Here is a 128,797-nt window from a genome sequence, read left to right as displayed (position 1 = left end):
GACTGAAGTTATTGTTTTTATATTAAAAAGATAATCCAGAAACAACATAAAAAAACACAGTATCTTGCCACTGAGTTTTTTTTATGTTGATTTGTAGGTCGTGCAGTAAAAAGTATTTGTCTAGAGTCTCATAAGCCTTTTTTTGTACATTGAAGGTTTACTAATTTTAAACTGTGTATTGTATTTTGTATTTGTATACAAAATACAATACTTTTATTAGATCTACGTATACATAGTCACTCTTGCAAGTTCTAGTTTAAATGACAAAATTTTACATTTAGAAAAAACTTCTTTATAGCAATAATCATGGTTAGAAGAAGGATGCTTGGAAATAGAATTCGGAAAGTTAAGAACTTGCGCGTGATGGTCAGAGAGTGCTGAAGTCAGTACGTAACAGGAGTTTGCTTTCTTAAAATTGCAAAAAATATATATTCCAGGAGAAATCTCTAAGCCCGTTGTGTTTTTTGCCCATTTTTAGGCTACCTAAATCCAACCAGATATGGATTAAAAACAACAATATAGAATAGCCAAGCTTAATCATGTACTTTATATGAATGCCCTTACGTTATTAGCAGCTGCCCGAGACCAATTAGACAAATGTTAAAAGTTATGTTTTCTGACCACATAGGAATTAAATTTCTATTGAATATATGTCGTACCATTACCATTATTATGGGTTACTTGCAACCATATCGACACAAAGCACATAGACACTTAACGCACATTTAAGAATAAAACAAATCCAACGAATAGATTATCGAATTATATGCAATAAATTAACCATCAAGTTCATTTAAAGAACAAAATGACTTTTAAAAATAAATCTTAGTAGCAAAAACTAGTTTAAGGCCTTAAATATGTATGGTATTCCCGCATTAACCTGTTCCTTTGGTATTGTTGAATGGAATAAGTTCGACATCGATAATTTGCAAAGGAAATGTAGAACACTATAAACGAATGCTAAAAAACGTCAATTAAACCACATTGCCACGAAATATTGGGGAAAAAGTAACTAGATTATTCAATTTCCAAACTGCTTTTATTATTTTCTGGAAAGGCCGAAACATTCGTAATACGAGAGGTATGTATGTGAAGCGAACGAACACCACTTAATCTTCAGAGCCGCTTTTCCTAGAAATTGGTTATATAAAATCAAGTTATCAAGGAACAACCTGAAATGTGTTAATCAAGGAATACAGTCTAGGAAGTAAATTCCGACGAACAACCTAAGAGCAAAAGCAAAATACAAGCAAAAGAAAAAGTTTTCTATCGTGCCTTAATCAATTTTAGGCATGATCGATTTACCTTTCTTCACTTACTCTCTCCGTCCCCTGCACACTACTACCGTTGATTGAATATTCATATTCTCAATCAACGCTACTACACATCGTAAGTTCAAAAGTGGTGAAGGCGCGAGAATACTGAAACTCATAATGTATCGCAAAAATAAAGGCTTGAACGAATAAAATGATTTATTATAAGGGAGAAAAATATAAATAAAAGAAATTAATAGTTAAAAGCAAAGATTTTGAATGCTTGTTTAAATAAAATAAATTTGGCTAAAATGTGTAACATTAAGTAAAAAAAGTTACCAGTGATAACTTTAAAACTAAAAATTAAAAAATAATAATATTTTGTGATCCTAGACGGGCAATTGACATGATTCTCTATGTCTGCGTCAAGCTAGCTTCAGATTCTATAATATATAGAGTAATGAATAATGTAATGTAATGTAGAGTAATGTAATTATAGAGCCCGATGATTATGAGATATGTAATCGAGATGCATAACTTAAAAAAAATTATGGCGTTTATTTTGTGAAGAAAAGACTCACTTAAGGAAAACATTGCCTTTATTAACCATCCCCTCCACTTCCACAATGGACCTCTTTAATAAAATACTGTTGGTATGGTGCTGCAGCGAGAGGACCTAGGCGGTAATTACTGAGGCTTGGTGAATACAATCACCGACAATCGTCCCTTCGCATCGACCTTCTTTAGTTTTCTGGCTTGTATATATGTACTTCTAGCTGGACAGTGTATTCTTATATGCACAAAAATAGTCAACTAATTTATTAAACACGATTACAATTCTACAAACATTTATTTACACTATATTTATTGTCAACTATTTATTTAAAATGTAAAAATGGCGCCAATGTTCGGACTTGAACTGGCCTCCTAGCGGGGAACAGAATCCAACTATCAGCAGCAGTATCTCAAGATTTTCTCAATATTTCTATTAAGGGTAGTGCCCAGCGCTAGAAATTGTATAATTTTCAGTAATTGCAATTCCGCACGTATACAAAAAACATCTGTGGATCTGTGGGTTCTGTTGGCGATGCCGATTCCTTAACAGTATCTAGACAGAATTTACTGCCAGTGTAGTCAAAAGCTTATTTGTTCATCTTGGTAAAGAAGTTAGTGATAACAGTATATTAAAAACATAGATATCTGTCTATGAAGAACATAATAATTCAAGAAATCCTATTGCCACTCCTTTTAGACAAATATCTTCTGCTGGGCATACTCCTGATGAATCCTCAGGTATGGCTTACCAGGCAACCTTTAGAGCATGGCACGGCTGTTGTAAGTGCAGCAGACGCATTCCTACCCTTCTACGCATCATGTCTCAGACTTGACTCAGACTGGATTCAACGCAAATGTTTTGCGTTATGGTAGACCAGTGAAGTGTTTTGAAAATGTCGGAACTTTTCAGAACCTGTTAAAATTTATCTTGTATTGTTTGTCGACGAATTTTAATATTTTCTGTATTAAAAGATTATTTCTGTAGAAGAGCATAGTATTATAACTGTAAATATAGAAGAGTATAGCAGTAAATTATCCCAATATTAAAAATTTAAACAGCTGAAATCAAACAGGCCATTGCCGTGGTCCTGCACTTCTATTCTTGATTAACAAATTATTTAGCACTACCCGTCGGCACTAAGGCCAAATTCGTTTTCTAAAAATTTTTCTAAATTTTGCATTAGAGCAAAACTCACACTTGAACTTTATAAAAACAAAAAAAGGAACATAAAGCATTTGCAAATAAGCAAAAAAAAAAACGCGTGAAAACTTTTTCAAAACGTCAAGATTTTTTTGGCCATACTGATTTGTAATCATATTTGTAAACTATTAAATGATTTATAATAGGTATATTTGTTAAATGTAGTCCCTGCATATATTTTAATAAGGGCAATGCTTAACACTCTTAATAAATACACTATTTTTTTGCCATGTAAAATAAACAATTTGTGGAACCATATTGATCTGATTAGGTAACTTTTCCTGTATTTAATAACCCTTTACCCTGTACACCCTATATTATGGTGCTATATTTATATTATACCCTTTACCTTATTGTTATTATTTAATTGAGTCACTAATATTCAATAACTGATAAGATTGGGCTTGGTTCGACATAATGGTTCCAGGGACAACCTTGCTTCGTCGTTGGTAATAGAATTAATAAAATAAATGTAGTGCTAATATATTTTATTGAAAAAAATGCAAAAATGTATCTGTACAGATATGTACAGATGAAGTATAAAGATTATTTTTATAAAATTTTATGACATGCAAAACAAAATAAATATATACAGTGTTGTAATTTACACAACTATAGTTAATATACTTCAGTTTCTGCGCATTATTAGTTTTAAGCGTAAATCAAAGAAAAATGTGATTTACGAACTTATATTACAACTAATAACCTGATTATTTTCCAAATTAACAACTTAAAACTAACACTGTCTACAACTAAGGAAGATAAACGATTTACACAAAAGTTTAGCTTTATTTAGCAACTTGTTAGTGTTACTTAGATAAATCTATTTCGGGAATGTCTAATCCTATAAATTGTCAAAATCCAAAAAAAAAATATCTTAATAATTTTATAAACAAAAAAAATTTTCAAATATAAAATATTTTAATATACTTATATTGTAATACGACCAGTGAAACAGTATTTACTATGAATTAGTGTGCTGTCCATTCCGTGACGTGAACCTTGACAAAATGTACAGATATCTCTTGTATCATCTTGGGCATAATGTTAAATAATTTTGGAGCTACCTACTTGAAATGGCGCTATTCAATAGTTTTTTATATGTATTGACCTCAACATTCCTATTTCTAAGGCTACTTTGTATGGAGTATGAATGAGATAAGGCATGGACGAAATTTTTTTTTGTGGATATTTATACTTAAATTTAACAAATACGTTTTTCTCTCACATATAATTTTTGTTTCGCTATAAACTAAGTTGGAGGGAAATACATGATTTTTTTCATATATAACTCTTAGCATCTACTTTTGTACGACATTTAATTGTTGCAACAAGCATTCATGGACACACTTCAAGCCACCAAGCCATAATTTAAATGGGATTGCTTTAAGGAGTAATATACAATTCTAAGATGTCTGATGTTCAGGTACCTTTTTAAATATTTAAATGTTTAGATAAAACCTCTTATTTTGATTGTCAGTTCCTTGAGTTGCAAGTCCCACTTTAAATGTTGGTCGGAATAGAGAGCAATTTATTTATATTTAATGGTTCTAATTGAGGGAATTTTTTAAATATGATGTAAAAGCTATATATCGTCTTTTTATCATTTAAAATTATCTTATTCTTTTCGGACCAGTTTTAGCTCCTTTTTTAGGCTCTCCCAGATCTTATTAGTATATACAACAACCGTATCGTCCGCAAAACATATTATTTTTCCAGTTGTGTTAAACTTAAGAAGACGTCATTTGTGTAGGATAAATAGAAGTTGTACCAAAACCGTACCTTGTGGGAACTGAGACACCACATGTTACGTATCCTGTCTGCTTTCTACCTGATAAATAGCCTTTAATAAGATTATTTGCTACACCACGTATTTCTAACTTTTTTAAAAGAATTTTGTGATTTATCTTATCAAAGGCTTTTGTTAAGTCCATTTATATATTTTTTCAACAATTTTTAATATATTGGAGATGAGAGATACTGGTCTAAAATTGCTAACATCCTCCAAAGATTCCGACTCAAGGAAACGGATCATTTAATTTTACATCATAAAGGAAAATCATAATGCAGTATCATAGCTAATTTATTATTTTACATTTGCAGAAAGAAAATTGGAAGAAATCTCTATATTTCGTGGGTACATTATTATGCGTTGGGTTCTAAAAACTATTGGAACCATTTTAGCAACCGTAAGAGATACGAAGTCGAAAAAATTTACTGGCATAGTTGGGCAATTCGGTGCCAAATCAAATTCAATTTGGAAAGTAACACCATTACATAATATTTTTTAATTCCTACAATTTCTTTTAATACTTATTTGTAGATTGGCTGGAAGTTTCGATTTTTTCGGATATCTTCAGAAATAATCGGAATTTGTTCACTTTCTTAGCACTATTAGATTCGGTACCAAAATTCATAATTTTGCCTCTCTTTAGTTGCGTATCTTTTAGGGTATCGAGATCCCAATTATCACCCTTGAATTTGGGTAACATAATTTGTCTTAAAAATATTTCGAAACATAAAAATGCACCAAAATAAACAAATCATAGTAAAAACGTTACTGAAGAAATATAGTAGGTAGTAGGATCATTCGTCAGTGTATAAGATTTCGATAAAAATCTGCATGTATCTACGTAAAAATGCTAATTATATTTTTGTAAAATTACATTTTCACATAATATAACTAACTGATCTATAATCGCTCTAACTATAGAAAAGTGGTAAAATATTCCTTAGTCGTCTTTTTACCTTTCTATTAATAAAGGAATTTAAAAATATTTAGGGAAGAATCTTCCAAATTCTCTAAGAAACTTTGAAGTAATTGAGACCAAATGAGAGAACAATTGAGATACCAATTTGAGACACCAATTATATATCTTTTTGATATTTGATATCTAATGCTTCTGTATTTCTTCTGAGTCAGACCTCTTAAAGATATTTATTTGTAACTTTGATCTATGCTCAGATTTCCATAACAATATTGACAGAAATCTTAAATTAATTTGGTATAGTATAGTAGAATAGAAATAAATATCTATATTTTAACATAATTTCTGCGTATAATTGCCTTTTCCATGATCATTATTGTTTCTTCACTATAGTAGAAAAAGAGAAGATTTTTATTTTATTAAACTTTATTAATATTAGTTACAATGTCTATATCACTTCGAGAAATTAAATCATTAAAATCAATAACACTTAGGCTTGGCCCTGGCAAAACAACTATAGTTTTACGTAGCGGAGAGTCGCTTCTAAATTCACAGTCTTTCTGCGGCGCAGTTACGGCACTTTTTCTTAAATTGTATTGTTCTTGAAGTTTATCAAAAACCTTTCTTCGATTTGAGTTTCTATTTGAAAATATGGCATCTTCAATGGAGGTTTCACTATCATAGTTAATGTGTAAGTTTTTAAAATGTAACTGAGCTTGAGTTCTTTCAGTTAACGGAGTTTTGTTTCGCATAAAATATCTATTTCTTTGACGAATTTTAGAGTTTTTGTAATGCCTTTTTTTCATTGATATTTCTGTAGTTATTTGGGTTGAAATAACACCTGTATTTTGGTAATATTCCATGAACGTTCTTAAAAGATTTCTTCCACAGCGCATGTCTAGAAGGAGTTAGGGAAACACTTTGATCATATTAACCTGTAACTTATATAAAATGGAATAACAAATGTATTATTCTAATTTCAAAAGAGGTTGGTTTACTCTGCATAATATTATAAAAACGATTTTTATAAACATTTTTCTACCAAGTTTAAAATAAAGCTTTACTTCAAGGTTTATAACAAATATTTACTACTCTACTCTCTTTCTACGTTATACATTTGGATAATGATAATACAGACCGAAAATTGAGAAGTTTGACTTATTTTTTTGTGGAAATAATTGGTTAATTTTTTAAAATCTTTTATTGTCGTAGTTTTTAATATCACCATACTCTTAAGAACTTAACAAGGACGTTGGATATTCCAGAACCCTTATCAAAGTCGTGTATATACCACCAGAACATCTCAGTAGGTTAGTATAAGTACGTACTCTTTTATTTATTTCTTTAAACTCCAGTCAAAACACATTAATAATGTAATTACAATGAGGAAGTACCGACCAACTAACTAAACAAAATCAAACTAACCTAATAAAAAAGATACAATAAAATTACTAAATAAAACAATAAAATTAAACTACAAGGAAAAGTTACAGGTCAATAAAGGTAGTACTAAGATACATACCAAAATAAAATAAGATTAAGTATAATATTAAGGACTAGAACAGCGGATTAAAAAATTAATTTAATCCCACATTAAGTAGTTTTTCTTAAAGAGTTTAAACTTTTATATTAAAGGTAGTTACAGAAGTTTGTGGAAACTCTACATTCCTATTTTTTATCGACTGTCAAAATTAATTAATAGTTTTTTAAATGGGTTATCGAATGTTCTGAATTTATAAGGATTACTATTTTCAATAACAGTAAAAAAGAAAAAATAAATCATATCAACCTTCGATTACAGCTACTACAGCCTATGCTCCCACTAAACAAATTTCGACATACTAAAAGTCAACGTTATTGGGCCTACTACAAACGACTTAGAATTATAACGACCTGTTCTATTAGGGTAGAAAAAAAGCTTATGTAAATATTACATTTAGTACTTAATCAACGACAAAAGTGGAATGAACTACTATGAATGATGAGATACCAGTTTTTCCGAAAACAAACAGATATTTAAAAATTATTTTTTTTTACATAACACTAATTTACTGTGTAGTGACTTAATATTACTTAACTAGGTCTAGGTGCTTATTTTAATTGTTTAGGATATTTGTTTCATTAATTTTAATCAGAATAATGTATATAGATATATTGGAATAGTTTTTAAAGCCATATTTAGATGTAAATCCAAACTATGATCCTTTTTATTTCTGAATTCACTTACCCTACCCTACAATATAATTTCATTTCGGCTTCAAACTAATCCTGTTCTTGCCAGAGCAATATAAGGTATCGGGTTTCAGAAATCATATTACTTGATAATTAATTATCTGATAATTTTATCCTACTTTAAATTAAATTAATTCATGCATATCGATAAATTTTACAGATTAAAGGTTGTCTGCCAATCATTGAATTCTTACAGCATATGTATTTGAAACAATATATTAAGTAAACCTTGGAGATCTTCTAAAATCCTACTTATGGGTCTATTGTCTTTATAACCAAAATATAGGGTGGCTTAGCACGCGGTATTTCGGTTTGAACAGTACGGTATTTTTATCAGTTTTAAGCATTAAAGTGTTAATCTTCGCATGAAGATCCTCGTTGTTCATCGTTAGTGGAACACGTGTCGAGTTGAAGTATTTTGCTGAAGTGTTAAAACCTTTTTTATTTGAGGTTTGTTGTTTATTAGGTGAGATTCAATCTACGTATAATATATACAATGTTTTTTAAATGCGATTCTCTTTGCTATTCAAATTAGTGCAAGACAAAGTCCGTGTGTTTAATGTTTACGTTGATGCATACAAAATTTGTGCATATTATTTTATACATCACTTCTATCTTTAAAAAAGGATACAACTATCTTCAGTATATGGTGTAACAACCTCACTTCCTTTTTGTTTATATCCAAAAAATGAAACTTCAAAGGTGTAGCAGTTTACTTTTTCACTGAGAAGTGAACATAAAAACCTTCTAGAAGTTCCAATTTTGCTGCTATCTGAATTAAACATAGTATGCGAAGGTACATAATCATCAGCAGTAGCTGCTAATAGTTTTGGAAATAGTATATGTCTTTCATATCTAAAAAATATATGATACAATTTGAAAACTTACCACCCTTTACATATCTTCCCTCCTATATGAAAAATTGAAAACTCAAGTTCAATATATATAATATTATCGTTAGAATCTTAAATAGAAACTGAATCCAATATACATTAAGCTCACTTTCTAAAAAATTACGTTTAGCATTTCATGCAGTAATTAGAACTTTCTAGTGTTCAAATTACTATTTACATAAAAATTATTGTATTGATCTCTACTTGAAATGGTCATTTAAACCAATTTCCACTTAAGAGTCTAAGGATTAACCATTAAAGTTAAAGCCATTGGGGGTTGAACTAAGTAAGTCTCCTTCTCGAAAATAAAATTGATTTTATCTATATTTTTTTCTGGAAAAAAATATGAAAAGAAGAAAGTTTTCAAATTGATACTTTGTATACACATTACTGAAATCATGAAAATATACTTAATAATAAATACTTAAGATCTTATTTTAATGGTAATAAATATACTAAATATACCTGTACACATCTTCATAAGTATTGCCATAAACAAAGCATCCAGTTAGGCTAGAATGAGCATGAATATCTACGACAAAATCTAATTGAAATTCCTAAAAAGCTACAAGAAATTAAAAAACAAAAATCATATATTTACTTGTGGCAAATATACCTTACTTTTATCTAATATTATCAGAGTATCTATCACATCTTTAATGGTTGGATGCAACCAAGAGTTTGCTATATGCCATGATCTATTTAAGTCTTGGCCCATTTCAGTACTTCTATAGTTACCCAGAAAGACACCATCTGGATTGAGCATTGGTATAACTTTGAATGTGACATTTTCTCTTAAAGTTGAAGCTATTGAGCTTGAGCTTATAAGTAATTCTAAGAAACCTACAAAATGTATGTTTTAAAGGATGGAAGCTAATTAATTCATAATCTTAAATAATAACAAATTCTTATTCGAATGATATCTCCGTATCACTATCTAAGATAAGGATTACGATAGAAGTTGGCTTGGATTTGGAAGGTAGAACTTGTAAAGTGGACTAATTATTTAAGTATCAAAAAGTGATGGGCAGAACATTTAGGTAGAAAAAATAGACAGACTTCTATTTCTGAAATCGTTGGTAGAAAACAATTACTTTTACTGATAGGAAGTCCGAAGTAAATGATATTTGAATGTGATGTTATTATAGGTAACTTGATCTTTATTTTCCTTATTTTCGTCCTATGCCTAAACACCATGAGAGTAATTTTGTGCATTCATTTTTTAGGGACAACACTCGAAAAAAGAAAAAAAGGTCGGGAAAGTAGCAGTGGAAGCAGAAGCGATGAAAATGACAACCATAATAAAACTACTCATGTAATGCCAAGATCATTGCATTGGACAATAACTAACATTTGACAACATTTGACACTTTCTCTAGTAGAACCTATAAATATATCTGTTGCCGACTATTCTTCTCCAACGACGTCCCAACAAACCTATGATATCAACGTCGATCCTAAAGTTATAGTGGACGGTGGCTATCATGAAAATGATCTGGGTCGTTATATTGGGTTGGCTACCCAGCTATCGACGGAAAAGAAATGGGAGTTGTTACAAAAACCTTAGATCCCGCGCAAAAATTACGATTGTGAAATTGTGTGATGATGCCATTTGAAAAGAAAATTTAATCATGCTTGGTTGGATCAATATGTACCATGGCTAGTATATTCCAAGCGACTAAAAGGTGCTCTTTGTAAGCATTTTGTTTTGTTCCCTTGTTCCCTTCGCCCATCGGCACTGTGAGAGGGATTTTGGGATCATTTATGGTCAGGCCATATATAAAGTTGAAAAAATATGCGTAAAGACTGCCGAAAGCATGCAACCACCAACCTTCACCTAACAGCGACAACTGCTGCAAAAGGTTTTCTTAAAAACATTCCTGTAGACATCCAACGGCAAAGTGGACACCAAAAAGCAATCGATGAAAACAGACAAATATTGTCATAAATTATTTCTTGTATAGTATTTTGGGGTCCACATGATATGCCTCTTAGGGGAAAACAGATAAAGATGTTTTATATTTAAGGGGACCACAAATTAAAAACTCACCTGGAAAAGTGCCGGCGCAATGCAATTTACACATCGCCAAAAATACAAAACGAATTGATCAATTTATGTGGTGAAGTTATTAAGGACAATATAATAAGTGACGTTCAGAAGACCATGGCTTATAGCTAATGAAACAGCAGTCGTAGCTGGGAAAGAACAGCTGTCAATAGGCGTGCGATTCTACGACGAAAACAAAAGGAAAATCAGAGAAGAATTTGTAGGGTTCGTTGAACTAAAAGCACAAAACACTTCAGCAATTCACAATTTCTTGATTAGTTCTGACCTCCCAACCAAAGATTGCGTAGGGTTTGGATTTGATGGCTGTTCTACAATGGCAGGAAAAAAAAAAGTGGAGTGCAAGACATTTTGAGAAAAAAATATCCTCGTTCTTTATATTTTATTGTTCGAGTCACAAACTCAACCTTGTTGTGAATGATGCGAACGCAGTACCAGAAATTAGAAATACTGTCGCAACTGTATAGGATGTTATAACGTTTTTCAGAGAATCGAAACTACGCTCCAAACCTATCACGATTGTGTGAGACGAGATGGTCCGAAAAATATAAATCAATCAGAAAGTTTTTTAAAAATTTTCCAGAGCTTGTGAAATCTCTAGAAACGTTATCCGTAGAGGGAAATATGCCACCAGAAAATCTGCATATTAGTTGCATTTAGCCGTTACAAAACCAGTTTTTATTATTGACCTACAAACAACAGCCAAATATTCAGCAGTTTTAGAACCAGTAGTTAGCGCACTGCAAGCTGAATCGATCGACATAATCTCGGTAGGGAAAAAATAACAAAAATATTAAGGACATTCTCAGAAATGACCGCTGTTGAGTTTCCTGATCTTCACTGACATAGAAGTAATCTGCCATCAGTCAATGATAACAAATATCGGTGGCGTTCTCTGATAATACCATACATTGATTCACTTATTTCATCATTGAATATTGGATTCTTCCAAGAAAATATTCCGGCGTTTGCTTTAAGTAAGCTACATCTCTTATATATGACCAAGACCAAAACCAGCATTACAGACTTACACAAGAACGCAGAATCATTCCAAGAACTTTATAACCTGGATATCACCGGAGAACAGAACTTTTGCATAATTTATGGATGAAGAAGGTTTTATCAGATGATCAATTAAGGGACATAGAAGTAGTTGATCTGTTCAACGAAGCTAAAATTTTTTACCCTGCTATCAGAAAGGCATTGATGAAATAAAACGTGGCTTAGAAGCACCATGGGTGAAGAAAGGCTTAAAGCTTTATGTCTGATGAGCATACATCGCAATTATTTAAAAGAAAGCAGTGAATTTGAAAATACTGTTATATACAAAATCGGCAAATTCGAGAAGTTTACTGTTAAATTAATATACATATACAGGGTGTCCCGAAAGTAATGGGACATAGAATAACAGTAGATTCCTTACGTCAAAATAATCTGATTGAGATCAACTTGCCATACCCTAACTTTAATAGTAACTGACATACAGGGTCTCAAAGTATTATTTGATTTATCGTTTTTATCACTTTAATATCGTCTCATAGGTCCTGAACCAATTGACATACTGACATGAAATTTAAAACATACTAGTCTTTTAAAAAGAAAAATAAAATTTCCTACACAGCTTTTGTGTTTTCGGTAGAGGGCGCTCGTTGCGTTAATTTTTACTTTTTTAGAACCCCTAATTTTTTTTCAGCACCGTATATTGGTTTAAAAAGTATCAAAATAAATTCCTTTTTCAATTTTACATTAAGAATGTATACCTCATTAAAGTCGCTAGGAGCAACCATTTTCGACATAATCACCATTTTTCAAAAAAAATTTAAACTAATATTTATTTACTACTTTATTTAAATCGCATCTTTGGCAGTTGGCGTTGGAGAGAAGTGTTTGTATTACTTATGTTAAACTTTTGAATGTCATATAAATTTTTTAAAACGAGTAAAAAGTTGTTCTCTTATGTTTAATCATTTTTACCAATTTGGAGATGCGTGATATGCTTTGTGTTTACGCGCAAGTAAATTTTATTAGACGGCATGCCAGACGCAGGTATCAGGAAATATTTCCAGATAGACAACAACCAAACTATAAATCATTCCAAAGAATTTATAGCTGACTAGGAGAAACTGGATCATTTCGGTTGAAAATGCCTGTTTTGGGTCGCCAAAAAATATTTTACAAGAACAGGAAGATGAAAGTTTAGTCCACGTAGTAGAAAATCGCGGGTTAAGTATTAGGCAAGTAGCGGCAGCTACGGGTGTAAGCAAATCATGTGTAGGTAAAGTACTTCAGAAAGAAGGCCTCTATCCATACCACTTTACACCAGTTCGGTGTTTGATCCCACCAGATTTGCCAGCCAGAAGGCGTCAGTTTAAAAATATGCAAAACGCAGATAGGCTCCCATGAACTACCACCTAATTTGAACGGAGACTCGTAATTAAATTTCTTATGAAATGAACTTGGAGGTCTTTTAAAAGATATACCAATAAATGTATTTTTGGCAGTATTTTATACAAGACATGTATTTTATACAAGATGGGGCGCCAGCGCATTTTTCTCGAACAGGCATTTCAGATAAGCATGATTTGTCCTAAACATAATAGCGCTTTGCTGAAAAATGTATTTCTTTATATAGGCTTATTCTCATTATATTTTATAATTTTGGGGAAAAAGACTAAATATGTAATACAAAATCTAGATATTTTAAATTCACATATTTTAAGTTCAATTTAACTGCTCAACATCTGTATTTGGAATAGCGTAGAGTTAAATATAAATATACTAAAGAATTAAATATGTAACAATTGGGCATGTTCATATTACTTCTTTTAATCCTCGAAACTCTTTTCAGAAGTCTGCTGAGCAATTAAATAAAATTTCGGATGCTTCAGCTTATGTAGAAATGTTGCAGCGTATGCAATATTTCTTAATATTTTTTTTAATATATGAAAAGCCGAAGAAATCTTCGTTTCTTCTTAGTTATAAAATATTCTTGAACAATATACGTAGTATATATTTTTAAAAAGGAGCGGATATGTGGATATTAAAGTGATAAAAGGACAGGTTTTTGGAAAAGTTCTGGAAGGAGGAAAACAGAAAGTACGGGTAGTACTTGCCGACAAGTATTTTTGCTTATTGGCTTCGCAAGACAACCTAGTTCGGCGTTTCCCACTTTATATGTCAAAATTTAAAAAATTCTCAAATCTGTATACGTTTGTTTTTTGGAGGACATATTTAGTCATATCTTGACTTTCTTCTATTACTTATTACTATATTCAAACTCAAACGACCCCAAGTCGTGCAAAATAAGAGCGGAGCGGAATGGCAGACAATTATCATAATATATAAGATATGCGCAAGTCAGGTTGGGATAGGAGGAAGCTAACTGCTCATTTGCATTCACTTGCCTCCACTGAATCTATTGCTAATTTGATTTAGTAACACAATATTTTAGGTAAATATAATAAAAATCTAAACAAAATTGTAAATAAGCAGAATCACTACAGATTTTAATATATATCTGTTTAAAAAGTACCTTGACAAACAAAACTAGTTGGAGTTTCACCAGGATGAACTCTAGCCATAATACAGACAACTCGTCTTTTATTTTTGGATTTTGGTTTTTCAAAGCTTTGGAGAGCACCTACGGTTATTAAATCTACGCTCCTCTTTTGCTAAAATATTAAAAAAATAAAGTATATTGCTTTTAGGGCTGTAAGCTTTTTAAATCTTTTAGAACATTAATAATTATTTCAACTTGAGAATATTTGTCTCATTATATCTGTGATTCAACCCAAACGTTATTTTTTCTACTACCGTGAGTAAAGTACTTTAATTTTACTAATTTTAAGTACTTACTAGTTTTTTTTAATTATATCGATTTTTTAGTTGTTGCAAAAAAATTTCCCTCAGTGTGTATTAAATATATAATTGTTACTCTTATTTTAAAATTGAGGAAATGATACGCCTCTGGTGAAGGTAAAATTTTAATATATTTTGCACTAGTGTGCTTTTCGAATTACTCGATTCAGACTATATTTTAAAATTCTTTTATTGCTTTAAGATAAGTCACGATGTATCTTTGTTAGATAGTAACAAGTATCAAGATAGTAAATGTCCAAAAATTCGATATCTTTTTTTAATAATGTGGGAAGCTTGCGTTCGATCGGATGTCAGCGACTCATTTATTTATGGTTTGTAGAGGTTTAAATCCTATCGACTAATAGACAATTTTTTTTAATATACAATATTTCTTTAGGAGTTTTAGCAGTTTTGGTTGCCAGCAACCCACCAGACGTTAGCTTCACACTCATTTATAGGCGATTCCGTCGACACGGGCCTGGTTCGTGCAAAAGCCCTTGGATTTGGGAGGCAGTTTTAATTTTTGACGATACAAAGGAATAAGGCACTTGAGATAATTAAATAATTAAAGTTGAGCTTTTCATCAAATAGATATTCGTACGAAACTTAAGTATGAAAATTTGTATGTAGAGGTTTAAAGAGCTTCCTCATTGTTGCCCACTCAATCACAAAAATTTTTCCTAGCATAACAAGAAAAAAAATTCATTTGGTAGACGGGAGGGACGGGGGATCCAGACCCTCAGAACTGTGCGTACAGGGTTGTCCAGTATTGTTCGCGGTTTGGAAATGGTTTTTGATTGTCACAGTAATATCTTTTCAATAGGCACCTTATTTAAGACAAGCACCAATACGTAAGAAAGCAATGGTTGTAAATAAAAGGAGCGTTCAAAATTCTTTGACATTTTGCTATATTTGTTGTCGTACTTTTTTACATACTAGTGCGTGATAATTTGGTGTTTATTTTTTATCAGAGCTCTGGAAATATTTAGTTAATTGTAGAGACCAGCAATATTATAGTTTGTATTTTAATGACGGAGAATTTAGAAGCATTTTTCGTATTTATTACTTTGCAAGCTGATTTGCGATTTCGCCTGGATAGCTAAACAATAATTGATCCTGTATTACCATCAGCCAAAAGTGCACATAATTCCGACATTCATTACCTTATAACTTAAAGTGGAAATTTCACAAAAAATTTTTTACTTCTCATAATATTAACTAATGACGGAACGAAAATGGTTCATTTTTGAAATGTTGTGCTAACGCGGAAGCCCCCTGTCTACGTAATCTTTACGTTATTTTCGTATATTATACGTAATGGTTTAATACAATGAATGAACAAATATGTCTGAATGTTTTAGTGAGCGTCTGAGATTTACAACAATCTCTAAGGGTAGAGTAAAAAGAGAATAAAAAGTAAGAGGTTCAGACTGAAACTTTGAGGCGGAGGTTACAAAACTTACCAAGTTCTCCGCAGTTGCAAACATATGCAACATCTTGAACAATATAGGAAATTTCGAATTAATAAAATTGACTTCCTCTTCCCAAATTATTTTTACCCTATATTGATTTGCGATTCGCAAGTAAAGAAGAGAGAGCTTAGATGGCATCTACTTTCCATCAAGAAGAGTTTTTTTTAAACCTATACAGATTACATGACAAATCAACTATAAGTTTTTTTTGCAAAGTAGCTAATGTGGACTCCCTATGGCTATTTGTTCAAAATAATAAAATAACTGGTACTACTGACTAATCGTCCTCCCTGAGAGACTGTATTACGATATAGTCTCTTCATAAACGCTGTGTAAAAGTAAGGAACCTAAAACAGGAAAAGATTAACATAATCTTTTAGTGGTATTAAGTATAAGATGGCGAATGTTAACCCATAAAAAAACCAATACATTTCTTGGTAAATCTTGCAAGGTGGAGGATAGAAATCCTTGTAAGGCGAGCGCGCAAAGGAAAACAAAAGAAGAACCAACAAACTGATATTGTTTGTGTATATGATGTCGGAGTACTAAGGGCATTTGCGAACCCTAAGCTTTCATCAAAGTTGATATAGAACTAATGAAACTGAAAAAAAAGCTACGAAATTTTGTAAACTTTTGTTTCCAGGACTTCCAGCAGAGTTCAGCGAAATGAAAAAGCTGGTTAACTTTGTAGATTTGAATCTGCTATCCCATACATTTGGACGTTCCGATCATGAGATTATTATATTAGGGTGTTGAAAAGTATTACACACAGGAAAACAAATCGGGATAGAGTCAAAATGTAAATCACTAGACAGGAATAAGGCAGTTACTTAGTAATACTTATAACCTTGACAGTTTACTTATAAACATAACAATAGATTACAATATTAATAATTTGAATCAATAGAAACGTTTGGGTGAATTAATCGATAAATACCTTCTTGCGCAGATTGGATTCTGAAACGAATAAATTTAGGCCACTAAATTTGTTGGTTAAAATTTATTCGTCTTAGAATCAAATATGAGTGAATAATTATTTCAGATTTGTATGTGTCTACGTTACTTATATCTATCTATATATTATTTATTCACTCTAAGAGCTGAAATATCTTACCACGCTGGTGGAGAGAATATTTCTGGTAAAACTTCCACTAAGGTAAGCTGCTTTTTTCTCCAGCATGACTAAAAATGCTTGCATTCTTGAGTAGCTATAAGGAGGAGCCAACGCAAATTGAAAAATGTCCTCTTCTTTATCAAAACCAAAAGAAAAACTGAGCACGTAGTGTCCTTGATGCACATTGGATTTATGATAAAAAACATATTTTTTTGGAATCCTTTGCCTAAATTATAAAAATAACACATATATTTTTATATACCTATTAGATAACGGTATAAGCTAAATTGATAGTTAATACATAGGTAACTTTAGGTAAAGGTTCTTTTGTAATGAAACTGGGATATGTAATTTTTACTGGATGTGTATTTTTTAATTAAAATGTAGCATTTTATTTAAAAAAAAAATGTTGGTGTTATTTGTTTATGATAAGTTGTTTATACCAGCAGGCAAAAATTACATCAAGTTCTTATATAACCATATAGTTTTATCTATAACCCAAGTGGTTGGGCGCAATATTACTAGCTGTTTTAAGGATCTTAATAAGTGACGATATCTACACATGATAGCTTCTATAAACGGAGCCCGTTATTTTTGATAATTTAAATGTCCTTAGTCGTAGAACTGAAAAAAAATTCTTAAGAGTCAGTAACAATATTACTAGCCGGACACTCTACCCTGAGAAATCACTTAAGATGAGCGTATTGAGCATATATCAGGACGGTGCCTTATTTGTCTTTTTTTGGTTTTTCATACTTTTAATTGCCTAATTGTGATGAGCTTTTATGAAGCTTCTTCAGATGGCCATTGTTTGTTTGATTATTACACAGTTTCTGTTTATTTTCCACTCGACGATAATGAATAGACGAAATAAACTATTATACTATAATTTTTTCCGGAAATTGTTATTACAAAAGTTAATAGTTCTTCTATATTCTTACCACTTAGGTCTAGTAGTGCTCTTCACCAAAGGTGTCATATTTCCCATAAATAAATTTCTTTCTTTACTAAAATTAACAATATTAAATATAACCCTTTGGTCCAGTTTGACATTGTCTACAGTAAAATTAAACCAAAATCGTAGTCGAGGACAACAAGTGTCCGGACGAACAAATAAGTCGTACTCGTATTCATTGATTAAGTCCACTCTGCCTAAATTGCCACATTCGAAAGATGCATCGAAACAAAGGTGTCCTTTTTTTGCTTTTCCACTATGACCTGGAGGGCGCATTATTTGACGATTTACATTACCCAGACCTCCCTCCCCGTCACTGTCATCGGAATCTAAAACATAAATTAATTTTATTTTTGAAAAAAATATATTTAGAAACTTTTAAATAAACATCTCAACTGCTATATGATTACATACACCGTCCTTTTACATGCACATTTAAATCCTAGTAATATGGGTGTGTGTTCTTTTCTTTTTGTGTTTAGAATTATCTGTTTTTGTTTACTTTTTTAATTTCGAAGGTGGAGGCCTTTTAAGTCTGGAATAAATACGTAGGCATTTTGTCTGAAGTCTAGTCTGTCAAGTCACTAAAAGTGCGAATTCATACTCACAAGCTCGCATACTATGCGTAAGTATGCATGCTCTAAATCTTATGTATGTTCAATAACTTATTGCAGAATGGGACTATGTCACAATGTAAAAACCCGAGAGCCTGAAACACAAATTATTGGCGGACTCCAAAGACTTTATTCGGAGCTTAGCGCAACCGAATTTGGCCAAAGATCACTGACCGAGCGGTTGCGAGGGTAAAATTCGATTGGACTGACTCTATCGTTTGAAGCCTTTGGCTCTAAACATCATGCCAAAAATTCTAAATTGCAATATTTTTAAATTACGAGTCAATTTTACCACTAACTAAAAGTCTTTATTTTTACTCTCGACACGTGTTTCGCTAACGATTTTAGCATCTGCGATAGAAGATGCTAAAAAAACTAAACTAAAACTACTTACAAAAGGCCTTATATACTAATGATGTAACTAATAGAGCGAAAAATGCAATGAAGCAAAGCCGAACAAATGTTAAAACTAACTAAACTATAACTTGACTATTAGGGATTGCACCTTTATCCCTGTTAATAATGTGTTCTTTAATAATGTTTAATAATAATAGAAAATTAGTTGCATACGAAAGTTAAGCAATATTAAAGGTCCAATCCCTTTAAAGATACCTTTAAACAAAATACTATGAAATCCTATGCCACTTGATTTTTGAAATGGAATTTATCTGCTAAGTTAAGTGGTACCCTACCAGCAAGATGAACCTATCGAAAACAATAAGGAATAACGCATGTGCGTTAATTCTTCTGGAAAGAAAAAGTAGCAAAGTTAAGAAAATTACTTATTCAAAAAGTTGACTTATTATAAGAAGTGAAAAGGTTATACCTATGCCTTGCCTTGTCTTGTTTGGGTAATTAGTTTCTGCTTTCAATTAGTGCAATTTGCTAGCTGCGGGTGATTCGTGAAAAGCCATCGGGTATGTACCCTGTTGCCCGAATTGAACATTTCATGATAATAAGACTTTCACAACGGAAAATTTATAATTTTTGCAGGTTGTCGCCACCACCAACGGCAGGGGGTAGGAAAGGCTCTAGGAAGGGGTACGAAGAATTGCAAAACACAAAGAATTATCACGTATTGACTGGGTGAAGGATGACGCGAAAGTCCTATTATATATTGTATTTTTTTTCAAGCTCTCATTATCAAAATATTTTTACATAAGGTTTTTTTTGTTTTGATTTTATTTTTTTGTTTTCTCTTAAGGATGTATCACTTAAAAGTGCCTCTTGCAGAGGTACTTTTGAGAAACGGTTTTTATAATCAAGATGCATTCCTATTTGCTAACTTCACTTACATCATACGTACAATTGTTTTGTAATTTTTGATACTGGCAAATAAACGTTTTGAATTTGAATATATATTATGCTACATTAATTAAGTGACCTTGTTTTCTCTACTTGTGTTTGTCTACAAATAAGCTATTTTTTTAAGAAGAAAGAATAACCACTTGAGGATAATAGACTATTAATGTAAATATTACCTTCTCTTCCGTGATATACACTTGTATGGTTCAAAGGGTCATAGCCATTAGAAACGCCGCTTAGCATTTTCCAGATTATTGAACAATTTTATCACACATTTTTAAATAGCGTTAAATACGCTCTATTTTTTATACATGTTTCTAGTGCATTTTTTATATTGCTTATTTAGTTTTACTTCGATAAACTTAGCTCAACCAAGGTGTATAATATATGAAGTGTTAGAGAGAACTAAAAAGTCTGTTGAATTGCGGGGGCGAATTATCGGAAATAGAAATCTAATAGACGCGATTACGATTACAGCTTTGCATGAAAGTACGGGCAATTACGGATTGCACCCAGCAAGTTTAATATTCAGGTTTGGGTTAGTTTCAAGAAGGTTTATAAACTCTTGAAAAACTTTTTTAATATTTTTTTAGAGGTTACAGGGTGAGTAGTGTGCTATTTTGTTTACTTCAATTATAAAAATAAGCTAAATCTACAGACCCAATTTTGCTAGACAGAAAACTTGCAATTGCAGAATAATGTAAAGATAGTATGCCAAGGGATAGTACAGAAGCCATGAGTGAGATTCTGTTTCATCTTTTCTTTGATTCTCAATTATAACAGTAACAATAAATAGCATCAGTAGCATTAAATCTCCAAGTGTGCCATTAGGTCAACTGATTTTGCGTCGAATTTTCTAGGGCGACCACTTATTTAAGCCCAGCTTATGTTAGAAGTAATCGTGATCTTTGTGGTATTCGTTAAGAGCTCTCTATCGATAGTTATATGTCAATCTAAGAAATGTATTAACCTATTTCTTGAGAATACGTAATTGGTATTATTTATCCTACCGGACTTTTTGAACCTTACTTTGCCCCACAAAGGCTTGCAGATAGGATGCAAGTCATACCAGTACATTACTGGGAAACTACTGATAATCGGGCGTGCTAGCAGTATTCTGATGAAATAGTCGATCAAAGACCGACCACGGAATACCGCTACCACAGCTTCAGATCTTTTTATATAAATGAAATTTAAACTAGCATAAACTGACGATATTAATTATATTCGAGTTTTTACGGTAATTATTAAATTATGAAATTTGTAATCAAAAGAGATCACAAACAAATAACTTAGGCCATAGGAAAATAACCATATTTCTATATTGATAGGAATGTGTTTTAGCAATTTTTCGCTTTACGTGATGCTGGTCTAAAATCGATACGATTTTTCATATTTTAGCCATCATCCTGAAATCTTCTATTTTTATCTATTTATTATGTATGACAAATTGATTTGTTAAGCAAGCCTTAACGGATCAACGTAAGTACAAGTAAGTTAATCAAACTTTTGATAAAATTAATGTAAATTGCACGATTTAAATATATAGCGCGTTCATCCCTGTTCAGCACCGTATAAGCCCTATCTAAATCTCTTAACTAAAACCGAGTTTCTACCTATCTGACCTATTTCCTACTGAAAACTACAGGTTTAACAATAGCCTATCACGCAAAAGAAATTAAAATTCAAGGAACTAGAGCAATGCTGTCAGTAGCAGTTATATATTCACAAATTTGTAACATATTTGAAAATAGGCTAGTTATTTTTTATAAAATACAAGGTTTAATATCTTTTAATGAAAGCTATATTCTGAAATTAATGTTGATAATTGGCTTAGAATAAGATTCTTAATAAGTTTTACGAAGAACGAAAGAACGTATACCAATATAAAAAAACAGGCAGCTAATAATTTATATGCAATTTTGAATATATATGCTTTTAAATTTTGCTGAGATAAGAGCCGGCTTAAAGGCTAACCGGTATTTTTATGAAAAAATGAGACATAATAGAATTCGATCATTACAATCAACTAAATTAAAAAATTATGAAACAGGACTTAAAAAATTAATTGAGATCAAGATGTAGAAATAATTGAAGAAATTCAACTGAAAATGGTATATGAATTTTACACCTTACGGAAATTATAAAAAGATTTTCACGAAAATTGATATTTTCCACTTATAATACTCTGGAAATAAAGAGAAATCATTCAATGCATAATTTCCAGAGAAAATCCAAGTGAAACGAAAAAAAACATTAAATCCCTAGTTCAAGCTTCAATTTTATACAGGGTTTTTCACTTAAAACTTGGCACGCCAATAACTCCAAAACAAAAATAAGTATTTAGTTTCTGTAAAAAGTGGTCAATGTATGGGGTCAAGTAGATTTTGCTTCTTGCTAAGTAGTTGGATGTGGGATGGGTTGAGTTGGGTTGAATTCAAATAAAACTCAGCTCTTAGATATTAATACTGCCAATGTTTCGGCCTATATTAGGCCATCCTCAGGGCGATATAAAGAAAATCTTTTGTCCATATACATTATACTATACAATCATAAAAAAAATTGTAGTGAATCTCAAAAATGCTTGTAATATACAATGGTCTCTTTGCTTTTTAAGAAGAAGTGGAACCAACATTGATTCCATTGTTTGTAGAAATTTTTTAATCACAATATTTAAATTACTAATGGAATGTTAAGGATATCTATATTATTAGCTTATACATTTTTATCATGATTAGTTCAACTTATTACTTATTGAAATGTGATTTTAGGATAAAGAGTCAACGTTTGTACGTTTTTTACTTGAAGTAACTGTTAAACATATTTGTAAAATTAACAATTTGAAAGGTTTGAAATTATGACCGTGATTTTTCCAGAAAGAATCAGTATGCTAATAACACAAAGTGCAATGCAAGTATGTTCTGGAACTCGGTGCTAAATTTCGAGAAACTGGATCGATTAATATAAAACGCAAGGAACGGAACTGAAATAGTTTTATAGAAAGTTACTTTATCTAGGTCCTACGTTAAATACTTTTCCTGTGATGTATATCTAGCGTTTTTATACATAAGAATTTCTTTAGCGATGGTTTTTTTAAACGGGATTGATAAATCATAGCAGCCAATAAATATTCCATTCAACTACTAGGTATCACAGCAGCTGATTTTATGGATCATTTTTTCGCACTTAGGAATTTGAGATTAATGTTTCAATAGATTGTACCAATTGTACCACATTATGCCTTATTCGTCCGACAATATTAAATCAAACATTTGTTTAGTGAATGGATTAGAAACAAAGCGGAGGCAGAAAAACAAATAACCTCCATGATCGACAGATGTATTACTTCTATTTTCTATAGGATTATTTAGAAGAATAATCTATGAGAGTTCCGACTCGAGTAAAATCGTGAGAATAAAGAATAAATGAGAAAGAAACAATTTTCGAAGTTTACTGAATTTTTTTAAGCAAAGTTTTAAAACTTTAAAGATTAACTAACTATTGTAAATTATTAGAAGTAGCTACTCGAAATTCTCTTTTCAATGGAACCTAAATCTGAAAGACTATTGACCTAAAGTACTAATATCTTTTTTTTTTAAATATAATCTAATAACGTTACTTGACATTCTGAGAATTATCTCACCCGTAATTCTTAGGGCATTACAGCTGTGAAAATGATGCTCTTTGAATAAGGTAGACACCTATTCTACCTTGAACAAACTCGATGGGTTTCAGCGTTTAAAGAAAAATGAAAAAATAATGCAATCCTCCTAATCCAAAATGCATTTAATTTCATGAGTGATATTGTTTTGCAAAAATAATTCAGAGGAGCATTTTGGAAAATAAGAAATGTTTACAAAAAATCTCCTTCGTCCTTTTGCGAGCTCTCGTGGGATAACATATTTTAGTTAAGAAAAGAGGCGGGAATAGATGATATTGATGTTTAAAAGTAGAAGCAAATACAGCTGAACTATCTTACCATTAATATAGTATATACCTTCATCACAGATTTACAGAATACATTTACAATTACAATTTATTCTGTACAATTTACAATTTATTCTGTAAATCTGTGCCTTCATATTAAAAAGCTATCGGGGAATAAAGAAATGGAACCAACCAACTAATGTTGGTTAGTGTTAAAATCTAAAACCTGAGTTTTATTTGACCCCACATCCAACTTACTTAGCAAGAAGATGAAAGTTTAAAAAATTTGACGCGTACAAAAAACTTTTTTGTCATTTACACAAACTTATTTATTTTACTCATTTCTGAATTATACCGATTTATAGTAAACAATTCTTGATTGATAAAAAATGTGATTAACGCTTATTTTTATAAGTATGTTATAAATATTAGTTACTATGGCAACCATTGCTATCGCAATTGTTTTGAAGTGCATGAACTATTTGTAAAATATGATATAGCTAGGGTAATCACCATAGATAATCATCTTTTAGTGAAAAGAAATCCTTTAAACTCATATTCTCAAGCATTACTAAAGATAGTATAATAGTTTATAATTTATAGCGGCAAAAAAAACATAATTATCAGATGTCAAAAAAAACTTTCACATTAAGCACACAACATAACTGCTGGTAAAAGATGGCATTAAACCTAGGAAAAATTGTAATAACACACTGAGAATTTTTTTTAAACATAGCGTTTAAATGTTTTAATTCTTGTATTATACTGTTCATTATTTTAAATAATTTCACGGCAAAAGTTTAACTTGAAACAAATTTAAAATAAAAGAAATTCTTTTTTATCCTACCTTCACCAAAATCGCCCATTTTCTTCAATAGTCTAATTTAAACTAGATTGTACGAAAAATGACCCAATAACATGTTGGTTTCGAGGCACAAGCGTCGATACTGATTGGGCCCTAGGACTGCGGTATGACTAGTCAAGTTGACAAATTTTAGGGCAGTTTGGTCGATACCATGCGGCCTCTTGCATGTGTTTATTAAATGTAGTATGCTGTTAATGCGACCTTATTATTAAAAATCTTGTCACGAACAAAGCATGGAGTTTTGCACGAAAAGGGGTTTGTGCCTACAGAGCTTATTGTTGCCTTTTAAAACCTTTTATGTTAATTAATAAATAATAATGTTACCACAGAATCAGTGGCTTCAGGGAAAGTCACATTTTAAGAAAATTCTATTCTAGAGGAAAATTCTATTGGATTTAAACAAATTTATAATAATATTACATTTACTTTATTAGTTATACTTAAGGGTTCGCCCGGACTAATTGTGCTCGTTCGAGCTCCTGCTCAGTCTTATGCGTGCGGCGGTTTAACCTACCTATTGTTGACAGCACACGGAACTCGGCTCAGCTCAGAAGGTTTTTATCAGCTGAGGTACATAGATCAAAAGAAGCTCGCGTAAACTCGCAAGTGTATTGGATAGCAATTTGCACACCTGAGATGTGTTTATTATTTAGGTTGAAATGTTTTTCTATTTGTTTTATTCGTTAAAGAATGTATGAAAGAAAGCTTTTCAAAACGAAGGTAGGTATATACTATAATAATGGTATTAATTGTTTAATTTCAATTGCATTTGCTTCTACTTTTAAACATTAATATAATCTATTCCCGCCTCTTTATTTAACTGAAGAATGTTATGTACGCACGAGAATTCGTAAAAAGAAGAACTTTTTGTAAACATTTCATGTTTTTCAAAATCATAATAATAATAATCTTTTATGTTTTATTCATATATTATATCTTTTTTTTATTTTTATGTTTTTTTTTCTATTGGGTTCATTCGCAGAAGTAGTTAATACCTGAGTTGTAAATTTTTATACTCCTCCGACAAACGAAACCTTCAATTTCTATAAATCTAATCAGAAGTTTCCACCATTCTCTTTACATCAGTGGATGAAAATTTAGTATCAAATTTAATTATTAAACTTAAATCTAAGGCGTTTGGGCCTGATAATTTAAACACAACATTAATAATTCTTTTTTGTCCATTTATAATACCATTTATTAGCCCTGTCAAAAATCTTGGAAAAAGTAATGGAAAAACAAATTACCGCCTATGTTACCGATAAGAATATTATATTACAAAAACAGTCGGGATTTCGAAAGGGATTTAGCTGTGTTACCGCTCTTACTGACGTCACTGAGGTTGTCACCAGTTTGGACAGGGGTGATGCAATGATTTTAATACTGATTGAGCATTTGATATGCTAAATCACGAACTTTTGATTAATATTTTACATTATTTCGGTTTTAATACTACAGCTACTAAATTAATTTTATCTTTTTTAAGTGATAAAATACAACGAGTTTTAATTGGAGAAGATAAGTCTAGGGTGGCAATAGTAAAGTCTGGCGTCCCACAGGGTAGCATTTTTACGTCGGCTTTTATGGATAAATTGCAATTCTGTAAATACCATCTCTACACCGACGACACACAATTATATTTGTCATTTAATGCTAGTAATATTGAAAGAGCTAATTTTTGTTTGAATGCTGACCTTGCTCTAGTAAATAGAGTCTCGACAGATCATTCTCTTAAATTGAATCCAGCCAAGAGCGTGGCAATGTTATTTTGTGGTGATAATAGCAGAAGGGCGGTTTTGAATCATGTCCAGCTAATTCTTAATGGAGAACTTATCCCTTTTCATGTCGCAACTAAAACTCTAGGCCTAATCATAGACGTCAAGCTAAAGTTCACAGATCACATTACAAGTTGTCTTAAGAACGGATTTTCAATGCTAAAAAAACTTTACAAGCATAGTAATTATAATTAATCCCAATTTCCCAAGTGAAAACAAATGGTCCATAAGATCAGCTGCTGTGAGTGCCATGATATCTAGGAGTTGAATGGAATTATTACTGGCTGTTATAAATTATCAAAGCGGATTAAAAAAACCATTGCTAAAGAAATACATACTGGATTATTCATGAATATCGTTATATGAATATTGAATATTAAATTGTATAAATACGCTAGATATACATCACAGAAGAAGTATTTAACGTAGGACCTAGATAAAGTAACTTGCTGCAAAACTATTTCAGTTCCGTTCCTTTTTTTCTGACAGAAACTGCGTTTTATATTAGCCATATCGATCCAGTTTCTCGAAATTTAGCAACAAGTTCCAGAACATAGTTGCATTCCACTCTGCCGTTTTCACATGTCTTGTCAAATAATTTAGATGTGCTATTAGCATACTGATTAATTCTTGAAAAAATATGTTCATAATTTCAAACCGTTCAAATTGTTAATTTTAAAAGCATGTTTAAGAGTTATTTAAAGTGAACAAACTTTAAATAAAACGTACAAACGTTGACTATATATCGTAAATTCCCACTTAGTAATAAATCGAACGAATCATGATAAAAATGTATAAGCTAATAATATTAATCTCCTTAGCATTTCATTAGTAATTTTATTATTGTAATTAAAAAATTTCTACAAAAAATAACTTGTAAGGTTTCCAAAACTAAAAGGATCAATTTTTTTGGCAAATGGTTTCTTGATCGATAGTTTCCAGGATCTGGGAAAATAGTTTTTTACATACAATAATTAATAATTTGCATAATGTAGAGATTTTAAGTTAAGCTACATAAGTGAGAGAAAATACGGCTAGAGCCATATCGCATATTATGAGAACTCCGAACCTTTCAGGTTTTAAATGAAGTATTTCCACGGCATTTTTTTTCCAAAATATCTTTTAGCAGGAAAAGACAGAGAATATGTCTAAATGGAGTACAAAATTGTGAATTTGCAATATGATAAGAATTATTTTTATTGCTGTGCAAGGAATTAGAATTATCAGTAGCAGTACGTCTTCTCTTGAGTTACATACAAATTGTAAAAATAATATAAACAAGAACTAACAGAAATTTCTTTGAAAAATGTTTCCTAAATTAGCCCAATCCTAATTTTTATATTTATATTAGGTTCAGAACAAAAGGTTCAATTAGGTTCAGAACAAAAATCTGAACGTACAGCAGATATTTTATTTCGTTTTGTTGCCCAGCTGCCCCTAGGCTAATTTAAAAAGATCCATGTTTAATGACATTACTTATATCCTATGTATGTCACCTTATGAATATTTACCGATAAATACGATTTAAAAGTGCATTTAAGAACTCCTGAAAAAATACGCCTGTAGTCGATAGTTTATTTTTTTTTAGTCTTCTGTAAATTGTTGATTTGAAGCCTGCATTCTAAGGTATTTCAAATAGTTTCACTGTGTATTTGAATGTGGCAATCATTTAATACATTAAATAATATTCTTTTTGGAATAACAATAATAATTGGCCTAATTGGAATAAATAGTGGCCCCGACTTTAATGTCTTATATTTCAGTAAGAGGCAGAGAAGGCCATTAAAATTTTAGCAGTAGAATCGAGTGTATAAGTATTGCAAGCATTTTGTTACATTTGCTGAGTTAGTGTGGAAATTTTTGAATAGGTTAACTGTCTTTAATTTTGGCGGAGATAAGTTATATTGTACTTCTAAAATAAGTATTAATAAAAAAAGTGTTTTTTTTTTAATTATTAATATTTTAATTAAAATAGTAATTTATTAAAATTGTTAGCATTCATATGGAATATATTAAGTGAACACCATATTTAACTGAAATACCTATACTTTTACTAATTGTGTTGTATATCGTTATTTAATGTTGAGGAAAAGAGGGACGAAGAGGGGCAGCAGTAATAGCGGGGCAAACTAGGTGAATGGAAAGAAAAAATTGGTGCTAGCGCATCGAGCGTGCAGAAAGCTGGCTTGTGCACTGGGAATCCGGGCTGCGAGCAGAAATTAGGGGCGGTTCGTTTTGCAGGAGTCGAAATTAACCCTCAAAATCGTTGCGTGCGCAACCCTATCGACCAGCAGGATAGCCGACACCCTTTTCCGAACAGCCATGCAACACCATTTAGTTATTGCACTCTCTGAATAACACTTGTGTTACGTTTGGTAGTGTACGTTATGTAATAATATCATTCTTGCATATAATTATTATTAATAATTACAACTATTGTGTCTTTTTACAATAGTATTTGGTATTTACCAGGAATTAGTTCGATTTTTACGGTATAAGTTCGGTAATTTCCATTTTGATTGTTCTCGTATACCTTGTTTTGCTTCGATTCTTGCTACGTTCGTAAATTTAACAAAATCAATTGTATTCAGTGTCATTTTAAAAGATCGTCATTAATATTTCTGCTAAACTACTTTTACTCGCCCCTCTCCATTAAAAAAATTAATATACTCATACAATCATACCTATTCCTATATTTCTTCGTTTTGTGATCACGAACAAGGCTTTTGATAACATTTTACAAAGTTTTTGAACAAATTCGTCAACATTAAGGTAAGTCAGCATTTATATTTTTCCGTTAAGTGTTAAATTTATTTGTAAATTGACATAAAATTCCTATACCACAAACCCTTAAATTTATTTAAACAACGTCTAAAGATATATGTTAACATTTTATACTCATATATTATATAGAATAGTCGTTCGAGCCTACATATATATAATATATATATATATATATATATATATATAGAAAGCTAAAGCGAGAGGGTGGAAAACTGCGCGCAGCGGCCTATTTTAAGGGGTCGAAAGAGTAAAGCGGGTGGTTTGTGCGGCCGATCAATACACCGGTTTGAAGCTGAAGTTTGAAGCTAAGCGAACATTTAATTTTGCGATATTTTTTATATTGCTCACATTTAAATAACGCTTCGTACATTCATTGCAATTTTTTTGTCGTTATATTTTTGGAACTAGACTGCTAAAAATTATGTTTGTCGTCTTACTTTACATTTTTATGCTTATTTAGATGATGGAGCATTTTCCTTCATTTTTCGAGTTACATATATTTTATAATTAAATTTCGAGTACATATTATATTTTATGATTATTTTACATTATTTAAGTTTTTTTATAAAGCTTAAGTTCTAATTATGATATTTTTTTCTTCAATCTTATGGTATGGAGTTTTAGTCATACACATTAGTATATAATGTTACTTACTGAAGAACTTTGCAATGTGCGCAGGTGTGCATTGAAACTCTATATACAGGATAATGTTTTTAAAGGCCCTGGCTTCTTGTTATATTAAGCAATATTTTTACTTTGTAGAAATTTTATTGATAATTTTTTTAGATAATAATTGGCATCTTAAAAAATGTAATGTAGTATACTTTTCTTTTATTATAATATTTAAACCCGATATTAATAAAAACACTGAGAATTTATTAAAACTAACTATTCTTATGCTGATGTTGCAATAAATTTATTATAATCTCCAGGGCTCTAAAATAGATATAACATTTTTAATATAAAACAAGATGCAAGAATATATCGAAAAATATTATTACCTCACCCTACTGCTTTGTAACTATTCTTTACATACTTTATTATGTCTACCTTTCTACTATTTAATCATCCTCTTTTTAATCCCTTGATCCCTTTTAAAGATCGACAGAATATTTACAATACCTGAATTAGATTGCTTTGTTTTACTGAGGACCAATAACTTAGAGAAGAAATTAGTCACAATTAAAGCAATGAAGAACATAAAAATAGGAATATTGCATTTACGACGATTTACAATAAAATAACCTAAATTCTGGCTCAAATGGCCCTCAATCGAGATCATTTTCTGAAAATTAGACTACAGGTAATACTATTAGGTAGAGCCCTAAATTAACTTAACTATAAAATAAAAGCAAAATAATAAAAATCCAAAATAAGGCCATAATAAGGCCCAAAAATCAAAATTTACTTCGTAGCATTATTAGAACTTCATATTTTTTTCTCATTTTATATACATTCCTTTATGGCGTTAGTTTTCTTAAAACGAATTTTGAATTCTTTTTTTCTACTTTCTAGCTACCCCGATTACTCCAATTTTACAATTTCCTATCAACAGATTTGGCGCGTGCAACTACGCTTTCTACCATAGCAGAACGTACATTATGAAGACAATTAAATTACTATTTTGATGATATCATTATAAGTTGACGCACGCCGCCTACACTGACCGATAATTTATCGCAAAATTGATTATTTTACAAAACAAAGACTCCTTCATCTTCACCGACCCGAGCAACTCTCAGAATTTCCAGTGGCCTCTTTGTGGTAAAATATAGATATTTTTGGCTCCATAATGCTATTTAGTCCACAGAACACAAATAATATAGAAAAGTTGCATAAAAAACTGATCAGCTAGCGTCCTCTCGCAACGGAAACTATTGTAACTAACTTGACAGTTTGACGTAACTAATTGGACCAATCAAAATGGTAGACAGGCGTGGCCAAATTAAGGCGGGAAATGAAATCTCATTTAATCTGATAATCTTATTATTTAATATTTGAAGCAAACGCCTAACCAAAAAGGTTACTTATAGAGAAAAGGGTCCTTTTTGTAAGTAGGTGTTAGCATCAGATATTGATCAGAATAAAAATAAAACTCTTCCGCTTTATTTTACATATCTAAATGAGTTAATTTACTGCAATGATCAATTAACAATAGTGTACTACATATCACCAATTACAAAATGGAAATAAAACAATGTTTTTCTTTAATACATTTATTATTTTATGTTTTACCTATCTATTATTGATTTATAATACCTTAGAAACAGAATATGTTATGGTAGCAATAATACCTGCTATTACACCTAGGGCATTATAAGCGGGCATTATGATAATGCCCGAAAATTTTATTGCTTATCCAATTTTATTTCTCTCATAATAAAGAATAAACATCCATTTTATACAAAAAATAATGTTTCTTTAAATACTAAAAATTAAACTTTATTTCCAAAATAAAAATTATAATTTTGAAATGTCCCGGAAAATGTAGCTGATCCCACTATAGAATGGTCGGTGTTTTTTGTGATGGTAGAGGTGGCAGTACTAACGCTATTCTGTATAGTTTGTAAATTGTCCATTAAAGAATTGTCAATAGTCGATACGGAATTAACCTCGGAATTAACTGAATTGGCAATCATTTTGGCTACTTTATTTTTGGATGAAACACTTTCTTCTATATATCCTTCAGCTACTGAAGAGCTTTTCCATTTCCCATGTTGTTTTAGCATTTCAAACGAAGCACCTGCCTCAATAAGTAAAGTTGACGATGTGCGACGCAAACAGTGGCCGGTATAAGCTTCTGCATTATCCAGTTTTAAAAATTTTGCGATCAATGTTGAGACGCTTCCTATGGTATTTTTTCCAACAGGTTGTACTGTACAGCGACTCTTTCTATAGGTAAGAAAGAATCTTCGCTCCTTTATTCCAGCTGGTCTTAATGCTGTGTACTTTTTTTATTAAATTTAAAGCGCCTAAATCTTCTTCAATGATAGTAAAACTTTTTGAAGTTGAAGTTTTAGTTTCTGGTACCTTTATAACCAAGACCTTTCCTCTATCTTCAATATCATCAATGGTCATTTTGACCAACTCATCTCGTCTTAAACCTCCAAAAACACCCATTACCAATATGACTTTGTGTACCAAGTAGATATCATCAGGAGCCTTCTTAATAAATTTTATTATTTGTTCTCCTTCCAAAACTTTAGACTTCTTCGGGACATATCCTTTCGACTTAACTTTTAAAAAAGATATGAGACGATGGTATTGCGAGATGTCTATATTTTTATAGATCATTAACGTAGACCTTAGGGTAGAATACTTGGTCCAGAGAAAGTTCGGACTGTATTTTTCCGACTAGAAATATTAAAATTTGTTAAACATATGTACCTATTAAAATAAAATCAATAACTTACCAGTTCCTGAAAATATGCCATTAGAACGGTTTCGGTTATTTGAACAATTGCGTTGGCATCTTTCCAAATACCAAATATGCCATACTCCCGATCATACTGTTCCCTTGATGCCATACTGGCAAAAGATTCTCGGTCGCTTTTATGGCCTTTTCTCTTATATTTTGTGGAATTTCTTCTATTTTAAGCAAATATTTAAACAAAAAATGCCAACTGACTAACTGACAGAAACATCAAAGTCAAACTGAAATAATCACTGCAAGTCACTTGATAAATTTCTGTAGGTAGATATGTACGTATACCTACCTGTACAGGTAGACCCTATTTTTTTAATTAATATTAAAATTATTTTTGTTCATAAAAATCAATTTTTAGGTAAAACATAAAGCATTGTATGCACCACGGGCATTGTTAGATTCTAATGCCCATCAGGCGGAAACCTATCCTCGGGCCAAAGACCCTTGGGCTACTATTTCCACCTTCCGGGAATTATCGTCCTTACAATGCCCTTGATACATAAATAGCTATAATTTTCCTGAAAAAAAAATAAAATGATATAAGTAATATACAATAATTTATTATAACAGACTTTATATAAATTAGAATTAATCTAAAAAATGTTTAAAAGTATTTTATTAGCACTGAACTACCCTAATTTTAGATAGATTAGAAAATGTTGTGAAGATTTTTGATCTATTTCCTTATCATACATCTAAAGACATTACCAATAGGTTATTAATATCCCTATTTTACTAACACAAACATATAATAAAATATTAATAATTAAAAATTTTATGACAAAGTATTATCTAAAGAAACAATATATGTCTCTATAAAACAAAATAAACTGTTTGAAAATGAAAACAACTTATTTTAGTATAAACATATATCACTTACATAGTATATATTTGTTGGTCTCTTATAATACTAATAACATATCATGATATTAATAAAAACTGAATTGAAAGACACATGTCTACATGAAATAAAAAGAAACTCTTAAAAAAACACAAGTTAAAACAAAAACATTCATTCTGATCCATTCGGGGTGCTCAACTCTCTTAGTCTATATATCATGTCTCGTCTCAGTGAACACAGGAAGTGGTATGATACGAGCATGAAATAAAATTTAAAAAAAAGCAGTGCAAACCTTATAAATAAATTCACTAAATGATGCATGTAAAAAGAAAAGATAAAATAAATGTTTAAATATTTATTTATTAGGCATCATCCTGCGATTGCATTAGCGTATTTTTTATATATTTCTTATATTTATAAAAAGTATAATCTTTAACAAAATGAGGCAAATTGTTCCACAAATGAACTGCAACGTAATTGAATGATTTTTGAAAAACAGTTGTTGTATGTTGAGGTTAATAGCTTATTTAACTTGTTGGAATAGTCTGAAAATAGTCGGAAGAATCTGAATTATCAGAATTTTCTGATTCCGACACAGACTTAAAAGATTTACTTAAAGAACTGATAAGGCCCAAAAATCCAAACTATTTAGATAAAACTGTTTCCCAATTTAATAGAATAGAATTTCTCGATTTCGATTTCCCCATTCTAGAGTAAAGCCTAAAGTAGTAAACAATTACAGAATTTTAAACTCTATTAATAATATACACCTGATTTAACCTTTTACTGTAAATTTGTTTTTGCTTATGTTTTATTTATTTTCCCATTTCCCACTGGCGTAAAAATGTGAGGTTATTTTCTTGCTCTTCTTCTTTTAAATTGGACTAAATGTTCGCACGGGCGGTCTGAAATAGATTAGAAGTTGTAATATTTTACACATGCGCATCAAGAATGGTTTGGAAACAGTTTCAAACTTTTTGAAATTTGCACTGAGAACAAACCTTAGGATAAGTTGCCGATGGTAACTCAGTATATTCACGCGGGTAACCAAACCGGATAATGCCGAATTCATCGTAGGTGAGGTGACCTCGTGAATTTGATAAATAATTGCATTTAAGCAAAACTAAATTTTAAGGGAAGGTAACATAAAACATAACCTCAATTTTTGTTTTTTACCTGAACCGAATTTTTTTGTCCAATGGATTTCGCTATTAGACTAAGTATAGTTAATAGACAAAAAAACAAACGTGTTGGTAAATTACCTAGTCGCAGAGCCATAAAAGAAATTGCGCGAGTTACATGAATATAAACTGTAAGAAAAATTTACAAATCATTGCTACTACATCAAATTGCATTAACTTATATCTGTTTAACTTAAGGCTATAACCTGAAATCACTGCCATGGAATCAAACAAATAGATTTCTCAATACTATTTTAATAATCACTTCTTTCAAAATGGCAGAAACGAAAAGTCAGATGGAAGTGGTATAATTAAAGTAGATCTTGTCTGGTATATGATTGATTTCATCTTAAACAAGGCTTATGAGCTCGCATTGGTGATAAGATAAAAAATGGTTTAAGAAAATAATTCCACAAGCACAAAACTACCAACATACTATTTGACTCGATAAGTCTTTCTATAAAATCAACATATTTCTATAAAATCAATTTGATACAACGATACTGTGTAAAGAGATACTGTATAAAGGATTATAGAATATACAAACTGGTGCTGTATCCCATATATTAATTTTGTCTCAGATACCAAATAGAAAGGGCCACCAAAAAAAAGTGAACCAACTAGCTAGAAGAGGCTCAATCCGCAAAATGATAATAGCCTAGAAATAGGCTTGTTGAAAACTTCTTCGGATCAGCAAACAATATGTATCTCGGTTATTATCAATTTTCGGTCTAGACAAATTTGGTTAAATCGTAATATTTTCAGTGAAAGAGTATGCTGTTGCTAACTTATGGAATTTCCTGTATAATGTAGTCAGTTACAACAGTTAAAACTTTTAATGGAATCACTGTTGTAAAAAGTTTTTGTGCAAATCTCATATATCTGTATCTCATCATGCTTGTGACATCTCATCTGGAAACTCTTAAAAAACGTTTTTTAATGTTTGCGTTTTTAATGTACAAAGCCACTTTCGCTGTAGTAGTTTTTTGTTTATTAAATAAAACATTACTTAATTAAATGAAAATTGTATTTATTATTAACTAGAGACAATAATAGTGTCTATTTTCAAACTCGTGACGTTACAAGTACGTTTGCAAGAGTTTTTCTGGAAATAGCTCGGAATTCTAAAATTATTATTTCCATTAGTTTTTCTGTTGAGTCAGGTAATTTCTTAAAAACATCAGATTTTAGGTGGCCCCTGAGGAGGAAATTAAGAGGCGATACATTCAGTGACCGAGGAGGCTATATGACAGAACCTCTTCTTCCTAACCATTGATCAGAGGTTCATAGCTCTTTAAAGCATGTCCGAATATATTTTGCTATTTAAATTTTCGTCATTCCATAAATTATAAATTTTTCTTTATTTACGTCCCCATTTAAATCATCACTATTTATTATCATTAGTATTTATCAAAGATTTTGGATGAGCCGATGCTCAGCAGTAATTCTAGTTATCAGAATTTCACAATTTTTTCTGCCCGGCCATCGTCACCAAATTTTTGAAGAATTTGTATTTTATACGGAAGAAATTTAACTAAAATAAGTACTTACCTATCTTACAGATTCGCAGAATAATCCAGACTTATTGTGTACGCAGTATAAAGTGGGATTTACTACAAACTGTCCGAGTACTTCAATTTAGCTTCGTCCAGTAATGGTTCATCCCTTTTTTTATTTGCCAGGGTACTATTCTTTTAATCTAATACCATATACAATGTAATAATTCTTCGGTAACGTTTCGACTCTAAGTCAAAATAGGAATACAAAAATATCTCCCAAACCTCAATATTTAAAACACTACTTTTTTACTGGTCACTATCTACACTATCAATACTAAATATTTTGTCAAAATTTTTAGGTGGTACAGGAGTAAAATGTTTAATAGATAGTTAATGTTTAAGAGATTCATGATTAATAGTATCATAGTAATAAGAATGTTTTTAAATTTTTATTAAATTAATAACAAAAAATACAACTTCAATTTAATCTCATATTTTATTTAATAAACAAAAAAACAAAGATTTTCTTATGATTCATCAAATATAGCTATTGTAAGTTTTCAAATTGTAATCTCGAATATAATAACCGGCATAAAAAAATCATTAACAAACAATATACAGTGCTTTAATTTTAAAACGATCCACCCTTAATAACTATCTTCAAAAAAAAAAAAAAAAAAAAAAAAAAAACACGTCAAATTAGATATACAGGGGGACGTTTAATTATGCATTTACTGAAGTTCTGTCAATCACCTCCTCACCTCCAGCTAACCTCACTTTAATATGTCAAATGGGAACCACCATCGTGTGATACATCATAGCAAGCAGCGTAAAATTCTCTATTCAACGGTTCCAAAAAAAATGAAATCGGTAAATGTGTAAGCAAATAGTTAGCGAAAATGTCTAGAAATAATGAATATTTTATTTACGCCAAACTTTGGTATTTTAAATGAATACTTTTAGTGTGGTACCTAGATCATTTTAAAATTCTTATATTTTTTATAATAGATCATCAAAAAAAAATACAAGCAATTTAGAAGTTAAAATGTGTGGTAACAAACAGTACATTTAGTTCAAGCAAATTATTTATTTTTTTAAGTAAAGAATGTGTACCGTTATTTGCGAGAAAAAAGAGTGTCTTCAAATTTTTTGCAAAAATCTTTGCAGTGTTATAACTTTGTATGTGTATTTCACTTATATTTTTTGCGAAACCTACCTAATAGGTACAAAAAAACACTGCAATACCTTACATTTTTAAGGCGTTTAAAGAGCAGGCGATTTATTATTGTTAAAACTGTCAGTTTGACGCGTGCAATTTTTCAGTTTTAGTTAAAACAGTGAGTTAATAAAATGGTGTATACGCTAGCCGAAAGAATAGAAATAATTTTCCTTTATGGAGTTCAAGATCGGTGTGCTCGCAGAACCGCGAGAGCATTTAATGAAAGGTATCAAGATAAAAACGTGAGCCATAAGTACGTATTAGAATTGATACGAAAATTTGAAGAGACGGGATCGATTTGCAATAAGAAAAAATATGAAAATAGAGTTGTCGATGAAGCATGCCAGAGATGTTGAAGTACTAGGACAATTTGCTATGGATCCAACTTTGTCTATACCAAAGGCCGCAAAACTAACAAATATTTCCACTGGTTCCGTACATAAAGTTTAAAAAAAAAATAAGTTCTTTCCTTATAAAATTCATATTCTTCATGAACTCGGCGAAGATGATTTTGATAAGAGAATTCAATTTTGTGAAGTGATGTGCCAGCGAATTGACGACGATCCCTATTTATTGAAGAACATTTGCTTCAGTGACGAATCGACCTTTTTTTTAAATGGCCTGGTGAACAGCCATAACTGTAGATACTGGGATAATCAAAATCTGCATGTTTTTCGGGAAGGCCATACCCAATATCCCCAAAAAATTAATGTTTGGGCAGGAATTTATGGGAATGAAATAATCGGGCCATTTTTTTTGGAAGAAAATTTGACTGGCGAAATTTATTTAAACCTTTTAGAAAATGCAATATACCCTTCCACCATCCAATCTATGGAAAATCAAGTAGATCAACATGGTGCTATATTATTGAATGAAAATAAAATACATATTCAGTAGGATGGAGCTCCCGCGCACTACATTTTGGTAGTTCGAGAGTGGCTTGATGAAAATTTTCGAGAAAAGTGGATTGGCAGACGTGGTGCAATCAAATGGCCTGCGCGGTCTCCGGACCTAACCCCACTAGACTTTTTTCTTTGCGGCTACTTAAAAAGCAAAGTTTATAAAACCCCACCTGAGAGTATTGAGAATTTAAAGAATAGAATATTTCAAGAATGCAGAGAAATTAGCGAGCAGACCCTTGCCAATGTTCGTAAGGAGTTTGAAAATTGGCTTTTTTATTGTCTTGCTAATAACGGCGCGCATTTTGAACATTTAATAAAATAAATTTGTTAAACTAATTAAATTTCTTTTTCTACCCTACCGATTTACACTTTAATTGCTTCTTGGTCAATCAATTTTTTTTGTTTACAACCATTGATAGCATAATGAATGCCCTTTAAAATAATGTATCATACGATGGGGGTTCCCATTTGACAGATTAAAGTGAGGTTAGCTGGAGGTGAGGAGGTAATTGACAGAACTTCAGTAAATGCATAATTAAGCGTCCCCCTGTATATCTAATTTGACGTGTTTTTTTTTTTTTTTTTTTAAGAAAGTTATTAAGGGTGGATCGTTTTGAAATGAAAGCACTGTATTTACTTTTTACGTAAAAATATTTAAAGTCGGTAACGTGATCTAAATGCCTAAACAAAAATTAATGGTAATTTATTCTTTTATATTGCATTATGTATGGACACAATGGGATATTGACATGTAATCCTGACAATTTCCCCTTCTATCTATTGTAACAAGATTTTAGACGTTTTCCCATCCCTTTATATAGACAATTTCTGAGTTATGATCCCTTTTTTGAATGACCGGCTTAAAAAGTCAAAAAACGGTTTACGCATACATTTTTCAGGCGAATGAGTTTTTAACATGGCTTTTTCTGAATTTTTTTTTAAATCGTAAAATATATATGTCTACTGTTAGTAATGAAATAGCAATCACTCAAATATTTCTAATGTTTTAAATAAACGTGGCCAGGTAGGTATCTATAAGATTTCGAAAAAAAACTTTTGTCTCTTTTATAATATATATGTGAAAAATGAGATAAGCAGTACAGGTTTCACAATGATTTAATTGCGTTCTTTAACACACATCTTACTGATAGGCAACATAGCATAAACATAAGAGACTATGATTCATAATATATTAAAAACCGAGAATACCCCGGAGTATCAGCTAACTTACTAGTAGTACTTGCTTACTAGTAGTACAAATCTAACCAAGGGGACTCCTTTATACATTTAAATAGTATATAGATGTATGGATTTATTGTACGGGTTCAATGGGTTTTTAAAGTCCAAGGATTTTAAAAACCCATATTGTATAAAATACGTTTACTGAGCATTCGTAAGGACCATCCTGAAATATGCAAATATTATTTGAGCTTCTTTCTATGAATGCTATAAACATCGCACTTTGAAAAGGTACGAAAGATAAGGAAATGGTACATATATTAAAAAAAAACAGGTAATTATGATTTTACAGTAGCTTCATCTTTACTTTGTGAGAGATATAAACCCGATTTCTTGGAAAAACGTAGGGTTTTATGCTTGATTTATTTATTAAATCATTAATGAACTTATTAATAAGCATAGATTTTTTAAACAAATTAAAATTTAATATTCCCGAGTGGAATATACGTCACCTCCTCACTTTCTATATTCCCGATGTGACAAATAAACAACATAATCAATACAATAGTTCAAATAAGTAAATATATAAATTGTCAAAAAAGGAGATAAAAGCAATTAAAAATTGTTCAAAGTTCAACCCCTATACAATGAAACACAAAAATATACTAATAATAATATCAAATCGAACAAGTAATACATTTTATAAATATGGAGAGAAACAAAAAAAATTATATTAAAATATCTATACTTATTATTACAGATAAAAATCTAATTAAAAAAAAAATTAATAAAATACCAAAAATAAACAAAATCAGCTTCACCGCACCTACTCATAAGTTAAATTCACGAAATATCCGCCGTCTTCTTTTTTAAATATTGAAGGTGTTAGTACTTTCAATAAATGAGGAATAGTGTTATACAGCTTATAAACGTTATAAAAAAAGCTTCTATGAAATAGAGATATTTTATGTCGTGGTGGAGATATAAGACCCCTAAATCTTAGGTTTAAGCTGTGAGCATCGGTTTTATATTTTATTTTATTAGTCAAGTATGGTGGATTGTTATTAAAAATAATATTGTGAAAAATACCAATGAGTGCATTTTACGTCTAGCCTGCATATTTAACTATTTGACATCATGCAGCTTATGTGACACAGGATCGTATTTTCTTATGCCATAAATAAATCGCAAACAACTTTTTGGTACTTTCTCAAATCTGCTTTTTATTTTTTCGTCAACTGTTGATAAATGGCGATGCGGATAAAGCATCTTTAAGGAAATATATGCCGTTTGTATATAATATCCTATTTGCTCCCTAAAACGAAGTTCTGTATCAATTCTGAGGCCAAGATTTTTTGCGCAATTAGTAAATTGTAAGACCGGTCCTCCCCCCCACTTCTATATTAAGATCTAACATTAATCGATCCTTACATTTACCGAAAACCATTGCCGAAGATTTAAGTGGATTGATTAGCAATCCGTAGCGTGCTGAAAACTCTGTTAATTCTTTTAAATCTTTATATTAATTAAAGCTTGTGCCACCAGCCAAGTACTTGAGTGTCGTCAGCATAAAAATTTGCCGTCGTATTCTTCATACATGATGTAAAGTTGCAAGTATATATTATGTTAATTTACTAAACTTATCATTTTCTAATATATATCTCTAATTACCTTGCAGTTGTTATCGTATTTAAAAAATGTTATGATCTTTAAAAAAAAAACAAAATAATTATAAAAAAAAATATGTCATAATGACATTTTGTCAATAGGCATTTTAACCTGCTATTCATCAAAAAGTGTGCTATTTAGTTTGAGATCTCTGTTAGAAAATGCTCATGCCTGATTTAATTTTTTTTTCCTTAGGAAGTTCTTTTGGCAAATTCCAATTAAGATTACTTAAAATATTCGTAAATAATATCTATGTCTAAAAAGTGATTGTGAGGAGTGTTTTCATTATAGTAGATTTGAAAAAAAACATTTAACGCCTAAAAATTTCGTACATCATTATTTTAAGAATAATATTTTCTCTGTTTAAAGAATATTATCAAAATATGTAAAAATATATAAGATATCCCATTGCAACTTAAAAAAGTACCTGGTATCTGACCAGCATTCACAATAAAAGTATGCTTAGTAGTTCACATAATCTATAACTCTTAACTGATCTGTCAAACACTATTGCTCTATATGAGCAATATATACTTATTATACTTAACTTATTATATACTTAAGCTTATGAGCCATCACTAGTGCTAACTGAAAGTTAATTTCATTAAAAAAAAATAATCCCGAAGTCATTCAGTTGTCAGTTATGCAGCAAAGCTAATCTTTGAATCTCAAGAAAAATTTTATTTAACATCAACGATCAGCAAGGCTCAAGAAAATTACAGCATCAGGACTTATAATATATTAGGACCTTATTATATTTAAGAAATGTCTAAATGACAATTAAAATAGTGTAATGGTGAATACTCGGTAATTTACAATAAGAAATTAATAGATCAAAGATGAATTATGAAACAGGGGAATCTATAATTTAAACTCCCAGTACATCATTTGAGTGGAATACCACCATATTCTACACAGACATATATGCAACGGAGATCGGATTAAGAATATATGTGTACTATAAAAACTCTAACATAACAGAGCCTCTAGCAAGACGTGTATTTGTCATATAAAAAACCTCGATGGGTGGCAGAAAAAAGAACCAAAAGTGACATAGAAACCACGAGAAGCAAATATTGAAGTGTTCCTCGATATCACTCTCCTTCGAAATAAAACTCGGCAGGAATCCGACGTAGTAATCCACAGTCATCAGAATGACGACTGTGGATTACTAGCCAGGTACAGCTGGAAAAAAAGATTACAGAGAAAAAATTAAAAAGATTTAAAGAGGCTATTGCAAGTCCACTAATATAATTTAAAAAAATGCCCTAAAATTTTGTTATAGCAGGTTTTCTGAAATGTAAATTTCTTATATGTATTTTAAGAAACCCAAGTTGTTAAAGTGCATCCCGCGCTGTGTCGTGTTTTTGTACATGTTTTGTATCGACACTCTGTGTGAATAAATGAAAATTTTAATATTTCTACAAGCTTTCTAGAAAAGAACCAGCTAAACAAAGTACATTTGCATAAAATCGTAAAAGAGACGGGATTTGAGAACAGAGTTGACATAACTACATGTCTCCTTGACGAACATTGTGTTAGTGTTACAAATACTAAAATTATGCTCCTAGTTGTTCGACTTCAAATTTTATAAGAATGTACTGACATAGAAAATCAAACTTTAAAATATTAAATTTCAAAAGTTACATTCTTTTACATCACAGTTTAGGGCCCATACGTTTTTTCGCCAAATGTAATTGATTTCCTAAAAACACTTTTGAAAAACATATTGAGGTAAAATACACTCGTATTAGTTATTTTAATACCAGGTGGCTTAAAAGTGCTATACAGGGTGTCCCGAAAAATATGGAAAATCTCTTCGATTCAGGTAAAAAAAAAAATAATATGGAACTTTTCTATAAAATTTCCTATAGGCCCTCCCTACGAAGATACGGTCCCTTAAAGACGCCGCTAAAAATCGGTTTTTCTTGAATAACGTTTGAAGTACTTGGTATAATTTAATAAAAAATTTACGTGATCAACTCCACTAAGGACCTCTTAAAACGGAGTCCTTAAAACATATTTACCTTTTTTTATTTTACCAGGGGGCGGACTAGGTTCTACATTATCATGCTTACATTTTTAACACCCTGTATAATAAAGACTCTGAAATAATAAATATGGATAGCTTGAACCTTAAACTAAAGAAAAGTCACTTTTGTTCATTATCGATAAAATAAACTGTTTTGGAGAAAAAAATTAAGGAATCACTGTTTTATTTAATTAAAAAGAACCATGATGTTGTTACATATGTACATAACGAAAACAATTTGCATCTTTTTACCGGAATTTTTTGTTTTTCTAAACGCATCACTCTTGCAAACGTTTCTATGGTATACAATAAACAAATACCTATCTCTCAAAACTTGCCATCTTTCACGTTGCTAATGCATTGATCCTTTATTTCGGTAATAATTTATTGATTTTTGGATTTCTTGGTGAATTTAATTTCAATTAAATCGAAATATGAAATTCATGTTTATTGAGTACCTATCCATCTTATGTATGGTCTTACGTTGCAATGCATTGGAAGCAAAAAGGTTATATAAAGAAAGTTTTCCTAATCGCACTATTCCACATCAAAAGACATTTCAACAAATTAACCAACGTCTAAGGGAAACTGGTAGGCGACTCCACTTATTAAGGTAATATTATTGACTTTCTTTATTGTAATTTTAGGAGGTATTGGAAAAAACAGTAATGATGCTAGTCAGAGAAGAACAGTACGTACGGTACAACTGGAGGAAAATATTTTGGATGCTGTAGCTAATACTCCCTCAACGATCACTCGAAAATTAGCCGCTCAGCTTAATACACCAAAAACAATGATACATAAAGTACTTCAAGAACAGCTGTTATACCCATATTATCTACGAAAAGTGCATAAAATAACTCCTGAAGTATTTCCTCGTAGAATACAGTTCGCGAACTAGCTATTAAATCAGCAGCGAGCTAATCCAAACTTTATTAGCATTATTCTTTTTACCGATGAAGCAGGGTACCAAAAATGGTATTGTGAATTTATATAACTCGCATGTATGGGCTGATGAAAATCTTCATGCCGCTGTTGCTTCTCATCATCAACATCAGTTCCAATCAATTAATATCTGGGCAGAAATCAGTGGCAATTTTTTGAATGGACCAATCGTATTACCGCCACAATTGAATGCAGAACTTTATTTGGAGTTTCTTCAGAATAATCTTCTGGATTTAATAGAGCATTTGCTACTTGCGATAGGCTGAAACATTATTTTATGCATGATGGATCCCCCCTCATTTTAGTATTACTGTATGGAACTACCTGAATAACGTTTTTCTAAACTGTTGGATAGGTAGAGGAGGAGACATTACCTAGCCTCCTCGGTCTCCTGATCTAACGCTATTGGATTTTTACCTATAGGGTATTGGGGAATCTTAGTGTATTCAGTTCCTGTCGATACTCGGAAACAGCTTTTACAGAGAATCAGGGTTCATTGTCATATGATAAGGAACAATCCAGGGTTGTTGTGGCTAGTACAGCAGTCCACGACCGTCAACGTCGTACCCGCAAGTGTATCAGACGTCACCGAGCCCAAGTTGAACCTATACTTATAAAGTTTTTAATTAAGTGTTTCGAATTATTAGCTTCTTTTTTCATGTCTATCTATATCTATTATTTATTCTTTTATCAGGTTGATTTCTCATTTCAAGAAAAACAGAGGTCTAAATTTTTTTAAACAATTTTGTTAAGGTGCCTTTCAAGAAAACCCACCCTGCATTCTTACAAACATGTACTTTTTTAGATTAAACAACTTAATACAACTTCTCTGTTGTTTGAATAACTGTCATATCGCTGCAAAAAAGATCATATTGAACATATTACATGTTCTTTTTAATTAAAATAAAGTAATTCCTTAATTATTTTTTTTTGCAAAACGGTTTATTCTATCGATAATGAACAGTGCCTTTTCTTTAGTTTAAGGTTCAAGCTATCCATATTATTATTTTAGAGTCTTTATTATACAGGGTGTTAAAAATTTAAGCTTGATAATGTTCAACCTAGTCCGCTTCTGGTAAAATAAAAAAGGTCCTTAGTAGAGTTGATCACGTAATTCTTTTATTAAATTATACCAAGTACTTCAAAAGTTATTCAAAAAAAAACAATTTCCAACGGCGTCTTTAAGTGGCCGTATCTTCGTATGGAGAGCCTCTAATTTTTTTTTATAGGACAGTTCCATATTAATTTTTTATTTTCTACCTGAATCCGAGAGATTTCCTAAATTTTTCAAGATACCTTGTATAACATCTGTGTGTTTACATTTTCTTTAAGTTTATAATTTTTTTTCATGAAAATATGACTACAAATAACGAAGCCTTACAATTATATCATTTTTTTTCTTCCGTTCGTCGGACCCAACATATTTTTAGCTCGCCGTGTATCAGCGGACAATTTATCGTTAGCAAGTTCTACAGTCTGCATTTACAGAGGGGGAGAGACTGCCTTTCATACAATGAGGGGTGAAAAGATTTTAATTTGGGGGTTGACATATATCGAGTCCCCGCTATCTTGCTTTTGAAACAAAACCATGTGTTACTATTCCAACCGTTTCACACGGGTCAAAAAACTTTGATATTTTTATAGATGTAGCTAGCTATATTTTAGTGGGTTATTCGAATGGATATGAAATATATTAAAATATTTACAAATATTTTTAATTGTAAAGCCTACTTATTTGCTGCATGTAACCATTCAAATTACGGAAGAACGCTAATTTGTGATTATGTTTATTATATGCCTATGCATTTCTGTGATGATACATATACTTCAGATTACTTAAAAATGAAAAGTATTTTTGAAGAAAAACTCTTACTTAGAATGGCGACGGCTATACTATCTAGAAATTAAATTGAATCAATTAACCATACTTAAATATGCCTTATAAAATATCAAAAATATCTAATTTAATATAAAAAACTAGTTCTCCCTTTGATAAAAATATTGATAATATGCATTGTGTCGGAGCACGTGTAGCATATGCTCATTCCAGTTTGTTACCCCCTGTATATGGCACACGCTATAGTCGCGATCCCTTGATATTAAACTCTGTACTCTATTGTATTCTGGCCCAGACAGTTACAGTGACTGACCCAAAATTTAAACGATATTTCAATTCAGATTAATTCCTAGGAGCCATGTGCATAATTTTATTTTAGATTATTTCGTAATGTCGGGTTGATCTGGGAATCTTGTTTTTCTAGGGATTTTCGTATGCCTATTTTAAAAAGTTTTATGTGATTTTCTTTTAAACTATAATTTAATAAAGAACACAAAAGGGAGAGAAAAGAAGAGAAATAAAATGCTGGCCTAAAGTAACCGACTCATTACCATGATGTTTAAGAAATAAGTTTTAACATAAGAAAACCGCGGGTCCTGATGGAATTCCAATTTCCCTATCAAAGACTATGTAGATTTTTTTCGTCAACACTATGTCATATAATTAACTTGACTCTTAATACCGGCACATTTTCAGACAGGTAGAAAGTAACGAGGGTTACGATTTGCCTGGTTCTTAAAAAGGGGGATTCATGTTTGATAGAAGACTACCAACTGATGTCAATCGTTCTACAAACAGTTTGAGACTATTATCCGTCATAATTTTTCCGAAGTTCAGTATCGAGTATTTTTTCAGTAGTTTAGTAGTAAGTCGTAGTAATCAGTAAGTCGATTTTTACAACTTCCTTATCAAACTGTTTAACATGAAGTGGCTCATAGTAGATTATTTTTTCATGTGTGCTTTCCATTTGATTGTAACTTCAAATATGCACCACTGATTTAATCATTCAAGTCACAGTAAAGACTAATAGCTAAATTTCAAGTAAATTTATGATTTATTATGCAAATACTGGTTATATACAGAACATTTAAAAAATATAAAAATAAAAAATATATAAAAAGAATATTATTTTTAATACGTTAGAAAATAATTATCATCCTATTGCAAATGCACACCTTTTCATATTCACAAATTTTAAACATAACCCCTTTTTAGTTATTTAAAAAAAAGCTGCACGAAAAATAAATCATACATCCTTTTTTATATGTATATAGGGGGATGAAATCGCATTAGGACCAGCTGATATATATCGTACAAAAGAAAGCTTAGGGGTGGTTTCCCCCTATCTCGTTTTGCCTAAGTTGTCTAGGCCGTTCACCTCTTATACGTCACACTAGATTATTAACTACGGACTATTGGACACCTTTTTTGATTGAAGTCGACCGCAGAAAGGGCTTGATTTTGAAATGAAAAATAGTTTATTAGACTATGGGGCTCTCTACATATCAATTTGTTACAATAAAATTGTTTATATTTTATATTAATTAATTCACACAAACTCAAAAAATAGTCTTTTTTTGGGGAATATATAGTTAAGCTTGACGACAGTATGAGATATAGATAAAAGAGGCCTAAAATTCTATATAATATATTTTTTAAATTAGATAATATTTTTTTCAAAACAAGTTATTCGTAATATATACTACGGAAAATTAATTGGAAACCTCTAAACTACAACATAGCCTAAAATGTTACATACTAACATAAAAACAAACAAATGCTTTTCATCTATGTACAATATTCAGATAAGACGAAATAATAACTGAGACTATAAGAGAAAAAATTAAAAATTATTTAAATATAAAAAAAATATCACGTGGGTACTAACCTATGTGAAAGATAATATGGTACAATATGTATAAGCACATTACACTATTACTTTTCCCGACACCCTATATACATATAGACTATATGTGTTCTTAGTTCTCACGAAAATAGATTAGAAAGTAATTTTATTAATTTAGCGATTCGCTTAACCCATAACTACCACTTAAAGGCATTTTTTTTAAAATATTGTTTGCTAATTACATTCTTTTTCGGAAATGGCTTATTGTTAATAATGTTAAATAACGTAATGCACTAATTCTGTATTGTTCAATTTCATTGCTTCATTGTTCTGAGTTAAATGTTATCAAAAAGTTTGTAAACGCGTATATAATATTTTTTAATCATGTAATTTATGAATGAATTATTGGTCACCTGTTGTTTTTCTACGCATATATTAAATTTTATCGAAAACTTATTTGTTACAAATGCTTAGACATTAGTAGAATTATAGCTCTTCGACTTCAATAATATGTTAATAATATATGTTAAAATAACCATTATTTATTCTCATGCTTTAACGAACTAAGAGAATTTTAGAAGTTGGCTCTAATGATAACTTAACTTACAATATCCTATAAAACATTATATTGTATGTAGCTATTTAAAAACTTAACTTTCAGCTCAGCAAAACTTTAAACTCAGACAAATTACTAAATAAGGCAAAAATTGTCAACAGTCTTAGATTTTTGCTGTAAAAAATCAATATTAAAAGAATCAATACAGTGTGTATACTCAAAACTATATAAAAAATTAAAACCTTATTATAAGATTCAATTTTACAGTACATACCATATTCTACCTTAAAATCTGTAATTTAGACTGAATTCTTTTTAACACCTTGTTAAAACACATTTTTTTAAATGTGTAGGTCGCCTTTTTTTTTGTTCCATGCAAAATCTGCCTTTTGTGGCGTTTGGGCAATTTTAAAAAAAGTTAGGAGGATAATTTTGTTTTTTCAGATAAACAAAGAATCCTGAAAATGAATTTTCTTTGTAAAATATTCAGTTGCGCCAAAGGTTGTGAGAAGGAGAACAGGCTAATGACCCTTAATATCTACGCCACTGGCGAATTTTCTAAAACAATGATATTTATAATTACCTGAAGATGTACTTCATTCTCTAGAGCACAATATGTTCTTTCAACACTCGAATGTTTAAGTAAGACTTCTGAAATATCTGTGCACAATTTGAATATTTCTTAAAATTTTTATTGGGACATTCACTGAATGTCAATTACATATTTCTAATATTGTTGCCTGTCTTATCAAATTTGTCAAATTGCTGATGCATTTCTTTATTTCCTAAACATATTTCCTGAAGAAATGCAGAACAGAACAAATATTATGTTCTGAAATATCTGTTAATAGGCAGCCTCCCTCATACCCTTTGCTCATTCGTAAAAAAAATTAACAATCCCCATTTCTTTCAGAAATTCTTTTATCTCATCTCTCTATAGTCCTCCGTTTTCTGTCAAACTCTTACAAACCGCTACAAATATTTATGAAATGAAAATTTGTAATAGTTGTTACCAGAACACCACAATATAGTAATTACCAGACATTTTAGCTCACTATTCGCTGGTACGTCAACCGATTTAATTTTTTTTAGCACTGTTGAATAGACATTTTAATGCTGCTTACAATGATGGGTCACGCCATTTGACATATCGAAGTGAGGTTAGCTGGAAGTGAGGAGGTGATTGTCAAATATAAAATTAAACGTCCCCCTGTATAGCTAAGTTGACGTGTAAAAATGAAATTTTCAAATTTCATTAATTCATCTAAGGTTTCTAGCAGGAATTATTTATTAATCAGAATTCACATACAGTTTTTAGTTACTGTATGATATAATATGAATGTACACTTAATAGGCAATACTAACATTTTTCATACCTATGTATGTTTATTTGAATGATCATATATTATTTTATGGCATACTTTCCGTGAATGTGGTATTTATCTCAATCGAAGTATTTGAACCAATGGTCTATTGTGTCTCTTCTTTATAATTCCTAAAATATAAGAAAATTGCATCTGTTAGTATCATCGAAAAAGAAAGAATATTATTAATTAACCTAATTGAAACCAAATTTTAATATCTTAATTATTAATAAATCGACGGAGACAGGGTAAAAAAGTTGGCTCCAGGAATCCTGTTAACATTATTTAACTGCTGTTAGTACTATTTAACACCCTCGATTCTCAGTTTGGCCTTTATACCTATATCTTTTTGGGTTATTACTGCTTTTTCCTCTTGGGGATTTAATAAATTTATAAGTTTAAAAGGTACTTACCTGCAGTGTACAGAATATACACACAAAACTAAAACTTCTTTAACTTAAGGTTTAGTTGTTTTTTGTATTATTTGAAGCATTTTCATAAAACCGAAAACATCTTGCAAATCTGCAATGTTTCCCCTTTGTCAAATGTCAAACTGCACTTTTTAGTAATTGTAAAATGTAGTGAAAACTGAAAATAATTCTATTAAATAATAAACGGTAATATAATATTCTATTATTATTTTTAAAAATATATTGAATTATTATGAAGCGGCCATTAATTATCATAATAAGCATTTTTAAAAACATGTAGACATGTTTCTAAAAATTAAGAAATCCAACTAGTAATGATTATTAAGAAACATCGCTGCAAATGCGCCTTATTATGTCTTAGACATTAGGAGATATAAATGGTATCAAAATGTTATGTTTATTTTTTCACCTACAGGGGGGTCCAAATTAACCCAAACTTTTTTTTTCAAATGAAAGCCACTTTTTTTAAACTCTCATTAAAAAGAGCCCTTTTTCCTGATTAAATTGCCCTATTTACTTTTGTAATTATCTAAAGGAGAAATACGAAAAAAAAAATAAAAACCATTAAATTATTAAAAGTCTCGAAATAGTTTGTGTTGGTAAATTTTTGGCGTGTTTGTTTATTTTATTGGTATCGAGACATTTCCTGACATTGTTGTAGTGTCACTGTTAAAGTGAATTTCAACCAGTTGTGAAATAAGTTAACTTATATTGAAAAAATGCCTTATTTATCCGAATCCCACAAGATTGAAATCTTAATGATGATTGGTTATGGGGACAGAAGTCGTACTCAGCTAGAGGTGGTCCACTTATTCAGGCAGAAATATCCAGATTTGCCACCTATTAACCAAGGTACGGTTAGTAAAATCGAAAGCAAATTTCGAGAAGTTGGGCACGTGAGGAATGTTTCAAGACAAAGCTCTTCTAAAATCGATGAAAACACCCAATTAAATGTATTGTTAGCGATGGAAGAAAATCCGGTAACTGCAGCCAGAAGAGTAGCTCGCGAAAACTCTATTCATCATAAATCTGTGCTAAAAATTTTAAAAAGTGCAAACAAACGACTTTATAAAATGCAACCCGTTCAAGAGTTATTGGAAGACGATCCAGATCGCAGAGTTCAGTTCTGTGAATTAATGATGAACGCCATTGACGAAAATCGCATGTCTTCGGAGTGGATCCTTTTTTCTGATGAGGCTACATTCACCCTAAATGGCCATGTTAATAAGCAGAACTGTCTGTGCTACTGGTCTGACAAGAACCCACACTGGGTAAGGGGAACTAATACACAATATCCCCAGAAAACTAATGTTTGGGCTGGCATAATTGGCAGGCAAGTTATAGGGCCCATATTCTTCAATGATACTTTAACTGGGGAAAGATATCTAGAATTTCTTGAACATGAACTAGTTCCAGTCTTACGTGCCTTATATCCGAGTCAGTTCGATCTAGATTTGTATGATGAAAGAATCTGGATGCAACAAGATGGTGCTCCCCCACGTTATGGCCGTAATGTACGCCAGTATTTAGATGACAATTTTCCAAACAGATGGATTGGTAGAAGGGGTGCAATCGAGTGGCCGGCACGTTCTCCCGATCTCACCCCACTTGATTTTTTTCTGTGGGGACATTTGAAAAGTCAAATTTATATGAGCAAAACAGGAAACCTAGACGAACTCAAAGAACGTATTAGGCAAGAAATCCGACAAATATCTCCAGAAGTGTTAGAAAATGTCAGAAACGAATTTTATTATCGTCTTGGGCTTTGCCATCAAGTAAATGGTGCTCATTTTGAGCATCTTATACATTAAACGCAACTTTAAATAATTTAATGGTTTTTTTTTTCGTATTTCTCCTTTAGATAATCACAAAAGTAAATAGGGCAATTTAATCAAGAAAAAGGGCTCTTTTCAATGAGAGTTTTAAAAAAGTGGCACCATTCACACATAATAGTATATAATATGGTTAAACTTCAGGAGACTCAAACATGTGTCAAACCTTTTTGGTGTTTCCTGAATGACCTATGCTATTAGAATAAGCGTACGTACTTTAATAATATCGAATTACAAAGTAATTATGATAATTTGAATTAAAGTGTTTAGTCTTTGGCTAAAATTTTGAAACATCGTCTCTTTTTAACATAACTTTTTCATGAAAATCCACTTTTTTTTGTTTCTTGTTGTCTCCTGTCAAAATTATTCATCTTTTTTGCCTAGACCACCCTGTGTATATTCAGTATACAATTTTCTTAATTTAAAAACTAAACTTTCTTTAATTTATAACACAACCTACAAAATTCTTGATGCAAAATTGCTTCCACTATTAATAGTATTAAAATATTTAGAGCAATCAAAAAAAAAAGTTTCGATTGTCACGCACTCTTTTTCTGTAACGCTTCACCAATGGTCTTTGCTTTCATCACATTATATCATGTAACCGGACTAAAATACGCTTACATAATATAAAGGGTTAAAGACAAAACCCTACAAAATTACGGAATAGACAGTATATAGATACATAGTACACTACATTAGTGCCTTACGCTTGTGAACATGTACATACGTACAATAGGCAATAGGGTAGATATTAAAGTTTCACGCAAAGGGTGCGCATGTGCAGTAAACATATGGTTAAAGGACTCGGATGTTTTGAGCGCGCGACCCATGTTGTTCCGCCAACGCCAGTCACTGCGACCGACCGATAACGGAGAGACGGGTGTACTTTTAGTTAATTTTTTATTTTTTGTTTTCGTTCCTTTCCTTATTTTCGCTTTTTGTGCTCGAGTTCTGCTTTTATTGCCCCAATCGTGTACTTTTAGTTTTTCTGTTATTATATAGCCGATCTTTTTTTTTATTTAGGTAAGTCCTTTATCATCGTAAATACATAGTAAATTATCGATTTTATGTCCTGAGTTTATTTATGTTTTGACTGAAGGCTCCCGGTTTTTTCCGGAAGTCTCTTTTTGTAATGTGATTTTCCCTAATTGTTTAAGTACTTATTGGTCTCATTGGGTGTAAGTAATACCCTGATATGTATATAAATTATGGGGGTAAATATCTATTTTGATTTTCAAGTGTATATATTTGCACAAACTGGAAATATGAGTCCACATAGCTGTTAGTGTTGAAAGAAAATCTCTGCAATATACAAATGTATAGTTTTACAATATTTAATTACCTATTTTATAAATAGGAAATTCTTGCTGCAATTATTGTTATAAATTGGGCATTAAGTGAATAAATAAATCGATCATAACGCGTATAAAAATGGAAAATCAAGATTATATAAAATTTTGCAGAGATTTAAGATTTGTATGTTTGCCTCTTTTACTAAAATAGATCTCTTCTAAAAATAAATCTCCACGGTGTGTGCGCATACTAGGAAGTTTTAACACAGTGCCCCCATAATTTTCAGTTTTTAGATCTGTTCAGATTTTATTATTTTCTGGTATTTAAAGCTTTTGGTCAGAAATATTGACCATTTATATTTTTAAAAATTCTTCTATTATTTACATTCTATTTTTATGTTCTAAAAATAGACTCAACCTGGTCATCAGCCATCAACTATGGCCAAATATTTCTTGATTTTGTGTGAACCTTGAAATAAGTTTGGCAGAAAAAAATAATGCTTTGAATTTTTAATGACTTAATACCTACTGTTTCCATGTCCATGTTCAACTTGAAAATTTGATTAAATCTAAAAATTATAACCTTCCATTTTGGATATTTAATTTCTTTAAAGTAAATTTTGAGTGAATAAATGTAGAAAATTGAATATTTTCTATTAGGATTTAATTATTACACATTGTTCTAAGTAGGTATGTGTGCCTTAAAAGATTTTTACAAAAACTACTTTTGTAATTATATATATGTAAGTACATACAAAATGTTTCAGTTGTCTATGATTAAAAGTTTTTTTTTCTATGTAATTTGTTATATTTTACTATGTTTAAAATTTTATAAATATAGAAATTGTTGTCTGCACTTCTTGCAAAGTAACAGCAGCCTCTGAATCCACACACCACCTGAATGTTACCAGCAGTCTCTGTGGTAACATTCAGGTGGTGTGTGGAATTTTGGTAGGTAGGTAGGTAAAAATTTTTCGAAAAGTGTTAAGTTTGCACTACATATTGCAACATCATTCAATCAGATAAACAGGCTTTTACAAGGAAATGGTTCACTCCTATAACTCATTATTTTTTTCCAGAAAATTCAAATTAAATAATTCAATTGCAATGAATGTATTTGAATCGCTTTTTGTGACTTCAGGCTTAATTGGGCCGTTTTGGGATTATGATAGCTAGGCTTAGATTTATGCTTAATTCTTTAAATATCAGTCTATGTCTTTACATTTTTTACTTACAAAAAATTGTCTCTTAGGTTTTTCTTCTTTTCAAGCAATTTAAAAAAAATTAGAACCATATAAAATTTAGTGTAGAAGTTAGTAAAAGCCATAAGGTTGTTAGTTGTATATTCCAAACTATCATAATCCTCAAACAAAGAATAAATCAGCAAACAGATTGTTCTTGCAACAACCTTGTTTTAAAATATTTCTTAAAGGTATAATATCAATGTTTTAAAATGAAGATAATTCCTAGTGTTATGATTATGTTGAAATATTTTTCTAGATTTCTAGAAGGAATATTGAAATAAAAACACATACAAGAATTTTGGAGTTTTTGAATTGATTTTGATATGGCACATGCTTGCATCATTTTAGATTATATGTCCGTAATCAAGTATAAGCAAGACTAATTAATTGCATAAGTAATATTTTATTTTTTCTGAACAATGCATCTTAAATTTATATAATTTATATTTATTATATGAGAAGCAAAGGTTAATTTATTGTCAAGTATAAGGCCCAAATTTTTTACTTTTAAGACTACTGCAGTTTTTACAGTGCAAATTTTAATAACATTTTTTGAAATTTGATCAATATTTTTTTTTATTTAAGTGCTCCATTCACTTAGCTTGAGGCATTTAACTTAAGACTATGGTTTTCAGCAAATTTGTAAATATTATTTAAGTCCTGATTGAGTTGATTTTGAGGAAAAAGAAAAGTGCCTGCAAAAAATCTGTATACATCTGAGAAATGTCAGCATATTGTTGAAGTTTAGAATAAGAGATTACTTTTTTCATGTTGAAAAGAACAATGGCCTGAGAATAAATCTTTGTAGGACTCTAGTTTTAATTGAAATATAGTTAGATTTTGAAATATTGGGATGTAAAAATTTTGGATGTAATAGATTTAACAGAATTAGATTGAAGAAGAATTAGAATTATTTGAAAAACCATAATAGTGAAGTTTAGCAACATAGTTTGACTAATAGTATCAAAAGCTTTGCTGAAGTCAAGAAGGCACAAACCAGGTTATTAACCAGTTTTTTATTTAAAATAGGTATTCAACAAAAAATAAGCAATAGGAATCTACCAATATGACATAACATCATATTGTTCTATACCATCACTGTTCCAGTCAACTCAATATAAATTAATAAGCTACTGTAATTAATTTATTAGTTCCTTTGATATTAATGGCATTCTAAAATGATATGTCATAATAAGAAAAAATATACTGCATGTCTCAGTACTGTAAAATAAGTAAGTTATGGTCATTTATGGTAGAATCATAATGTATCTTTATCTTACATATTTATCTAAGTTTATGCAGAGTGACTGTGAAGAATGACTATGGTAAATTTTAAAATGTTTTTGTCAAGAGACAAACAATTGATAGGGGCAAAATACTTGTTTGCACTACCATGTAAGTTAGTTATTGAATTAAAAATATTCTTGCTTTTCTCTTTGGGGATACTAGTTGGTCATCCCTTTTATTTTGGTGATTTTTCATAAAATTCCTATCGAAAATCCCTATTTGAAATCGAAAAGGGATTTTCTGAAAAATAATAGTTTCAAATAGTGCCTTTCTTATAATTAAATTTCTAGGTTACCTACATACAGGCCTAAAAAAATTAAATATGCTAAAATTACAGATTTAGGGCATTTAATGGCCAATAGCTAAAATATCTTATTTAAATTTTAAATTGTCCAACTTTTCTACAAGTTATACCTGATATGTATGCTCTGTGTATATAATTTAGCAGATTTTTAATTTTGAAATAATATACGTTTTAAATAAATAGCTTTAGTTTTTCTTTTCTAGGCAGCTAACCCAATTAGTGTACATTTTTACATTTTATTTAAAATATCAATTTTATTTTTAATTTTAAAAAGAAATTTTGTCATAGCTTAAATTTTTCTAATAACTGCTTTCTTAACAAACTTTAGGCTTGTCAGGAAAAAAATATTGTAAATAAAACATTTTAATTATTTAATCAAACTTAGTTTTAAAGGCCAATTTCTATTTTAAAAAAAATTACATAATTTCTTTGGTATTGATATATTTTATACTTAATGTACCCATTTCTTATTTTTCAATTTTATACCGTACATGGTAAGAAATGAGTGCTAAAAATGTCAATTATATCTTTGAACCATAACTAAATTTAAAAGCAATATATTGTGTTCTAAGTGGTTCTAAAAACAACCAAAACCATGTAAGAGAAGTAATTAGTAGAAGCTATAAGTTTAATATTATAGTAACAAGCCTGAGTGTACCTGTTTAGTTTTATTATATATGCAACAAACAATACTCAAATGATCAAAGATCAATAATCAAATAATTGCTATTGACTCCACAAGTTTTTAAGTTTATCTAAGATGTAATATTTTAGTATATTTGGAATGACCACATACATCGATGAGACAAAATAAATAGGCATGTACATCAGAATTACAAGGTAACTCATTAATGTCTCAAGAGTGAAAAAAAAACATATTGAAAAAATCTATCTGGAGGTATACAACACGCAAACTTCTGTCGTATGTTAAGTGCCAGTACGAAATTATAAGCTTAATTATTTATTTGCTACAAAAATAATTATTCCAACCTTCTAAAAAATGCAATTGCAATTAACGCACGATCTATTAGTTTGTAATATCTTTATTATAGAGGTATACTGTTTTATAACGTTATGTATATACATATATTATTTATTATATATACAAAATATATATATATGTATATGTGCGTTTTTTTTTTTAGGAAAAAAAAGCTGAGTAAAAAAAGTTTGTTGGTACTTGGCATGATATCATATTTTTAAGGTTTTATCATTTAAATCCTATAACTGGCGAGTAATGTTATATAGAGGATTATTAGCTATGTGGTCATCATTATGAGATCAAGTTATAGACCAGCCATATCCCTAAAAAATATCCATAATATTTATAATTCCATATTGTAGCCAGTTTTGTGTGTGTCTAGTCTGTGGAGCGAGTAACTGCTGAAGAGGAAGATTATAAATCATCAATGTTATAAAGCAAATTCGGAGATCACTTGCACAAAATTATTTGTAAAATATGCATTTTGGGCAAAACCACTTGGTACAATTTTATCCTACCTTATGTCAAAATAGTATTCGAACATTCCATGTTACCATTCTCCCTTGTGTTTTATCATTTAAATCCTATAACTGGCAAGTAATGTTATATATTAGGATTAGCTATGTGATCATCAACTTATAGACTAGCCATATCTTTATAACATGTCAGAAATATTTATAATTTGATATTGTCGTCAGTTGTGTCTGTGTCTTGTCTGTGGAGGATGTAACTGCTGAAGAGAAAGATTACAAACCATCAATGTTATAAAGCAAATTCAGAGATCACTTGCACAAAATTATTTGTAAAATATGCATTTTGGGCAAAACCACTTTGTACAATTTTATCCTACCTTATGTCAAAATAGTGTTCTAACATGCTTAACTTTCAAATAAAATAACTCTAGTTTTAATTAAGAATTATTTACTGAAATATGGTGTAATAAATAATTATAATCAATATATGCTTATTAACATTAAATAAACCTTTATCACCTATTTAACATTAATAAGGAATATTTGTTATTTTAAATTTTATGGATCGTTTCATCAATGAGAAAACGTACACCTTAATATCCCCGATACTTGGATCCGCCAAATTTTGTTTTCAAGGGGATTTTTTTTTCCAATGTCAGCTTCACCCCCCAGCAGTTCTGGACCCCAACTCTAGAGTCTTAAAAATAGCAAATGGGGCCGAGTGATTAGGAAATGGGCGACGAAATGGGGTTTTCTTTTCGAAAAGACTTTTTAATACTTTTCCAGGGTTCTAAAATATCATGATATTTTTATAAAGATCAAAATATCGGATATTTATTGTATATATCCAAATCTTGAACAAAATCATGTAAAAAAAACAAAATGAAACATTCTAAAATATTGTCTCATTAATAAAAAAAACAACATATTTATTTTTTAAAATGAATTAATCGTTCGTCATCAGAACTGTATGAATTAATCAATGTACTAGTCTCTGGTGTAGGAGCCTGATCCCAAATTCAATCGAAATTATGTTGTTGGATACCTAACTTTTGATTTAAATAGGAAAACAAGTTTAGCAGTTTTTTAAGATCCCAACCTATTTCGCAGTATAGACTGGACTATTCCAAAAGACGAAAAATATCTATTCACAGCTGCCGTTGCTGCATTAGCTGTCAATAATAGCTCACATAAATCAAAAAATTTCCCTTTTTCTGAAGGCCATTCATCTCCAATGGTTAGAGATTTCCACCATACTAATGGCATGGTTTTTTGAAAATGTGCATCAAACATATATTTTGGAAATTGTTTTGATTGAGATATCAATGCTATGACAAAAGGTAAAAATTCTAGCTGTATCTCATTGATAAACTGGTAAGCTTGTTCTTTTTGCATATTATTTAATCTCTTCCCAAGAAACATATGATCCAACATGTTTGCTGCAAAATGAGCCTCCCCTCCTATGGCCATAAAAACTGTTTCTTCACATGTAAGGGCTGATCCTTTACTGTCATTTCCAAAGAATTCCATATTTCTACAGAAATAGAATTTGTTGTTGATGTACATTGCATGGGATCCAGTGCTACAACACTTGGTGCCATACAAGCTAATAAATCAACAGCATTCATTGTGACATGAGTGTCAATAATTATTTTTATTATTTGACTATCAATAGCATCTTTGTTATCTTGGCAAAGTTGGACATTGTTGTGGACTCTCCAACCATTTGCTCCAACCATCTAAAGGCATGCACACAACCTGATCCTTTAATTTTTCTTTACACTTTTGTTTTGCTTCCTTGTAGATAGTGTCTAAAGGAGGACCTCCAACTTAATATCCAGAAGGGCCTTTGTAACCCAGACGTAAGATACACATTTTCTTGAATTCACCATGATCTGCATGGTTAAATGGTGTACTCATGGCAAAAAAGTATCGAGCAATTTGTTTGTTTATCTTATGGGTATATTTATTAGAAGTGCCAATTATGGCTAAATCTGTGACCATAGATAACGTCTTCTGTTGTTTTGGTGGTGGTGGCTGTAGAATAACTTCTCTTGATTATCTGATTATAGTCTTGATTATCTGAAAAGAAAACCAACAATTCAGTTTCCTTAAAAAATGGTCAAAGGACAATTGCGCAATTGTCCTTTGACCATTTTACGTGATTTGTATTTATTGTCATATACCTCCTGCTAGTAGCAAATGGGTTTATGATATGGTGTACGATTACTTTGAAACATTGCAATATTTATTCAACAAGAAAATAATTATAATGGGTGATTTTAATATCCCCAATTTTCTTAGTCACCAGGATGACTCTATTATGAGATCAACCTTGGCTAATATGAATATAATGGAATTAATGGAAGAATTCTGGATTTAGTAATAACCAATTTGTCTGAGTGTGAAGATCATTTAAGTAGTTTTGCTTTTGTTGAATGTGATTCTAATCATCCTTAATTAATTGTGAATTTAAAGGGTAAATTACCTCAGACTAATAATTTCACCCACAATTTACAGGTACAGAATTGTTTCAATTTTACACGTGCTAACTGTCCAACCAAGTTATATAGCTTAATTGAAGCTGCTGACTGGCAAGAGGTGTTTGCCTCTTTGGATCCTAATGTATCTGGCGATAGCTTTTATAGTACACTTAATGAAATATTTCATAGAGCAGTTCCGCTTAAAAATCGTTAAAAAACATACATTTCCAGTCTGGTTTAATTCTGATATGATAAAAAATCAAACTAAAGACTTAAGAAATATAGAACTCATTATTATGAAAATCACTTTAAAATAGTTCAAAGCAATATTAAAGAACAAATTAGGGTTGCTTTTTTAGTTTTTTTCTCGAACAGCCGAAAATCGAATTAATGTAGACTCCTCCGATTTTTGGAACTATGTGGAGAATAAGAAAGGAATTTCACGTATTCCCGGAGTAATGATGTTCAGGATCGTATGATAAAAGATCCACAGCAAAATGTTGATGCTTTTGTAACTTTCTTTCAAAGCGTAGATATTGAGTCGGACCCATCTAGTATTAATGTTGATATTGAATCGAGCCAGACTATTAACAACTCTCTAAATTGCTCTTATAATTTTTCGAAAGATGAAATTGTCACCGCCTCTCATAAACTACTAAAAAGTAAGTTGAGTCTTGTAGTTAAAGATTATATTCGCGTTTTGTAAGGGCCTATTGCGCACATATTTAATCTTATCTTGTCTTCAACAGCATTTCCCGATAAATGGAAGACTGCAAGAATATCCCCGATATTCAAAAAGGGACCGAAGAACGACATTCAAAATTACAGAGCTATATCGATCTTATGTAATTTCTCCAAACTTTTTGAAATAGTTCTTTATAATAGAATATATGCCCACGTCAAATTAGACATAGCGCCTAATCAATTTAATTTCGTTAAAAATCGCTCCTGTACAGTAAACCTGGCTTGCCTAAATGATTATTTGTGTCAGCATTTGGATAATAAAGATCATGTTGATGTAATCTACCTTGATTTCTGCAAAGCTTTTGACCAAATAACCACTTTGTTCGATTCGTCTTTGTCTACTTCTTCATAAGCTAACATTTTTTGGTTTTTCTAAGGATTTAGTTGCTTTAATAAAATCTTATTTACGAGGTCGTAAATAATTTGTGGAATATGAAGGTTTTAAGTCTCCTGTATACGAAGTGTGCTCGGGAGTACCGCAAGGATGTAACTTGGATCTGCTTCTCTTTTTATTATTTATAAACGATCTTGCCAAATTTCTGTCTTGTCAGAGTTTACTGTTTGCGGATGATATAAAATTGTTTACAAAAATAGATACTGAAGAAGATTGCGAATTTCTTGTGGTAAATCTTAAAGTGAGTTGAGAATTGGTGCAATGTCAATAGGCTATATTTAAATGTTTATAAATGCTCTATTCTCTCATGTTCTAGAAAACTGTTGTCGATCAATTTTAAGTATAGGGCAAATAATGTTGTGTTAACCAAGGCAAGTGGATGAGGCAATTGATCTGGGAATTACTTATGATGCGAAATTAAGTTTCGCCAAGCATGCAGCAAAAATAGTTTTCCATTCTGCTAAATTGTTGGGTTTTATTTATCGAACTGTCGGCATTTTGAAAATATTAATACTTTAAAAAACTACTTTCCTTCTCTTACATACGCTCAAAATTAGAATACGGATCTCTAATTTGGTACCCAATTTATATTTTTTAGCTACCTGATAGATGATATTAAGCGCATTTAGCGCAAGTTTATGAAGTATCTCTAGTTTAGAGAGCACTGAAATATAGCAGTGACGAAATAGCCGAGACGGGGATTTCCCTGTAATAATGCGTTCGAAGACGTTATAATACAGGTCTAAAGTTAAATTTAGTTTTTTTTAAATTTCTTCTTCAATGTCCCAGATTTTTCTAAAATTATACATATATAACTACTAAAAATATAAATTACCTAATATACCTATATCAGGTAGCAAATATCATGATAAACAGTGCATCCGTAAAAGATACATTCAATAATATGTAAATGACCATTTCTGAAAAAAATGCCCAATGTCGATTTTAAGATAGGGTTTAGGGGTTTTCTACGTGGAAATGAAATATACAGAGTGACTCAAAAAAAAAGATATGACATCATCAATATGTTTTTTAAATGGAAACCACCATTTTTTAATGCAGAATCAGAAAGAACGCGAAGTATATCGCTGATATACATATATCCTTGGAAACCTGCTTTTCACGTTTATCAAAACCTATTATTTCTTTCTTGTTATCATTTCAAGACTTGACAGAAAAATTATAACAAGAAAAGCCAAGACCTACGTTGGAGAAGTAATGGGCTACACATAACCAATCTAGTCCTTCGTAACCAAAACACACAAATTGCACAACTACATTGGTCAGTTGAGACGACTTCAAACAGAATTAAAAATGGTAAAATACTTATATAATAGAAATAATGATGTTAAAATTGTAGCAAATGAAATAAGTACTATTACATTGAGATTTAAAAAAAAGAGAAAATTAAAAAAAAAACATAAAGAAACAAATATATCCAACTAAATTTAACCATTCTGGTATCCATATTGCCTAGGCTATAAGTACAATCGTTATCTATCAAAATAGAATTTGGATTATTGAAATAGTTATTTGTGGATTTAACCATTTATATAAGGTTTAAGAATAAAAAATATCTTAAACCTATAAATAGGTATCTATCCTATCTATTTTTTTGGTAACATGTGAGAATCTTTCTTTATTTCCACTTTTCAGTGAGTAACATTTTGTATAGTTTTGTTATCTCGCTAAAATTTCAGTACCATAAAACTCCAAGGGGTGGTGAAACCGTTTAAAATGTTCTGCAAGTGCGGTTTTTAATCGTGTTAAGCAAAACATGTGGTTTAATACTTCTGTGTTTTAAAATTCTAGTCTTCAGGCATCTATGTAGATGTTTCCTTAATATAATTACTCATTTTTTTGTCAATATCTTTTGGTGCTTTTGTTTTAAGATTGAAAAAAAGACATTTACATATATTCTCACTCTAAACATATATATCGTTTTTAAAAGCGATACATATGTGTTCATGTCTAAGCTACTGTGACAATTTTATTACGAGAGTTTATTATAGGCCGCCGCTCTGTTGAATTTGATTTGAACAAAATTTCAGTAATAATTTTGCGCGAATATTCATTTTTTTAATAAGAAATTTTCTACAAAAAATTTAGCTATTTAAAATTTGAATTAGGTTTATTTTTTAATTAAAGAAGTGCTGTGAGTTATAATTCAAAGAACTCTCTGAAAATGTTCGTTTGTGATACCTATCCGTCCTAATTATATTATTTTCACTTCTAATAATTACAATATTATTAAACGAAATGTTGTTGTTTGTTTCTCAGTTAAGAGTAATTTGTAGTTGTGAATGATAGTTATTAAAAGTATCAAGAGGAAGCTCTATTTTGTTAAATGGTACACCGGTAAATATTTTCATTAAGGCATTTTTTATAACTGAAAAGAGAATTTATTCATACAAGTTTTTTAAAGTTTATCCACGATTACATTTGAAGAACTGGGTTAAAAACAGTTTTCCATGCCCAGTTAGACATTTTGTCTATAAACCTGCCTATCAAAATTAAAATAGGTAGTTTCAAATTTTAACTTCGTTTAAGCTTTCAACGAATTCTTATAAGCTCAATCTTACTGTAGCAATATCAAGAAATCCCTTAACCGTCAATATAGAGAACCTAGACTTTAGTAGTAGAATTGATTATTTTTTATTTTGTGTTATATTTTAAATTCGATTTAAGGATAACATTGTTATGATATGTATCCACTTTAACCTACGTCATTTTTCTACTAAATAAGAGGCTATATAACGTTAACGCAGTATTTTTTTTTCGAACAAGGTATTACGCGAATTTTCAGAAGCCGTTCCCCACTAAGGGATTAAAAATTAAAATTGTTTTTTAAAATAAAAATAGGCGAAATTTTATCGGGGTGTATTAATAGCCTTATTCTCGACTTGTACATAACCATATAACTTTCAGAAAAGTTAGTTATTTGTTGTCAATGCTTTTGGTTTAAGGATACATTTAATATAATTTAAAATTGCACGTATTACGAACTAAAAAAAATAACAGCAAAAGCTTGGTTAGAAAAAATGTACAAAAAGGTGTATCGAAATGAAAAAAAGTTATGCATTTCTTATGAATTCATTTAGTAATAATGTTTTCAACGGTTAATAACTGGTCAAAAGGAATTTTTTTTATAGCAAATCATATCAAACTTGTTTTACTTATGAAAAAGTTTCTTTTGCGTTTGTACCTCGTTGTGTTTACTCATTTCATTAACTCACCACAATAGTTTTAACAGAAAATCGCAGCCCATTGCTAAAGTTTTAGAGAACTCACACTTTTATAAGATTACTTATGCTTTGAGTGGCTACTAAAAGTTGGTGACATACCATGAACTGATTTAGTTTAAGCAAAGTAAAATTTACCATACGGCTTTTTTAATTAAAATTATTTTTTTTATTAATGACAAATATAGCTATACTTGGTACTTTGATAGTAAGTTAAATGTAGTTGAAAAAATTTAAGCACCATAAGATTGTTTTTACCCCCCACCGCAAATGTTACATAAATAAACTGATAGTATAAATATTTTGTTTACAGAGTTTAGAAGAAACGCAAAGTTTAGCCAAGAACTCCAATTGCGACCCTGAAGGACTGGATTTGACACCACGTGTCCTGGTCTCTCAAAGAAATTATCCGACCGCGTTTCCGAAGAAGCAGTGGGGTAATAATTGCCCACTAAACGATTCAACCGGCGTGCTGAATAGCAGCAAAGCATTTCCTGTTGATACCAGTCCCCGAACAGCCAGCACCATTGAAGACTTAATTAAAAAATTTTCCATTACGACTTTTAATTTGGGCGACGAGAAGCCGGCAGGAGCTAACAAGAATATGATGTCAAACGGACTGGATAGTGGCGTCGGCCAACAAAATGGTAGCAGCAATAACGGAGGAGGACAGGAGGAATCTAAGACTAACCTCATCGTCAACTACCTCCCACAGACAATGACACAAGAGGAGATCCGCTCACTTTTCTCCAGTATTGGAGAAGTAGAAAGCTGTAAATTGATCAGAGACAAAGTAACAGGTATGTCAATTTTTAAGCTGAAGTAAGGATGGAATCACACACGGTTAGTTGGACTTTGAATGACAGAATGTTGGATTAAAATTTGGGGATTTAGGTGAGAAGTATCCACAATTTAAATAGACATGCATTTTGGCAGTGGTAAAATGAAAGGCTGAAATATAAACACCCATAAAAAATATAATAAAGCAAAATGCTTAATTGTTATAAAAATATATTTTAATTAATTAAACCATCTGGTAGAATTTGGTTTATCAGTAATAAAAAGGTTATTAATACAAATTATACCAAAATATAAGGTTTTAACAGGTATGGAATCACAAAATTTTCGTTAGATGCGTTAAGTTATTAACAAGTTTTTGTTTTCCTTAAGAGCCAGCCATTTTTCATCAATACAGCCCCAGTCAATATGGAGTCTCATCATTTCATCAATAAGGAGTAACATGTGATTTTGCTTTCTAACTTGTATGTCGTTCTAAAAACGTCCTGCAATGCAGACATTTTATTTCGGACAGCTTTGTCTATAAAACCTACATAAATATATTTTTTAAGAATCTTGAGTAGTAGAAGAAAATCCATCCGCGTTAAAAAAATATTTACGCGTAAAAACATAATTCACCTAATTTAATTAAGTTAAAGTATATTCTATGAGCCATAGTTCACTAAACTCTAAAGATGCAATAATTTGAATTTTCGATTTTCTTCAATTGTTGCCCAGTCTTAACCGGTTAGATCGAAATTGTTTTAAACTATAGGGAGAAGAAGATGCTTATTTTCAAAGCTAAAATATCAAAGCGAAGGAATTTTCCCCCCTTGGACTGAAAATAACTTCTTCTGTACCCTGAAGTTTTATTTTCTATTGTAAATTATCTACTATTAATCGCTTGTTAAAAATCTTCGCCTTTCGACTAATAGAACGTTTTTAGACTGCATACTTATATTTTATTAAGAATTGAGTTTCTCTAAAAGAAAACATTAAAATAATAGTGTAATTTAATTCTAGGGCTAACAAACTCTTTTATATTGGGTCTTGAATACTCTAGAAATCACAGAAGCTAACAACAACTTCAACAAGCTAACAAGCAAACTTTATTGTTACATAAATATGTACGAAAATTGGATAGTGTAGTATTCACACTTCAGAAGCAAATTTTACTGCCGAGAAAACACGCAAAATAATTGTTACTTCCGGCAACATTATTAAATGTGTTATTTATTTCTTTAATAGCTTTAATAATTATAATTTTTAATATTTGACAGCTATGAACTCTTGCGTATTTAAATTATTTTCATGAAACAGTAACGCCACTTTTGAAAATCCTTTTTTATTTCCTTACAGACAAAAATTCGCCCCTTAAAGGAGCCGGAGATGAAGGTACAATTTTTAAATAAGAAGAATACATTTTCTACTAAACTAATACTGGGGCAATATCGTTTCCTTAATATGTAAATTTGTATGTCTGTTCGTTCCTATATTGTTTTGTCTGTAGATGGGATTATATTATTACCAAGTGTTCGAACATAAAACCTATTAGCATATCGCAGGTTTACCTAATAATAATATCAAAATTATTTTTGATAATTTGTATTATTATTAGGTAAAAACTGAAACATATTTTTTTTTGTCTAAAAAACTTTAGCTTGCGTAGATTTATCTTATTCTTCAATTTATATTATTAGAAACAGTCTCGTGTAACAGTAATGTTGTTGTGAAAATTTAATTTTTTTAAATCCAAAAGTTTCCAGAATTATTACATTACAAAATAATTTTACTTCTTCTGGAATACTCTTAGTGTATAAATAATTTTCGTTTTTAGATTCGTCAGATACTTTTTTCATAGGAAAAGAGAGACGACAATAAATAAGACAATTTAGAATTAAAATTTTTTAATATATTTTTGTAAGTCAGAAAAAGCTCACAATATAAATTATCAATTCCTGATATTTTTTTAGAATGAATAAAAATCCATATTCCATACATATCTTGAAACTTGAAGAGTTTGTAAAAGTATATAAAAGTTTGAAATTTTTCTTCATTAGAGTCCTGTTTAACCATTTCTAGAATGTATCCTTCATTTAATAAAATAAACTAAAAATAAGAATAAAGTGGCAATATAATTTTAAAATTATTAAATGTTAGGCTTTCTAAAAAGTAATATTTTTTTTTAAGTTTAAAGCTATATTTTTATAAAATTAGTACATAAAAATCCTAAATTATTGTTTTCTTGATCAGTATTTTCAACCAGTATTTATCAGAACTAATAATTTTCATGAGTTCCCTGTATCAAAAGTGGATTGAGATGTTCAATAAAAAGGATATTGCTTTTTTTTTGGATTTCGGATCTTTAAGTTGGTACTCACTTGAACATGAACGCGAATGAGCAGACAGACAGGTATTAAATGGATGAGCTTCAACTTTAAAGTTCACTGCCAACGCGTGTTCGGCTGCCATCATTCATCTTTGTGCTCAAGTAAGTAACCTTCTTTATACAGGCTGCTGGTAAAATCAAAGCGACAAATACTTACTGTACTCTTAAAAATATATACTGCGTTTTCGCTAAAACATATATTGTCTACATATTAAATTTTAAATTGATTTGGCAGTGATAGAAAGTATCATAACCAAACATTCGATTGCATACTATGTAATTGTAATATTTTAAAACGATATTTGAAAAGGTTTAATGTCAAAGAGGCAAGACTTAAAATACAATGAGTTTACTACACATCACTGGCTTGATATATCATCACTTCCGCTGAATTGATAATCCACAAACTTTTGTTACAAATGATCTTACGTCCTACACTTTGATTTGCGGATGTGTTTTTAGTTTAATTCAATTTAAAGCATACTGGAGACAGTATCAAATGAATAAACTGGCTCTCATAAACGTATACATTGTGATTAATAAATTGAGAGTTATGTAGTTTGCGTATTCAAGCGATTTCTTTTTTAACTTTAGTTAAAATCGATTAAATAATTAAAAAAAAGTCTGATGACTACAAAACTACTACAATAGCAAATAAATCAGTCATCAATTGTGTTTTTTTTTTAACTTTACATTTAATATATATGATTTAAATTAAAACATATTAGAAAATAATTTCCATAAATAGATGGTAAGAAGGTCCATATTTTATACAAGAGCGATATTTCACAGATAGGCTAAAGACCTTTTGTACTTCCCCCTTCGACAAAAATGTGAGTCACCTTTTTAAAAACACGTGCTTTCGGGTATCGAAAATGTAGGGGAGAAATTTTATGTATTGCTACTGAAACGCAGTGCCGTAATTAGCAGATGCCTACTACTTTTCAGATAGCAAACAAATTTACGCCATTGAGAAGCTTCTTCATTTTTCAAACGCAATTTTTCTAAAAGTATGTCATAAAAAATAGTTCTCAATATTTTTTTCTAGAGACACGATGTCAGTTTTTTTTTATAAGTTGAAGATATACCTACATACCAGAGAGCGATGTAAACGTACTTACATGTTTTACACGGGTCCCCTCTTATGGTTATAGGGATCCGTCTTAGTGAAATCTGATCTGTGTCTGACTTGTAAAAGGTAACGCCGTATGGTCTATTTTTTATTATTCCGTAAATAAATTATTGTTTTCCTTCCTGTATTTATTTATTGATTGAGCATTTAGTGATTGGAGAGCCCCTTTAACATGCAGATGTGCATTATTTATTAAGATTTTTTTCATCAATTTTGTTGCCTCTATAAAAGTTCTAAAAAGAAACCGCTTTGGATTAGCAGTCTGTTGCATTATTTATTATATAAAATCAACTATGAATCCTTTTTGTGTGCGGTAGGATGTATTTACACTTTAAAAAGCCACTAGTGGTAATCAATCCCACACTCGACAATTTAAAGGAACCGATTCTTTGCAATCTGACATCTATGATTTGCTATATTTATTTTAGTTATATTTTATGTACTTAACGCTTTAGCATTTTGATTGGTTACTTACAGATTTTAACCACTTTGATTGCTGATTTTTTTCACATGTTTATTTGGCTAACTTATTAACCGATATTAACCCAAAAATAGACTTTGTTAATTTTATTTAGGTTTTTATTGCTATTGAATAATTTATCCGAAATATATATTCATAAAAGTTAAGTTTGTCTGGTTATCGTTATGTTTATTGTAAATTCTAAGTACAAAAAAGTTAGAATAATAGATTTTAAAGTGCAACTACATAAAATAAACTAATATTTCTTCTTACACTGTTATCTACTACTAATTAAATATTAATGTCAATTTTCTTTTTAAATCAATTATTTAAACTATTTTATGTATCTGATGGTATGGAAAATACACCCATTTACATAAACAGGTTTTTAAATGAAGCTATTCTGGAATGTGTCAGATCTCATATTACCCAAATGCTGAGTGTATCACGGTCGAGGGTAGCTTAGACGTTTACGGAAAACGGGGCGGATTTATTTTGTATTATACAGGGTCGGTTAAAATTCGTGATTCTACTGCTAGATACCAAAATGTTGAAAAGTCTTTTGTTTTAATGGAATACTTTGTATATAATCTAGAAGACCTCAATAATAGTATTATAAAATTTTTACCAAAGTTTAAGACATAAAACCGGATAATTATCAACGTAGATTACAATTTTGTTAAACAGTTCTGAACCGCATTTAAAAAGATTTTTATTAAGGTAAATCATTTGGACCGATGAGGCAAAATTTTCCAAGGAACGCGTTTTGAATAGAAGGAACGAGCATTTTTGGGCTGACCAAAATCCATCTTATTTCCTTATGACGCAAAATGAGATTTCAGGAATAGTTCAGTTTTAATATTTTTTTCATCCTGAAAGATGAGAACGTAGAGTATCATATTCATAATAAATCCCCAAATTCTGAAAAATACCATTGCCATTTGGAACAGTTATGGAAAAATCTTGAAATGTTTTTGTATTGTATTCGTTATTTCATCGTATATTATTTTGTAAACGTTCTCTCGTTCATCGGGAAATATTATACAGTGCATCTGTAAATTAGCGGATAAATTCAATAAAAATGACATGGACCGTTTCTGAAAAAAATGCCCGAACCCGTCGATTTTAATATTATCAATATGTTTTTTAAATGGAAACCACTATTTTTTAATGCAGAATCAGAAAGGACGCATTTTTTTACAAAGGATATGGTACAAATGGATAGTGGTTACATAAGCAATTTTGAACGAAAAATGATGATAAAATGTAAAATGAAAGAAATACCTATCTAAATTAAATGTTCGAATTGAGCACCGTTAACAACCTAACAATAACCAAGGCGATTTAAAAATTCTTTTTGAACGTTGTCAATAAAATCTGAAGTAATATTTCTAATTTACTGGCGTATTTGTTCTTTTAAATCTTCTATGTAATCTCGCTGTTTTAGTGACATATACTTTACTTGTTAAATATCCCCATAAAAAGTAATCAAGGGGAGTTAAATCTGGCGATCTGGGTGGCCATTCAGTGGACCCTCGCCTGTCTATCCAACGATTTGGAAAAACTTAATCTAGATAATTGCGAACGGGTAAAGCATAGTGTGATGGGCCTCCATTTTGCTGAAAAACCAAGATCACGTTGCATGTTGGGTTTTTCCAAATCCGGATACAAAGTTATCAGAGCGGGGATAATATCATTTTGAAGAAAGTCCAAATATCTCACACCAGTGAGATTATCATCAAAAAAATAAGGTCCTAAAACTCTTCCTTCTACTATACCACACATTGACTTTTTGAGGGTGTTGTGTATTACATACTGTGAACCAATGGGGGGTTTCGGTCGCCCAGTATCGACAATTCTGTCTATTCACATGGCCGTTTAGAGTAAACGTTGCTTCGTCAGAAAATATCCGTTTTACAAAATTATTGGTATCATTACATAATTTCTGTATTTGCTCACAAAATTCATTTCGGCGATCAAAATTATCTTCCGATAGCTCTTGAAGTAAGAATATTTTCTAAGTGTGGAACTTTGCTTTTTTCAATACTTTATGCACAGTAGATCGCGATAAATTAACATAAGAAGCCGTGCCTGTGATTGTGGGTTTGGGATTATCTTGGACCGTTAACAGAACGTTAGGCTCATCTTCAGTTATTGAACACCGACCAGCTTTTTGAGTATCCCGAACATGCCCGAATTCACAAAACTTTGCTTCAACTCTGCTTACCATGCTTTGGCTAATAGGCGACCGATGAGGATGAGTTGCATTAAACAACTTAACCACCTCCTTTAGACTACGTGACATATCTCCGAAACCAATAATGCACAAAATTTCGATTCTTTTACGTTCGGTTAATCTTCTCATATTTCATACAATAACAGTAGGTAATAATGTGTAGTTACTAATAAAACGCAGGATGACACTGCTCTCGCATCTCAAAAAGAATAAACACCACTTGCAAATATAAAAATACTTCAAATAGTTGCACCAAAATATATTCACTTTTTGACACTGACAACAACTAAAAAAAACCAAAATACCAACATTTAATTCAGATAGGTATTCCTTTAATTTTACAGTTTATAATAATTTTTCGTTCAAAATTGCTTATGTAACCACTATTCATTTGCACCATATTCTTTTTAAAAAAAATGCGTTCTTTCTGATTCTGCATATTTTTTAATGCATGTGTGGTGGTTTCCATTGAAAAAACATATTGATGACGTCATATCTTTTTTTAGACACCCTATATATTTAATTTCGACATAGAAAAACCCTAAACCTAATATTATCGACGGGTTCGGCCATTTTTTTCAGAAACGGTCCATTTCATTTTTATTGAATTTATCCGCTACTTTACGGATGCACTGTATATAACTTTGTGCATGTTTTTGTTGTAATTTAGTTATTTATATTCTCCAAGAAGAATACACAACTTATCAAAGCTTTATTTGAATAGTTATTTTTTCCATTGTCTTATTCATTTCTATATCTCGCTTTCCGTAAAAGTCTAACCTACTATCGACCGCGATATACCCTGTGTATAAGCTCCATTTTCAAATGTTAACTTTTTGTTTGCTTTAATAAGAAACAAACTACCTACTTGTTCCTAGGGATTATAATATGCACTTTAACATTTTATGGATAAATATTTCGGAATCGATCTAACATTTTAAATCAATTAGTTTGCAATTTTAAATTTATTTTTAGTTAGTTTTTGTTAGGTTTATTTTGTGTTATTAACACGTATTTTTTCGAAATTGGATTTCCAACAGTTCCTGGGGTTATCACTAGTCCGTTGCTTACAGGGCAATCGCTGGGCTACGGATTTGTGAACTACCATCGACCGGAAGACGCTGAAAAAGCTATCAATACTCTTAATGGGCTAAGATTACAAAATAAAACTATTAAGGTAAGTTTTTTGTTTTGACACTTGGAAATCCGATTGGGATCTTCCTATGAGACACACTGCAGAAAATTATAAAATTATTTAAAATAATTTGTATGTGTAGTTGTCACGACTTTTCTGAGCTGATCATCTTGCAACAGTGAAAAAGAAGATGCATTAAAATAGACAATAAATATTTACTATCACATATTAATATTTGTGTGGCTTTTAGATAAATGTCAAGCTGTTCCCAATCAGAATTTCATTTATTTTTATTTTATATGTGTTTTTTATATGTTATGCCTCTTGAATCAATCTACCTTAGAAAGGAGATATTAATTTCAGTTTGGTGTGTTTTTTTATTCAGTTTTTCATGTTTTATTTAGTCAGAGTAATTGCAAAGAAAAACCTTCCAAACCGCAATTCATTTTAAAAGCCCAGGCGTTCCAATCACATTTTTAATGCGACCCTATGAGAGCGAGAGCTGCTGCCAAATTCCTATGCGGTTGAGTAAGAGAAATGAATATTTTTCAAACTCTAGTAACCATGTACCCATAACGACAGAAAAAGTAGAGTTTACGAATAAGCAGGGTGTCTTAGGATTTATAAAATGCATGGTTTTTAGTTATTTTACAACTTATATTTTTTATTAATTTTAAATAAATTTTACTGATTATTTTATTACTACATGAAACTAAGAATATAGCACAAAACATAAACGGTTTTCAAATAACGATTAATTAAACAAGAAACCCAACTATAAAATTTGAAAACAAGTTCTGTTTGGGTGAAGAATTATCTCTGATATTGAGGTCTTAAGGAGTTCTAAGATTTTGAAAAGATGTCATCCTGTTATTTGTTCGGCATGGTTTTCTACCGCCAGCTCTTACATTATATATCTTGGCAACTGCCTTGAATAGGGGCGAAACATGACTAATGTTTAAATACACATAATCCGTGCATTGCTAGGGAATGGGTTAGTCGGGCAAACTAAAAAATATTTTTGAATTACATATACATAGTAATATAATTTAAATATTTAATATTTGAACCCTTCAGTTATAGCAAAAGAGATTATATTTACCAAAATGCAAAACTTGGACATCTTTGATTTGTAGTCACGGAATACACTTTTTTTATTGGTGTTTAATAAATGCAGTATTATCAGACTGGTTTAAAACAATTCATTTTTTTTTAGTTTAGAAGTATGGTGCGACAACTCTTATATTTTTAATACATCGCCGTTATCAAAAACTAATTTTTTTAAACAGATCATCTGTATAAATTGGATATAATTTAGGCTCAGTACAAATCTCTTTTTTTATTTTTTGTTAACAAAAGTTAAAATAGGCTTCTAATCAAGGAATTATTTGTTTTTTAACTAATTTTATTAATAATTTGTAAAAGTAATGACAAACGTTTCTCTTTTACCAGGTGCTTCTTTAAATTTTTGATTTAGATCTTGGTGACATGAGGTTTAATCAACCAATAAAAACTGACACTAAAGAAATTAAAACACTACTGCACCATTATACAGAAAACTTAAAACTATAATTTGGGTGCAAGGTAAATCAACTCTATGAGAAACACGCTTCCCAGTTTTTTTACCGATAATTGGAAAATGCTGATCTATATTATGATTTATTAAAAGATCATTCTACTAGAAAGAAAATATCGAATAAGGATTCGGAAACACGACATTTTTTCAAAAAAATATATATATGTGTTCTAATCCAAAACAGAGCTTGTCATGTGGCCCATTAACACTTCCAATAAACGACCTTGGCCTTATCGCTTACAATCATCTATTTTGCTAATTTAAAACAGAGGCTAAAAGAAAAATTGGTATTTTAGAGTTTTCTCTTGTATGGGCTTTCAATTCGTTTGTCGTTAAAATATATTTTTATTGCAGAAAATACCTTAAATAATTGTTTTGATTAAGGTTACTTATACTCAAAATAGTATTTTATTATAACGTTGTTTGGTGTGTTTACTATTTTGTCAATATTTTATTTAAATTTTTCGATGTACCTTTAAACATGACCAACTACACACCATATTTAATAATTATAGAAAATATTTCTCTTTATCTCTTATCGTTATGTGATTCCAAATAGCACCATGTGAAAAGTTACTGTGGTTGGATGCTCGTGCCATGCTCAGTACAGTGAATATGGCATGTTTAGATTTTGAATACAAACAAGTGTTTTAGGCAGTATATATCGTAAAAAAATACCAACTAAGTAAATATTACAAAAATTATAAACGTAATATGCCTAATTATTATTTTAGGTATCATACGCTCGGCCAAGCTCCGAAGCTATAAAAGGTGCAAACTTGTATGTATCAGGATTACCCAAAAATATGACCCAACAAGATCTAGAAGCCCTGTTTAGCCCATTTGGAAGAATTATTACATCCAGGATCCTTTGTGACAACATTACCGGTGAGTTTTAAAGCGATTAATGCTGAATTTTTTAGTTTAACAGAAAATATGTTTGAGTCAGAATTAATATGTTATCATGTACAATTTTAAATAACTTAGCGTGTCTGTAGTAATATTAAATTTAGATTCAAGCATATTTAGAGCTAAAATATTGTATAATTATTAGAAAGTGGTAAGCAAACATTTTTTGTAATTCACTGAAAAGTTATTCATTATTTCAAAAAAGTTTGCTTAGCCATTGTTGCCACAATCACAGTAACATACAAACAAAGATACATCAACATACATGTTATTGATTATTATTTTATAATCAGTAAATTATTTAGTTTATTCATTTGTTATTATTTTGAATGTCGTAGCTTTTGATTTTATAATTATATTTTTAATTTCTCTCATTCATGAGTTACTGTTGAAGTTTGGCCTAAAGTTTATTATTTTATTATTTGGAACGGCTTGAGGATGCGGGGATGTATGTCTTACATAAAATCCAAAGGATTTATGTTTAGGATTTATATATCAAATTCTTTTTGTTTTGTCTATATTTAAATTAGGAGGTCTAGCAACTGTACTGAAATATACAGAACCGTGATTTCGGGCCGTTCAAAATTAGTAATTATCATTCTGTGAATTATTTTACTGTATCCTTACTTTTGCGTTTTTCTTCTTTTCCCTAGTACGTCAATTTGTCTCGGGGGCCGGAGAAAATTTGCCTGGTACGTACCTGCCTTTCTACCTTTTAACACAACTTTGAACACCATATATACCACTAGATACCAATCCACTTTTGGTTGTTCTGTCTCGGTCACGTGATAAAGTTTTAGAGTGAACAAAAACAGCACCGATTTTATTGAAAAAAAGATAAATTATTCATCAAAAACGTTCGTCTCAAACATTATATAATAATCCCTCCCCCAGAATTGACGAACACTTTTTATTTGTAAAATTTACGTATTTTAAGCTTAAAGTTTGCATTGTGCGCATGACCTTTTCAGTTGCTGTTTTTATTTTCCTTATTTATTTTCGTTTCGTATTATATTTTTGGTTTTTGTATAAAGAACAGAGCAATCACTTACACGTACTGACACGAATTACACAGTTAAATAGTAAACTTTGTGTCTGTATATAATAAAGCTGAGATAGTCTAATTATTGCCGTCTGTCAACAAAAGTACTATCCACATAACTAACATAGTTTTTACAAATAATCAATTTTTAAACAAAAAATGACAGTATATCTAAACTAAATAAAATATGCTTTAAATTTATAATAAACACATTTGATATAATCCACAATAATAGGAAAAAGCATTAAAAGCTTGGAAGATAGAAGTTAAAAAAATAACTCAAATTGAATACGACTTCTCCGATGTGTAAAATAAAGGCAATTTTGTTGACATACGTGTTTTATCAATTGTACTTAAACCACTTTAAATACAACAGACTCTTTAATTTCTTTCTAACAATAAGAACCACCTTCTATTCATTTAAATTAAAAACAGCAATGAATGCTCATGAATAATTTTCATCAAAGGTCTTTCAAAAGGCGTAGGCTTCATTCGCTTCGACCAGCGAATGGAAGCAGAGCGTGCCATCCAGGAATTAAATGGAACCGTCCCCAAAGGTTCAACGGAACCCATTACGGTGAAATTTGCCAACAATCCAAGCAATAACAACAAGGCCATTCCTCCGTTGACGGCCTATCTTACTCCACAGGCTACCAGGAGGTTTGCTGGACCCATACACCATCCCACAGGAAGATTCAGGTAAGCACACGTTTTTCTCAGTTGTTTATTTTCGGTATGTTTTGAATTTAAAAAATTGTGCTTTTATCTAATAATTTTATGCCATGTTATAACTTTGAACAAATTTTTTTAATAAAACTGTTTCTGCACAATGTCGTAGATTAAACTGTTTTCGATTAAGTTGAGTTGGGCTCTAGAGCGATTAGGAAAATTGTAAAATATTTAAGTTTTTTAGTTTCTATTTTTCCTTCTCGTTGGTTTCTTCTAGAATAACCTATATTTCTTATACTCTTTAGAGACCGTTCTCAAAATAGAAAATAATTTATGCAAACTACACAGTGGATCCACTATACCATGGACAAAAATAAGAAAACTTAAAATTATTGAATTTTTTGGGTGCTTTACTGAACTTTACTCCTGTACCTGATTTTTGCAGAATCCCGTAGATCCTGTTGTAACGTGTATACATAAGGTGATAAGTAAACCGAACATTAGAAGAACTTTCTTTCAAAATTATTCACAGTTCCACTTCAAAAAACACTAAGATATAGCTTTAGATCTCGGCAAGTGGAATACTAAGCATCTTATTTTTAGTTACGACTGGGAACTTTTTGTATTCTAAGTGATTTACAAACCTCTTACAAGTCAAAAGACAATCGAAGTCACAAAAATTTACACATATGGAAAAAAGTACAAATCCCTGTTGATGGCTTTGGTGAGAGACATTGTTTATATAAATAATCAAAATGATACAAACATGGATATGACACAACTAATAATGACAATACTATAAAGGACTTTTCTTAAACATATGAAAAATACGAAAATCAAACAAAAGTAAAAAATAGATATTACTTTCATTTTAATCAAATGGTAGAAAAATTACATTGAATGATTATATGTATCTGTAAAGTATATCTGTAGTCCATTCGCAATCAATCAATCGGCCAGAGGTAAGCAAATGGCTCGCTCGGAATTTTACGGACCAATTGGAAGCCATGCAGGTTTCTTTATCTATCACCTCTTGGTTGTGAATGGACCATAAGTATTAACAAAAAAGACCAAAAGATCTTTTAGTAAGCATAGTTTTTTTATAATGGAAAAAAAACCGCAAAATAAATGTAAAATCTATTTAAAATCTCCTTATTTACACCTTCTTTTATTACAAGGTCCAGTAGAGCCCAAGGCTACTTCACTGAACACTGAACACACATGGAAAATAGCAATGCAGAAAAATAAAAAATATTGAGTAAACTTAATAGAAATTACTTAAAGAGCAGTTACTTTATATTCATGACAATTCCTATATATAGGATCTTTTTTGTGAATGATCAGCTCCAAAATAACTTAGGGTACACAGCAAGAAGGTTAGGATTCAATTCTAGATTTATTGACTCATCCATTACCAACTCCAGCTCCTAATATATATTTCACTTAAAATCACTATTTCTTATCTAAGCTTTGAACAGGAAAAATTTATCAAGTAAGGGAAATTATTTTTTCTGAATAATGTGTTTTAAATTTCATGTTTTTTTTTATGAATGTTTGATTTAATATAAGAAGTATTTTTAATAATTACATCAAATTCAGCGGTTTTTTTAAATTTCTATATAGGTTAAACAGTTATTATAATTACAGTTATTTTAAATATCTATAGTTTTCATTTCTGTTACATCATGCCTGTTGTGATACCCTGGCAATTTTACATAATGCAAAAAAAAAATTCAACTACCGTGCATAACCCTCTCCAAGGTTTATAAAATTGTGGACGAAAAAATTATCCAACAGTATTTTCACAAGAAGATAAGGAACGCAGCAAATGTATGCAAATGTAGAAAACAAATTTGTATACTTACGCTTGTTTAAAATAAAATTTTTATTCATGAAAAAATTATAATTATTAAAAATAAAAAAATATTATTATTTTATTAATAATAATAATTTTGCACACAAATAACTATTTTTCATATGCATTGTCACTCAAATAAACTCTCCGTAAAGGTATTATTTGACTTTAGGGGTAAATATGAACTACCCTCATAACAAAAAGTAAGTAAAGATTTCTTAGTATTAATGAGTATTTTAAATTTTTTTTGCGTTGAGAGGTCGACACCGGTACTTGAAAATATAAGGTACAAGTTGAATAGAAGTCCATATTTTGTAGGAGAATGTGTATATAAAGATTACAAATAGCGGAAGTCTTTATCTCCAAGAAAAATGCATGTAGGTCACTTAGGTAAATGTGTTATGCATTTCGGCTGTGTAAACAGCCATCATCAGATACTAAAATAAAATACAGGTAATTCAAGACAGTTTTAAAAAGCGTATAAGCTCTTTTTTAAAACTGTCTTGAATTACCTGTATTTTATTTTAGTGCATTGCATGCATTTTTCTTGGAGATAAAGACTTCCCCTATTTGTAATCTTTAAGGTACAAGTATTATCATAATATCAAGTACATAGTGTGCACTCCGTCTTTTATGTAGGAAAACTAATACATCAATTAACATGTAAATAATACCCAATTTTTGAATGCATCTTCAATTTATTTGAATCATTTTAATTTTAAATATAGATCAACATTTTAAATAAACTTTCCCTTGGCTTGGAATATAAGCCCTAGTAGGAATTACGTTTTTCCTACCGTTAATACAAATATCTCAATGCCATATATGTGTGCAATTTGACAAATTGCATGACAATTTAACATGAGATTCCTAGAAGCCTATCACGTCTTTTTTTAAATATGCTTTTCAAAGTAAATAAGGTAATTATTGTTGCAGGTATTCACCGCTGGCCGGAGACATACTTGCTAACTCGATGCTTCCAGGCAATGCCATGAACGGTTCGGGCTGGTGTATATTCGTTTACAACTTGGCTCCAGAAACTGAAGAAAATGTTCTGTGGCAACTGTTTGGTCCATTTGGTGCGGTCCAGAGCGTTAAAGTAATTCGGGATCTTCAAACCAACAAATGCAAAGGGTTTGGTTTCGTCACTATGACAAACTATGACGAAGCTGTTGTTGCGATCCAGTCTTTGAATGGATATACCCTTGGTAATCGGGTACTGCAGGTCAGCTTCAAAACGAATAAAAGTAAAACCACATGAAGCGAAGATTCGTTTTAGGCACCTACACATCGGAACGCTTCTTTGACACTTTCCGCTCTTTTAATTTATTATTTATTTCTCGGGACAAAAGCCCGGGCATCTAGGCAATTTTGGCGGGATGTATCACGAAGCGTGCGGGTTGCATTTTTCTGGGTAACCTACCGTTTGGTTCGTTATGACTTCCTAAATAGTAACGTTTTTTTAAAAGAGATTTCTAACCATCACTTTGCCTCAAATATGCTTCGTCTCAAGCACAATTTCGCACAAGCGATATTCCTTTTGAAATATAGAAAGAAATTGGTTAATAAATAATCTGAATTAAGACAGGAGTCAGTACGGACGAAGACGGATGGTTATCTGAAGATTGTTCGTGCGGGTCCAGAGGGGGCGTTAAATAGAACGTCCACTCAAATTATTTCTAGTACTTAAAAAACTTACGAAGCTAGTCAGATGTGCATTCGCGTTTCCTTTTATGTATTCATTAAACGGTTTGATGTTTTAATATTTAGTAAAGAGAAAAATTACTATATTTGTGCCATCGCTGTTTCATACGCGATCTATATGCTATTACGTATATATGTTTACGAGATAGTATTTGTTTATTCAACAAATTTTTTATCACTTAATTACTCTTACTTTGATGTACCTACTATTAGTAATTTATGTATTTAATTGTAGTAATTATGTGTATCCTTATATTCAAGCTAGTCGCGAAAATTGGCCACGGAAATCACAGTAATTTTAATAATCTTCATTAAGGAAATTTTCATTAAAAAACAAAAACAATGTCAATAAAATGATTTTTCTTTAACTGTCAAATTAAACTGCATAGTTTTTGATATGTAAATGTAATTTTTTAAGTCTGGTAAACATTAAAACATTTGCCTTTAAAGTAGTATTTATAAAACAGTAACGAGCAAAGTAGCATCAAACAATCTCTTAAGCATGGGGTTTTTGCATAGACTATTCTTATTGTATTTTATTTTATTTTACTTATAGTCAGGGTATACCAACAAAAATCTTTACTAAAAAAATTATACCTTATTTATGTCAAAAAATACACTTTGGGTATATTAAGTACGCTATGAAACTACATATTTGTTAATCCACTAAAGAAAAATTCTATATCTATTAACAATGGATTTATTATTAAAAAAAAGTATTTGTGACTAAATATTGATTTGATATTTAACAGGGACTATTTATAATTGAATTTCTTTCTCATTATTATCTAAGATAATAAAGATCTGATTCTAACTGGCTTTCAGCAATAAGCCACCCCAAAATATATACTTTTATATTTAAATAAAAGGTCCAAATTTTTATTAAAACATTGTTTTAAAAATATAATTTCAAAACTGTCGATGCTGGAATTAAATCTAAAATGTGTCGGAGCGGTATGCTTTAAAAGTGTACTTTATAGTGCCTTTTTGGTGCCTACGTGCCAATTTATAATTATTATGTATTCACTTAACTATATCACTTAACAGTTTATGGACAAAAATTGAGAGAAAATATTCAATAACATCACATTTTCTAGAACAAGCAAAGTTTTATAATTCTAGAAGGTATTTTTGAAGTTGAATTTATTTAGAAAATAAAGATGTTTTAATTGTGACTTTTTAGGTTTGTGCTCAACGAAGAATGCATTTTGGGGGTTCTATTCTTAAATCAGTTATGAATGAGATTTTTATTATTTATTTGGAATAGCTTGGCTTGCAACGAAACCTATTCATAACATTTTAAATAAATTTTATAACGTCGAAGCATAACTACTTATTCTGCGACATTTAAAAGCAACCTACATTTTATAATTGCTTATGCAGTCGATATAAAGGTGGTCATACGAAAGTTGGCCAAAATGTTTATTTTTGTTTTTTTTTTGTATAAATACGAAGTGATTCGGTGGCCATTCTTGCCTTTGTATTCGTACTTGTGTTCGAAGCAGCCCAGAGCGTAAAGGGTTTCATCTAGTTTTGTGATAAGATAGTTTTACTAGTTCTAGTATCGCGGAAGCGCCGACTGACTTGTAAGTAACAACTTACGGTTACAGCCCTTGTCGCTTAGAGCAGCTTCTGTTTTAGACTAGTCAATAACTAAACTGACCGTAAGTACATAGTTAATGACTAGCCTACTTTTGTGTGTTGTGTTTAGTTTGACATTACTATATTTTTGAAGTCAGCTTTTATTTGAGAAAAGCGTGGTTTTTGCTTGAAATGCCATCAAATCTCGACGGCAAAGCTTTTGCGAGACCACAACCTTTTTTTATTATTATTGAGTTAAACCCTTATTTATTTTATTTGGTAAGTAAAGTAACTGCCAGGAGAATTTTTAATTTATTTGTATAATTTATAAGCTTATAATTTATCAATTTATTTTGTTCTGGCTATTTTACTTTTAGTTTCTAAATTTTAATTTTTTAGAAGACAGATTAAAGTTTATTTATAATTTCCGCCTTTCTTTTATTTGATTTTCTTAGCTTCCTGTTGGGTCTCTCTATCTTAGCTGACGTCGATTGGAAGACAAACCGATTTTTGTATGCATTGCACAAGCGCACCTCAAATGAGGTTGTTCATTCTAACCACTTTTTGGAGACTAACCAGCCACTTTCACACTTAACATTTATATTTGTACTATATTTAAAAAATCCATTACTCAAAAACAAAATTTGTCAACATAAAAATTAAAGAAATTATGTATTATATTAATGTATAAATAATAAATTGTTATTTTACATCATTATGACAGACTGAAAACATTATTGACAAAAGCAAATTTCATTTTAATTTCAAGATTTTGCTGTGAAAAAGAAGGTATGGGCATGAACAGACATACCTTTAAAGGGAACATTTATTACCGAGTTAGAATCTTTAACAACATTTTAGAAATAAATGGAAAATCTCAATTTTTAAGATGTAAATGCATTGAAAGTTTTCGACAAATCGTTAGTAAACTAGTTCCTAGCAACTTATTGTACCGAAATGTGCAAATTAATGAAGGCTAGAAAAAAAAACAAACGCACACCATCAGCAAATCAGATATACGAAAATTGTAAATAAAATAGAAAATGTATATGTTTGAAATTTTGATGCAACTAATAAGCATTAAGTACAATTTACAGTCTTGATAGCTTTAACGGGAAACAAATGCGGGAGATTTTTTTGGTTATTTTTGAAAACAAATTATGCATTCCTATAGTTGGGCAGGCTATTCTTTACACATTTGTGTACGGTTTTTATGTATATATAGTTATTCTGGATAGCCGACTTTATCGATCTTTATTTTAGTTTATAAAAACAGTGCTTTCTAACTGCATTACTATTTTAATTAACTTAATATTATACAGGATATTTAATTTAGTTGTCCTTAAATATTACATTAATTTTTAGATACATCAAATTTGCCGAATATAAAAAAGCTTTAGTGATATTTTTTTTTGTTTTTTTTTTTTAAGTGTGATTCTTAGAAATTAACCTTTGGTAAGCTTACTATAAATAACTTTACTCTTTTCCAGTAATAACATTTTATTAACAATTTTGGTAAACTAATACTTTCGTTCACTACGTTTTTTTTTAAGTTTTGCATTTAGAAAATGCTGTATAAGTATTCTAGTTTGCGTAAGAAATACTCCAAATACTTAACGCGACTGTGATCAAAATGTTTTAAAATACCCTCGGTAGTATCTCCAAGCAGTATTGACGAAGTAAAAGCCATGGTTGCAAATACGCCTCAGATGGGCTAGACTGCCTAATAATAGGATAGAAGCACTATAGGTGTGCTTTTGTGCAAATAGGAGACCCTTCCCTAACTAAACGTAAGCTCCCGCTTGTGATATTTATGCTAAAAAAAGCTACGATTAGACCTGGGTTTATTTGTTTGTTCTATTGTAGTTTTTAAAAATATTTACACTATTATAAAATTAAGGGTTAATAATATAAAATCATTTAAAAACATACCCAGTTCAGTAAATTTAGCGATTGCAAAAAACGACTAAGAAGCCACATTATGTGTTTTTTTTTAATATAATAGTCTTTATTTAATAAATAATCTAAGAATCATTATTTAAGTTTTGAAATAGAGCTTCTTTTGGATCTAAAATAATGGGTCTAATGAGAATGTGTCCTATTGTATACCAAAAGTTTTTCAGTAACCAACATTATTAAAAATCATTTATTTTTTTTTAATCACTGCGCTCTAAGACTGGTATATAAGGTAAAATTGTTTGCGCAATGAAAAAAAAATATGCAATAAGTTGTACAGTCCGACTATCTGTAAAAATGACCATATCTGAATGTGATTAAGAAAAACCTTTAAAGTATTATACTAGAGTACCTATTCCAATCGCAAGTAATATATAATAATATACATTTTACTCGCGTTTTTTTGCGAGTATTAGCAGATAAATCCGTTATTTTAGTAATAAAAAAAACCAAAATATATTAGGAAATTGTATTAAAGTCCCCAGATTAAGCCCAGGTCTATTTAAAAAGCAATCTATCTCAAAATATTAATGTTGGGTAAAGCGCGTGCGCGCAAAATTAAACGGGTCAAAGATATACATGGCCCAGCCTCGACCACTCGGATTTTTTTGTACCGCCATTTAGCCCTCTCGGTATCAATATAAATGTTTAACAAAAGGTTGTATGGAGAGTATTGAGCAAGGGGTAAACTCACCCCTTGCTTCATATCGCAAACATTTGTTGGGGCGAAGAGGGATTAAATAAAGCATTTTTTTAAATTACCTTTGTAAGCAGAGTGTGGCACGTCTTAGGTTCCTTTGTTTAATATGAAATGTAGATTGCTGAAAATTTTTATGCCCAAAGAATATTGTCAAATTAAAATTACTCAAGCACAAAAACTCATGTAGAACTACTTTACTTAAGATTGTTGATGAATGATGATTTAACTATATTAAAAAAAAACGACAAATTTGTTTAAAATATTTGCATGCTGTAAACGCACAAAGCAAATGCTTTTTTAACTGAATATTAATTTTTTTAAATGAAACCAAAGGTGCTGAAATTTATATAGTTGAGAATGGTAGAGGGTTCTAAAAATGGCTGTGATGAAGCGGGATAGATATAAAATTATACACTATAGATAAATGTATAACTCAGAAATAATGTTAGCTGAAATTGATTGCGCTATAAACATATTTTATAGCAAACTACTTGACTAAAATATGTGGAATATTTTTTTGAAAAATAGGTAAATATTTCACAGCAAGCAATACTATTACAACTGAAATTACAAAAACAAATTACAAGCTTAAATAAAAGCTGATAATAGGGCGTAACCGATTAAAAATCGGAGAAGAGGGAAAATGGTTGTCCAAAAAAAAACGGGGTCAAAAATGCGAATCAGTGTTCAGAGCACAAAATAGAAATGTAGGGTTTTGTAGATGAAAGAAAATATTGGTTACTTAGGCCTAATATCGAAACTATTTTAGACTAATTCCAGTTACAGAACAACGACATATTTCCATGATAAGTATAAATAATTTTTAAAAAATGAATATGTCTGTCAACAATGATTATTTAAAAATTTAGAATCTTATTGACTATAGCATTTGCTAATATAACTTTGCTTAAAGTTTTTCATTATTACTGATGGTTGAGTATTATTAATGAATTTACACCGTTATATTGCGGTGTAAGTCCGATCCGTATTTCTACATAAGGTTATCTATTTGTGTGTTGTGTAGATTTCTAGTATAAGTGTATTATAGTACATTACATATTCCTATTAGTTAATTTATCTATGTGTAGCAGTTGTGTTGTGGTTGAGGGTTCCATATTGACCCAAGTAGGGAAAATTGGACTCCCCACCTTTGGCCGGAAATGTTTAAAACACCGCCGGCCAGATCCCCCTCTTTTTCAGGGGCCATAGCTCAAAATATTGTTGTGACAAGAAGCATTCCATTTTAAAAAAGAAACCACTATTGATATTTACATAAATTATTATATACTCATGCCTATATTCTATCTGTTTTGATAAAATTGTGGTGATTATTATAATTAATACGGAAGCAAAAGTTATATGTACAGAAGTTTTATTATTAGGAAATACAGTACCTCATAACTGTAATTCATGCAATAACTTATTATAAGAAAGTTCTAATTACATTGTTTAGTAGTTTTAAGAATCGAGGTATCATTCATTCATTTTGGTTCTTTTTCACAAATGTCATTTTTTAACAACCTTCACAAGTATTATTATACTCTTCTATCTTAGACGTAACTAACCTTTATACCTCTTTAATAACAGTTTCATAAGTGTTAATATTTATCGTAATTAAGTAACAAAAATGGTTGACGAAGTCTTAACTTCTAAGCTATCTCTTGAAATTTTTAATCCTTTAAATGTTCAATCTCATAATATATATCCCTTTAGCGTAATTAGGATATTCATTATTATAAATTTCATTGAAGTTGCTAGTATCTGGCCCATATACTCATACAATTACATGTGCTAATAACCTACAAATTTTTTTTTATTTTTTGATAACTAATAATTTTAGAATCCGTGCCGTTTTAACGTGTCTTCAACTTTTTAAAATATAACTGGATACTGTAAATATTAAGTGCTTATATATATATATCATAAATTGAGATTAAAAAACAAATATATTAATTCCCCTTTTTGTTTCTCTTAAAAGAAGACATTTTATTTAGTCCCTGAAACGATTTTTAATCATGCTGCCAAGGAGTTTCTTCTAATTAAATCATTATTTTCTTGGTTACAAAAAACTAACTTATTGCTTGACTCTTTCTATATGTTAAAGAGGGTGCTGATAACCAACATTTTTAAAACTCTAATTTTGTTATATCTGCTTGCTCTTATTCTTGAGAAAATCAAAGCATTTTCTCCTGTCATAACAATAATAATTAAAACAATATAAAAGCACATAGTAACAGAAATTGCAACAATTTAGTTGGGTTTAGAATACATTATAAAATTTGACTATAAAGGCATTCGTGAAAAAGAAACACGACACCAGTCTTTTTATTTGTCGAAAATTAAGGAAGTTTTTCCTGTTTCACTCCTAAACCGCAAGACGCAGACTTGTAGTAAATGGCAAACAGCGCATGTGCCATATATCAGTATAGTCAAGCGGCAAAATTAAGGAGATGGAAGACATATCAATACAAAAATGCTGTTCTTCGACTCTGCACCCGGTAGTCCCATGTGTATAATTTAAAAATGATCTCGATCAGTAATTCAAAGTTAAATTATGTGTATTAATGTAAATCTTAACCTGTATACACCAACCAATGAAAGGTTTAGAGTGAGGTTTAGCAATAGCTACGCGCCATTTACAACTTTTTACAATATTTTCAAGATCAAATGTTGGCTGACGATAAGATTTTTTTTCAATACCCATTCCTCTAGTCAGTCAGAGTGACTAAGATTTGAATATAGCACCAATTTCCGCGAAATAATTACAAATAACAAAAGAATTACTGATCCTAACGTAGTGTCAAATTTCTTAAATAAAATAAACGTTGTTGAAAGGTTCTTAAGCTTGTCTAAGAATTGTTGAAACTTAAATTAAAAATATATACTTAATAAATAGAATTTAAATTATTCATAAAAAATGTAAACGAATTATCATGAGGGATTTCATATCGAGCAATTTGACACTATTTGTCAGCAACGCATCGAACCCTCAACAGCAAGGTTTTTAGCAATTCATGAAAAGTGAAAAGTATTCATTCTATAATTTTGGATTTAATTGGTAGAAAATGCCAACTTTACCAAACCTTTTATGTGTGAGGACCAGATATTTATATTTAAGGCTGTTCAACGGAGTACTGGTTCTAATATTTTATAAAAATATAATAGATTTTTTAAACTTTTCATGAAGTGTCAAATATAGGAAATAACTATCAAACAATCATTGATATTATTTTGTTACGGTAGTGCCGATATGGATGAGCAAAGAAAATCACCAGTAAATTCTTATTCAAATCAGTCATTAACTAACTATTTATTCTGTACACGTGTGTGTAATGAATAATATTGCCAAAAAAAGTAACTATCGACAACTAAATTATAAAGATTTGTCCTGAATAATTTCACTGTTGAGTTATTTTGTGCTCAAAGTCGGCAAGAAAGCGGCATTTTGATTGGTAGACAAAAAATAGGGCTATTCGACTGCGACCTCGAAGGGTGCAGTTATTTATGAAACCCCGCTAAGGGAACTGAACTGATTCACTCATTACCGGTATATACTTATTATTAACATTAATTACATTACTTATAATCTATTTCATAAATTATTCAATGTGCTAGATACTAAGCTACACTATCTTCGACCACTCTTTCGATCTAGTATGTGTCGAATATCTGTCGACCTTTATTAATGGCCGACTCTATTTGATTTCCCAATAAGTGGGATAAATATGGGGTGGCTATAACGAGGTTATAATTATTATTAATATCTTAATTTTAATTGAGTTTCTTTAGTATAATATACGTTAATTTTAGCATTTATGTATTCCTGTTGTCCTTTCTTGCTTACTGTCCAGTGTTACACTTAAGCTGCATTTGTGTGTATTTATTGTCATTCAATGGTTACTTATTGTATCAAGTACACCTATTTATTAATTACCTATTGTATCCAACATTATAGTATTAGTTGCGTCGATTAGTGTAGTGGAGATAAAAGAGTGGAATCACCTTTATTAAGAACTAAAAAGGGTGCAATGTTATGGATTTGTTCAAATTGGGTTGAATTTTTATTTGATGTAGATGAGCTGAATATTGTTCGGTTTCGGAATGTGTTGTTAAGGACGATCATGAATTTATTCAAACATTTCAGATCCAGAATGTCGATGACACCAGAAAACGGACTGTAAGTTACTATATAGTATATGCTCAAGCACTAGCTAAATTGCCTCTTTTAGTTTCATCAAAAAGCACCAGACAGTTTTTTTTAATTGGTGCAAATTATATTTAGTTTATACTTCCATCAATCCTGAGCTGACTATTAGTAACGTTTATGTAAATAGATTGTCGCTAAAATATGGCAATATTTTTTCAGTAAAGGTTATGTTTAAGTAAACTATCGTAATCAATAAAAAACCAAATCGCCATGTATCATAAACAAAATTCTTAAATTCTGGTCGCGTCCATTTGCCATATAGCTAGTGCTTTGTTATGCAATATTTGTACTTTTCCATATGGACAACTGAATAACAATAAAGTATGAAGCTAAATAAATATTGATAGTTTATTTTAACCTTTATTTCTATTCCTTGAGTAACAAAGACCTAGTCAAAGTAACCCATTCGGGACGCACGTCAAAATCAATAGTTGCTTCCTCTGGCCAGACGCGGGAACGAATCGGATTTTGGCATTTTATGTGCAAGGGTTGCTGTTTGTTTTTATATATGCTTCAAAAATTTTCATATAAACAAAAGATACTAACGGCCTGCAAACTGGAAAATGTTAAGCATACCTGAACCGCACAGGTCTAAATAAGGTCGGATTGATGGTAGGAAGAACTTGTAGGAAGGTTTTGCAACAACTTAAGGTATTTTTGGGCGTATAATATTGTAAATAAAAAAATGACCCTATTATATCGGACCAAATATTTTTGAGCAATAAAGTAACAACGGAATTGAAAACTTCTATTCTCATTTTCCCGAGTCGAGCAATGAGATGATTGTGTTTCCCATGTAATGGTGTAAAGGAATTATTAATAATATTAGGCAAATTCTTTAAAAGCAAAGTAAGTTACATTTTATTTATTATAAACATTAATAGTTGGTTGCAATAATTAGTCGACCTAGTATAGCAGCTATTTGCAAAATAAGCTATATCGCGGCTCGTGTCTAATTAGGTAACTGTGACGCTGTTCAATTGCTTTTGTATGGTAATATTTTTCAATTCATTCAATAAACAGTTTTAGATGGGGAATCTTCTTTGTGTTACTTGCCCTAAGTACCCGGCTATTACATGGCGACCCTTGGCCAGTCGAATCATGGAGAAATAATAAGTTTAGTTGAAGAAAAAGTTTATTCTGGGCCCATTAAAAGTAAAGTGTTTCTTTTTTACCCATTTTTCCAAATATATTGCAATGTACTGGCGATAAGCAAATCAGCAAAATGGGGCAAAGCAAATCCACTCACCAAGATTTGACAGAAAATGGGGTAGTCAATTCAAACTTTGTAGTACAGGAGCAAGAATACAACATTACAAAGGACGTTAAAGCAAGTTTTTACATAATAGTTATTTTGCTTATTGTGATGGTGATCATAAAGTCCTTTCAAATGTACAAGAAGCATATTAGGAAGCAGATAACTCGTGAGCTTGCTGTTTCTACGATTAACTTGGCCCAGTTAAGAAGAGACGAGTATTATATAACATCGAGCGACGAAAAGGAAATAAATATGCCTTTGTCAAATTTAGAGTTTTTTAATTTAGCTGGGAAAATAGTACCTCAGGAGTTTGATGGCTCACATGACAGGCTACAATCATTTTTAGATGCTCTTACATTAAATGAAAATTCGGGCGATCATGGAGCAAACGCAGTAGCCTACGTTAAAACACGACTTACAAGTAAGGCTCGAGGTTTAATAACTACCGAAGCATCCCTTGCAGAAATTATAAACACTTTGCGTTCAAAAATTAAAGGAGAGAGTTCACAGCTGTTATAACAACAAAGCTATTAAATTTTAGGCAACATGCTAGAGATACTGTAAGTATGCTTCGGATATTGAATCTCAAGCTGAAAAATTAAAAACGGCATATATTAGCGAGGGTGTCCCCGCCGATGTCGCAGCAAAGTATTCTACTGATCAAACAGTAAGAGCCTTAGCTCAAAATGCTAATTTCGAAAGGGCTAGGGTAGCTATAGAGGCAGGTACATTTACCACAGTACAGGAGGTTATCAATAAATTTATAAATCAAAATAATTTTAGAAATAATAACAGTTTTTTTTACAATAATAGAGGTAGGCGACCTAATAACAATAATAATAATTATTACAATAACACTCGACGCAGCCAACATTTCAATAGGCACAATAATGAACGCGGGAGAAAAGAAAAAAAGAAACGAATATTTATCTGAAAATATAATTTTTTTTTGTAAAAAATAAAATGCAATTTATTATTAAATAAATTTCATTGCTTTTGCCATCATGGTTTCATCACAGTATAATAAAAAAACGTTATAAATAAAAATTTATTATAAAAAAAATTAATAAAACAACGTTGCTTTATTATACTGTGGTTTCATAAAATTCCATTCTTCGCCACTGAAAATCTTCTAAATGCCATCAAAAATTTACGCAATGTAATCTAATAGATACAATTACCCTAAATACATTTCTTACTGATTTGGAATCCCGATTAGGCCAAATCATGCGTGCTAGAAATCCGACAGATCTTTTCGATAGCAAACGAAAAATTACAGGACTGCAAATCTCCTATTTTGAAACCCAGAAACCCCCTAGCTTGGCGAGTATATAGGTATGTAGGGAAAATATGGGAAATCTCTCGGATTCAGGTAGAAAATAAAAAAAATAATATGGAACTTTCCTATTAAAAAATTGACTATAGGTCCTCCCTACGAAAATACGGCCCCTTGAATACGCCGCTGAAAATCAGTTTTTCTTGAATAACTTTTGAAGTACTTGGTATAATTTAATTTTACGTGATCAACACTACTAAGGACCCTCTTAAAACGTGTCCTAAAAAACACATTTACCTTGTTTATTTCACCAGGGGCGGACTAGGTTGTACATTATAATACTTACATTTTTAGCACCCTCTATGATAAAGACTATGAAGTAATAAATATGGATAATGGATAGCTTGAACCTTTAACTAAAGAAGAGGTATTCTTGTTCATTATTGATAAAATGAACCGTTTTGGAGGAAAAAAATTAAAGAATCACTGTTTCACTTTAATTAAAAAGAATGCGATGCGACAGTTATTAAAACAACAGGAAAGTTCCATTTTAAGTTGTTTAATCTGAAAAAGTACGTTTTTAAAAATGCAGTGTGGCTCTTAGAAAAGCACCTTAATGGAATTATTTTAAAAAAATGTAAGGCTATATATTTTTCTTAAACGATAAAACATTCCGAAAAACGAATGTAATAAATAAAAAAGCTAATAATTCCAAACAATTAATTAAAAACTTCATAAGTAGGTTAAACTTGGACTCCATGCCGTCTGAGACACTCGTGTAAGATGTGGGGTGTGAATTAGACGTTAACTAGACATTGGTGAAAAATATATAATGGTAAACTGAAATAAATCGGACTAAAGTGTGTAAAAATGCCAAAGGGACTGCGATACAACGCATCGTACTTCCATCAACCTGGAAGCTAAATCACTAGAAAATTCTGCCAACCTAGAAATGAAATTGCTGGAAAATTCTGCAAAACTGGAAGAAAACTGTGCCACACTAAGAGAAAATTATACCAAGTAGAAAAAAATAAGAAAGATTTAAAGTTCTGGAAAAATCACTTTTAATAGAAAAGGAGATCCTTTCATTTTTCCCCGAAAAACAAGAAGTCTACGACCACCTAGTGAGGCAAAGATTTGAAGATTTGAAGATTTGAATTGATAGATGCAAAGATTTGAAGATGCGTTATGGCCAATCACACTTGAAAAATGTCTACTACATGCAGTTGAAAAATCGGTGCTAAAAGTCACCGATTTGTCGTCTTTTGAAGCTGATATTACACGTGTGATTCGACTGGCATGTCCTTACGTCCAGGAAAGGATTATGGAACGTTTGGTAGTTCAAGCATTTCTAGATGGACTTCGCGATGGTGAAATGAGGCAGGGTTTATTACTAACATATCCACCTAACCTAGTAGATGCACTAACACGGGCCCTTGAATTCGAAGCTGCCAAAAATATAAAAAAGGGACAGGCTGGTGTCCGGCAAGTGATTCCAGGAAACAGCTCAAAGACTACCATCGCCCAAGAGAGGAAAGGCTGATAACATTGTTGAGAGTATGGCATAGGAAGGCGTCATAGAACCATCTAGCATGGTCTTCACCAGTGGTACCGGTAAAAAAGGAAGACGGTTCAACCAGATTCTGCATTGACGAAGGGCTTAATAACGTGACTAAAAAGGACAGCTATCCTCTTCTTGCAATTGATGACACATTAGAAATCCTGGCTGTATCTAAGATCTTTTCCATGTTGGACTTGAGAAATTGATACTGGCAAGTTGATTTGGCCCCTGAAGATTGGGAAAAGACGGCTTTGACGACCCACGCTGCATGCTGGATTATGGAAATTTAACGTGATACCATTTATACTGTGCAATTCTTCTGCCATTTTTGAACGGCTGATGGAAACGATTTTAAGAGAACTGTCCTGGAAGACTTGTCTGCTTCACCTTGATGATATTAATGTGATAGGAAAGTCGTTTGAAAATCACATGAGCAATCTAGAAGAAGTGTTCCGAAGGCTACGAGGTTCTGGATTAAAGATGGTTTCAAACAACTTTGCAATATTTGGTTCCTTTCGTTTCCAATCAAGCAGCTGCGGTTGACAAGGCAAAGGTATAGACTATCAAAGATTGCCCAGTTCACAGAAACTTGCACAACTTCCTGGGGAATGGAAGAAGCCAACTTGGGAAGAAGTTACCAAGTACTCTCTCAATGTCAAGTCATATTGTGCACAATGAAACTTCCTTAATATTGGAAGATAGACTTTTGAGGCGGAAAATGGATGACCATGACGAGAAAGAGAAAAGAACGCAAATTGTTGTGCATAAATATATTTTGATTTCGGAGTTGCTAGGTGAAATTTATGTTAATGTATCAGGAGGACATTTTGGACTAGCAATGACCCTGGGAGAAGTGAGCAAAAAATTTTACACGGTCAATAGGCAAGGCAGACTATTAGGGACTATAAGGGACTAGTACAGGAAATGCGTTGTGTGTGTGGCATGTAATGGGTGGCAGAGAAAGCAGAAGGCTTTTATTGACATTGCTGGTCCATTTCCTGAATCAGAAGCAGAAAACAAGTACATCGGGGTCGAGATGGACTACTTCAGCAAATGGGTTGAGGCATACCCTCTACCAAACCAGGAAGCCTTCACTGTCGCCGATGCTTTAATAAAAGAATAGATGTTCTGATTTAGTGTAAATTTAGAGCTGCATTCAGACCAAGAACGAAATTTTGGATCAAGAACATTTGTATGACGCTTGAAATTAAGAAATCGAGGACTACTGCATTACACCCGCAGATAGATACATAGCAGTAGTCCCTAGCCATCAAAGAGACTGGGATAGGTTTCTTCATTTGTTCCTGCTGGGTTATCGATCGGCCATCAATGAAGTCAATGGAGAGTCTTCGGCTCGAAGTGAATTCCATATCAGATATGAATTCCATATAATACTCGTAGATGAAAGGGTCTGTTACCGAAGCTGCAAACATCCTAGGATAGGCCATACAAAGTTCGCGAAGTTACCACCGATGTTCTTTACATAGTATGAAAGCTGCTGCGAGGTAAAGCACACATTATTCACTTTAATCAACCGGCTCCTTATTATGGAAACCACGAAGACGCTGAGCTGCGGAAAATCTTACTGCTCTAGCTGACTATGCTCTGACATATTGTCTGGCTAAGAATTTACATGTCTCTAGGGGAATAGCTGAGGTTTTCCGTAGAAGTTCAAACCTCAGAGTCGGGCATGCACTCAAGATAATAGATGAAGAGACTGAGAGAAAGATTTTCTATATATTAGACGTCACATCAGACGCCAACCTATAAGGACATTTGAGACGCTTCCCGTTCTCGATCGAAGTTGAAGCGATTTACCAGTTAAAAAATGTATGGTAATAATATGTTCATTGACTCCAAATATATTTTTTTCAAATATGAAATTATATATATTATTTGGGAGAAAATAACTATATTTTTACATTCTTCCCAAAATTTTTTGCAGTATAGTATTTGACAAATTTATTGTAACGAAATCATCGACCCATTTTTTTTGGAAGAAAATTTAACTGGGCAAATTTATTTAGATCTCCTCGACAATACAATATATCCTTCAATCGTCCAGTCCTTGAAAAACCAAGTGGATGAAAATGGTGTTGAGATACTAAACGAAAATAATTTATATTTCTAACAAGATGGAGCCTCCGCCGCACTACGGTTTGACAGTTCGAGAGTGGCTTAATTAACAGTTTCCAGGGATGTGAATTTGCAGGCGTGGTGCAATTGAATGGTCCGCACGGTCACCAGACTTAACACCACTAGATTCTTGCCTTTGGGAGTATTTAAAAAACAAAGTTTACAAAGCCCCACCTAAAAATATTATGATTTTAGGATCTAATAACTCACGAATATAGAGATATTAGCGGACAACCACTTGCCAATGTTCGTGAGGAATTTCAAAACCGACTTTATTATTAGCTTTGTTTGCGGGAGAAATCTTAAACTAGTTCGGATTACATTCTGAATTACCAAGCATGCTACTACTAATTTAAAATCTAGGTAACCCGCGAACTCTTTTAGAGGATAATCACATTTATTTACTTTTTACAAACGTTTTTTTTAATGTAATCTCGACAAGAAAACAATTGTGCATTCAAGACAATTTTGTGATATTTTCAAACGCCTCACAATGTATAAAAATAAACATATTTAAACTATAGGTATATTATAAACAATAATAAACTAGTAGAGACTCACTTTTTTATGTTAATATTTGAAAATAATTTTTCACACATGTTTTTACAAAAGTTGAAACATAGGATAAGATACTTTGTGTTTATTTTTACAGCTATCACAGTTTTTACTTGTACCTTCTCGTTCACAAAATAAGTCATTTAAATGGACTTATAATGGTACACTCATGTTTTTGGGTTTATACAAAAAATACCGTAATCAAGTTGGGTCTCTCAGATTAAGGAACATAAGAATTTATGAATTAATTGCAATTGAAAGAAAAATATTAACGAAAATATTACGCCTTAGGTCTGCGAAAATAGCTGGAATCAGTGGAAAATGAAGTAGATAATTAAATTACAGCTACGCTAAAAGAAAATGATAGGAAAGAAGCAATGGAACAAGAACCTTTTTAAAACTTTTTTTATTATGACCTAGGGATATATTATCCAAAACAGCAGAAGCTATAATAAAATGAACAATATTTTCTAGATTTCCTAATTTCAAATGATATAATTGTAGAAATTTTTATTTCATCAATCCAAAGCAATCCTTAATTAAATATCTATTGGAACATAAAATATAATTAAAGTTTATTTGCCTTCTACTTAAATCACCTCTATATTTAAATGGCGTTAACAAGTGTTTAGTACATGAATATCTACTATCTCCAATGAGAAAAACAATCACCACATCTTTCTGTTAAAGTTGGTGATGATCGAAAAACTCGGCTATCGTGAGCTGAGTCTAAAATATAGATACAATAAAAATTGCAGAATTAAGTACTTATAACTTTAAAATGTAGCACACACACCACACACACCTGAATAGAGTAAAAATGTTTCCTATTCAAATAGGAATCTGGATCGTCTTGAGGCTTGTCGATTTCAATGCGTATGCTATCAATTACACCTATCACTTCTGGAAAATCTTTTTCAGCAAAGTACCTTTCAATTAGTATTTGCTCCTCAGGAGTTGGGAACTTTATATAATCTGGAAATAAATTGCTTAAAAAGAATGTCACTCTTCGTGACATTCTATCTTCGTTTAAAAAGAGCTTTTTTTTATTCCAAATCGATCAGCCACCACTCTGAAACTAGCAGCCTTATTACTAGTAAGCCGCATTAAATGTAGTAAAACACTTTAATATGAATAATTACCATCGATTTTATAAAAATACCTTTTTTTTATTCCAGATCGATCAGCCACCACTCTGAAACTAGCAGCCTCATTACTGCTAATCTATATTAAATGTAGTAATACACTTTAATATAAATAATTTCCAATCTTATAATGACAATATTTAGAGGCTTCAAATCTTTTAGATTGTTGGGTTTCCTCCCTGCATGGAAATGGCATACATACTCGTCGTCAGTGAGAAAAGGAACAGTATCCTCGAAGTAATTGTGTACTTTCAGTACCTCATGATTTGCAAGCAACCTCATCACTGGAGGCTAAATTATGCATCATCATTTTAAAAAACAAATCTGAAATTTTATTAAAAGAATATTATTTAACTTCATGTCATGTATCAATAAAATATTCAATTAACATATACGAATTACTCATACCAAATATATTTAACAGATGAACAATAGTTTCTGTATTTTGAGAATTATTATAAAAAAGTGTTTGCAGATTTATATCCTCATGCTTTGACTCTGGGATCTATTGAACGTGTTCGGAATTAATTATGAAAACAATATCCTTGTTCCGCAAATGCCGAATTTTTACCTCCGACTGAGGATTTTTATGTCTCGCGAACGACAAAACTTAAAAGCGCATGCACTCTAATCCCGAATTAGCTAAGGATTTCTCCCGCGAAAAAACTTAATCACATTTTCAGCACTTAATAAAAGAAATTCTGTGAAGTGAATAAATTGCTTATTTTTTAAACACCTTTTTACACCCTTACTGTTTATAAGTCTTACATTTTTCATACACCGTTGGGACTTGGGTGGTGTAGATTGTATGCCCTTTAAAATGATGTATCACGCTATAGAATATATTTGTATACCATTTGACATATCAAAGTGAGGTTAGCTGGAGGTGAGGAGGTGCTTGGCAGAACCTTGTCAAATATAAAATTAAACTTCCCGCTGTATATCTAGATCTACGTGTTTATATTTTTTTAAGTGATTAAGGGTGGTTCATTTGGAAATGAAAGCACTGTATATTATTTCGTCGCGCAAAATTTTAATTCTATTTCTTTCTAGACCAAACAAATCTAAAATCCTTTTATCTTGCACTGCTTCTAGCTTCTTTAAACTGTATTCTTTTGTGTAAGAAGTTCCGTCATATATAGGTCGTTGCAGTTTTTATTTTTTACAGAATAACGCTATTATTTTTTCTCGACTTACAATAACTGTTTATACACCTCCTGAAAGAGTTCAAATTATTAAATAGTTTTATGAAGGAAATTAGGCAGTACAATGTACGGATTTGTTGTCAATTATCTTTTCAAAATAGACCGATTTCTTGCAAAAAACAAATTTAAATATGGTTTCGAATTTTGGGACATCCTTTTATCTTCAAGATTGTCTGTTGTTACTGTTACGAGTTACCAGTATTTGGAAAAAACCTGGGTCAAAATGTTTCAAATATTCCAAAACTCTCGGAGATATTTCCCGATTAAGACCAATGGCGAAGAATGGAATTTTGTGAAACCACCGTCCCGTCCTATGAAAATAAGTTTCTTTTGCGAAATATTCTATTTTCAGAAGAATTTCTTTTGCATTACGTGGGCAACATAGTCCTTTCGTTGTTCAACATTGGTATCACGAAAACGAGCACAGAAGTTTTCAATTCCGTACTCAGTATCCTCTGAATGTTTTAGCTGGTATTTTGGGCAACCATATGATAGAGCCATTTTTTATTGACGGTACTTCAAACGCCCAAAAATACCTTGAGTTAATGCAAAACCAAATACTTCCTGCCATTCAAATCCTAACTAATTTCGACCTGGAATTGGTCTATTCTCAACAAGACAGCGGTTCTGCTCATAATACGATTATGGTTAAAGAATTAGAAAAAAATAATTTTCCTAACCGTCTTATTAGTGGGACTGACGATATTAATTGGCGTCCTAGATTTTCAGATTTTTCCCCAAATGATATTTTTGGATTTATTCTAAGGAGAGTATTTACACGAATCATATATTATCACGAATTTAGTAGGCCACCAAATTTAAAGAGTTGCGAGAGAAAATTGTTGAATGTGCCAATTGCATTTCATCGGAAATTCTTTTGGAAGTATGAAATGGCTTTACTGATAAGTTGACTTATTGCTTAGCCAAATATATATAGTTTGAGCCTTTTATGTAAAGAATGATTTTTTGTTAAATTTATTTTAATTATTAAATTTATTAGAGTTTCAATTTAATTTTTTGTATATTTTTTCTATTTTACGCAGTTTGTATTTTATTTTTATTAGAATAACGTTTTAGTTTCTATTATGGAATACACAGCATAATAAACATTTTGAGATTAGGATTCTATGTGGGTTTTACACTAATGTATGTAAAGCCTGCATCAGAAAAATATTTTAAAAATGTTTAAATTTAAGCGTAATATTTTGCGAAATTGTATTGCAAGTAATAGAGAGTAATAGATATCCCCACCAAAGTCAACTCATTCATCCTCCGATGAAGAATTGTTGCTTCTGGAAAATATTTTTTTACGAATGCGAAGGCAAGGAATACATCTGCTAAATAAAGAGCGTGTAGTATATGGTGAATATCATCACCTATTTCTAACGCTGAAAATTCATGAAGAATGGTTTTTGAATTACATGAGAATGATATTAAATATATTTAATTATATTTTGGAAAAAACTGAACAACGCTTAATAAAAACATGGTGCAACTGGCACAAACAGCCGATTCTTCTTGAAGAAAGACTTGTGATTACTATTAGGTGAGTAAAATATTCATTTTTAATAAAATATTATTTATTAAACCAACGCATAATTGTAACAAAACTTTCTAAAAAAATTATAGGCAATCATCCAAGTTACAAATCATTCTATCTATCTAAAGGTTAAGAAAATCGTTTGATAATGTTTGTCCTGTAGATTTATCATAGATTGTAGTTGAAAAATTCGTATGTTGTGCAAAAGGCTGCGTAACTTGTGAAGTGTACGTGGATGAAGAAGAATATGAACTTCCAGCATACGGAGAAACTTGAAGAGTTGATACAGGATATGAACCATGTGTGTAGGTATATTCTTCAACAAGTTGTTGCACACTCCCTCTGAAGGACAGTACTTTGTGTTCTGGAATTTGACGTACATGAGGAAGAAAACTTAAAAAAAAAAAAGTGTGATCATCATCCTTCTCCATCACTTCTGCAATTTGTGTATTGCAATTTCCAGTAGAAATTCTGGCTTAAACTATGTCTTTTAAAAAGATAAGCGATTAAAAAATTGCCATTTTGACGTGTAAGAGGCTGCTGGATCTCCCGTTCGCGGTTTTGGAATGTTTTCCTAACTCTACTGCAAACTGGTCCTGAATATATTTTCATTTTTTTCATAAGGCATTTTCTAAAAAAACAGTTGGCTTTAATTTTTTGTTGAAGGAGATTAAAGTTTATTATTTGTTTCAGGTATTTAGCAACAGGCTGTCCATCTAAGTCTGTAAGCTTTTCTTTTCGAATGGGAGCCTCAACTGTGAGAAGTATTATAGCTGAAACTGTAGTGGTAATATGGCATGAGTTGCAGTCGGAATATATGCCTATTCCAATAAAGGAAACTTTTAAAATGATCGCTGAAGAACTTTTACAATATATGGAATTTTCCCCACGTAATACATGTCATTGATGGAAAACATGTCCGCGTTATTTGTCCAAAAAAATCTGGGTCTATGTTTTTTAACTATAAAAAATATATTTCTGTTCTACTTCAAGCGATTGCAGATGCCAATTACAAACTGATTGCTATAGACGTAGGTGGTTATGGAAAACAAAGTGACGGCGGAACTTTCTAGTCCTCAGATTTTTATAAATTATTAAGCACAAAAGAAATCAAAATACCTGAACCTTCTAATCTTCCAGGCACAAATACGAAGGCACCTTATGTTTTTATAGGGGACGAAGCCTATCCACTTTTAGATTTTTTTCTGAAACCTTTTGGTGGAAAAAAATTTGCCTATTGACCATGAATGCTTTAACAGACTGTCCAGAGAAAAACAATCGAATAACTGCAAAATGGTGTATCTTGTCCAAACCCATCGATACGGATATACTTGTGGCAGATAACATTATTAGATGCATTTGTATTCTACATAACATTATTCTTGATATTTTTTTGTAATTAATAATAAATATCTTAACCGATTTTAGATAGTTGCAAACCTCTACAAACGAAAGTTTTTTGGTAAAAAATTATTGAGTTGGTTGATATTAAAAAATATAAACGGCTATAACTTCCAAAACTCCCAAAGGGTTCGAATGACTTCGACTTGAACTCGAAAAACTTCTTTACGTAAGTAATAATAAATATCTAAACCGAATTCAGATGTTGCGAAAATCTCCATTTAAACTAATTAAATTGAGTTTTTTTAACCAATCAAAAGACCATAATAATGTTACAATTATTTATATTACAAAGAAAGTAATTTCTAGGTATAAATACAAGATCCAAATCCAGCCAAGTAGTGGTATGGAATAAATCCATCAGGGCTAATAGCTCTAAGTCGTCGATACTACAGTCAGGTCCTACAAAAAAGGTCCGGGTCTTCCCTTCAGGTTATCGCTCTCTTCCAGGAGACAATAGTCAATATTCTCTGGAAAGGTCCAATCAAAAATTACAAAACGACTACCAGGATGCCTAAAGAGTATACACGAGGAGGTTTCATTAATTTTATTTGAGGAGAACTTACATAGGGCTTATATTTTTGTACTTCTAACAATTCAACAATTTTTTACCAAAAACTTTTATTTGTAGAGATTTGCAACAATCTGAGATTTAGATATTTATTATTAGTTGCATAAAAAGGTTTCATTTCAATCCTTTGGGAGTTTTCGAAGTTATAGTCGTTTATATTTTTCCACATCTAACAATTTAATAATTTTTTACCACATAACTTTCGTTTCTAGAGGTTTGCAACAATGTAAAATCAGTTTAGATATTTATTATTAATTGCGTAAAAAAGTTTCATTCGAATCCTTTGGGAGTTTTTGAAGTTATAGTCGTTTATATTTTTGTACATCTAAAAATTCAATAATTTTTTACCAAACTTTTGTTTGTAGAGGTTTGTGACCATAGTAAGTCGATGTAGGTATTCATTGTTAATATCTGGACAAAAAATTATTAAAATCCCTTCAGAATTTCAGGAGATTATATAGAGACGGGCATTATATTGATTAAATAACAGGAAGCGCGGACTATAAGTTGGTTGCTGGCAACCGACATATGCTGCGTTCTGGGTTAGTCGCTGGATACGATCGGACGCTAGCTTCACACACATCATCGTGTAACTACATAGAACATAGAGTAGGGACAGGTAAATTAAATAAATTAAGGGTTTTTTAATAATGTTGAGGTGCATCTTGGATGCGTTATTATTTTCCAGGGTAAAATTATAGATTCAATGCTATTTTGGACATATCTATGTCACTGTTCTCAATTTAACATTTTTTTTTACAATTCAGTTTTAATTTTTGGACCTCCACTGAGAAAATGTCTAGTATTTCCTTTCTTTGCCTTCATCTACATTAAGATATTCATGCAAATATCCTTTATGCACTAGTTTGTATATTAGGAATTGCCCAGACAGTCGCAGAAATCATAGATTTTTTAACATTTCCATTGAATCCATCCTTACAAAAATCTTGGAGGCAGATCTGTCATGTAACTAAAAATGTCACCAATTATCGAGTTTGCTCCAAACACTTTTCCGGTTCTGATTTTAACAACCCTGATAATCCTGTGCGATTTAGATAAGAATGCTGAAGTAGAAATGATATTCAGTTAATTCAGATGGAGTAGAAACAACACTTATTTGTTCAGAACTGAAATGATGACATCTAGATTGACATATCCTTCTCAAAAACTGATTTCCCTAATCCACCTTAAGTTATACACATTTTTGGATAACCATGGTCATTTAGAGAAAAAGTGTTGGTTGGTTTACTAACATTTTTTAAGGACTTCTTTTTTTGTGACCAGCATGATATTGTAAAAAACAGAAAAAGTTTCAACAATCTAAAATGTTTTCAAAAAAACAGAAATCTTGTTAATTAGGTTAATTAATTTTAATTGGGATATAATATTGAATACACAATATACTGCCTTAATCTGTTTTATTATGTTTCATGTTCCATACTTACTGGAGACAACCCCACTGACTTGTGACATCTTTACCCAATTGTGACTAACCAAAAACCAAAAGTATTTTGTTTTTAATTGCTTATACTAAACAAAATAAAAAAGAAAAAACATGCATATTAACTTGTACAAATGTATTTGTGTTATATCTAGTCGATATTAATTAATTTATTCACAATGAGAACCCAGATTTATTTCAACAAAAGTTCTTGTTGTTATTAGAGTTTAAATTTTGTTTTCCATATGTGGATAAATATTTTTTTGTTACAATTGTATAGATGGTTAAAAAATATTTATGTTTAATTTTTTATTTACATATGTTACATGTTTCTTATAATGTTTTAAACTCTTATGGAAACAAAAAAAACAGGTAATTTTTTCTGAAAATCCAGAAATTATTAGGATTTTCAGTTAAAATATGCTTTATACCTGCAACAATTCTATTTTTTACATAAAAGGTCTTATTAATATCATACTTACAGATTACAGTATTTAATTTAGAATATATTGTAACTATTTTTATCCTTTTTAAAACTCTTTGTTAAATTTATTTTAATTCATTTTAAATTAAAATATTTAAAATAATTTAGTTTTGTTTTATTTTTAATTTAAAATTTTTATTTTTTTTTTTAGTTTTATTAAGTTAGATTTATTTTTTTATTTTATTTAAATATAAGATTTAAGTACGTAAAATGAGTTTAACCAAAAATTTTAATTTAATAAGTTTAGTTTTTAGCGCCATCTGTGGGGTGTTTATAACAAGTGATGAGAGCATAGGTGGTACGAATTACTTAGACCCATTTCATGATACTATCACATAACACCTAAGAATTCTTAAATTTCTGGCAGAGTATTAGTATCATGTAGTATCATTAACTCTCGAGTATTAGTATCATGGGCCCATTTATTCTGAGAATTAAGTCAAAGTCAAAATATACTTTATTTGCCAAGTTTACAAACTTATGCTAAAAGCTTCCTAATCCTAGAATTTATAATACAAGTATTTATTTGGTTATACAGGACAAAAACAGAATACAGAATCGATTTTGATTGTACATAGAAGCATATTTTATATAAACAAAGACAAAACCAAATAATTTTAAATATTAAAATGAATCGTTAAAATACTCTTCAATGCTGTAGTAAGCTTTTGGTAAGATTAATTTCTTTAGTTCTCTCCTAAACTTTTTAAGGTCTGTAACAGTCCTAATCGAAAAAGGAACATGATTAAATATTTTACGACTAATAAATATAAGAGAGTTTTTCGTAAGTGAGGAGGTGGGGATTGGAAGAGATAAGTTGCCCACTTGACGAGTATTGTGACTGGTACAGGATGGTGGACTTACGGACTTATGTATGAGTGTTGCAGTTTCCAATATAAAGAGTGAGAAAACTGTTAAAATTCTTTCAGCTACAAAAAGAGGTTTACAAGAGACTCTCAGACCAACACCACACAGATACCTTAGTGCTTTTTTCTGAATAGTAAAAATTATGTTAAGGAGTCCCTTGGAGCCCAATCCCCAAAATGGCAACCCATAACGGATATGAGAGTCTATTAAGGCGAAATAAACTGAACGAGCAAACAACCCCCCCAACTCATGCCTGGCAACCCTGACTGCAAAACAACCAGAAGAAAGTTTAGCAGCGAGGCCCAAAACGTGGTTGTCAAACCTTAAACTCTCATCAATGAAGAGGCCGAGAAATCGACAATAATCCCTACCATGTAGTGGGCTCTGCTCATCAAACAAAAAACCCTCTACATTACACTTAAAGCCCAAAAGTCTTATCAACATTGAATACAAGCTGATTGCAGATGCACCACTCTTTAATTTTGTGAAGGTCCTCTACTATGAGAGATCTGACTACTTTTTGATCTTTGTTATGCCACAGAATTGTAGTATCATCGGCAAACTGAACCATTAGTCCATGCAGTGATAGAGAGCTTGATTCATTAACGTACAATAAAAACAAAATAGGACCCAACACTGACCCTTGAGGTACACCACATTTAAGATGTGCTATCCCTGACGAAAATCTAGATGCAACCACCCTCTGTGTGCGGCCAGACAGGTATGACTTAAGGCATTAAATAATTACTTTTTGACACAAAGGGTAAAATGTTTTGTTTGTCTTTAAATTTTATAATTTCCTTTTTTTGGGTATTGAGATTTATTTTTACTTGGTGGTTGTTAGGAACATTAGGCATTTATTGATAGATTTAAGCAAAAAGTATAATCATTTTTATTATATACCTAATAAGTTCACGTTTGTTTGAGTCACCCTATATGTGAGAAATATTATTATTCATATCCTGGCCGGCTTACAGTTTCGCTTAAAAAGAGGAATGTTTTGTTTAGTCTATAATTCTTGATAAGTACATCTTTTGGCGGGGCGTAGCCACTGTCGCCTTACTCCGCTGACGCAATACTTTTGTAAGTTAGTTATCGAGAAAACCTTTCCGTGTTACGTTCGTTCAATTAAAGTTATATTTTAAAAAATAATTCGTATTTTGATTTCTTGGCCGAGTTATTTATAGGACCGTCGTAGACCAATAAAACGGGTAGTTTTATTATGGTGCGGCACATAGTGGCGACCGTGACAGGACCTTGATTGAATTGTTATCGTTCTCGGAAAGTGTTTATACGTTTTCGTTAGTTTGTTTTTTCGGCAAAACTGTTTTGAGAGATAAATCTTTACCGCGTTCTGTAGAGCGTTTTGGGTGGTTCGTTACCGGGTTTATCAAAAAGTTTTGCACTGTTTATTGTTGTTGTTAATTCGACGGACTTTTACCGCGTTCTACTGAACGTTTGAGGGTTTGTAACCGGGTCTGTGTCGTCGGTTTCTGATTTTTAAAAATCAAAATTTAAAATGTCTGATCTCGAGAAAAAGAAAAAGAGCCGTAGTGTGATTCGGAGTTTGTTTACAAAGGCGGCTAATGAGCTTACGCTCGGATTGAGTGCCGTACCGTTGGACTCAGAATCGGTGGATATTACATGGGAGCTTATTAAATCAAAATTTGATGAGTTGCATATTTTGAATAGTGAAATATACGAGCTTTTATTGACAAGTGCGACTGAAGCTGAGCTTGAAAGTGAGATCGAGACTAGTGATTTGTATGCAAAAAGGTTTACTGGCTTGAGGTTGAAATATGAAAAATTAGTGAAATCGCTGGAGCAACAAGATTCAGCCTCAGGTGTTAGTGATGGGTCCCGCAATACAACGAATCATATAACAGGTAGGCGATCTTTTAAATTACCTAGAATAGAATTCAAACATTATGATGGTAGTATAAAAGGCTGGCTTTCGTTTTGGGCTCAATTCCGAAAAATACATGAAGATGATTCTATAGATGAGCATGACAAAATAGAATATCTTATTCAGGCCACAGTTCCCGGAAGCAGAGCTAGACAGTTGGTTGAGAGCTATCCGGCCATGAGTGAGAATTATAAGAAAATCGTAGACAGTATGCTTAGTAGATTCGGTAGGGAGGATCTACAGATCGAAGTTTATGTAAGGGAGCTGCTGAAACTAATTTTAACAAATTCAACTTCAAATCAAGGGTTGGACATTGCCACTCTTTATGATAAGATAGAGACTCAACTGCGAGCACTTGAAACACTTGGCATTACTTCTGACAAGTGCTCAGCAATGCTTTATCCTTTAATTGAGTCTTGCTTACCAAATGAATTACTTAGAGTTTGGCAACGTTCTAACAATTTCAACTACTCTGTTACCTCGGAAGACGAAACGGCCATCGCTTCTCTGGAAATTAGGCTTAAAAACTTAATGAATTTTCTCAAGCATGAGGTAGAGAACGAGCAAAGAATAAATCTAGCGGCAGAGGGTTTTGGTCTTTCAGGTGAAAAATCAGCTGTAAAGGAAAGCGGTGTTAGAAGAAAAGGGATGCTCAAGGAAAATGACGCAGTTCCAACAGCTACAGGGTTAATAAATTGCGAGGTTGAGCCATGTATTTTTTGTGCAGGGACCCATAAAAGCGAGTCGTGTTTTAAGGCGCAGAAAATGACATATAATCAAAAGAAAGAAGTCCTTTCTGGAAAAGGAGCCTGTTTCCGTTGTTTAAAGTCGGGACATCGAGCCAAAAAGTGTAGAGGCCGTTTGAGGTGTGCTATTTGCAGCCGATCACATGCAGTTTTAATGTGTCCTGATTTACGTGGAAATAAGGTTGTCAATGACTCTCTTAATAGTACTAACGAGAAAGCTACTCCCGTCAAAGACCAAACGTTAGCTAACCAGACGAGTACACCAGTATTTTTGCAAACGTTAAGGGTAACCTTAAGGGGAGTAAATGGTTGCAAGAGTGTGCGAGCTTTGATTGATAGTGGCTCGCAAAGATCCTATGATCTGAAGAACACTGCTAGGCAACTAGGATATATACCTAAACGGTCAGAGGAAATTATCCACTGCCTGTTTGGCGGACAGGAGGTAGCAAATACTCATAGTTGTTATGATGTCAATATCTGTCAAGGAGACGATTTATTCACATTCGAGGCATTGGATCAAATGAAGATTTGTGGTGAAGTTTCTCCGGTATATTATGGTGTTTGGACTGAAGAAATTAAATCCACGAATATAGACGTCTCGGATAATCAAATCCCTGGACCCATTGAACTTTTGTTGGGATCTGACATTGCGGGAAAGTTGTATACAGGAGCACGCTATGAACTGACTTGTGGACTAGTTGCCATGGAGACGCAATTTGGATGGACATTGATGGGAAGGATACCAAATAAGAACCCACGTTCTGATGTAGTTCTGACTACATTGAATTTATTTGTCAAGGACGCTTGCATGAGCAACTTGTGGGAGTTGAAAGCAATAGGTATTCAAGCACCGCCCGACAAGAGAACAAAAGAAGAAAAGGCTATGGCAGCAAAGGAGCTATTTTTACAGACAGTTAAAATTGACAAGGAGGGACGTTATGAAGTGAGACTTCCGTGGCTCGAAGGTCATCCTCCTCTCCCGAACAATTATAAGCTTGCTCAAAAAAGGCTGAACTCAACTGTTGGAAGATTGAAAGGACAAGGCATCTATGAGCAATATGAAAATGTTTTTTTCGAGTGGAAAAACGAAGGAATTATAGAAGAAGTCACTACATTGGCAGGTGAAGACATTAGCGAAGGACATTACCTCCCTCATCGACCAGTATTGAAGGAAAATAGCGCTACTACAAAGATTAGGCCTGTGTTCGATGCGTCTGCGCATAAAAAGGACAAACCGGCGCTCAATCACTGCTTGGAGAAAGGACCAAACCTTATTGAGCTCATACCATCAATATTATTAAGATTTCGAGAGAATAGAATAGGTGTGGTCGCGGATATACGCAAGGCTTTCTTACAAATAAGCGTAAATGAACAGGATCGAAATTTTTTGAGATTTCTTTGGTTAAATGCTCAAGGTCGGGAGGTGATTTTGCGTCACAAAAGAGTAGTGTTTGGGGTAAACAGTAGTCCTTTTTTACTTGGTGCCACTTTAGAATTACATTTGTCTAAATGCTTGGAAAAATGTTGCGATTCAAGTGCTTATACTTTGGAAACCGTACAGAAGTTAAGCAAGAGTTTTTATGTCGATAACTGCGTTTTAAGTCTACCAGATCAGGAGTTGCTGAAAAGATTTATTAAGGAAGCTAATGCCATAATGTCTGAAGGTCAGTTTGAGCTACGAGGGTGGGAGTATACACGAAATAATGAGGAAAATATGTGTGATACTTGCCCTGTTCTTGGTTTGTCATGGTATCCACAGAAAGATGTTTTAACCTTGAGCCAAGAATTTATTAAAGATGACATTGATGTTGAAAACGTAGTAGTTTCGAAACGACAAATTCTTTCGATTGCCCAAAAAATATTCGATCCTATTGGATATTTATGTCCTGCCGTTTTGACTCCAAAAATAATTTTGCAGAAACTATGGACAGAAAAAATAACCTGGGATGAACCTGTCGATGTCGTCACCGCTAGTATTTTTAAAAGTTGGATGAAAGAGCTACCATGTCTAGTGAAAATTGAAATTCCACGATGGATAGGTATTGGTGCTGCTCCAGAACAGAAGTTAAGCTTGCATACCTTTTGTGATGCAAGCAAAGATGCCTACGCTTGTGTAATATTTTTGCGTGTAGCTACGGAGGATAAGGTTGCTGTTTTTTTGCTGGCTGCTAAAACGAGGGTAGCGCCACTCAAGAACTCGAGTACAAAGATGACAATACCTCGTTTAGAGCTGTTGGCAGCGACAATAGGAGCTCGTCTTTACGATCAAGTGATCCATAGTCTTGACTGCAAACCTGTCTCTTTTTTCTGGACCGATTCATCTACTGTCATTTCCTGGATCCAGAGGAAAGAAGAGTGGGGCGTTTTTGTTTGGAACAGGGTAACTGAGATCCGCAATTTGACTATGGCAGAAAAATGGTCTCATTTACCTGGCGTTTGCAACCCAGCCGATTTGCCTTCACGAGGCTGCACCCCAAAACAATTAGTCACGTCAAGATGGTGGGAGGGGCCTGCGTGGTTATATAAAAGTCCAGAAGCATGGCCATGTGGTACAACCGTTTTTGATGAGGAAGAGATTGGTGCAGAAAGAAAGAAAAAGTTAGTGACTACGCTTTTAAACACCTGTGGTACTAGCGATTGGAATCTTCAGTATTTTTCTTCATACACCAAGACCATAAGGATGATTGCTTGGACCTTTCGTTTTATCCATAATTGTAAATATTTCAACCAGAAGATTTTAGGGGAGTTAACAGTGGACGAATATAATGCAGCAGAGATTTTTGTTTTGAAGAAAGTGCAACAAGAGGTGTTTTCCGGTGAAGAGGAAAAAAGGATCAGCAGTCTTAATCCGTTTGTTGCTGAAGATGGACTCATTCGTTTGAAATCTCGGGTGTCCAATAGAGCGGACACAGAAGACTACCGTTTTCCTATCGTCTTACCGTCGAAACACCATGTTGTTAGTTGTTTGATAATGGAAAAGCACAAGAAATCCTGTCATGCTGGGTCCCAGATTTTACTGAGTTTACTTAGAGAAAACTTCTGGATTCTTGGGGGTAGAAGAACAGTTAGATCTATTACGTCAAAGTGCGTGATTTGCAATAGGTATGAAGCAAAACCGTTTAATGTAGAACCTCCACCCTTGCCAATAGATCGAGTGCGTGATGCGGCCTGTTTTGAGATAACAGGTATCGACTTTGCAGGACCGCTGTACTTAAGAAATGGTGATAAAGTATGGGTGTGTTTGTTCACGTGTGCTATTTATCGGGCGGTTCATATGGAGCTGACCACGTCTATGTCCACATCATGTTTCATACAAGCTTTGCGTCGGTTCGTATCGAGGCGAGGAAGGCCTAGCACAATTTATACTGATAACGGTACGAACTTCACGGGTGCAGAGAATGCTTTTTCAAAGTTAGACTGGGACATGATTTTGCGCGAAACAGTCGTACAACGGATTTCTTGGCGTTTTAACCCTCCTACTGCGGCCTGGTGGGGAGGGTTTTGGGAACGTTTAATTGGGATTTTAAAAAGGTTGTTAAGAAAAGTGCTAGGAAATGCCAGATTAGATTATGAAGATTTACTGACTGTTTTGTGCGACTGCGAAGCAGTTATAAACGCAAGACCACTTACCTACGTATCTGGAGACCCTCGAGACTTAGTTCCTCTAAGTCCAGTTATGTTTTTGCGCGATCAAGTTGAAAGTGGTGTCCCGGACTGTGACGCGATTGATCGAGACTCTTTATGTCGCAAAGTGCGAAGACTGCAGGTTTTACGTCAAGAGCTGCGAGCTAGGTTCCGTGTGGAGTATCTCGGTCAGCTGAAACTTTTGTGCGATAAAAAAGCGACTCGCGAGATTGTAACTGGTGATCTAGTTTTAATCGGTAATGACAATACTCGTCGCTTGAGTTGGCCGGTCGGGCGTGTCATAGAGCTTTTACCCGGTAAAGACAAAAAGGTTCGATTGGTGCGGGTGAATACCGTCGGAGGACAGTTGCTAAGACCAGTGCAGAGGTTATACCCTTTAGAGTGTTGTGCTGTTCCTGAGTTTGAATCCGAGACAGAGAACCAGAACCCAAAGGGAAGCGCGAAAGGAGAGACAATCTACGCCTCCATAGAAGAAAATAATGCGCGAGTTGACGAAGTGAAAACGACACGGTGCGGTCGTGTCTGTAGAATCCCGCGACGTTTTTCCTAACGAGACTCACTTCCTAAGAGTTCACTGTAATCAGCGAGAAGTTATTATGTACTCTTAACTTTTACTTTGTCGATGTCAACTCTTGTTGGTGAAAAATGTTTGTTCTCTCAAAACATTTTTAAGGTGGGAGAATGTTAGGAACATTAGGCATTTATTGATAGATTTAAGCAAAAAGTATAATCATTTTTATTATATACCTAATAAGTTCACGTTTGTTTGAGTCACCCTATATGTGAGAAATATTATTATTCATATCCTGGCCGGCTTACAGTTTCGCTTAAAAAGAGGAATGTTTTGTTTAGTCTATAATTCTTGATAAGTACATCTTTTGGCGGGGCGTAGCCACTGTCGCCTTACTCCGCTGACGCAATACTTTTGTAAGTTAGTTATCGAGAAAACCTTTCCGTGTTACGTTCGTTTAATTAAAGTTATATTTTAAAAAATAATTCGTATTTTGATTTCTTGGCCGAGTTATTTATAGGACCGTCGTAGACCAATAAAACGGGTAGTTTTATTATGGTGCGGCACAGTGGTGATTATTAATGGGGATTTTGGCTGCGATATTCAATGTCCTTTATTATTGTTTTTTTTTTTTTTAATTAATACATATTATGATATATTATTATGATAATATACTCATAAAAACCCTCCAACTCTATATTTAGTACCAACTTCTTTTGATAAAAAGCAATTATGTAGTCAGAAAAGTGGAAGTACATTTTTTAAAATAAACTTTTACATTAAAAATCATTTAGCTATCTATATTTTATGCGTTTAAACGACACAAGTTTTACTTATAAAAAAAACACACTTTACATCCTGAATGTAATATTTATTAATTTGTTTGCCTCGTATTAAAATTAACAAAAATAAATGCTTATACTAAAAATCTTATACATAACACGACATTTCAAGTATACTGGATCCTAATACTACAGTGAGGATACTAAATACTTTTATAAATTTAACCACTCTTTTGAATCTGGCCCAAAAAGTTAATACAATTTTCTAAATTCTGTTTTTAAGGAAGGAAACAGTTTCTCTGTTGCCGCCATGGATTCCAACTTTATTTCGCACATCAGCATATGGATACTAAAGCATTACATTATATATACTTTATTGTGTCGCTCAAGGACAAACAGGGGCAGTAAGCTGAAAAAAACAAAATTTTAAACTTGTTTAATTAATAAAAATAGGGTTTTCTTACTATGGCAAAAAAGGGAATTTTTTCCAGATAATAGAGGAAGAAGCAGTCTTTATTGTGTCGCTGAAGGACAACAGGGGCAGTAAGCTGTAAAAAAACAAGATTTTAGACTTGTTTTCTTATTAAAAACAGTGTTTTTCTTACCATAGCAAAAAAGGGTTTTTCCCAGAGAATGGTGGAAAAAGCAGTCTTTATTGTGTCACTGAAGGACAAACAGAGGCAGTAAGCTGTAAAAAACAAAATTGTAAACTTGTTTAATTAATAAAAACAGTGTTTTTCTTACTATGGCAAAAAAGGGAATTTTTTCCAGAGAATGGAAATCATACATCAGTCATAAATGTATCATACCATGTTTCGGCTAAATAATATATGGATCTTTCTTCCTCCCAAAATTTTTTAATTTTCCTCAAATATTCTATATACCACCTGACAATTCCATTACAGCAGCTCTTTTGTTAAAAATCTTAAGCTTAAATCCAAGTTTTATCAGGTATCTCCACAAGGTTGAGACTGAGAAATGTTTGTCCCTTGCCGATAAGGTGTCCTTCCATCTCTATGGTCAGAACCTCATTGTTTTTGTATTTAGAATACACACCTTTCCTTAGCAATTTGGCAATATCCGTTTCAAGTCTCTTTGATTGTCCTGCATCTTTCCTTTTTATTCTGCCTTTTATCCTTTTTTTTACAGGCATATTGTACAATAGGGAACCCCTGTTAAAAACGCTGTTTTTTGCAAAGCACTACAATCGTTTGTGAACTGAGGATCATTCCTTAGATTGTTATAGATATTTAGATAAATTTGTTTGGCGTCTGTACTTAAACAATTACGTTTTAAAACTGCTTGATTTTCCTCTGTAGCTTCTACTTCATTTGCCAAATTTTCCTGCCTATTTTCCCAGGGTGCAAACATTTTAAAGTCTGGTCTTTAAGTATAAAAACACACTTCCTCACAGTAAAAACTGCAAAAAATTTAGACGAATACAGGCCAAATCACTTGCACAGCCTAAAGTACGATCATAGAGTAATTAAAAGTATGTATACTTTAATATTCATTTCTCTACGAGTACGATTTGCCAGAGCGCAGCGTAGGTGTTTTATCTTTGTTTAATAGACTGCATAGAGTAATTAAAAGTATGTAATTATTAAAATTTAATATTCATTTCTCTATGATAGACTGGCTAAAAAGAGGTGACAAGTCTGTGAGTGCTAGAAGTGTTTAAAATATTTTGTAAGATGCTTGGATTTTAGTCCGCGGTCAATTTTTTGATATTTTCTTGTGATATTATTTTCTTTCTAAAAATTGACATTTTCGAAAAAAAATAAAAAATAGTATAAAACGGGGTTTTACGTATATTTAAAATGATTTCATAGATAAACAATATAAAATTTTGCCATTTAAACATGTATATCATGCGACAATAAATATGACATGGGCGCAGGGACTAGTTAGTGCGGCACATCAAAGGTTCTAATAGATCTCTGAACTGGACTTTACAAATGGCGGCCACCTATGTATCCGCCTAAAATTGAATGCGCAGTGGTCTATGCACATTCTACCTTTATCACACAAAAACCTGCTTTATCATATTTCTGTCTTTAGTTTTATTTAAATCTCCCAAAGATAAAGCCAGGCCAGACGTAACTGTAAGGTCGGCGCCTACCGGTTTGGCATGCGCAATCTGCATCGGGTTCTAGGTCCGGTACACACCACATGTATGAAGCTTGTATGGTGAAAAATGGAATCGTCTGTCGGCCATTGAATCATTTAGTAAATTGATTAATAAGGTTTGCACTGTCTATTTTTTTATTTTATTTCATGCTCGTATCATACCACTTCCTGTGTTCACTGAGAAGAGACATAGGTATAGAGCCTAAGGGACCTGAGCACCCGGAATGGATCAGAATTAATGTTTTTCTTACAACTTGTGTTTTTTTAGTTTCTTTTTATTTTATGTAAACATCTGTCCTTGAATTCAGTTTTTATTAATATGATAGTTCGAAGATATGTTGTTAGTATTACAAGAGACCAATAAATATATATAATACTATGTAAGTGATATATGTTTTTACTAAAAAGTTGTTTTCATTTTCAAAGAGTTTATTTTGTTTTGTAGATATTGTTTCTTTAGATAATACTCTGCTATAGAATTTTTAATTAATTTTGAAAATCTGTTTAATCTTTCTTTAGGAAACCGATATAAGTACGTAATAAATAAGGATAATTCATCCTCTATTGAATCTATGTGTAAAAAAATGAGGATATTATTAATCTAATGGGAATGCCTTTAGATGTATGATGAGAAAATAGCACAAAATGTTGACAACCTTTTCTAATCTGTTTAAAATTAGGGTAGTTCAGTGTTAACAAAATACTTTAAAACATTTTTAGATTAATTCTACTTTATAGAATGTCTGTTATAATAAATTATTGTATATTATGTATATCATTCTAAGAAATTTTTTTCAGGAAAATTAAATAATGAATGTATTAACGAAAAACATTGTTTTATTTTTATTTGTCCAATTGGTGATATGTTGTACACTATTGTTAATTTATCGCAGTAAATTAACTCATTTAGATATGTAAAATAAAGCTGAAAAGTTTTATTTTTAATTAGATCAATATCTGATGCTAACACCTAATCAAAAAGGCTCTTTTCTCTATCAATAACATTTTTGATTAGGCGTTTGCTTTAGATATTACGATTAAATGATAAGATTGTCAGATTAAATGAAAGTTGATTTCCCGCCTTAATTTGGCCACGCCTTTCTACCATTTTGATTGGTCCAATTAGGCACGTCAAGTTAGTTACAACAGTTTCCGTTGCCAAGCGAGAGGACGCTAGCTGATTTGTCAGAAGAATTTCTTCTCTTCATCAGTTTGTATGCAACCACCACTTCTCTATATATTTGTGTTCTGTGGTACACACCAGCGTGTTTTTACACGGCGGTAACGCGTAACGTGACGTTAAAATACACGCGTTTCAAAAATTTATTATAGCTGAAATTAACGCCTTGCGGCTAGAATGACATTTTCATGAACTTTAGAATTTAAGCTAGTAAATTTCTGAAATACATTTCAATAAGCATCGCCACGTATCGCAATAAAACAATTTTAATTTGTGTGAAGTTTTGGGATGAAAACATAACAATAATGTTTTGTTAGTATGAAAATCTTTATTAAAATAACAGTTAACGAATTTTTGCTACCGATCAGGGCTTAAAAAATATTTCTACCAGAACATGGGGCATGTATATATATAGCATGTATACCGAGGCCCTGGAACAATGCCCAGGTTTGCCCTAGCATAGCTACGCCCCTGCTTACTAGTATCATTCTCATTATCTATGTTGTTAAGAAAGCTGTCGGTGCTTATAATAAGATCAGCCACATCGCTGTTAGCCTCAGGTACTGCAATAGTAGGTAACTTAGGTATGGCTTTTTGCTTCACTTCTGAGTCTGCACCACTTCCTGAAGTTGTCTGAGGCAACTGCGTAGAATCTTCAAAAAATTTTGTTTGTATGTTAAGAGCTTTAAGTTCACCATCAAAACCACTATTAAAGCACTTTTAAATGTGGTGTAAGAATATACATAGGATATCGGTGTGCAGTTTGAATTAGATAAATGTACTCTTGTAAAACTTCATAAAGGTCGACGGGAAAGCCATCTTGAAGCCGAGAAGTTTACTGATGGAAGTATAATTTATCACCGTTATATGTTATTCCCGTTATATGATATATTGTCCCAAGATGCAGTCTTCTTGGGACAATATGGGAATCCCAGCGTTTCGGAATCAATAAAGTCACTAATATGCTCGCCGCTTTTATAACGAGAACTAGATATTACCGCATGTAAGATGATACTATCTATTTTCTACGGCACCGGATAAGAAGACGTCATTAACGCTTAAGATGGTGGAAAAATTCTCTGATGATATAGGAATGACCTTTGGACTGGATAAGTGCCGTTGAACTGTAAACATTATTAAGGGTAAACTACCAGATGACTTTCAGGTAGAGAACGGTCAGATAATTATTGCTATGGACAAAGAAGAATCCTACAAACATCTAGGAATGAAGCAGGCGCAAACAATAGACCATAAAACTATAAAGAATGAGCTGACTACAAGAATTAAGTTCACTACAAGAATGCGACGAGTCAGCTCACTAACGTACTCTTTTGTATAGGATGGACTAAATCGGACATTTTTGCAAAGAAAGGTTAGCATACTCCTAAATAAAAGCCAGTAAGTATCACCCGCGCAGTGCTGTAGAACGAACGAGGAATTGGCTTCGCAAATTAGTAACTTGCGATCCTTTTTCTTAAGAAAGACATTAAATATCAAACATTCATCGTACCGTATGTGAAGCAGACGACTCAACACCACTTAAACTACAGGAGCTTGAGCTGCCCAAACACCATAGCACTGAAATGCACAAAAAAAAATGCAAATTTGCCTGAAAAACCACTACATGGAAGGCAGGTTCACGCGATTCAACAAGAGTATGTCGACATAGCGGCGTCGAACTACTGATTGACTTCGGGACAGCTTTTCGCAGAAATTGAAGGAATTCTTGTGGTTATCGAAGGTCAAGTAATACAAACAAGAAATTATTTAAACTTTGTCGTAGGTAATCCGACGGTACAAAGTGATAGATGTAGGTAAGGATGTGAGACAACCGAGTCCATTAAGCATGTCACCCAGTGGATCATAAACTTTGGCACCAACGGAATATAAATAACGGCATGATCTAGTTGCAAAGATACTGCATAAAAGCCCGCAGAAAAACTAAACCTCTTATTAGCAGCCAATGTTATAACTATAAGCCGGATGCAGCTCTTAAAAATGAGCAACACAATTTATATTGGAATTTGCGCTGTACTTACAGATAAATGCGTATGTAACAAAAGGCCTGATCTAATACTAATCGATAAAATTTCTAGAAAGACAACTCTTTTTGATGTAACAATTCCTATTAATAACAATCTAAGAGCAAAACATAATAAAAATATTGTAAGTACAGGGATCTAGAATACCAGATACGAAGACAATGGGAAATAAGAGAAATGCGGACAATTCCAATAATTGTATCAACAATAGGAGTAATACCAAAGATCCTGATCGAAGACTGAATAAAACTGCTCAACCTTAAGGAAAGCATCTATAAGCTAATGCAGAAGTCGACATTATTATCCCATCTCGAATCGTCAGAAAGTTTATTGAAAACGCAGGTAACGTCAACTGGTTTAAGTAAAATTGAATTTAATTTTAGTTTATGTGTAAATAAAGGTAAAAAACAAGTCCAATAGCATGGGAAAGACTCCATCAAAGCTTCATCCTCGAGGGGAGTGCGATTGCCATTTGGCATGAAATCTTTGTAATAATATTAATATTAATAATAATAACAATTAATAAGAATAATAATAAAGGTCTTTATTATTATTCTTATTAATTATAATTGTTCTTATTATTGTTCTTATTATTATTATTCTTATTATTATTCTTATTAAAAGTCTAACCTAAAAAAGTTCTTCATTTCACCTTGAAGGCAGTTTATAATTTTAGCTTACTTAATTTTTATTTGGTATGAATAAGAAGGTTTAAATATTTCGGTGGTATGTTGGGGAGATATTAGAGTTCGTGTATTACGACGGGTGTTGATATATAGGTAAGAAGGAGATTTACACTACATAATAATAAAAAATAATGGAGAGGCATAATATAGTCTTCGGTTGTATATATTTAGCCAGCCTGCTTCCTTGAGTTTGTGCCTTATAAAGTTGCGTTTTCGTATACTTTATATTAGTCTGAGGCATGAAGTTTTGTATTTTATTGAACTTAGTATATCTTAAGCATGAGCCATACATCGCATCACAGTAATTTAAACAAGAAGGAACCAGCGAATCACGCAGCAATATTTTTCTTTTCTAATTGAGAATATGCTGTAGCTTTTTAATCGTTCTTCTAGATGTGAGTTAGAATACTCGAAATTAGTCAACTAATACTAAATACAACGACTACTATAAATATTTTATTTCACCGTATTTATTTACTACTATTTATGTGCAATTTGAAATATCGCGGCAACATTTCAAACTGCACTGGCAGAACGCTGTCCGGAAGATTCGCTAACCTTTCATGCGTCCAGATGTCGTGCGTTGTAATCGCTTGTGTAATTCCGGAACGACGAAGAACAGGAAAAGGGTCTTTTCTAAGATCTACGGTTTCTCGTAGCATGTAACTGAAAGGATCTCGACAGCGAGTGCCGTAAATTAATCATGGACTATATACGATATCTGCAAAATTAAAATGATTCAAAAACAGTTGCATAAACTAATTTTTTTTGATGTTCAAAGCAGGTATCTATGAGAAAGCAGTCGTTTTAAATTAGTATAAACAGACTGAATGCACTTATTGATTGAATATGAGGTATACATCTAATTGTTGTCATCTAATTGAAGTCACAAATAGCGGGAACAAGAAGAAGGCAAAAGCTGGTTTGAGCATGTTTATAAAACCATACTTTGACGCAATGCTTCGCGATTTTTCATAGATTTAGACGCGTTTATTTGAAGATTTTTTTTTGAAAAGCCTTTTACATTTTGTTGGCAGCAATTTCATTACTTTCAGGAAAAAATAAAAGTAGAGTTGCGTATCATCAGCATATAAAAGAGCACTGCAATAGTTTAAACAAGTGGTGAGATTATTAGTATAAATACAAAATAACGCAGGTCCCGATATGGAGCCAAGATGTAAATTAAAACACCCGAAAATAGTCAACTAATTTATTTACACACTTACACTTCTAAACAGGATCACTTAAAAACCGATTAAAAAGATCACGCCAATAATCCGAACTGCACTGCACTGAACTGACAACTGACTTGAATGACCGCGACGCGGCTTCTTATATATTCGACAGACCGCTGCGCTGTCCGGAAAATTCCATAACCTTCCATGCGTCTTCGGAGATGTCGTGCAGTCTTTGTCCCTTGTGTCATTCCGAAATGACGAAGAACAGGTGGTATCGGTTGTGTTGCCAAAATCGTTACAATATCTATCTATATATATCTATAGTGTTGATATATCTTTTCAAGATTCATTCAGATTCAAAATCTTTTTGGGTAGCAGCCACGAACTTATAAATATACCTGGACTGCCAATTCAATGAAAAGTAAATGACCACTACTAGGGGGGCCGCCATTTTGCGTGATTGTGTCCTTTCGATGTTGGTCACTCTGACAAATTTTAGTTGTGCCAACTGTAGGAAAACAAAACAATTAAAGTTTTTGAGAGGTTATGTTTACAAAATAGAAAGTTACATATACTATATAGGTAAGAATTTAAGATAGTTGCGTTAGGTCTGTGATTTTTCTGGTACTTCTTTAACTATTTCGTTAAAACTTAATCCTCACCTAAAATGAGACAAAGTTTCAATCAACTGGGAATATAGATGCATGCACTTTAAAATATTTGTTTTATTATTCTGATAATCTTAAATCTTATAAATCCTAATACCATGACAAAGATGATATTCATTTCAATTTTTGCTTGTATTTACTTAACAAATTCAGTTAAAAACACTTTTATTTTCTTTCTATTTTTACTATTACGAGTTTTACTTTCCTTCCATGTACAGTGTTTCCACATTATAATAGGTATAACCATCTATAAAAATCAAAATATAGATAATTTTATGAGGGTTTGTAATTAGCAAAGGTTTATATAGTAAAAATATATTATTCTGTCAACAACTCTATATATTATTCTATTACTACAGACAGACAATTCACAATAATTCGGTTTTGAGAAACTGAACCAAATACCTTTAAATAAAGATGGTGATACCAGTGGCGTAACAACGGTGAAATTTGCTGTGTTCGAAAAATCGTACGGGGCCCCCTACACTAACGGGGGCCCCCTCCGCCCCCTGTTTTTTCGGTCCTTGCATATCATAATTTTTCAATCTGAAAATAATTTATTGAATAAAAATATTTTTATAATGAAAATTACATAGGTTTTGTTGTATTAATCAAAAATGCCGAATGTCGGGGCTCCCGACCTGTATTTGCATTATTTGGCCAAGACACGAAGATATCTTAATTTTTTAATGCCTGAAGTAGGCTAGATTTACAAACAAAGTGTCCGATTTTCTTTGCTTTAAATATCTTCCCCCGTAGATCATTATCAAATAAAAATGTAGGAAAATGTGAATATGATTTTCAGTAACCATAAATTTGGTAGGGGCCCCATATATTCTATAAAAACTCTATACTCAAAAACATTAGAAAATATTTTTATAGTTTTCGAAACGAAAATTTTGCGAAAAAAATTTTGATAATCTTGAAAACATTAAAATTATAAAGTATTTGGGGACCCCCTGCAACTTTACAGGACAGATTTTTCAGGTAATAACTAATTAAATGTTAGGAAAAAAATTAAATTTAAATAGCCGAAAGTTCTTTAAAAATTTTTCCGATATTAGTCAGCAGTAGTAAGCGGAGCAAGGGGGCCCGTGTTCGATGGAACACAGTGGAACACCGGTAGTTACGCCACTGGGTGATACATTATTCACGTATTAAATAAGGAGAAAGATACATCGCCTGTTCCAGACGATATACCCAAACGTCGTTTACAAATCGCCAAAAACTAGGCAATCCGCTATACTCACACGTCAAATGTCAACTTCATTACCGTTATTTAATATAAGTTCGTGGTAGCAGCACTTACATGCTGTACAAAACACTGATCCATAACCAATCCCAAATTTTTGTATTGCTCGACAAACGATATTGGGCTCCTTCCAAGAGTTCTAGTTTTGTTTACCGCTAAAAATTTTTCTCGATTGCCCTTAGTTGCAAAGACCATAAATGCACATTTCTTAGCATTAATATCGAATTCCAATCGAAAAAAAATTGTGGCACTATGGCGGCGCTGACGCTGGATCGGTTTAGGTAAAACACCGCAATGTCTCTGTCTGTTGTTAGTTGGGATTATGTTTTACGTTACCTTCCCTTAAAATTTAGTTTTGCTTATGTGCAATTAGTTATCAACTTCCCCAAATAATAATCGCCATGTTTTCTACTTACGAGATAGGAACTAGAGCCGCACGACCTCCCATAGCTCGTGCGGAACTGGCTGCACTCAGGGCAAAAAATGCCACCTTGGTGCCCCAATGGATTACACAATCCTGCACTAATTACACCAATGGTTTGTAAATTTTGTCCTGGTGCCGCATTCGTGCTAAATTTTTTTTTCCAATAGATTTCGCTATAAGTTTTAAGCATAAAAATAGAGAAAAGGTAGAATGGGCCAAGACTTGCGCCGATTGTTTAATGATCATGGCTGCCATTTGTATGGTCTTGTGCTGGGATTTTGCAATGAAACATCGATGCCTTAAAAACATCGGTGTTTTCCTACATCGATGTCAGGAAAACATGGAAGACCGACTTAATAAAAATTAAATAAATAAACACTTCACTTATAAATTGAAACTTAGTCTGGGTCTGGATAGTGCATAGAAATAAAACATGGCAAGAACATCGATCAAGAAAATCGATGTTTCAAAAACATCGATAAACATCGCATATAGCTGCATTGCATGGGTTTTTTCGTGTCACATATAAATTCAAAAATATATAAAAAAAACCAAACCAACCCACATACAAAAAAATATATTGAAATTTCGATTTGTAAACAGAAGAAAAAAATAAATAACCTCAATTGCTCTAATTCAAAACAAACAAAATTAATTGCCAAAAACAGGTGATCAGCTGTAACAGAAGGAGACCATAAAAATGGCAATCCCCTATGTATTTGCCTAAAATTTGATGCGCAGTGGTCTATGCACATTTTATCTTTATCATGTTTCTATGGTTGTAAGCAATGGTTTTTAGAAATCTCATATACATCAGCAAGATTATAATTATTAACTTTCGAAGAGTACAAATGAAAAATATATTTGTGTATCATTGGAATAATAAGGTTGTTTACATAATAGGAACATAATTGGAAGGGTTAATACAAACAATGAAAACAAAAGAGGCGCAATTATCGAACGTTAAGCACACCTCAGCAAATTTTTAATAAACTAGAGCTTTTTTAAATTGTAGGCTATCTATCATTCAAATAATTCTCGACAAATACACATGCGCCATCTTCCAGCCCACAAAAGGCATACTTTTTATTAAAAGGTTATGAAGAGCACCAAAGGCTTTGCTGAATCAAGTATAACTAGCAAAGTAAGCTTATTTACTAGCTTGCTTCTTATGGACCTACAATTTAACGTGGGCTTCGAACAACGAGTGGACTCAAGTCGTGTCCGACTGCAGATCAGATTAGTTTTTACTTCGATTTTTTGTATGATAAACACAAACAACCATAGCCATGTCAGGATTCGGATCTAAGACCACACGATACTGACACACTTACATCATAAATCGTTACTTATACAAGCCCGTGATGTACAGCAACTATGACTTGCTCTGAACTCTGACTGTGTAGCTAATAAAATACAATTTTTTTATGTAATTGTAATTTGTTTTCCATAACTTTCTCTAAAATCTGTTCGTTTCATTCAAACCCGTAGCTGTTGACTTAATATTATCTATATTCCTCACAACCTGGTCCTCTGAGAATTAAAATCTAGAGTAAAAATAGATCTACCATATGCGAAGCGAAGAAGGCGAATGATGAGCAATAAATTCTTCTAGTAACCCTAGTAAATGTATGTGACTGACAGATTATTAACTCAAATCGGGGGGGCGGGGAAGGGTTTCAAAAGGGAAACGAGACAGTGACTGTCATATGCCGCCTCAGGAATGTAATATCTTTTTTTCTGGGATAGCTCATGACTTGGTGGAGGGCATGCCTCGTGTTGTCACCGATCCACATTCATAGTTGCAAAATGTAAACACTGCATCAATTGAATACCGTGAAGCATCTTATATAGAAATGAGGAATACAATATCAGAACTTAAAAATAAGAAATGTTCTGACATATAGGGCCGGTTCAGCTTATAAAATCTAAAAACGATGTAATTTTAAAGTTGTTTAACCAGTGTATTCATGACTGTGTTTTTCCGAGAGTTCTGAAGAAAACATTTATCAGTTTAGTGTTTAAAAAGGAAGAAAAAACTCTTGATACCAATTAAAGACCGATTTCCGTGAATTCTATAATATCAAAAAATTTTGAGAAAAGATCATCAGATAGTTAAACATTTTAAAGCTTTCATACTCTTCAGTGACAATCAGTTTGGATTTAGGAGGAAAAAAGAACAGATCTGGGAGACCTTGACCTTTTGCAGGGAATTATGGACTCATTTGGGGGTCTGGAATATTTCAATGGTCGGTTCTGTGACCTCAGCAGGATCTTTAATGTGTCACACATTCAATTTTGTTAGAAAAAATAAGAGCCTATAATTTTAGAGAAAGCAGTGTGTGATTGACTCAGGCATATCTTGCTGATCATCATCAGACAGTCCGAATGATGTTGTCTGCGGTAGCATTCTTAGATATTGGGATACCACAGGGATTATTAATTAATACTTGGTCCGATCCTGTTTTTAATTTTTATCAACGGTTTACCTTCTAGCTATAAAGGTACCAAGTTTGTGCTATTTGCAGATGATACAACTGTGGGCGCTGTTAAGATCACAGAACAAAATGTAGAGAAACAACTCTTGGAGGCTCAAGGAGCAGTGGAGGGCTCGTTTTTATCAAATCGTTTGCTGCTTAATGCGGTCATTAAGAGAGGTCAACACTGAGCAATCAAAATCTGTCGGGTTTCTTAAAGTACACCTGGATTCGAAGTTGATGTGAGAGCCCTAGATTGAGGCTGTATGCTGCAGTCTTAAGTCTGATGTTTTTGCCTTATGCAGTCTGGTATGATGTGTGTCAAATGAAACCCTGAAGGCTGCATATTTTGCCACTTTCCATAGTAAAGTGACTTGGTGATGGAATTTTGAACTTACGAAACAGTTTCACAACGAACCAATACTCTTTATTTTTACTCTCGACACGTATTTCGCTAACGAACATCTTCGGGAGAAGACTAAAACTAAGTTTAAATTTTTCGATTCCATTTTTATAAGATTTTCGAAGATTCTGGGAGTGAAGCTGTTTATTAGGTTACTACTTCAGGTTAGGGAACTCGTTTTAAGCAGAATGTTAGGACTTTTTTGATTAAGAAAACGTTTTACAGCTCACAAGAGTTTCTTGAACTTGAAGTATTGGTTTTTTAACATGTAATGCTGTTTTCTTTTATTTTAAATGTTATAGTGATTAATTATTTTATATATGTATGTAGTATTTTGGATTGTCTCTAAATCAGTACCATCAGATTTTTTATATGTGTGTTTTTTTCTATATTTTTTGACCTGTGTGCTTGACATGTAATATTTGATTTGATTGGATTCGATTAAGGACATTCGATTAGTTCTAACTGTCCAAACAAACTGATTTGAAAATCAAGCAACTACCGCGAGCGATTCATTGTTGTCGCATCGCGTGTTTGTAAGATCGTAGCAGCCGGTCAAACTAACTTGTGTATGTTTTTTTTTAAGTTTTTTTTTAAATTTAGACGGCCAAAAACACTTCTTCGAGGTCTACCAGCTTAGTTAACTATTTGAAAACTCTGTATTTAATAGGTTTAGAATCTTAAAACTATTCTAAACGTCTCTCAGTACCGTTAATTTCAAAAATATTAGCAGTCCAGTTTGTAAACAAAACTCGACGGTTACGTGCGACGATGCCGATAACTACGCCTATGATAATCCCTAAATGTTCTACGCCGTTATTTATCTGTACGCTTATATTCCTAGTTTAGTAAATAATCATTACTAATCACATATCGTCGGCTTAAGATGCAAATGGCCTAACTCCAAAATTTTAAATTATTCAGGAGATGCAAAAAACTTGTCAGAATGAGAAAATATAATAAGATAAGTTTTCAAAATATTTTATTTTGTTTAATGCTGGAGCATTAAATTATTGCTCTTGTCAAAAATAGGCTTTATTCTTGAAATATTGGGAGTTAGGTAATATGCGTTCCATGAGCATGGGTTCGCAACAGGAGATAGGCAATAATCTGATTCATTACAACTTAATTATAAAAAAACTTTAAAGACGCAAGCAAAAGCAAAGTTATCATAAAAAAAATGAAAGTCCTTAGGAATTGAAGATTTAAGGTCCATTAAGTGTTGAAATTTTTCAGATTTAATTGGTATTGGAGTCGGATACATTAACGGCAACTCTTCTAAATTCCAGATTTTTTTATCTTTTTTCGTCATTCTATAAGGCAAAGGCATCCATTCTTCTGTATGCCTGATTTTAAAGAGAATTCCGTGTTCATTATACTGAAGTGCTCTAATGTTTGTTACAGTAGGATCACCTGACGATCTACCAGGACGGAACTAATGTATTGAACATCTTGAAAGTTTTTGAAATATGTATGATCCAAGTACTCCACCACGTAGGGTTTCGGATTTATACGAGCAGTTTGACAAATATTGACATAGTCTGCTGGGACGTTTATGACTCGGTTTTTTAGTTTCCGTTCGACTTGTGGAGTGCATTGAATCGCACTCCATTTGCGTATGCCCTTTTTCTAAAAATTTTTTTCTCAATTGTAATCCCATGCTTTTGTGCAAAGTTGAAAAGTGCATTGGCAAGAATTGCATTTCTGTTTTGTCCAGTGCAACCATCACTGTACAAAATGACTTTACTAGTACAGTTTTTTTGGGGTATAATATTAGTCTCTAAAAACTTGTAAATGATGGTAGCAAATGTGTTGGCAGTTTGTCCGGCATGACCCTCATGCCAGAGGAAACAATATCCATCCAAGGATTTAATGTCCATAATTGTAAAATTATAGACTATTAATTTTGTTTTATAATATAGAGCGCTGACATTAGCTTTTGGACTCAGTAGAACTGATTGCAAATCCATTGAAAAAACTTTTACATCTTCTTTTGTTTTGTCAACCTCTTTTTCCTTTCGTGCCTCCTCCTTTTTCTTCTGATGTTCTTGATAGGTAGCTTCGTCGATATTACCAGTGTTGTAACCTACACACGTATCACATTCATCCATTTTAGGTGAAAAAAGTGCTAAACTAAAATCGTCGAAACTGTTATTAAATGCTGCAATAGATAATCGTTTTTTCTACACCAGTTATTCTTATAAAACCGATATAATTCCATTTTTGTTTGCCAAGATCTTTCAAGGTATAATTTCTTTGTGCTCTTTCGACAATAATGTGACTCTAGTTTTGGAACAACTTTAAAGAAATTGCAAAAAATGTTCTTTTTGTGTGTCGATTTTCGCTTTTCGATTCACTATTTGGGAGGAATTATTATCACGCGTATCATTAAGGTCATCATCCACCAAATCATTTGCAGTGTGGTGTGATTTATTTTTTTCAATCGACTAATGTGCAACAGTTCTTGGTGCAATTGAAAGAGTATTGCAAAACATTGTTTTGCACACTCTTATCTTAGATGTTGTATGAAGAAAATATATATAGGAAAATTACCTTCTTGACTCGTTCTCTTTTTTTCGGTCCCTAGCTCTTGAAGTACTTTTCTTTTCAACCAGCGTCCTTAGAAACAATTGTTTTTCGTTCCACAAAAAATTTCAAAATCTTGTAAAAATTTCTGATCTTTGATCTTCTATTATCTCATTGCACTTCATTACTGGTTTTTGTGGCTTACCATTACTGCATTTGCATCTCGGTCCTATAGCTTTTGCTTTTTTTTTAATATCATAATTCCATTTTTCTTCTTGCTTTTGTTTTCCAAAATATTCCTTTCCTTCTTGTCTCAAAATCTTATTTTTATTTTTCTTCCATTCCTTTTAATCTACATGACGTCTCTTTTTGCGTGTCCGTGAAGGGGTTTCGATTGGAGTGTTATTTTGTAGCTCTTCTAGTACTTCATTTTCACTGGGTTCATTAGATTTATCTGAACGACTAGAAGAAACTTCAATAACTTCTTCTTCTAAAATGGAAGTCCCTTCACCATAAATTGATTCTGGAACGAAATTCTGACGATCTTCTGGTTCAATGTTGATTTCATCTTCAGGAAAATTTGAGGAGATAAAATTCAGGTAAGCAACTTCTTCTTCAGCCAGGGTGAGTAAATCATCATCAGTAATTAAATTGTCGTCAGCTAATAAGTGGTTATTAGATGCTGAGGAGCTTGCTAGATTAGTACTATCAGTTAAGAGTGTAAATTCTCATTTTGATCAAAAGTATCATAAAATGTTAAGAAATCTCTTGTTACATCGCTTTCAGAATCGCTTTGTCTGTTGGGCTTTTCCTGGGTGTTTTGCTTAGCCAATAAAAGCATTTTCATCGCACGGGATTGCGGATTCATTCTGAAATATACATCGTTAATTAGAAAGTATACTTTTATGTAGCTAAGCAAAAATTCATAATGTTAGTTTTTTAAAGTAAAGCCAAATTTTAAATTAGATTTTTTATAGGTATTATAGGGGGAAAATATTAATAGGTACTTTTGTGTTTATCTCCTATCCAAACTAAGTAAGTATAAGATGAAAATTGAACAAAACTCCAACACGATATTCTAACATCAGATTTACCCAAGAATGCACAAAATTTAAATACTAAATTTATGTTCTCTAGATAATTTGAACGTCAAAGGTAATTAAAGCATTCAAAAATTATCGATACTTACCTCAGATATTGTTTTATGCACATAAAATTAAGAACAACAACGTTTCACCTGTTATTACCATTACACACTGGGAGTTAGGCCAATTGCATATTGTTGAAAATTAAGCCGGAGATAGGCGAGTTTCAACTGGTATTTTGTCGCGGCATTTTTGACATTTCGGTTGTTAGGCATATTTAAGTCGACGCGGTTAATTTTTATGAACCTAACCAACCTAAAATGTTAATTTTAGCTAAAACTGGAGTTAGGCCATTTGCATCTTAAGCCGACGATATTTTATGATACAGTTCGCAAAACCGAAAATCGATATACAAACTTAAATTTTAAAGTAAATAAACCAAAAAATCAACTTTATTGGATTTAAGATTATGTATGCCGGTGCTACTGAACGTTCGCCTTTAGGTATAAACTAACTTTTGGCAAAACTAGTTTAATTCCGCTTGGTGAGTTAATATGTAGAAGCACCTTAATGCAACCGTGGCAAGCGTGTGTACAGGTTTCTGT

At 31.7% G+C, this 128,797-nt stretch overlaps 2 protein-coding genes across 7 annotated transcripts; one reads left to right on the top strand and one right to left on the bottom strand.

The window, feature by feature from the left end:
* Nucleotides 1-8,765: 8,765 nt before the first annotated feature.
* Nucleotides 8,766-20,539, bottom strand: LOC126748693 (cytosolic carboxypeptidase 6). The gene is made up of 7 exons (XM_050458071.1): nucleotides 20,402-20,539; nucleotides 18,293-18,635; nucleotides 17,352-17,577; nucleotides 14,440-14,578; nucleotides 9,464-9,685; nucleotides 9,308-9,407; nucleotides 8,766-8,804 (listed from the first exon to the last, which is right to left on the bottom strand). The coding sequence occupies exons 1-6, from the start codon at nucleotides 20,466-20,468 to the stop codon at nucleotides 9,400-9,402; spliced, it is 1,005 nt and encodes a 334-aa protein (XP_050314028.1). The 5' UTR covers nucleotides 20,469-20,539; the 3' UTR covers nucleotides 8,766-8,804; nucleotides 9,308-9,399.
* An 8,778-nt stretch (nucleotides 20,540-29,317) lies between these two features.
* Nucleotides 29,318-82,676, top strand: LOC126748310 (ELAV-like protein 3). Of its 6 annotated transcripts, none has more exons than XM_050457449.1 (8): nucleotides 29,318-29,564; nucleotides 65,097-65,583; nucleotides 66,920-66,955; nucleotides 72,818-72,954; nucleotides 75,223-75,376; nucleotides 76,051-76,089; nucleotides 76,907-77,138; nucleotides 79,900-82,676. In XM_050457449.1, exons 2-8 carry the CDS (start codon nucleotides 65,388-65,390, stop codon nucleotides 80,222-80,224), a joined length of 1,119 nt encoding a protein of 372 aa, XP_050313406.1. In that variant the 5' UTR covers nucleotides 29,318-29,564; nucleotides 65,097-65,387; the 3' UTR covers nucleotides 80,225-82,676. The 6 variants fall into 6 exon arrangements, with proteins under 6 accessions (XP_050313406.1, XP_050313407.1, XP_050313408.1 ...); XM_050457450.1 differs by lacking the exon at nucleotides 29,318-29,564 and adding an exon at nucleotides 53,173-53,361 and having other exon boundaries at nucleotides 76,919-77,138; XM_050457451.1 differs by lacking the exon at nucleotides 29,318-29,564 and adding an exon at nucleotides 53,174-53,361 and having other exon boundaries at nucleotides 72,851-72,954.
* Nucleotides 82,677-128,797: the final 46,121 nt, after the last annotated feature.

This window comes from Anthonomus grandis, chromosome 22 (assembly GCF_022605725.1).
Source record: "Anthonomus grandis grandis chromosome 22, icAntGran1.3, whole genome shotgun sequence".
Taxonomy (NCBI): domain Eukaryota; kingdom Metazoa; phylum Arthropoda; class Insecta; order Coleoptera; family Curculionidae; genus Anthonomus; species Anthonomus grandis.
Note: the sequence above shows the minus strand (reverse complement) of the source record. Positions and strands in the feature narration are given on the sequence as shown.

What these genes read in the sequence shown, in the direction of transcription:
- LOC126748693 (XM_050458071.1), bottom strand. Translation starts at nt 20,468, where the DNA reads ATGCTAAGCGGCGTTTCTAATGGCTATGACCCTTTGAACCATACAAGT. An exon ending in AGCACTACTAGACCTAAGTG is followed by an intron (nt 17,578 to 18,292) that starts GTAAGAATATAG and finishes TTTATAATTTAG; the next exon opens with GCAAAGGATTCCAAAAAAAT. An exon ending in AACTAGTTTTGTTTGTCAAG is followed by an intron (nt 9,686 to 14,439) that starts GTACTTTTTAAA and finishes TACATTTTGTAG; the next exon opens with GTTTCTTAGAATTACTTATA.
- LOC126748310 (XM_050457449.1), top strand. Translation starts at nt 65,388, where the DNA reads ATGATGTCAAACGGACTGGATAGTGGCGTCGGCCAACAAAATGGTAGC. An exon ending in CCTTTGTGACAACATTACCG is followed by an intron (nt 75,377 to 76,050) that starts GTGAGTTTTAAA and finishes TCTTTTCCCTAG; the next exon opens with TACGTCAATTTGTCTCGGGG. An exon ending in GGCCGGAGAAAATTTGCCTG is followed by an intron (nt 76,090 to 76,906) that starts GTACGTACCTGC and finishes TTTTCATCAAAG; the next exon opens with GTCTTTCAAAAGGCGTAGGC.